This window comes from Brienomyrus brachyistius, chromosome 6 (genome assembly GCF_023856365.1).
Source record: "Brienomyrus brachyistius isolate T26 chromosome 6, BBRACH_0.4, whole genome shotgun sequence".
In the NCBI taxonomy this organism is placed as follows: Eukaryota; Metazoa; Chordata; class Actinopteri; order Osteoglossiformes; family Mormyridae; genus Brienomyrus; species Brienomyrus brachyistius.
Genome location: NC_064538.1, coordinates 30,558,748 through 30,681,802, shown reverse-complemented (window position 1 = coordinate 30,681,802; position 123,055 = coordinate 30,558,748). Strand labels below are relative to the sequence as shown.

The 123,055-nt window shown below is 45.3% G+C and overlaps 4 protein-coding genes across 8 annotated transcripts; 3 read left to right on the top strand and 1 right to left on the bottom strand.

Annotated features, from left to right (window-relative positions):
- Positions 1-1,504: 1,504 nt before the first annotated feature.
- Positions 1,505-20,554, top strand: LOC125745028 (carbohydrate-responsive element-binding protein). Of its 3 annotated transcripts, none has more exons than XM_049017412.1 (17): positions 1,505-1,967; positions 5,683-5,789; positions 6,630-6,712; positions 7,069-7,158; positions 7,562-7,603; positions 10,607-10,781; positions 11,115-11,195; positions 13,686-13,837; positions 13,996-14,596; positions 14,704-14,777; positions 15,246-15,444; positions 15,786-15,850; positions 16,641-16,760; positions 17,215-17,342; positions 17,576-17,699; positions 18,831-18,960; positions 19,535-20,554. In XM_049017412.1, exons 1-17 carry the CDS (start codon positions 1,615-1,617, stop codon positions 19,654-19,656), a joined length of 2,646 nt encoding a protein of 881 aa, XP_048873369.1. In that variant the 5' UTR covers positions 1,505-1,614; the 3' UTR covers positions 19,657-20,554. The 3 variants fall into 3 exon arrangements, with proteins under 3 accessions (XP_048873369.1, XP_048873368.1, XP_048873370.1); XM_049017411.1 differs by having other exon boundaries at positions 15,783-15,850; XM_049017413.1 differs by lacking the exon at positions 1,505-1,967 and adding an exon at positions 2,206-2,335 and having other exon boundaries at positions 15,783-15,850.
- Positions 20,555-21,923: 1,369 nt separating this feature from the next.
- On the top strand, positions 21,924-95,640 carry srrm3 (serine/arginine repetitive matrix 3). 3 transcript variants are annotated; one of them, XM_049017418.1, is made up of 15 exons: positions 21,924-22,145; positions 56,621-56,847; positions 66,721-66,822; positions 74,784-74,924; positions 75,290-75,370; positions 76,327-76,395; positions 79,292-79,327; positions 79,644-79,694; positions 79,996-80,100; positions 81,490-81,658; positions 88,299-88,588; positions 90,689-90,946; positions 91,363-91,488; positions 92,328-92,462; positions 93,546-95,640. In XM_049017418.1, exons 2-15 carry the CDS (start codon positions 56,633-56,635, stop codon positions 93,727-93,729), a joined length of 1,962 nt encoding a protein of 653 aa, XP_048873375.1. In that variant the 5' UTR covers positions 21,924-22,145; positions 56,621-56,632; the 3' UTR covers positions 93,730-95,640. The 3 variants fall into 3 exon arrangements, with proteins under 3 accessions (XP_048873375.1, XP_048873374.1, XP_048873376.1); XM_049017417.1 differs by lacking the exon at positions 21,924-22,145 and adding an exon at positions 40,215-40,342; XM_049017419.1 differs by lacking the exons at positions 21,924-22,145; positions 92,328-92,462 and adding an exon at positions 40,216-40,342.
- A 1,981-nt stretch (positions 95,641-97,621) lies between these two features.
- Positions 97,622-101,167, top strand: hspb1 (heat shock protein, alpha-crystallin-related, 1). Its single transcript, XM_049017436.1, has 3 exons — positions 97,622-98,083; positions 99,191-99,254; positions 99,899-101,167. The coding sequence occupies exons 1-3, from the start codon at positions 97,708-97,710 to the stop codon at positions 100,062-100,064; spliced, it is 606 nt and encodes a 201-aa protein (XP_048873393.1). The 5' UTR covers positions 97,622-97,707; the 3' UTR covers positions 100,065-101,167.
- A 10,672-nt stretch (positions 101,168-111,839) lies between these two features.
- On the bottom strand, positions 111,840-119,327 carry ywhag1 (3-monooxygenase/tryptophan 5-monooxygenase activation protein, gamma polypeptide 1). Its single transcript, XM_049017435.1, has 2 exons — positions 119,109-119,327; positions 111,840-113,957 (listed from the first exon to the last, which is right to left on the bottom strand). The coding sequence occupies exons 1-2, from the start codon at positions 119,193-119,195 to the stop codon at positions 113,301-113,303; spliced, it is 744 nt and encodes a 247-aa protein (XP_048873392.1). The 5' UTR covers positions 119,196-119,327; the 3' UTR covers positions 111,840-113,300.
- Between the last annotated feature and the right edge of the window lie 3,728 nt (positions 119,328-123,055).

The window sequence follows — 123,055 nt, the reverse complement described above, 5'->3', positions numbered from 1 at the left end:
GATGCATGCACTTGCATAACAGTCGTCCATGTTATGGCGGTATTGAGTTTTCACTGAATTCAGTAAATGTTCTTTTTTGGTGGCAGAATGATTGTACAGTATATATCTTATTGGTCTGGATGGCCAGCTGCAATATGAAGAAGCCTCAAGAAACAGGTCAACCATCAACTAGAAACTGCTGGAACACCAGTGTCACTTTCCACAAGCAAGTGAGTTATAGATTGTTGTGGCTACTGTTCAAGAGAGAAACCCCAGCTGCAAAACTGACACCTTAAGATTGTGCTGCTGAGCACATGGACAAAGAAAGATCCTTCTGGAGAAAAGTTTTATGGTCATATGAGACAAAGATTGAGCTGTTTGGGCACAATGACTAAAGGTATGTTTTGTAGGAAAAAATAAGAAAAAGTGAGGTATTCAACCCCAAGAACACTGAACCAGCTGTTATGCATGGTGGTGGTAGCATCATACTCCGGGGCTGTTTTGCTGCCAGTGGAACTAGTGCACTTCACAAAGAAGGAAGACTACCTCAGAATTCTTCACCACAACCTCCAAGCATCAGCTAGAAGGTTGAAACTTGGACTTAACTGGGTGTTCCAGCAGGACAATGACCCTAAACACACATCAAAGCTGGTTTTGGAGTGAACAAATAAGGCTAACATTAGCATTTGGAATGGCCTTCCCAGAGTCCTGACTTAAGAGTTAAGAAAGCCTGTGCTTAAAAGTCAGGTCCGTGGCAGGGAACCAACAAATTTAGTTGCATGCTGTCAACTCTGCCAAGAAGATCGGTCAGATATCCAATCAGAATTCTACCAGACACTTGTTGATGGCTACCAAAAGCATCTGATCGAGGTTATACATGCTAAGGAAGGTTTTAACCAAATATTAAATGTATGAAGTGTGTTGTATGCATGTTCTTGACCCTGTGTATATAATTTTAACTCTGCTGGTCTCAGAAAACCCACATGACAAGTGCAATATTGCCTTGACATACATGTCATTGATAAGTGTATGTAAAGTTTTGACAACAACTGTATTTAAATAAGGGAAGAGAGATTGGCTATTTATTTTTTCCAGTACCACCAAGCTTTAACCCATTGTCTTTGAAACAATAAAACAATATTTTTGTAACAAATATGTTAATGTGTGAATATCTACATTCTGCTATTTTATTATTATGAATGTTTCCTTCTTTCCTTTTCAGAATCAGTTTATTTCACCAAGGGCATTCACAAGTCTGAAGAATTATATATATATATATATATATATATATATATATATATATATATATATATATATATATATATATATATATATACACACACACACACACACACACACACACACACACACAACCACAATTATACTTATTTTAACTCCGTCCTCTGTGTCTGACCATGTACCAGAACTAATTCCTTGAACATGTAAATGCCCTGGGCGAAACGAAGTGACTCCGATTCGGATTCGGAATCTCTGTGCGCCTGCGGGGCGCCACGCTTCTTTGAGCCACTCGTAAAGCCGCTGAACTATTGCCCCGTTAAGCTCAGACCCAACGTGACGACAGTTGCAACATCTACTTCCCCAGATACTGGCGGTACCGGTACCATCATAACGACTATGGCAGGCAGGCTGTCACCGGAGTTCCCGGGACGGACTGAGCGGCACCCGCTCCCCGATTCAGAAACCGAGTCGGAGACTGAAGATGATCCGGGGGGCAGTTGCTTAACGGGGCAAAGCACCGGCTCGCTGCTCCGGACACAGGTCATCCACAGCGGCCACTTCATGGTGTCCTCCCCGCACAGCGATCCCACCCCGCGGCGGCGCAGAAGCGGGGCGGCTGCCGGATACGACTTCGACACGGTGGACGGGACATGGTGCCAGACTTACCGGTTCGGGCCGCTGAGCTCAGGAAGCCTGAGCATCGACCCGACGCTGACCCGCTTGTTTGAGTGCATGACTCTGGCATACAGGTAAACGATATATAGTTTTATTTTGGTCTTAAATGTGTAACATTAAAAGCATGTTACACAAATGCAATCACCAATGCCGCCACTTTTCTTAATATTATTTATTAACATTTTAAGGGTGGGGATTAAAATGTTTCCCCTTAGTTTGCTTATTGGTGAGTGATAAGTAACTCTTAATGAACAATGATTCACACACTCCCTTAAAAGCATGATTTTTTTTGTTTCCCAGCTTTGTGTGACATTGTTCTAAAGTCCAAAAGACTAAATCCAGTGTTGTTTACCAAAGAGTCGGCCTCAGTCTTTCATCATTATCTCCTCAGCCATAAAATGTTTGATAGATCTTTACTGCAGAACAGGACGCCAATACACAGGTACTCTTATTTTCCATACAGAAGCAAATACTATTTAAGGGCTGCAAGCATAATAGCTCAATCCCTCACTAAATTAGACATGTTTGGATTGCGGGCTGATTTCTAACTGTCCGAAGGTTTGCTGCTTTCCCATGAACGCAAAGCAATGGCTGTTTCTTTTACTGCCATTCAGTGGCGTCTGGTTCGGTTTGCTGGAGGGGTTGCGCTATGCTGGTTTTGGGTTTGATTTACCCCCAGGGATCCAGTGTGAAACTGTACCAAAGGCTGAGGCCAAGGGCATGACAGATGGAGTCACTCCTGTGCTTTTCGTTGAGCAAGGACATTGTTTTGACTGTCACACATCATCATGATCTTTATTCCACTAAAGTTTTTATGATTGTTACATCTCACATGGTAAAAGCTCCAAGTAAGTAATTTTTGTTTATTTCTTGTGAAAAACAGACATTGGGAAACATGGCATATGGTATTGTATAATGGTAACTGAAAACCACACTTGTAGTTTTGATTAGGGAATATTGCAGTTTACACTAGCTAGTCAGTGTCTAATGGATCACCTTTTGCCTTCAGAACCACTTCAAAGGTTGAGGAGTCGTACATTCAGAGTAGCCATTTGCACATCACTTTTGTACTGAGCTGTCATTTTTGCACTTGTGGTCTTCCTGTTACTGCCAAATGAGTCTGACTATCCTCTCTCATTAGCAAGCTGGTTTCAGTGGCAGAAATGCTGTTGACTGGATTTCTGTTTGCTTCAGCATCCTCTGTAAAAATTCCAGGCACTCTAGTGTGTGAAAATCCCAGTATGATGCTGGAACAACCATGTGTGGCGCTAGAAATGATACTCTGTTCAAAATAGTTTTGATGACATCATGACATCCTCTAGCCATCCATGTATAGGCAGACGGTCAGTGAACCTCAGGACGCTTTCTGCATGATTCTGTATGTATTCAATAGCAGCCATGTGATTGGCTACTTGGAGAAGCAGGCAGTTTGCATTAACAAGCAGGTACCTAAAAAGCTGGCTATGGTGTCTGTATACCCTCTAGATTTACATAAAATCAAGTGTTGTGTTCAGAGAAGCCTAGATCATATCCGCATGTTTACTGCTGCTGGTTTGTAAAGTCAATCTTTTTTGCTGTTGGCAACGCTTCTCATGGCCTGATTTCTCACTGTACCTCTTCTGTAGGCTTATACAGTTTTAGGCAGTATTTCTAAAGCTTTGGTAGAGCAACAGACTGTGAACAGGGAGGTCTGAGATGGGCACAGATTGCAGCTTGACTGTTAATTACCCGGCTTATGTAAGCAAAAATTATTTACAGTACAAACTCTATTAATTTTCCTTAATTGTTTGTACAACCAGGGTTTTGGTGTTCTTTGAAATATTCAGGGTGTGTGAGGGTCTGAACCAATACATTTTCCATGTGGCTCGGTATGTTACAATGCTGGGCCTGTGATCAGGGAGTTACCGGTCCAAGTCATAGGCTTGGAAGAGTGATGTCACTGTTGGGCTCCTGAGCAAGGCCCTTAGCCCCCTATTTGCTGCAAAGACAGGGTGGTCCTTTCGCAGAAATGAATGTCACTCTGGAGTAGCTCAGTGGGCAAAGCCTCTGTGATCAGCAGTTTGAGCTCGGCCTCGACACATCTGTTGGTTGTTGAGTAAGGCCCTTAGCCCTTAACCCTCAGCTCTCTGGGCCCTGCAACAGGTGGCTGCCCTTCGCGGTCAGTTTGCTATCACCTACTGAGAACAAGCTGGGAGAGGCATAAAGAGAATTTCCCCACAGGGATCATTAACGTATCAATTATAATTATAAAAGTGTCTTCTAAACAAATAAAATGTAACTGAAAATGTAAATGGTCACCATTACTACAAGTAATATTGTATATAACAATTGAATCAAGGTCTTTCCCAGAAGTCAGTCTGTATTATTCTACTTTTAATCCTTTTATCCTTGCTATTAATTGTAATGATATGAATGAAAATTTAGTTTTGTTTATTTTGGTGTTATAATGTGAATATGCTGTATGTATGCATATAGTCAAAGGTATTTGTTGTTTGTCCAGTGTTAAGATTTTATATATATGTGTGTGTTTGTATACAGTATATACGTATACATGCATACACACATACACACACATACATATATATATATTTCACACACACACATATATATATGTATATTTATGTTCAGTAATTAAATGCACACTATATATTTCATTTTATTGAACACCAGCCCAGTTTCAAGTATTTATTGCACGGGACAGCTCTGTATTGCACCCGTGCAGGCTGTCCCCTGCTGTTTTGCAAAATCAAGTAGCCAGTCTTTGAACAGCTCTGGCCTTGTCAGGCACGTTGTGAAATGAAGGAAGAACATGGCAATTAAGCTAAAATTACTGGTGATCATGAATGCAGTTAAAAAACACTAGCCCCCATCCCCAAACACTTTATTCTTTGAATAGCATATTATTAAGTAAACACAGAATTTTTTTATTAGAAAAACCATTTGTTTACCATTGTTGAGGTACATTCATTTAGATTTTGAATTCATTTGATTTACTCACAAAATGGGAAATATACATAATAAATCAATAGATAGCTGTGGCTGTACTTGTTTTCTTTGTCCTCGAGGTACGTTAGAAAATCAGAGTTTGTCTTCAGAGTGATCGAGGCTCGAAGCCATTTGCGTCCGGCTAACAGGGTCTTTACTGCTCGTTTTCAGATGCGGCAGGATGGTAATGCTTGTCCGGCAAAACAATATTGTAATGAAGCAATTTCACGGTTTGTTTGGTAATGAGCTGTCAGGCTTGATGTGTGCCACGGTAACACTCCCCTGATGTTCTTCTCGGCTGGATGGGTTGTTCGCTCTCGTGATTCTAGCGCAAACATTGCTCAGAAAGCGGTTTCCCCATGTTACCTGGCAACCAGCAGAATAAGAGTGGCCAGGTTCCCATTTTATTTCCCTTTCCCCACCTTCCGAGGTGTGGAAGCCCCCGTTAAGTGCTCTGGCGGCCTGTTTCCCCCCCCGGCGGCCTGCTTCCCTCTCCTAGCCACTCCCTCTGCTGTCAGGTTCATGCACTCAGATGGTCGGTTCAAGCTGGCAAATTTTATTTCTGAAAACAGTAGATGGCTCTGATGCATTTTATCCAGCACTGAATGGTCAAATTCTGATTGTAAAGTCTTCTGGACCCTCTCCCCTTGGCTATTGGGGGAGGGGAGGGGTAGGCGAGTGACCTTTACGGCCAGTTGTAATGTGGCAGAAATTAAAGAATGGAATTCAATAGATTTTCTTATGACTTGTAACTATTTGTATTAATAAAATTTGGTTGATTGTTTCTCTTTGTCTTTTTTTCAGTGGAAAAATTGTCTCGCCCAAATGGAAGTCTTTCAAAGGACTCCGTCTGCTTTGGCGGGACAAAATACGGCTGAACAATGGAATTTGGAGAGCTTGGTATATTCAGTGTGAGTGTTCCTTCTTCAAGCAGTGTCCCACTCGCTGGGCTCAGGTGTTTCAGCTGTGCGATAAATTAGTGTTTAAGTTTCCTGTTAGCAGATTGGCCTGTGAATATGCGAACTTAAACACAAACATATGAAAAATATCTCACAACACAGAAAAGTATCAGAGTAAAAACATAGTCCCCAAAAAAACTTGCATCCATCTATTTTCCAAACCGCTTATCCTACTGGGTCGCGGGGGGTCCGGAGCCTATCCCGGAAGCAATGGGCACGAGGCAGGAAACAACCCAGGATGGGGGGCCAGCCCATTGCAGGGCACACTCACACACCATTCACTCACACATGCACACCTACGGGCAATTTAGCAAGTCCAATTAGCCTCAGCATGTTTTTGGACTGTGGGGGGAAACCGGAGAACCCGGAGGAAACCTCACGACGACATGGGGAGAACATGCAGACTCCATACACATGTAACCCAGAGGGAGACTCAAACCTGGGTCCCAAAGGTGCGAGGCAACAGTGCTAACCACTGCACCACCATGCGCCCCCCCAAAAATGTATGTGTAGCTGCAGGTGGCACTGTGGCTCAGCACTGCTGTCCGATGCCTCCAGGATTGGAGATTTGAACCCCACTTCCTCCTTCCATCTTACATTGGTTTCCTGTGGGTACCCTGTTTTCCTCCCACAGTCCAAAAACCTGTGATTAGGCTAACTGGCATCTCTAAATTCCCCATAGTGTATTTGTGCTCTGTGATGGACTGGCATCCTGTCCTGGGCGTCCCCTGTCCTGTGTGCTGTTATCCTTAGGCTAATTTGACTGATTGGTCTATCTTTGACTCTGTACAGATGTGGAAAAGAGGAGAAACCCCGTGTGTGGCTTCGTCACGCCGCTGGAGGGCTCGGAGGCGGATGCCCACCGCAAGCCTGAGGTGAGTGAGCATCTGGAAGGAGCAGCGTTAGCAAGGCTCAACATCTGGCCACAGCTTACTGGATGTACTGGGCATGATGGTTGTAAGGCAATCAAGAATTTCTTCCTGGTCCACGGGAAGAACTATGTGAAAACATAATCAGGAACATATGAGATGATCAGCTACTCTAACAAGCAGTACGTTAAAGGAAGCATAACTGTGTTGATAACAGATTATTATGAAAACCCCCCAAAAAACATAGTTTCTCTTTCTGTAACCCTGACCAGGATAAATGGTTGGGTGGATGGCCCTTTCTGCTTTTTTATTTTCTGATATGCAGGATTAATGGGAAGGTAGTTTGTTGTGTGTTTGTGCAGGCAATTATCCTGGAGGGAAGCTACTGGAAGCGGAGGATTGAGGTTGTGATTAAAGAGTATCACAAATGGAGAATATACTACAAGAAGAGGGTGAGTATTTGCAGTGGGCTGGTCTGAGTCATGACCATCGTCCGCTGAGACTGATGCCACCCATGGCTCTGCTGGTTCCAGCCCAGTGGGTTTGATGCTACTTCTTAGTGGGTGGTTCTGGCCTCTGGGGATCCTTGAGGTGCTCAAAGCCACAATATGCTCATACACAACAGTGACTCTGAATAGCTTTTGGTATTTGTGCCTGTGTTCGAGAGCGAGTGCAGCTGAAATATTGCGTAAAGGCTCATAACCCCGATCTGTCCTCCTTCTTCTGTCTGCCTGGCAGACATTACTCATGTGTAACGTTATCAATAGGCATCTGAGGAGGAGGAATTCTGAGTAAAAGTGTAATCAATAGTTTCTTGCATGCTAATTGTGCTAATAGCCCTTTGCACCATTTCAGCTCCAAAAGCATAAGGATGGTATCCTGTCTATTTTGGAGAAGGTGAGTTAGACACTTATTTACTCTTTGAAATGATCTACAAGGGTTTACCATGATACTTTGGTGATTATGGAGAAGGGGGGGGATAAACATATCTTTGGTATCCGATGGGGGTGGTCATAATGTTTTGACATATTGGTGTATGTTGGGTTCTCTGATTCCCATCCTGCAGGGCCAAAATCCAACACAGTTTGCAGAATTCCCAGCTCAAACACATCTTAATTAGCTAATTACCAGGTTTAGAAGGTGTGTTCGAACAGGGAAATCTGCAAACTGTGTTGGATTATTGCCCTTCTGGACTGGGGGGATTGAGGAAACCTGATGTATATAATTGTGCGTGTTCAGCTGTTGTTATAATTGTCATCTTTTCATTTTTATCAAATATACAGCACTGCTGACCCTTTTCATTTATTCATTTATTTGTATCTTTGTTTTTAAAATGATTTTTTTGCTTATGTTACCACCTGTCAACTTTCACTTGCATGTGGTTAATGTGAATGACCTTAATGCTGTTATTTTGGAGATAATCTTCTGAGGACATAGACCAGAAATTAGATAAATTACTATTAATAAATAATGTAGTGCAATTAAACCAAGTTAGTCTAATTAAAAAATATGGTGTAATTGAGTAATGTAGTGTAACTGAACAATATAGTATATTTAAAGAGTATAGTATATATGGTTTATTGTAAATATGTGTTTAGGCTGTAAAATGAGGTATAGAGCTTTAAGATTCGTATTTTCATATAATCTATATCTAACATATGTTTTCCATTTAAGAAATGCACGATTCATCATTCCTGGTTAACAATGATTTAGTTTCATTGTGATCCTTTATGTGTCAAGGGGCCACGTCTGTTTGTGGCTAAAACGGGCCCCGCCAGGTGTTTGTGGGCCCTGGCCTCAGTTACTCTAATTTGCTTTCCATTTTTGAACCCGGGGCCGGCTGTGATGTCTGCCCCTGACTCTGCCGCAGTGTGTTTGTAGGTTAGGTGCTTCGCAGGCGTTTACAAACATTCCCCCGCGAGCCGTCTAATAATAGAGCCCGTCAGAGCTCCCTGCCCCTGGTCAGTGTGGGAGAAACAGGGCAGGCGAGGCCCCGGAAGCTGCTGCCGTCACACCCGCCGTCACTCATGGCTCTGATAGCCTCTAATCTCCGGCCGCGTGGTTCCCATCAGCCTCGGCGCTCCTCCTGATTTAATGCCGCTTAATCAAAAGTGACCCACTTCCCAGCAGGTAATGCTAAGCGTGTTTGTGTGTGTGTGTGTGTGTGTGTATGAAAGTGCTCAATAAGCATAAGCGTGGCCGTGCCTGAAGCGCCCCCCGCAGGCCGCTGTCCACCTCACTGTAAAATGAGTCTTCTCCATGGTCACAAGACAGCCTGCTTCTGTTTCTTTTGATTTAAAATTTTGAAACGTGACATTTTCACCTATGGGACTTGTCTGCAGGTGAGTAGCTGTTTTTTGTGTATGTATTTGAGTAGGCAGCATCATTACTCAGCGTGCCAGGGTTGCAGGTTCCATTGTGACCCCTGATTTCTGGGTGTAGGCTGCTCTCTCTCTCTCTCTCTCTCTCTCTGTGTCTTTTGTGTGTGTTAACCCTGGAAACTCCAGTTTCCTCTTACAGTCCAAAAACACTCTGCTTGGTAAACTGGCATCTCTGAATTAGGTTGTGTGCGACTGCGATGGACTGGCATCCTGTCCAGGCTGTCCCTGCCCTGTGCTTCGTAGCACAGGTTCCAGGTTCACTGTGACAGTCCCGCTGTTGGAACGGGCAAAATCACAACTCTGGCTAAATACGTCAGCCAGGGATTTTCCCCGGAGTCCCCAGGTCAGGTCCCAGGGAGGAGGCTGTGTCCCTGCAGGGAGAGCAACCCCCCCCCCACACTCAGCACGTGTCCGATGCTGCTGAATTAGGTCAAGGACAAAGGCGGCCGCGGCCCCCGAGACACACAGACAAACCCCATGATAACATTCTGCTTTCTGTGGACGTCAGTGCAGGGGTGGGAGGGAGATTACGTGTTACGGAGACATGGCAGGTCCGCCCACCTGTTTCGGCCCCCTCCGCCACCATGCCTCCCCTTACCATAGGGGGGTGGCGGCTGCCGTCCGTGAGGCTTAATCTGAACTTCCGGTTGGTGCTTCTTTATTTATTTCTATGCCGGCTCTATATCTGGCCCCCGGGTGACTCTGTAAGGCAAACGGTGCCGAGGTGGAAGCGAGCATACAGTGTGCCTGGAGCAGCGTGGTCCGGACCCTCTCTGCTGTAAGTCCTGCCGTTCCCTCCCTTCGGGAGGGCCATCTTGCAGCAGGTGGGTTTATTTGGCCTGTATTGTATTTGCGTCCCCCCAAAGCAGTGGGGTGGCTGGCTGTGATGGGGGGTTTATCTACAGGTTCATTCCTCACCGACCCTGAGCGCACACAGAAATTGCCGTTTGGAGTGACTTATCTGGTGTGCTCACCCTCATTCTTCTATCTTCTTGCTGATTTCTTGTGAAAGCCAGAAATTTAAATTCATGCTGTTAGCTGTGATTAGTTTCATTAAGTGACCATGGGGTCAAAGGTCAAAGGCTATATCAAAGGTCAAAAGTTATGGCATGGCAGAAAAAGTGGGTGTAGAAGGTACCTTTCTATCATCCATTATGTCCGCTCAAGCATGACTTAATTTCTGTATCTTTACTGCTATGGAATCAACAGTATTGACTCTAATGCTTGGCTCTGGGCAAGTTTGTCTGTTTTGCCATGACTGTGTGTAACTTATGCATATATATATATTCCAGCTCTCTCCATTTGGGGGGCGGTGCTGCCTTTTTCAGCTGCCTGTTGAGAAATGACTGTTCAGAATCAGCAGTACTGTATGTCATCAGTGGTCCTTCCTGAATGTTTTGTACGTGTTTTGTTTAGGAGTACGAGGATGGATTTAAAAGTTCCTTACATCACCCAGACTCTGCCAGATGTTTTGGGACACATGTCAGCCCTCGCTGAGTTTCTCATATCTGCATGCCAGGACCCAGTGGGCGGAGCAGCCCGGGAGAGATGGTCAGGTCAGCTGTTCCAGGAGTCCAAGCCCACGGCTGCCGAGGGCCATATGTTTGACCTGGACTGTTTCCTGTCTGACATCTCGGACACCCTGTTCACCATGACGCAGAAATCCTGTCCCTGGGCTGAGGACGGTCACAACAGTGAGTAACCCCCTCCCCCACCCAGCGGGTAGATGCACGGCATAGACCCTGTCCCACATACCCCCCACTGGTGAAATCATGAAATCTCGCTGGCGTCACTGATATGTTTTGTCATGTTCAGGATCAGTTCAGCAATCTGGAAAGTCCACTCAGAAATGTAGCTGTGTGAGTGGAAGCCTGCAGATATGTCAGTCAGGGGTGGTTGTTTGAGTAACTGGTGCCAGTGCTAGGGACTTAGAACCGCCCCCTTCACAAACACGTTCGCTCGCTCGCATACACAGACCGGCATGTGGGTCCTCTTCCTTCTGATGACACTCTCCCTCTCTTCCACAGCCTACAGCAGCAACGCTGATATGATCCAGCCTGGCTTGACACCCTTGCAGCCCATCCTGGACGACTTCATGGACATACCAGGTAGGACCCCTCACTTCACTCTGTGTCCCGCCCCCCTCATCACATCGATCTTTTTTTGGGTGGTTAATGATACTTCAGGTGTTGTGTGTGTGTGTGTGTGTGTGTGTGTGTGAATACATTTTTTTACATTGCCCTCCCATCCATAGTGTAGTGACTGTTTGTGGCCAGCAGGGGACCTCCAAACTCCAGGGGCCCCGCATAAATGTGTGGTTTGAGTAGTGGTAAACACAGGCGCTGACTTTGCTGTACTTTTCATTACATTTACTCCAGTCAGATGGTTTATGATTATGGGCAACTACATCCACCTGCTACTTCCTGTCATCGTCCATCTGCTACAGGTGTATGTTCACCGAGACCAAATGGGATAATTGGGGGGGGTGACACCTCATAATGTAACATGCTCAGTCAGGCAACCGTAAAGTATATAAATAACTGTGAAGAGCATGAAGATGAAGAGAAGGCGGAGACAGGGGTCAGGGGCCGTATTTAACTGCAGATAACAGCCCTTTTAGGGTACAGGGATCATGGCAGCAGTGTCTTTACATCATCAGGAAAACAGCAGGATGTGGAGTACAACTGGATGGTGATGGTCTGTAAGAGCAGACAGAGGGATAATGGGATGTGGAGTACAGCTGGACGGTCTGTAAAAGCAGACAGATGGATGATGGGATATGGATTACAGCTGGATGGTCTGTAAAAGCAGACTGAGGGATGATGTGATGTGGAGTACAAGTGGATGGTGACAGTCTGTGAGAGCAGAGAGAGGGATGATGGAATGTGGAGTACAGCTGTATGGTCTGTAAAAGCAGACAGAGGGATGATGGGATGTGGAGTACAGCTTGATGGTGATGGTCTATAAGGGCAGACAGAGGGATGATGGGATGTGGAGTACAGCTTGATGGTGATGGTCTATAAGGGCAGACAGAGGGATGATGGGATGTGGAGTACAGCTGGATGTTATGCTTTTATCGCTTCCCTATGTCATGATGATGGCCTGAGTGTCACCCCATGTCACATGGATCTTCAGCATCCCAGACAAAGTCTGACAGTGTTAGTCTTTTGGTAATATGCTCTGTGCTCTTTCCTGGTGGCTTAGTGGCTCCTAGGTAGTTCAGAGAGGACTGCCACTCGGGGGTGTAAATCAGCACTGTGGGCTGACTGGGGAGTCAGCAAGGCTTGCGCTTCGGCCAGACGCAGAAGTGAAAGTGAACCTTCAGGATGCGACTGGATTCCAGCCACAGCTCTGCCTGACCACCCGATGCCTGGGGGACACTTTCAGTGCAGTTAATAAACCCCCTTGCCCATTAAAATGATGACTCAGTGAAAAGCCCAAATATGAAAGGAGGGTAAAATGAATTGTCAGCACCTTTTCTTTACTGAGTGCATCCCTCCTTCCTGCTTACTGCACGAGTGCATCCTGTTTCTGCTTTTTGTTTTTGTGATGTCATAAATGTGAACATTAGACCAAGACGAGGTCTAGGGCTAGATGTCAGATTTGCACTATTATTCCCCTCTTAGCATCAGCTGTGGCGCCTTTGAGGTTCTGTTTAAATGATTATTGAGGGTTTTTTTGCAAACTTGGAGTTAGTTTGTCCAGTTTGCTAAACACACGCATAGTTACTGCATGCCGCACTCTGCTCTGGATCTGGCCACTCCCCTCACTCCCCCAGAGCCGTGTGACTTCACTGCAGGGGTGTGATTTGGGTCAGAGCCCAGTGCCTAACATGTATGACAAGGAGGCTTCCTAAACCAAAAATTTCTAACCCTGTTAACCTGAGGGTGACTGCCTAAGAGGTCTGCAGCTTAAGCAAGCTGGTTGCAGTTAAAAAGCGGTAGGAGAGGGAATAATGATAATAAGGGATATACGAATACTCCATGAAACAGGCGACAGTGGAACTAGAACTATTTCAGAGGAATGCCGTCTGTACTGATTTTCAGACGTTACATTGTTTGGTAACACTTTACATTACCTGCATCTTCATAATGCATTCATAAAGCATTCAAAGAACATTCAGTGCACCTTCATAATGCATTCATAGAATATTCATAAGAAGCACCTTAACATCCTAACATACCTTGATAGCTTTAATATACATTAATAACAAGCATTATATTAATATATGATTATAATGTTTATTATCATATTGTGTTTGTTATTAATGTATATTAAAACTGTAAATGTATGTAAGGATGTTTTGGTATACTTACATGCTGTTTATGAATGTTCTATGAATACATTATGAAGGTGCACTGAATGTCCTACGAATGTATTATGAATGCATTATGAAAGCGCAGTTAATGTAAATTGTTACCGATTGTTTTTTATTCTCTAGAAAATGATCTGCGAGACAGATTTAGTAATAAATTAACAACACGTCACCGGTGGAATGTGGTCTGGCGGCTGGTTTTTTGAAACCCCTGTTGTGATCACCACCCCCTAACCCATACGAGCCTCCAGAAAATGCTCTGCTGCTGCCCTCATCTCTGCAGACTTCTTCTCCAGCTGCCGTGGTCAGCCTCTGGATCAGGTCGGCATTGCGGAGTGTGGCTATTTTGGAAGTCTGCCTGGGAGCTCCTTCCCGGTGCCGCCCAGCCTGGTGCCGCCCGTCTCGCTCCTGCCAGCGGACACTCAGCTGCTGCAGGTCGGTTTGCTGCCCTGCTCCCTGAAGCAGTCATCCTGGGAACAGCCGGTGACCTTTGTTTTTCTGGGTAGAGGTACTTGCTCCTCTCCCTTTTGTACCCCCTGTCCACAGCACACAGGATGGCTTTGTTTGGGTCAGTGCGTGTCCATCTTTCACAGGCTAACCTTTCCTCGGAGAGCAGAGACAGAATGGTGCCGGTCTCCTCCTCTGAACCCTGCTACCACAGACCTGTGACCTCAGAAATGACCTTTAATCCCAGCAGCATTACCCCAGAAGCCAAGTACAAAGGACAGATGGGCTTCAGCTCGCAGGATGAGTATCCTGGTTTGAGCCTGGTGCCTGGGACAATGTCCTACGGACAGCAGTCTTTCATGAACGCCGCCCCTGTGGCCACTGAGGAAAACTCAGATTTATATGCCACAGCCTGCCTGAAGTACAGGTACAGCTCACCAGCTGCGGCCTCAGTCATCACCCACACAGGCTCCTCAGTTGGAGTCTTGGACCCGCTGACGCATGGCTACCCCGACCCGGAGGTGTTCACCGCTGGTCCATACCCGACGCCAAGCTTTGGCCCGCTGCCCACAACCCACACGGCTCCGCCCCCTCCGGCTGTGCGGCTCGGCTTCCTGGAGACTCAGCGGGTCAGCGGCAGAGGCAAGTACAAGCAGAAGAGCCCTGGGATGAAGAGCTCTGCCCCCCTGGCATCCCCGACGCAGAGCAGCTGCCTGGCGAAGCTGCTGTCCGGGAGCAGGCCAGAGCGTACGTAAGGCGCGTGAACATGCATGTCCAGGTTTGCCGCTTTCACCCTGGAGCATGACCTGGCATCTTACCTGAACGTCACACTTGCTCTCTGTCTCTGTGTGCAGGTAAGCTGGCGTTAGGCTTTGATCGTTCATCAGCGGAAGCCAAAGGTCGCAGTTCGACATCCCCCAGCCACCCTGTGAGTTTCAGTCATTTTCACTTCTCTTACAGATTTGCATTTTAATCTGTTTACATTGGTCACTGAAGACTTTCCCCTGATGCCGCTTTTGCACCGGAACACAGGAACTGAGCTGCACGTTGCCGGGTTTGGAGAACGATGGTGATGTAAAATCAAAGATTACAAAAAAAAAACGGCGCGAGTACAGCGTAATTTTTAACACCCAAGAATTTCACTCCACAGGATGTATGTCTTGTTGGAGACCCTCCCCATGTCCCATTCCAGTGTTTACCACTATTCAAACCACACATATGCATGGAGCCCGTGAGGTTTGGAGGTCCCCTGTTGGCCACAAGCAGTTAGTGCACTGGGGAGCAGAGGCCCCCAAAGCAACTTTTTGAGTGGGGCTCCTGCAAAGGTGTCCCGGTTATATGTATGTAACATATGTGTCCACTAATGACCTGCCTTCCTGTGGGTTTGTCCTGCCAGGCTGGTGTCACCGTCACCTCAATACAGCACAGTCCCCCTCGGGCCCCTCCGGGGCCACGGCCTGGTCTGTTACAGGGCTCCGCCATATCTGCCCTGCTCTCCCAGAATTCTCTGCCTGGCTGCGCGCCTCTGCTCGTCCCCAAAACGGAGCAGCTGTCCCCAATACAGAGTTATGGCAGCGAGAGGGCCAGCTTGACAGGTGAGGAGCTGCTGCCCCTAGGGGCCAATCTGTGTGACTATCATCATGTTAGAGCAGGGGTGTCAAACTCCAGTCCTGGAGAGCCAGAGCCCTACACATTTGCGGGTTTCCCCTCATTTGCAGCTGCAATACCAAGACTGGCCTACAGAGGCCAGCAGGTGCTGTTTATCTATATTGTTGCTTGTACCCAAGTCAGGCTGAACACCAAGGAGGCCCAATGACCAGGATGTTAGATATGTGTGAGACGCATTCGTTGCAATTTGTGTCATAAGCTGTCTTTTTTATATCTGCAGTTGTTTTCTCAGAGAATTCTGGTCAAATGTTCCCTACATTCCCAGCAGAAAGAAGTTCAGGCTTGCAGGCATCACACTCCTTCTCCAGGCAGCCCAAGATGGAAGCAACCAAGGTGAGCCTTTACTCACCATCTCCTCATTGAGGAGACTCTTTTTAATTAGCTGTTCTTCTACATGTTATTTTTATTTCACCACCTGCTTGTTTCTTTTTGATCATTTATTTTTTGCTGATGAACAGAAACATCGCAGGAATAATGAAGGCGTCACAACTTTAGATACCACTGTTTGGACCTAACCTAGTTCAACCTGAAGGAGGGCTTTGCCCTTTTTCCTCTGCTCACTAGTTCTTGCATCTATTAAATTGCTTCCCCCAAACTCTTTCTCTTTCTATGGTGCTCTGGATGTGCTTATATATACCTGTAAAAAGTGCTCATGGGAGTTTTACTTACACAAAAGTGTTCTAAGGGCAGAACAAAAAAAATGATTGGTTCAGAGAGATAACCAATCAGATCTTGGTCAGATATCAGACCAAACAATCAGATGTTTTAGTCCCGCCTCCTCTAGTTGCTTGGACCTGCCTCCTCTACAGTATGATTGGTTATCTCAGAACATTTTTGTGTAAATGAAACTCCAACATGCGTAAAATGCTCTGTAGTAACCGTGAAACTGAGATTATATAAGAGTGAATTGCATTGAATTAAATTGAATATTACCACAGGAGAAATGGTCTGAAAGTGGATTTATAGAGTGAATGCTCATGTCTCCGATGGTGTCTGGGACCAACACAGGAAGTTAAGCTAAATGAATGCAGAGCCCCCTAACCTTACATCTCACCGCTTACATTGAGGTCACGCTTGTCGTTGTGTTGTGGATAACGACCTCTGGAACCCAAATGTCCTGCAGACGGAGAGCCGGAGGATAACGCACATCTCAGCGGAGCAGAAACGGCGTTTCAACATAAAGCTGGGCTTCGACACGCTCCAGAGCCTGGTGACCACACTGAGCGCACAGCCGGGAGTGAAGGTGAGTTCCAGGGGGAGGGGGGGTGCAGCCCGGAAGGTTCTGCCAGTGAATAAAAACATGGTCGGTGAGTCTAAAGGGTTTGCTCATCTGTGACATGTAACACAGAAATGCACGCTCCTTGCAGACATGTTTATTGTTGGTATGTCTGTGTGGCTTTGGCCTTTGACCCCAAGGGGTATTTGTCTCTGATTCATTTTTGGAGCTACTTTCTTCTGTTGTAGTCTGTCAGTGTCACTGTTAGCACTGTGCCGTAAAGATGCTATATAAAAATTAATTGTATTAAAGAGTTTCTGAAAAACTTGCCAGAAAACTTTCTCACAAATCTTATTTAGAATAAGGAGATTCCCTGGCCACCCTTTGCTGCTCCACACCCTTTCTGTAGTAGGTTCCGGATAGCGCTGGGCGACGGGTCGGGTCTGGTATCATGCTCACAAGCCACCCGCCATCCCCACAGATCAGCAAAGCAACAACGCTGCAGAAGACAGCGGAGTACATCGGGAAGGTGCAGCAGGAGCGAACCCAGCTCCACGAGGAGGCACAGAGGCTACGCGAGGAGATTGTGGGCCTCAACTCAGCCATCAAGTAAGGACCTGCTGAGCTGAGAAGAGACGCAGGCTTCTGCTGACGGGTGCATGGGCTGATGGGGGAATATATATATATATATATATATATATATATATATATATATATATATATATATATATATATAAATCATATAGCTGATATACTGTCTAATGACGAATGTAACAAATTCCAGGCCCTTTTCTGGGGCTTGAACTCAGGACCTCATTTGCTTCGCCTCTCTCCCTACGCAGCCTGTGCCAGCAGCAGCTGCCCGCCACAGGCGTGCCCATCACGCGACAGCGTTTCGACCACATGAGGGCGATGTTCCGGGAATACGTCCGGGCACAGACGCTGCAGAACTGGAAGTTCTGGATCGTATCCTCATCTCAGCTCTGGGCTGTTCAGGGAGAGGGGTGAAAATGTGTCTGTGGCCATAATAGGGTGGGGTTTATTCACAGGGTGATATAGAGAAATAAATGGCGGAGGGATGGCTTAGATGGTGTGGTGGACATTTTGAATATGGTGTCAGAGACATGCAGCTTAGCTACATAGTGTGTGAGTGTGTATGTGAGTAGGTGTGTGTGTGGGTTTGAGTGTGTTTGTCTGTGTGTGTGTGTGTGTGTGTGTGTGTGTGTGTGTGTGTGTATGTGTGTGTGTGTGTAAGTGGGTGTGTTTGTTTTTGTCTTTGATAGACCATCATCTTGGGCAAGGGAATGTTTGTATTTCTGCTCACATGCACTGTATAACCATGAGTTTGTATGTGGACATCACCATGCCACCCCTCATTCCAGAGCCAAGGTGCCTAATATGAAGTTGGGAATATTTAATAGCTACTCACCTTCTGGGAAGGGTTTCCATTTGATATTGGAACATTGCTGGTGGGATTTGCTGCCATTCGGGTTGGATATCGATGCTGGGTGATCAGGTCTGTTTCTGTGAGCTTGTGTGACCTATGAACTTCACAACTGAGCTGACTAGATCAACATTAGCAGGACAGAGATGTGAATTGATCTGTTGGAAAGATGGCATCCTATGATGGTGCCAAATGGAAAGTCACTTACCTCCCCTGTTCAGCCACCCATTCTGCTGCTAGTGCTTTATGCAGAATTGGGTTTAGCTTAAATAAGCAAGTCCTCTGAATAACAGGAGTGTCTTCATGTCATTGCCTATATAGTGTACATATACATTTACATTTATTTACCTGATTGCTTTTGTCCAACTTTCTGAGACTGTGACTCTTTATACTCAACTGGTTGGTTGAAATAAAATCTTGGTCTGGATTTTTACTTTCTGGACATGAACTATCCACCTCTGATGAAGACAGTGCAGCTCCGTGGTTCTTCCACTTATTTGTGTGTCCCAGGAAACATGGACTTCTGTTCATCAGCCAAAGTTTTAATCATTGAGGGTTTTGATGCTTCTTTGGGACAAAATGTCCAAACCAGCCCCTGATGGCCACAGACCCCTCCCTCGAGTCTACTTTCCCTAACCCCTCCCTCTTCACAGTTCAGCGTCATCATTGAGCCACTCTTCGAGTCCTACAACGGGATGGTGTCCACAGCCAGCGTGGAGGACCTGTGCCGTACCACGCTGTCCTGGCTGGACCGGCACTGCTCCCTGCCGGCGCTGCGACCCGGTAAGAGGCTCTGCCCCCACCCCCCCCTCCCCGGCCGGGCTCTGACTTTAAGGATACATAAGTGCAATAACCTAACGAATCAGCTTCATGTGCATTTATAAACATATCACTACCAAACTCAGCTAAAAGTTTATTTAATCTGAGATGTAGTGGAGTATGTACTCTGCATTGGGTTGGTGCCCCATCCTGGTTTGTTCCCTCCAGACACTTCATGATCCTAAATAGAAAAAGTTGTTACGTAAAATGGATGGATTGATGAATGGATGGATGGATGGGTGTAATGGAGTATAAAGGGGGTGATCTTTATACTGTATGCTTATTTACATACAGTAGCCAAACGTAATAAAAACAGGCAGCTCTTAACTGATATGAAACCGAGTTAAATAAATCCAGACACAAAAATCATCCAAGATGCACAGGGTTTATGGAAACACTAATGTAAATAGGTAACAGACGTAAGGGTTGCTTGACCATCTTGATGGCGAAAAGCCAGTAGCTTTTCTCTGCATAAAATAATTTGGGAGTTCTTTTGTAAAGAAGTCTTAATGGTTTTACTGCTGCCCGTGTCCCACAGCTGTCCTGAGTTCACTCCGCCTCCTGAGCACCTCCACCTCGATTCTGACAGACCCCAGCCTGGTCCCAGAGCAGGCCACCATCGCTGTCACCCAAGCCCACCCATCCAGCGAGTACTCCTAACAGCCCAGGCCCGGACTGACCACAGGCAGCTGCCTGAATTCAGTATCGAGGGATGGAGCCTGGCAAGGAGTGGGGCCTAGCAAGGGGTGGGACCCGATATAGGCGGAGATTGGCTGGAGCACCTCCAACTGTGAACATTCCTTTTTATTTGACTCATGGCTCTACCGATTCTTTCCCGTAATTCATGCGAAGTTCCTGTGTTCTTAACTAACTTGTGATCCTGCTGTTAGTTCAGGTATATACTGCTACTGGTGATGAGAATTTAAAGGCCACAACAATCAAGTTTTGTGAATCTTTTTCTTTTATTGTATAGCTGTGAAAACAAATATATCATTTTAAAATCTATTTGTTCCAATCCTGGTTTACTTTCCACATTAAATTCCACTTAAATTGGCTTTTATGTTGTTTTTTGTTTTGAGACAGCTCAGGCTGTATTGTTAATTTGTTTCATCCATTAGCAGTTTACTGCAAAATCTTATTGAAAAAATAAAAGTTACTAAGGGGTGGCTCAGTGCATAACACTGTTACCTCACACATACATGGTTGCTGCTTCAAACTCCAGCCTCGCTCTGTGGATGAGAGTTTGCATGCTCTCACCTAGCTGGTGGGTTTCCTGTCACAGTCCAAAGACATGCAGTCAGGTAAATTGGCATCTCTAAATTGCCATTATTTTGTTAGCATACGTGTTCAGCCTGAGATGGACTGGTATCCCATCCAGGATGTGCCCTGTGCTGCCTAGAATTTTTTTGATTCATTGCCTTGGTAACATTTTAACTGATCTGTTCTATTATTTCAAATCTATAATTTATTTTGCTATCCACGGTGCCTCAGGTGATGTAATTAAAGCTGTTATGTTCAGGATGAGCAGAAAACACATTAAAAATGTTTGTGAAAATAATGCAACAGCACTATGCTCATATTTTAAATCTTTAATTTCTTAGAAGGATAGTTTAAAATATCTAGTAAACTGTCTTCAAACCATGTCCTGGAGGGCTGTTCTAACTACATCTTGTTATAAGGTTATGAAAGCACAACAATTCCCTACATTGATTATCAATTGAGCGGGGTCCCGTTATGAAAGCAGAGGAATTGTACGGCTCCCTCATAAACAAACAAACAAATCTGCTGTTTACGTTCTCTGGAGCGGAAAGATTTCTGGACCTGACGTTGGGTGCTGTCCAAGGTTCTGAACTCCCTCTTGGCAGGAGTGGCATTGAACGGACGCTCGACAGATCCGAAGGTGCCACGCGTCCTTGCCGGTTGTACCTCAACATTGGAGCGCGGAATCACAGGGTTAAGCGCGAGGATCCCTTTCGATGGGCTCCGATCGCTGCAGAGCAGGAAGCAACTGCGAGTCCAACCGTGTTTGCGAAGGTCTCAGTTAAATCAAGGGTTACTCAAACTCAAATTATCAATGGACACAAATGCTGCGGGCGTCTTAGACGCTAACAAGACACTGTTTGTGCAGTTTAAATACATTGTATTCAAAATGATGCTCCTTCTAATTAGGTCTATATGCACACATATTTCTAACAAATACAGAGAATAAGACAAATTACCACATTATAAAATAAATAGTGCGATAGTTTCCAATATAATTATTCGGTAGCTTATAATATTCCACATCATCCTGCTGTTGGAACATGAGTAACATGGCGGTAACGAAGCACGCTAACATCGTCCACTAGATGGCAACAGACACCCGAACGTTACTACTTTAGCCAAAAGCGCCTGTGTAAAATCACCAAGCTTCAGGCGCATCAAACATACCTCGCTCTAAACGGCACATACTAATGAATCTCATCGAAATCCAGTTTCATTAATGAATGCCCTTCGCATTGATTTTGTTTGTATGTTTATCGGTTTATACTTTCACATATTTTATGTGTATTTTTGGCACGTTAAATAATATTTTCTGTGAAACAAACAGTATAACTGAAGAGCCGTAATTTCGTTATATACAATTAGATTACGAAATCTCTCGAGATTACAATTTTAAGTTAGAACCAGGACTTTTATATAAGTAAAGCGACATGCAAATTTGTATTGTATCCAAACTGCTCTGCAAACCTGATTAAAGTCTAATGTCTAAATATTTACAAATTAGAAATAAATATAAATTTAAGAAATGAAAGAAGAAACGCCCCCGTGTCTTTTTCTGGTACCGTGTATTGCTCGGACCCTCATCCAGCGCAGCGTCCGCATGCGGTTACGCGAGCAGGAAACCCGCCGCAGTCGCGCCTCCGTGCCTGTAGAGGGCGGTATGTTTTGCGTCGGTCGCCTCGCCCTCCATTATCGACGCCGCTTAATGCGCTGTCCAGCACTTCAGCGCTGAGCGACAGGAGAAGAGCGGAGCGCAGTTCTGGGGCAAGCCGCCGATCTGCGCCGGGGAGAGGAGGGCAGTGCACGGGCCCATCCGGAGCCACACCGCCGCTACCCTGCCAGCGGCTCGCCGAACCGGAGCAGCGTATTATCGGAGTGGAAACGAGGTGAGCGGAGGTTCGGCTGGCTGGTTCCGGGGGGAGCGGGAGTGAGGTTGCGGTGCAGAGCCCTGCGAAGGAGCCGCCGGGCAGGGGTAGCTAGCCGGATTAAAGCGGCGGATTAAGGGGGCATTGTCTCCGGTTCTCGGAGATTAACGGGTAAAGGCGACTTTAACCGTGCTGGAGCAATGCAAAAGGACCGGGAATACAGGAAAAGCAAATATTTAGTTTTGCTTTTTAAAAAATAAATTGTATATATTATATACCATTGCCCTTTCGGAAATAGTTGTTCATGTTGACGTTTTAGCCCTGGTTTTGGGTCTCCCCTGCCCTGCCTTCTCAGCAACCCCCCCCCCCCAAACCCGCCGGTGCTCTGTCCATGCTGACAGGCAGCCGGATGAACGGGGCGCTGCCGCCGTGCCAGGTACGATGCACAGGTACGATGCACAGGCATTTTACACAGCAAGGCTCACCGGCTTCACGGAAATTACATGATAATGCACGTTTCGTCACCGTTTCGGAAATATTATATCGATCGATAAAAAGGATATGTGCATATATAGTGTATATACATGCAGCTTTTAAATAAAATACAATGAAGACAATAACGAAGACTGATGTTTGGGGACCGCTATCGTAACAGGATACTTTCAGGTAAATATAGGTAGTTTGTCAGCACACTTTACTGTCAGAGCCGGATAAAGCAGACAAATCTGCGCTTTTAGCGCGGCGCTTCCACTCGTCTGTCAGGCTGTCAGCGGCACCGAAGCCTCTTTGTTTGTGATTCGCGTTTGATCTCCGCTTAAACACGCACCTGCACGGTAAGCTGGAGATCTACAGCAAACGATCAGAAACAGGAGATGAGGGATGCAGGTAACATTTACGAGTCCGTGGCCATGCACGGCTGCCGACGCATTTTATATGGCATTAGCAGTATCAACCGCACTTTCTGTCTAATACACATTTCATTAACTCAAAAGCTGCTCTTTGAATTTAGCCTTAATAAGCATGATCAGTTAAGCTTTTAAATAGGCATTTAATAACTGCCTTTACAAGAGTCATGGTCTTCCCAATGCGTTTTAATTATATTATTCCTAGTGACTTTATTTAGGGTGTAACGGGCAAGTAAAATGTTGAATACCTTGATGAATACAGCATTTGTTTGGTGGTATGTGAAGCTCTCCGTGTCTATGTATTTATCTGCTCTGTAACCTTCGCAGAGACACTACAGTGTAATAAACCTAATCGAGGAGCAGATCGATACAGCATTTCGGTGATTATTATTACTTTGCAAATTGAAACACCTGAACGTTGCTCGTCCTAGTGATTAAATGGCACGCATTTCACGAAGCCTTCCACCCGGCTTACTGCGGCCGCCTGCCTGTTTGAAGCTTGTTTAAATCGCACAGGAGCCTCTGACTTTAGGTCCTCGTTTTTGCTGGTAGTCAATGCGTAATTAATTATCGATTGTTTTTTTCCTTACCAGTTTGACCCGTTTTATTTGTGTGAGCCATAAACGCTGAAATACGCATTTTTAAACCAGCCGTATTGAAGTTCTAGAAATCAAGCAGCTGGAAAGCAACAACATAATTAATAAGACAATTCCCTGAGAGATTAAAATGAATTGATGATGCAAGAACAAGCTATTCGTTAAGACTTTTTACAAATGGTTAAAATCCCGAAAACCTGTTCAGAATGAAGTCAGAATGTCATATAATATGGCAGCCAGCAGTACTTCTTGTATAATCTGGTCATACAAAGGAAAAAATACAGATGCATCCCAGGGCAATGCCTTAAACAAGTATGTGGATGACCTGTGTCATCTGCCCTAAAAATCTCTTATCACTTAAATATGAGCACATTATAACTGATGCTTGTGCTCTTTGGCCTTAGTCAGTCTACTTTTATGCATAATACTAGAATCATCGAATGACTGATTGACTGTTTGTTAATATCTCAGAAGCATCTGTAGATGCACGAGTGTAATTTATGCAAAGTATGTCCCTCACAGTGCGTTCGATAGCACCCCGTCCTCTGCATTGCACAGTTAGGACCCCATGGGCAAGAACAGACTATAAAAGTCCACCGTGTTTTTAGTTGCTGGGGACCGAAATGGTGGGGGTTTCCTTCCCCGCCTGCTTTTCAGTCAGGCAGATTTGACTTCACAAAGACTGCACACATTTCTGGGTGTTGACTTTTTCCACGAACTTGCCTTTTGACGCACCAATTTGTAAAAAATTAACGCACCTAGTTTTTTTTTGTGTGTGTTCAGCCCACAGTGTTTTCTGGAGGTTAAAGAATGTGATGAATGTCCTTCTCCTGCCCCGGTTACGTCGAACCCTCATCCTGGTCACCTCCACTTCAGTCCACGCCCCTCCCTGTTTATCTTCCTGAAGGCATTTAGCTGGCCTACAAACATTTTTTGGGAAATTATGAATGAGAGCTGAAACGATGGCAACTTTTTTTAGACCTTGATTACATTTCTTAGCACTGAATTTGGTGGGTGGCTGTTTGCATGTGAAATGTGAACAGGCAGTGCACTTGCAGTGGGTAGTTCAGCAGGTTATGATGCTGAGTCCGTGGTCAGAAGGTCGCTGGTTCAAATCCCCAGGTCAGCAGAGTAATTTCCTTGTCAGACCCCTGAGCAAGGTCCTTAACCCCCAGTTGCTCCAGGTATCATCACTGCTTCTTAAAAATGTTTGTTGCTTTGGATAAAAGTGCCTGCTAAACATGTAAAGGGTTGACCGCCCTCTCGTTCGAGCCCTTCGGGTAAGCTGGAAGTCTTCACCAGGATATTTCAGTGGGTTACAGAAATGTATTATGTGACTGTTGTGTTTCCATGGTCAGTTTGGGAAAGAGTGAACACCTTGTGGCTGAGAGGTTACCTGGCTGCGTCCATGGACTTTAAGGCTATGTTCACTCTGCCAGCCACATTGTTCAATTCTGATTTTTTGCTCAGATTGGATTTGTCTATTTTGATGGTTCATTCATAACTACAAGTGACCTGTATCTGACTGTAATGTGAACACATTGGTCAACTGCATCACCAACAACAAAAAACGTCATATCTGTGGGACGACTCATGGTCTTAAAAATGGATGTGTTAGTAGCTCACTCATGTATCACACTTTGCTCTGGAGGATGACAAACAGTGAATCAGCTGTACATGAGCAGGTCAAAAAGGAGAAAAAAGTCAGGCGGCCAGCTTTTTCTGTTATCTCAGCTCTCCTCCATTTTTACCTTCCCGTGCTGCCGGTGCAGGCTGATGATGTCAGCGCATGCGTATAAGCAAAAACCCTAATGAATTCTGATCTGAGTGTTCACATTCAGGTCGCATGGCTGTGAATTGGATACGTATGAGATTTAGTACTACATATGAAAGTGACACAAATCTGATTTGAAATTATCAGATTTGCGTGTCCACACAGCCCTGAAAAGATCAGATCTGTGTCACATTAAGGCAAAAAAATCCGATTTGAGTCACTTCAGCATGGCAGTGTGAACGTAACCTAATGCATCCACAGGCTTGGTAATCTGTATCTATAGCCTGCCGTGAAGGCCACTGGGTATGTCACATGACTACTGCATACTGATTGGTTATCGGTGTAAGGCTTAAGGTGGAATGAGCTAGACATGCCTCAGGGGTGCAGTCCTTGTGAAACGGAGAGCAATCTTTTTGTACGTGTCCCTACTCATCATATCCATGGTCACAGAAGATGGTTCATCATGGCACACGGCTCCCAGTTCAAGCCTGTAGCGCCTTCTGAGCCAGAGTGCAGAAAATCTATGACTTGCAGACAAACTATTTTAATTGCCTGATCTTCCGTGAGGTACTGAGGGTAAACGGAAAAGGCGCCCTTGCTGCCTTTCTGCATTCACATTGGTGATGCTGCTCCACAGTCATTGCAAGTGTCCACTGTCCTGCAGTTGTCCATTATCTAGCAGCCATTTGCTGTCCTGCAGTTGTCCATTATCTAGCAGCCATTTGCTGTCCTGCAGTTGTCCATTATCTAGCAGCCATTTGCTGTCCTGCAGTTGTCCATTGTCTAGCAGCCATTTGCTGTCCTGCAGTTGTCCATTGTCTAGCAGCCATTTGCTATCCTGCAGTCATCCGCTGTCCTGCAGCTGTCCACTGTGCTGTAGTCATCCACTGTCCCACAGCCATCCTCTGCTTCTCAAAGGATGGCTGTCCCTAAACCCAACGAAACCAGATTCTCCATAATGGTTGGAGGCAAACAGGTGAGGGTGGGGTGGCTACACGTGCCAATGCTGTCCTGTTGATGCTGGATGGCGTGTGTTAAAAACAGGTTACCTTTAATATGACCATTTGTAGTTAAATTCGATGTTAGTGTTTATTCTGGTATGCAACCTTTTGTATGTGATGTATTTTTAGGACTGCAGATGCAGCTATAACTGTCTATAAGCACTCATATTGAAAAGCTTCGACAACGAGGCTCAGTTTTGGGATTGAGACATTTGCCTGTTTCTTTACCTGTTTCATTAAGGGGATCATTTGTTCCATTGTGTAGTCAATTTTCCGATAGTTCTGAAAGTTTTCCTTTCAAAAATTGTCTTCCAGACTCATCAGTTCTATTTCAAATAGTCTTTGGCCTTTTGATTTTCTTTGTTCTTACATATGTATATAAATGGATTGGACAGTAACTCATCCAATAATATGCAAGTTAAACTAAGGATTTGTTTAAAAATTAAGAATATGTACCTTTTAACACACAGATGGTTTAATATCATGCATAAGTTATTTAAATTTTTTTGGTGATCCATTCTTACCTTTTAATATGAGTTGTATCATTTATAATTGAAAGGAAAGATTTTACTTGTCTCTCAGTAACATTTCAGCAGCGATTTCAGGGCTTTTCTCAGTTTCAGTAGAACACCACTTAGAAAGACAAAAGCAGATTATTTAACCCACCAACTTGTGGGTGAATAAATAAATTGGATTTTTTTGCAGTGGGGCTGTCAGGGATCATTTTTGGCGAACGTTTGGCATATCAGATACAGGGAGCTGGCACATATATAAGCCTCTTTCAGCAAGACGGAGCCGAGACTGCAGGCATCTATCCGTAACCTCCGCCATATTTCTAAGGGCTGTTTTTAGATCCATCACTTTATCTTCATCTGTCCCTCATTCTCTCAAACTTCAGAGTGGCTTTGAAGTTCCCCATAGAGAGGGGGAATGGGAGGGAGAGAGAGGAGCAGTGTGGTAATGATCTTTTGATCTTCCAAACATGTTGGGTCTCCTCTGGGACTTGGGCTGTCACGTAGCATGCTGACATTGACATTCAGGGGCTTCAGTGCAAACAAGCCACACTTTCTCAGACTGTCACGCTGTCTCCGAGCGGCAGAGCAGTCGGCTGGGTCTGCTGTTTTCTATAAGCCCATTGCCATTTTTCTGGTGGCAAAAAATATTGGGGTGTGTTTGCCAGTCCCACCCAATCGGATCAAAGGGGTGTGGCAGGCGAGCCCCTGGGCCAGCCAGTTCCCGCCGGGGTACCCCCACGGTCACCCCCGGGGTGATGTTTCACGCATGACACTTTCTCTAGCCGCTGTCTCGTGAGCCCCTGAATAATGTACGTTGCAAGTGTTCAATTGCAGGACGCGTAGAGAGCATGTCCGAACGAGACAGTGCCACTCCCTTCGCTCCAGCCCCAATCCCACACTGTCTCTCAGGAGGGGAGGCGTGGGCAAGGTGAGAGGAACATGAGGTCGGATGACTCTGCCTTCGTCATTTGGGGACAGCAGCTGCTGAGAGGTGATCCACACTGCAGAGCCATCTGCCATGTGGGGAAGGGCCGGGTCCCAGCCCTGGTCAGTGAGCCTCCAAATGGGGGAGGTAGGGCTAAAATCGGCTCTCTAGTCTTTCCCCAAATGATTCTCTGAGTTGCCTCTGAACGCATTGACCATCCAGCCCGGAAGGTTTTACCACCATGCCACCAAGTTCCCCGTCTCTGGAGAACGGATTTTGCTGCTACGGAGATGACCCGGCTGTTTTGAGCGTTTATTGACCTTGGATGTTTATATCTTTAGCTGTGATGATGAAGTAGATGTCCCATTTGACAAAGACTTTAGTTTTAGCTCTGATTTTATTGTAGTGAGTCTGGTTGTTTGCTTTTTGAGTGTTGAGTGGTAAGAAGATCGAATGAATGTAGTTCATTGGTTTATTTGGAATTGAGAATCAGAAAATGATGATAAAGCTGCCTTTGCATGCAAAGGTTCAGAAACAGTGAAATGTTGCAGCTTAGAGTTCGCATTGAGGAGCAGCAATACTTCGGTATGAAGGGCAGCTCACATGAATGCGGGCTGTAATATCGAGGGGATTGGAGCCTGAAGTCTTTATGCGTTTGGCATTCAGGAGGAAAAAAAGCTGATAATTTGTAGGGAGCTGAGCCACGCAGCGGGCAGATTTATGGCCAAACGTGACCCTGAGCCTCCTCACTGCGTATCTCTGTTTGATATTAAAAACCCGACAGATGAGGGGGGGTCCGCCATGCCCTGGGGAGTGGTGGGGAGAGGGGGGCACAGCAAGTCAAATGGACACCACCCGACATGCAGAGCCCATCCTGCACCGCTTAATTGGATGCGTTACGTCAGTGAGCAACTGCAGATGACTGTCGCATCCTTTTTGATGTGGTGGGGGGGGGGGGACTTTTTTATATAGACCCTCTGATACCAATAGAGGGATGAGGTATATGTGCCTAATATAACAAAATGTATAGTATAATAATGTATGTCCATTATAGAAATAGATGTCATATTCTACATACTTCACACACACAGACACATGCGCGTGAGACACATGTGTGATGTGGCTTCATTACTCCTCAACGGGTCCCTGTGAGATAGGAGATCCCAGCCTGTTTACATTGGTGTAAATCTGAGGAGGGAGACCAGAGACAATGGCATGGGCTCACTGTCTAATTAAGATGTTCCAATCAGCCTGGCCCCAGGAAAACCACACAGGGCTAATAAGACAGTAATCCTGTACTGATGTATTATTTATGGGTAGGGGGGTTACTGTAGAACAGTGATTAATTGGTAGGTGAAAAGTGTTTACGTGGCATTGTGTGTTTCAGGTGTAAATGTATGTCATTGTATAACATATAATTTTTATATTGAAAATATCAAAATGCGCATAGAGCAGGTGGGCAGTAGATGTAATAGACTGAAGAAGAATTCCATCTCACTTACTCTTTTCTTAGTTTATGTGCTCATATTCCTGCCCCCCCCCCCCCCCCCCGCCCTCATTTTTTATGACCAATATAAAAACCATTTGTGGATATTTTTGGCTTTTTTCTGAAAGGTGGAATAAATGATAAATGTCCTTCATTTGGCTTCCAGCAGACAGACTTGTCACATTGTACAAATGTAAAAAAGGCAGTATCTGTAAAACAAATATATGGTGTTGCAAAATACTGTGTTTATGCAACAAAAAAGATCACAAAGGGGTTCAAGGGTTTCGTTTGGAAATAATTATCTGTTAAAGTGAAGAAGTTATTGGTGAGAGCCTACACTCTGCAGGGATTGTTGAAGTTTTCAGGGGGTCTCTGCAGTCGAGGATGCTGTTGACTTCCTGCTTAGGATCTCCTGCTAAGGGTATGGAGGCCAGGAGGAATGGAGCTGCCTTGCATAAGGCCCACTGTCCCGCAGAAAGGCTGAGGGGCATTTTAGCTCCCGTGGTGGAACTTGTTCTGTAGATTGTTTCTCTTTTTCTTGAGGGTTTTGAATACAGGAGTCATATTTCTGGCTCTTGGGTAATGTGGGATATGGATTTTTACATCTGGAAACGAGATGAAGCTTGGGGACAGCCATATGGAGATCCACAGCTCTTTATGGAGCACAGACCCACCCAGGAAATGTGCTATGCAGATGAATCTAGCATCCTGTTTGTGTCCGGCTCTTTGCAGCTTCTGGGATCACTATAATTACCCATAACATTCGATGGTTGCCTTGGCCGTAAATGGCAGCTTATTGGAGGGGACGTTCATCTTTATAAACTTCAGGATGTGATGCCTTGGCCATCTAGTGTTGCTCTGTCACATGGCACTGCTATAAATGTAAGGACGTGCCCCTCAAATGGCTACATTTTTTTCAGTCACAAGGTTAAATGGAACTCGGTCCCATGGATGCAGGTCTAGAAACCTAACTCTGGTGACAGTATCACATTCTTGAATTTATCTGCCCAGAATACGATATTCGTCAGATAGATGCTTCCATATGTCAAACTGAAGCTTGCAGACAGAAGCGCATTGAGATGCTTGGAACCTGGCTCTTTGTGTCTGCTGTTTGCATGTTTTCCCTGTATCTACAGTTTCCCCTGGTACTCTAACTCCCTCCTGCAGTTCAAAAATATCCAGTTAGGTGAATCTCTGTTTCCCATACTGCATGGCTCTGTGTGTGAGTTCGTGCCCTGTGAGACACTGACATCCCGTCCAGGGTGTCTCTTCCAGCATGCTTTGTTTCCTAGGATACTCTCCAGGCTCACCAATTACATTGTCATGGGTTTTTCATTATTTTCCAAATAAATTAAATGAGTAAAGCAACTGGCAGCAGACAAATTTGTGTTATGTGGTGCAGAGCAACAATTCAGAGAAGATGCAGTGTCTTCATTAGCATGTTGGATTTTAGCTGCAAAAATGATAGTAGCCAGGTGACCGTTGGTGCTTCTGGATGCTGCTGAGCAGCTGGCTTCGTGAATCCCTGCCCAGCTGTCTAGACACCTGCACATCTGGCGGGGTCAGAAACCCAAAAGAGACACCGGGCACAGGGGACACATCTGTCCAGGCCTCTGGATGACTTCACAGACCTCACACCACAGTTGTCTGAAACATGTGTGTTCGCTTGTGAAAAAATGGAGGTTCAGGGAGGAGATGAACCATGCTCCGGTGTTTCCAACGGCTGGTGTCACTGTCATATTTCCACCTGTGTGACACCTGTGTGATACTTTCTTCATTATTTGTGATGTGAGAATGAAAACTAAAGGTCAGTGATGATCTTCGGTATCTCAGAACATTGGAGATGAGTTTAAACATCTCAGAATATCCAAGATAAGCTCAAACATCTCAGAATTTAAACATCCCAGAACAGAGATGAGTTCAGACATCTCAGAATGCTGGAGATTGAACATCTTAGAACATCAAAGGTGAGTTTAAACATCTCGGGTAGTTGGAGACAAGTTTACACATCTAAGAAAACCAAAGATGAATTTAAACATCTTACAAGATCAGAGATGAGTTTAAACAGGAGTAGTGTGAGTTAGGCATTGCAGCACTATCTTTTGGTATAACTACCGCACTAAGACATTTGCATTACATTTATTTAATTTAGCAGGTGCTTTTGTCCAAAGTAGAAGTGCACAAGTGAGGCAAATACTACATTACAAACATACAGCTGTTGAGGAATCGATTAGCTATAAGTGCACCTAGGCTGAGCTTCCAGTGAATGCCCAGGTACGAGCATAAGCAGTGCAGGAGCAAGAGCTACACATCTAATATCACTCATGCTGCTGTACTGTATGTGTATATCCACTTGAGTGCTTTTTTCTGAAACTTGAGAGAAATGACACATGCAGCTCAATATGGATAGTTTTCTTTTCAAACAAAGCCTTGCGTTTCTGTCACGCGTTCCTGTCTCGATCCTCAGATGTGTGAAAACACACCAAATTGTGCAGCTTCTTGATGTTATTCGTAATGACATTGCTTTAGGCGCGTGAAACATGCACACCTCTTGAGTTTTACATCTAGGTAGGAGGATGGCAAACGTGAGCCGTAAGCAGCAGCTTTCTTTTCCTTTATTGTGAACGTTTGTGATGACATCCTGTTGTGTGCCGCCTCCCCTCGGAAAGCTGGGGCAGCTTAGTACCCTAACACCAGTTATTAAAGTGCTTTCTGAGCCCTGTTTAAATTGAGACAGAGTGACGCAGACACTGAGGATGCTGCCTGTGGATATAAAGGGGCCTGTTTGAGCACAGCATTGCTGTAAGTCATTCTGAAATGCCGGTGGTCTGACGGACAGAGTGATGTTGGCTCTATGGTTTTTGGTGAACCAGCTCTTTTCTTCCTGCCGTGTACGGTCTTTTTATAAATCTTTAATATCAGCTTGTTTCTGAGTATTGGCCTTCCGTGTGCAATGAGCGGGTAGATTGCTTCATCCAGTCTGAAAGAGAAGGTGCTTATTGTCTCAGGGACACCCCCGCCCTGAACCCCCCGCCCCCGGCTTCAATTATAGACATGAACAGCAAAGGGAATGGGACTGATGACCATGCGCTCTCTACACAAAGGGAATCTTGAGGCGGGGTCATAAAGGTGGTGCAGAGCGTTGACCTTTCACAGCCCAGTGGAAATGACACCCAGGGATTCGCGTGACTGACTCAGGCTGGTTAATAACGCCTTCCTTGTATTTGATAGACGATGTGAACCTCTGGTGGCTGTTTAATGAGGAAACTGGTCAGTGATGAACACGCAGTGAAGTGAATGGACCTGGAATGAGCCAGACTGGCTTGCAAAGTCTGAGGGAATTTTGTGCAGATGGGTTTTTCCCCTCAAAGAAGTCCACATGGAAAGCCGTATCCATAGCCACCCAAAATGTCCCTATTCCAAACTCAGAAACCCCAAATAGCTGCCTGACACAACTTTGGCTGATTCTTCACTTCTCTCGTATTTGTCATGGCTGAGCATGGTGGAACCTCCAAAGGATTTAGGAGCAAGTGCAAGAGGGTATTAGGGCGAGAGTTGGGGCAGGGTGAGGTGGGGGTGTTACTTAGTCTGATAATGCGAGGTAGTGTAATATGAGCTGGAAACAAGAAAGGGTGGCCCCCACGAGAGATTTGGGCTCCCTGGGGCATATAGACAGATGGTCTGATGGAGCTGGGGTGTGCTACGAAAACCAGCAAGGCTGTGTATTGTTCCACAGAGGCTGCTCCTCTGTGTTTCCCCTAAGGGATGTTTTTGAGGTAGTGACGGGTTTAACTAGCTTAATGTGAAGCTCGCCCCAAGCCACACCTCCGCTGCCACTTTTGTCCACATCTCAGGATTTTGATGGAGTGAGTGATGTGGGGGGGGGGGCAAGCACCAGGCACTGAGTCACGGTTGGGGGAGACAGCCATGATACCCGAGAGCAATGTGCCTCTCCTGAGATGTTTGAATTGATGACAGGAAGTGAGCTTGGATGGTGCAAGTATCCCCCCCCAACCACATGCGGTAAACTCTGGCTGAAACTCCAGCAGCGCTAATTGCCGTGGCGACCTGGTATTGACTCAGCCGTGGCTCCCTCACATCCATTGAGGCTGACGACAGCCTTATACTAATTGCATGACCCTCTGGTGCCAACAAAAGCTTTGTCTAGCCTGGAATATACTGGCTTGTGATACTCCCCAAGGGAGACCTTCTTAGACATGTCCTCTGCTTTAATGAGACACTCCATGTGATGGATCTGACCTGTGTATTGGTCTTGGATTGTTTTGCTCACTACAGTTTCCTATAATACAACTGCTTCATCCACCCACTTATTAATCATCAAGCTCGTTTAGGGTTTTGATGAGGAACTGCTTGGCATGAAGGAGAATACACCAAGAATGGATGTCAATCCTTGATGGGGAATATGTAATCCATGTTTACAAATGTGATTACATATAACCACATTCAGATGTAATATACTTCTATATTTGGAACCTGCACTAGATATAAATGTTTGTGGGAGTCTTCACTGGTATGAGGAGAGGGAGGAGAAGGTGTGGACTAGGTGCAGAATAAGAGCTTCTCCTCCTTTATGTGGGTTGTTCTAGTGGCCCTGTGGTGGGGGAGGGGCTAAGAATGATAAGGATTAATGGGATTAAGCATCAGAGATGGTGGCTTTGGAGACAGTGCCCCTAGTATGGTCATTGGGGGGGGGGGGGGGGGAATTCTAACTCTGGGGCAGGAAAGGGGTGCTGAATTTCCTTGAATTTAGCTATGCGGATTTAATATCGCTACCATGCTGCTGAAAGAGGGCACCACTGCCTTTACCAAACCTAAAATGTCCTCCACATCTAAAATGGGATGGCTCTTTAGGACCATCGTGATGAATGAAACAGACTCGCAAACACCATCACATTGTAAAAATAAATGAATGAATAAAAATATTAATGTGTGAAGGAACCCCCCCCCCCCCCCCCCGATGGTAAGTCGGAAAATGGTTCATGTGAAGATCAAAGGGCCTCCATTGAAACCTTGTGATAAACTTCATCGTTTGCTTGCACGATTCAAAAGTATCAGCAAGCTATTGCTGTAAGTCCCACCCCAGTAGTTTGTGGTTGAACAAAAAACACCTAGTCTGGAGCAGGAACTGCAAAACAGTTCTAGAATTGCCCCAGAGGAACTACAGTCCGGCCGAGTTCCACTGGTAAAAACACAATGTAAGGAAGTTCCTGGTTCTGGAAAAAGGTTCCGGTTCCTGGAAAAAGTTCTTGTGCTAGGAAAGTGCACATCAGTCAATCAGTCAATCACTCAGTCAGTCCATCAGTCTGTCAATCAATCAATCAATCTTTCTTTATTTATATAGCACTGTTTACATTTAGGGTATTTGGCAGATGTTATCCAGAGCGACTTAGAAGTCTCATCAGTGAATACATTCTGATACTGGTTCATTAGAACCCAGTTAAGAATACTATCACACTAAAAAAACTCTGTTGGTAAGTAATACATTTTTTTAATAAGAATATAATTCTGGAACCCTTTTAACTGCTGTGCCGCTAAAAATGTACCGTGAAAGATCAGAAACAGAAGATATGCTGATGCTGGAGGTGAAACTGGGAATGTCAATAAAATCAATTCTCAGATACTAATCTATATTAAAAATTAGTATCTGATTAGATACTAATTTTCACCATCATTGATACCAACAGTGCAGTTTTCGTCAGACTTCACACAGCACCACTACAGCGCAGACACGTGTGCATGCACGCACACACACACATACACACACTCGCGCAGCCCCTCCCCTCCTCTCAATAGCCGCTGGACGCATTCGCGTTGGTTAACACACACATACCGAGTTGACCGAACATGACATATGCTGCAGTTGAAGGCAGTTTGCAAGCTGCTTTAGTAAAAAAAAAAAAAAAACATAAAAGTGCCGTTTCTTCTTGAAAAATTTTGCGAGGTTAGTAAAGCTCGTATACTAGCAACACTGAACTATTAAACGCTTATCAGAAATGTTAACTTAGTTGGCGTACACCTTAACATTAGCCGTTTATCTATAAGCAGTTAGCCAACAAACACATTAGCCCTATGTTATCATTAAGGTAGCGGATAGGCGCAATGGCTAATAATTAAATATAGTTAGTGTGGGAACAATGCAAAACCGTAAAACAAAAATGTGTCCTGTAAAATCCTGTATATGGCCAGTCATACTTTAAAAAAAAAAAAAAAACGTTGCATACCGTGAAACTGATATAAGGCCCTACATGATATATACCATGATATAAATTTTTGGTCACACCGCCCAGCTCTAATATGACCTCACCAAGAGATCTAGTATAGAGGGGTTCCCCTCCAAGAAGAGTTCCAAGAACTGAGCCCTTCCATATCATTTGATATGACCGGCCTTCTAGGCAGGAAGTAAACTATTGCCATGCTTATGGACAAGAGAGCATTTGGTTGACGGTGTCGAATGTTGCTGAAAAGTCAAGGAGGATTAGGAAAGATGACAGTTTGGCTGCTCTGGCAGCATGTAACTTCTCACTGACAACCAAGCAAGCAGTCTATGTGAAATGTGTTGCTTTGAAGCCAGATTGGTTAAGATCATGAAGATTGTTCTGAGAGAGATAGACACTTAATTGTAAACTGCGCATTCAAGGATTTTTGAAAGAAAAGAGAGAAGTGATACCAGTATGTAGGTGCTGATGTCTGAAGGATTCAGAGTGGGTTTCTTCAGAATAGGAATAACCCTGGCTTTTTTGAATGCCGTTGGTACATTGGCGCTGTTTTACCCACAGGGTTTACGAAATGCTTTACAGGCATTTTAAAAGAAGAAAAATACTGAAATCAATATAAGCACAGAAGAAATTAAAGTACCAAAAGTAATTCTAGATAAGTGGAATTATAACCATATACATTCTCCATAGAGGACTAGAGGACTGCAGTGGAGACACTAGTGATCAACAAAGGCTCATTTTACCACCTGAAATCATCGCTTCTCTAACAGCATCCTGTTTTGGGGATAGAGAGCTTAGGGGGACCTCCTCCTTCTATGTCATGTTCTTTTTTTAAATGTGGGGGTCCATACCAATTACACACATACAATGATTCATTAATGTCTCAGAGATCCTCCCTGGATGGTCCCTCGTGGGCAGAATGACTTCAGGGACCATCTCACACTTTGTTACCTCATAGCCTTGACAGTCCTGTTTGATTCTGTCAGTTTGGAGCAGGAGCCTCAAGCCATGGTATCTGTTAACCCTAACCCGCTTGCGTCCCCTTCGGTTTGCTGAAGACAGCAGGTTCTGCTGGGCCTAGACAAGACTCGGGGAGAGCGCCTCTTCTAACCCTTTCAAATAAATGAATAGACTGGAAGCAGAGACTGCTGCAGTAAATCCTTCAGGAGGATGCAGATTTATCACAGTAATGGCATGCAGGGCAATGGAATGGGAAATGGCATTGAAAAGAGTCTGTGTGTGTGTGTGTGTGTGTGTGTTTGTGTGTGTGTGTGTGTGTGTGTGTGCGTGTGTGTGTGTTTATATACCATATTGTGGGGACATTTTGGAAATATTTATTACTTTTTAGCTTGTGGAGACATTTTTCAGGTTCCCACAATATGAACCTCAATTTTATCAAAATCTGTGAATGCAATCAAAAAATTAAAAATGCCTGAAGTCTTGTATTTTGTTTGGATACTTATAGTTGAGATTAGGGCTGACTTGGGGGTTAGTTGGGATTAGGGTTATACTCATAGAAATGAATATGTCCCCATAAAAATATGAATATGTGGACTATGCACGTGTGTGTGTGCGTGTGTGTGTGCGTGTGTGTGTGTGTGCGCATGTGTGTGTGCAGGAGCACCGTCACTTCATGACTCAGATCTTCCCAAAGCCAAGGTGGCACTCTTCTTCTTCTTCTTCTTCTTTGCACATCAACTTAGTTGCATCTAAGTCCCTCCCCCAGCTACAAAAATGCACACCTGTCAGGTACCTGAACCTTCAGCTTCACAACCCCCCCCCCCCCCCCACCCGAGTGCTGGACCTGGAGCTTGCTGGGAGTCTGACTGCAAAAGACCTGATTCCTTGACCCGTGTTGTGACTGATGCCGATGCCATTTGTTAATCTGTGAGACGGGACCAGCCAAAAAAGGCAGAGCATTTCTCTGAGACATTTTTGTGGCTGTCATGCAGGCATGTACAACAGCTCGTCACTTGGACCAATTCACATCTATCACTGGTGCTGTTTCACTGCCACTGGGATGGTGAGGCTCAGAAATCCCTGAATTATTTAGGGCTTTACTACAGATTCCTTCCGTTAGCTTGAAGTGTTCTATCTATTTTGTCATAAGTGATTATTTGCCATAGGGTCACAGTGAGCCTGAAGTCTGTTCCCGGATACAAAGAGCACAAGGCAGGAGACACACATCTATTATAGGACAAGAGGCAGGGGACACCCGTCCACCTGTCCATCACAGGACACCAGGCAGGGGACACCCATCCATCACAACACACACTCAAAATATCATACTATAAGCAATTTAGAAAGACCAGTTCACCTAACCACCACCATTTGGAAACCAGAGTACCCAGGATAAACACCAGTTAGCTCCACATGCCTGCAAACTCCACACATGTGGAATCAAACCGACACCCTCGAGGGTGTGCTACAGGCACCATGCTTAATTGCGCCGTTGTTTGTTTCTGAAAATACAAAGACAAGCAGTAATGCTGCCTCAAAATGATTTAAAAAGCATTAATAGTTTTTCAGTGAAAGTATGTGGCTTGCGCAGATAGGACTGGGAATGGAGCCTGATTCAGCGAGTTTCTGCTCTGCATTTCTTGGCCTGAAGATGCAGACTAATCCGTGGGGCTTCTCGGCTAAAGATGCTTTCTCTGCAGATGGACTCGCCCTGTCTTCCGGCTTCAGTCCTGTTGTTTTTTTGCCGTGGTGTGACTGATGCAGCATTGCAATGAAATAGATCCATTGAGGTCACAGTCCGAGGTCGAGAACACTACAGATATCAAGGTGAGGCTGTTTGAGCACTGAATGCAGCTGTGAAAGGACACTGAATGTTTGACTGTGCCAGTATCAGCGTTAACATGCAGGGTTCTGCTCTTCCCATTACAGCACCTCTTCATCTGCCAAATATAGTGCAGTTGTATTGGGTTCAATAAGAAAGGAATGGTGGATGCATTAATTCCATCTATCACCAGTAATAAGGCTCTTTTCCCATATTTATCAAGCCCTTACATGTAGGTCCTTCCATAGACCTCACAATTCCACCATCCCCAAATGAGCACCAACCTTCTATTGCACAGCACAGGCTAGTCAGTTGTTTGGGTAGTTTATTAATTACTGAGCACTCCGATGTAGAGAGTTTAACGGGCATTTGTCCAGTGGACTGCAGACCAGTCCAATCATTTCTGTGTCCTCAGCCGTGCCACACATTCACAAGAGGTTAGCCTCTGCTACCCTTTCATGTCTGTGCCTCCTGGGCTTAAGTATAAGAATGCTTCACTATTTCAGTATTTAATTTGCATGAACAAAGGCTTTTGCCTGTTTAGTGTGAATCCCGCTTCTTTTATGGAGTAAGAGGATTACATGACCACTCCGAATTTTTGGAATAGCTGCTTAATTATATCCACCTTTCTGGAAGACAATTACTGCCTTTGCTTTTAGAGACATGATACAGTATCTCCCTTCTCAGTCGGAGTTTCATAAAAAAAAAAATTCTGCTCGGTTTACTGGGAGAACAACCCTCGCAGTCATATTTTCCTAATGAAAGAAAATATTTGAGTAACTTGGATGTGTGTGATTTTGCTGTGACAGCTTTAACCACAGTACAGTACTTTTACGTACCAAAGACGCGAGAATGTAGCTGTTTGCATAGGCACAGCAGGCAGGCTCTTTGCTGATTAACATTTCTCGTCTCCTGTTTAAACCGGCCATGTGACGTGTTATACTGTAGGTTGGTTCACAGCCCAACTCCAGTATCCGAGGCTGTGCCTGAGACAGCGCAGACTGAGATGAACAGAAGATGGATGACCTGCCTTCTCTTCTCACCGAAATGGCACAAAGTCCTCCCCACCGTTTGGGGAATTTGTCTTTGGCAGACTGATAAATGGGGACCCAAATGGGCCCGTTAAGCACGTGATGGTCAAAGAGGACGCGGTAGAAATAAGCAGTCTGTCGCTGATCTCTCTATCAGTCTGCTTCTTCGTCTTCCTTTCCACTCCTGATAGTCAATCGATGGATCAGATCTGATCAGTGGAGTGCCACCCAGTGGAAATGCCGTCCATGAATGAGCCTTTCATGTCTTCTTTCATGTCTCTAGCACAAATAATATTTGTATGTCAAAAACAGGACAGATTTAGAATATAACAAACTGAGGCTTACTTTACTCTTTCTTTGTGTTGTCTGAGGTCCGATGTTGTAACATGACAAATCTCTGTCTTTATGGCATTAAGAAATGCCTAATGAACCGTTTATGAGTTCATGAGGTCATCATCAGCAGGCAAAATGCTACACAGTCATTCTGTCAGCGTCTCTTCTCTATAGTACCATTCACTGGAGTTTGCATAGCCCGTTTCTTTGAGCATGTCCAGAAAGTGGTGCTGTGAGGCCGTCCCATCTTGGCACGGCAAACCGAGGAGGCGCCAGGAGCGGCTTTCCTTAAAAGAGCAAAATGAGATTAGATGACATTTTCCTTTGAAGGGAAACACAGGGACCCAGTAGGGGAGGACCTTCAAGACACCGAAGTAAACACAATGATCACCAGTGTGATGACAGGGACAGAAATAATCCATTCAAATTCGGAACTGGTCAGTGCTGAGGGTCGGGTTGCTGGGGGCCGAGCCAGAAAAAAAGCACCAATATATTTACAAATTGCCAAGAAGGAGGCACCGGCAGAACAAATCAATAAGGATGATCCCAGTCACGTGACTCATTCCCAGGAAGGCTCACAGGCACAGGCTGATGGAATGGAATGTGCCTGCCCATGTCAGTCCCTGGGGTGAAGGTAAGATTGTACCTATGGTGTGTGCATCCTTTGGGAAGGGGTCCGTCCCTGTTAGAATTATCTGCCGAGACATGTTGACGGACTGTTCCGGAAGAAAGGGTGGCTTATGGGAGGTGTCAGGACGAGTTTTCCTTTGCATAGTGTTCCCTGCTTCCTGGATTCCTGCTGCTGGCAGGTGTCAGAGTTGTGTCCTCCGCTGAATACCGAATGTGGCTCGTGTCGCAGCCCCCCCTCCCCCGGCTTGTGAATTGCCCCAATGTGTGACCACCGGGTGAATGTGCACCAGCAGTAGCACATTTTGGAAGCCATGCAGAAATCTGAGTTTAGAGACAGGATCTGTAGTGCATATATGGGTTGTATGTTAATTCACATATTAGTAAGAGACATGATGACATTGTCAATTCAAACTCCTGTTATTGTGTATTAGGAGCAAGCATTTAAACAGCTGCTTTGAGCTTGGTGTTTTGTATTCTGGCTGCTGTGGGCTGCAGGTCAGCTGTACTTTCGATGCTAATTTTAGTTTGAAAATAATAATGTCAATGCAGCAGCCCTATAGCTACACAGAGAAGCAGAGTCATCCCGGCCGTCTTTGAGAACTAGGATTTACATGTTCTTTCTGTTATGAGTTTTCTTTTCTTGTTTTGATCAACTTGCTAGTTTTTTATGGTCAGGTGTTGGGAGGAACACATTGAAATTCTGCTGCCAGAGTTGCCGGGTCGGGGACAGGTGCTTGGGGGACAATAGAACAAACAACAGTGCAATAAGAGAAGAGACAATACAAGACAAAAGACATGCATTATGGGGAGTGAAACAACAAATGTGCAATAAAAAGGTGGTGCATCGGGGAAGGATATGCAAGTCGAGGTAGTACAGTACTGATAAAGTGGACCGAAGTGTAAATTTAACAACAGTGTGCAATACAGTGGGGACTGGCGCAAAACACTGGTTATTTAGCAATCACATGGCTTGGAGAAGGAAGCTGTCCCTGAAGACGGTGGTGTGGGTGCTGATGCGAGTGATGATTCGCTGGGTGGTGTGGGTACTGATGCAGCTGCTGATTCGCTGGATGGTGCGGGTGCTGATGCGAGTGCTGATTCGCTGGGTGGTGTGGATGCTGATCAGGCTGCTGATTCGCTGGGTGGTGTGGGTGCTGATCAGGCTGCTGATTCGCTGGGTGGTGCGGGTGCTGATGCGAGTGCTGATATGCTGGGTGGTGCAGGTGCTGATCAGGCTGCTGATTCGCTGGGTGGTGCGGGTGCTGATGTGAGTGCTGATATGCTGAGTGGTGCAGGTGCTGATGCACTAGGTGGTGTGGGTGCTGATGCGCTGGGTGGTGCGGGTGCTGATGCGCTGGGTGGTGCGGGTGCTGATGCGCTGGGTGGTGTGGGTGCTGATGCGCTGGGTGGTGCGGGTGCTGATGCGCTGGGTGGTGCGGGTGCTGATGCGCTAGGTGGTGCGGGTGCTGATGCGCTGGGTGATGCGGGTGCTGATGCGCTGGGTGATGCGGGTGCTGATGCGCTGGGTGATGCGGGTGCTGATGCACTGGGTGGTGTGGGTGCTGATGCGAGTGCTGATATGCTGGGTGGTGCAGGTGCTGATATGCTGGGTGGTGCAGGTGCTGATATGCTGGGTGGTGCAGGTGCTGATATGTTGGGTGGTGCAGGTGCTGATATGTTGGGTGGTGCAGGTGCTGATATGCTGTGTGGTGCGGGTGCTGATGCGCTGGGTGGTGCGGGTGCTGATGCGCTGGGTGAGGCGGGTGCTGATGCATTGGGTGGTGCGGATGAACACTTTTACAAGGGCAAGAGTGTGACGAGAATGTGAGCTGGGTGGCTGGTGTCCCTGATGGTGAAGGTATTCATGTCGTGTAGATACAGTAACTTTGTGCGGCACACTCTCCAGGAAGCCACACTACATGGTCATAGCATTATTCCTGTTATGCTGGCCCAGTAATATCCATGTGACTGTCTTAAACATTTGGTATGAAAGCAAACAATTCAATATGCAATATGAAATGAGGCCTGTACTGAATTTTATTTTCATTCATTTAATTTCATTTTATTTTGCATGGAATGAGCCTTTTAAGCCATCAGGCAATTTCACTGAGGCGCCGGTTCATTGGTGACACCGGTTTAGCATTTCAGAACATTAAATTAATCACTGGAAGGGACGCCATTCCACTGGGAGTTCATACAGAGCGGCACAACCTTCCCTCACCTGGAATTAATTGGCAAAACTTAACCAGCAGAGTCAGCTTCAGGCCAGCTAGTCATCACGAGCAGCTAAAGGCCTTACCATGTCCTCATAAGGAACAACAAGCAACAACCATGAGTTAGACGGTAAGCATGAGCGCGGAGCGCCGCCTTTCGGGTTCCTGCTTGGCTCAGCCTGCTGTTAAAGTTCATGGAGCTTCTCAGGAGAAATGCTATTCCGTGGGGCATCTCCAGAGCGAGCGCGGAGTTGGGAAGTGCCGACCGGAAGCCTTCCAAAGCCCCATCTGGTGAGCTAAAAAGCTTTTCCTGTGTCGGCCATGGCATGCCGGGACAGGGAACTCAAGCAAACAGCGCCTGTGAATTTGAAATGTGTTTCTCTGTTTTTTTTTTTTATCACTGGGACAGTCTGTGCTTGTGAGATCAGTATCTGGGGGGGACAGCAAAAATAGTCAAAGGGGTGTGACACGGAGGTGCAAGGATGGAATGGGTCCAGGGTCCAGATGTCTGTAATTCAAGGTCACATGGAAACAGAAAGAGGACTTTTTATATTACTAAAAATTACGTACAGGAGGATATTGGTTTGTCACCTGACTTTGCCGGGCACACGCTCACCTCCCCCTGCTAGATTGTAATTTTGGTACAACTACGTATCCATTTGGTAGAGAGGAGAATGACTGTGAACATTTTCTCCAGGCGAATGAGTGAAATTCTCACTTTATAGTTAGATATTCAGTCACAGAACATTTTTTCTTGCTGGGCCATGGTTGTTAACGGTGACTTTCGAAGTTGTCTGCAGTCTCGGGCTCGTTGTCATAGATAGGTCATGTCCTCATTTTTAGTTCAGCTCTCCCACCTGGATTTGAAATGGAGCTGCAGTGTTTGGATTTTTTTTCCATTGAGAAAAACGCTGAAATCTAGTGTTACAATTTCTTAAAGATGACTAGCAAACCAGCTGCAGGCAGTGGAAGGAGTGTGACGTGGCACTGCTCAGCGGGACAGTAGGCATTCCTGTCTACTCTTTGTGGGGCACACTTGTAAGATGCACTCATGCTCCTTCTGAGATGCCTATAATTGGATTTCCATTTGTGAATTTACGCTGGCTGGAGTGAAATGGCGGGACAGCACTGCCAGGTGCCCGGGACGCGTGGCATGCGGCGGGCACTGCATCAGCAGTGAATTTCATTTCACTTTTGCCCTCTAATGTGGTCTCATTTAGGGAAGCAGTCGAAGGCAGATGAATGAGGCACCCGGCAGCTGAAAGGTACTGGGAGCAATGGCTCCATGCAGGAGGGAAGCTCAGGACTTTTTTGAGGAATTGATTTTGTGCTGGCAAAAGCTGAGAAGAGTCGCTGTTAAAAGATCCCTCGTGAGACCATGAGAGGACGCACTCCGATTCTAGAAATGGTGGTGACCGTAGATGGCCAGGCAACAGGCCTGGTGACTATAGACTTGCAGGTCATATCATTTAGGTCATAACAGCAGTTTTGTAAGAAAGGCACAACACGTTCATACAGTATGTACCGTTTATGAATGATGCATGACTTGTAGAGGTCTTATGAAGGTCTTATGTATGACTCCAAAAGGTTAGTGAAACCCGATAGTATTAAGAACGCCACGTGGCGACGGGGCGTTGCCTCTCTGTAGAAAATCTCTCAGTTTTCTATGACATCAGGTTCTTTTATTGTTAAGCAGAAACAATAGCTGTATTAGTGCAGCTGCCTGGACTGACTTGAGGCCTTTGGTTAGTGTTTGATTGCTGTTAAAATTAGAACCAGATGAAACCAGAAAGGTCCCGATGTATGATGAAGACCCAAACGCTTGCTACGCAGACCCAGTGCTGGGTGTGGCCTCCTCACATTTCCACGGCGACCATAAGTACATTCACCCTCTTCAAATGATCAGGAAATGGTCTGCCATTGCCTAGGGTACTGGATTCCAGGAATAAGTGCTTGGGCAGGCGCGTTGGTGGAATGATTTCTTAAGAGTAACAATAAGGGTTTATATAAGGGTTTTTCCCCGAGGGCTAAAACAAGATGAGCCAAAAGCCAGCGATGCATCACCAACAGACACCAAAAGGTCAAATTTCAAAGCAGAGAGACCAGTGAGGCGGTTCAGTGAACAGCAGTTTCTCCCTCGCTCTCTGCCTGGGTTTGCTGTCACATGACTAGTCACATGACGATTGACCAAATTCAGTAATACCCTGGCTATGTGGGAAGTGGCATTTTTTGAAGCACACTCAGTCGTAAGGCCAAAGAATCTTGATTGTTGGAAGTGTGCCATCACATTGGAATCTACTTCGGTCCTGCTTCTTTTTCTGGGTGGGATGTGGCTCACAGACAGTGACCTTTCAGTGACCGTGCACTTATTTACAGGAAAACTGAAAACAAACCTTCCCTGGGCTTCGGCGCTGGCCGGATCAGAAGCAGTACACATCACGTTAGCTGCTGAAAATCGCACCCTCGCATACACTTTCACATTCACATGCGTAAATATACTTTTTCTTAATTCAGCTTCTGTCTCATATTTACATCCACGTAATATGACCAAGATTGAAACATCCTGGCAAAAGGAGGTGCTTGATTTGAAGTGGCGATTCCTAAGAAGAGTCATTGCAGAAATTTGTTGTCTTTTTTATGTCTATATATAATGGAGCCCCTTTGTGTGCAGAACACAGAATTGCACAGCAGTTGGAGGGACATGTTCAGAGGGATATTGCTGGGTGTGGCTCCTCTACAAGCCAGACCAGTATCAACATTAGAGGGTGGATGGACAGGCCGGGTCAGGACAGAATTCTTGGGCTTGATGCACTATATCTCAGTCTTGATGTACTATATCTCTGTTCTAATTATGATTGATTATTGACTGCATTTTGGAACGACGCACAAACCCTATAGCAGCTGCCTCCTCTGTGCATGAACCTGGCCACAGATGTGTACAGTGGGTGTGTGTGTGCATATATATGTAAAGCATCCACCCGCCCATCCATCTCCTAGCCACTTCCCCAGTGCAGGATGACTGTGAGCTTTAAGCCTGTCCCAGGCAGTGCAGGTAACGAGGTTGCAGGCCCTATGAGCAATTTGCTCCATCAGTACAACTGAGTGTTTTTAGTCTGTAGAGGGTAACTGGGGTACCTGGAGGAAAGCTGTGTGTGCAAGGGGAGAAAATGCAAAGCAAAAGCCAAACTACACACAGAGTGGGGGCAGGATTCAGCCCCGCGATGGGGAGGTGTGAGGTGGCAGCGTTACTCACTGAGCCACTGTGCCGCCGGATTTAATCTCTGACACATAAATATCATTATGGAATCCGCAGAGACTCCGAGTTGTGTGACATTTTAATATTAGATTTGTGTTATTTGCCTGCTGCAATGCAGGCTACACTGCGGCGTCTGGAGAACAGACCTCCATGCTCGGATCTTCTGAGGCTGAGGCTCTCTTTCTGCCCGCTGATCCGTTAATATTTCCCGGCGAACTCTCTGCCGCCTGCCGAGTGCTATTCCTGGGGCCCCGTTACGCATCTTCTCCTCTTAAATCTTTCCTCCCGTGATTACGCGGAGATTGCCTTACCTCCGAAAGCCACGTTTGCCGGGGATTTGTGTCTCACTTCCATTTAATCTCTGTCAGGTCTTATCTCCCAGAAATCGGCCTGTTCCTCCCCCCCCCACCTGTTCCTACTGGGGTTTTGAAACAATTTCTTTTCTTCTTCATGTACTTTCCTTGTTTACAAAAATCCCACAGATGTTTTATGATTGCCTCACTGAAAGTCAGTTTGCAGCACTGACCCAAATTACAGACCTTTTTGCCCATTTTTTCACTATGCAGTCCTGTGTTTCTGGCCGTGGACCTTCGTGCAAATAAATCCTTTGTTCTTCTGCTTGGGGGTGGCATGGTGGTGCAGTGGTTAGCACTGTTGCCTCACACCTCTGGGACCCGGGTTCGAGTTTCCGCCTGGGTTACATGTGTGTGGAGTTTGCATGTTCTCCCCATGTCGTCATGAGGTTTCCTCCGGGTACTCCGGTTTCCCCCCACAGTCCAAAGACATGCTGAGGCTAATTGGAGTTACTAAATTGCCCATAGGAGTGCATGTGAGAGTGCATGGTGTGTGAGTGTGCCCTGCGATGGGCTGGCCCCCCATCCTGGGTTGTTCCCAGCCTCGTGCCCATTGCTTCCGGGATAGGCTCCGGACCCCCCGCGACCCAGTAGGATAAGCGGTTTGGAAAATGGATGGATGGATTGATGTTTTTCTGCTTTTCATTTCTGCTGCACGCGTGCTTCACCAGTGTGATCATATGATGCCCACACCAGGGTACGAGCAGGAAGTTCCCGTCAGTGGGAACCTGGCATTTCTTAGCGGAGTTTATCTGCAGCTAGTGACTAGCACGCCAGTCACGCCACTTTTCTCGCCCTCTTGTCGACAGATCTGTCCCAGCCTCCCCCTGCTCAAGCGATTATGGGGTCATTTGCTGCTTCTACTCCGTCGGGAGTCCGAGGTAGAAATGAAACATGTTAGTCTGATGTCCAGATGAGGTGTGCTGTGCCACAGATACAGCAGCAGCGCCCTGTCCCGTCCCCCCCCCTCCATCCTCCCTTCGAGACAGTCGTGCCCAGGCCCATCTCACTGTGGAGTTCTGCGGTCAAGAGGGGTTTTTTTTTCTAATGTGCTGAGAATCACAAGACATGAAATCCCAGGCCCTGTTGTGAGGGAGGAAGTCCTTATTAAACACTTATTAACCATGACGCTGACATGTGGCTCGGTCAGATGGGGTGGGTGACACCCCTGTTGGGTTTTCTGGGCTGTTCACACGTCGGCTCCAGGTTGCATGCAGCACAGCCCCGGTGCCGCGCCTGAGATGCCGAACTAAATGTCTCCATGCTGCAATACCGGTCTTGGTACAGTATCTGCAGGGTGTGATCCTGGGTCAGCAAGCCTCCATAGATGGATTCTGTTTTGTGGTCCTAAGTTTTCTTACTGAAACTCAGGATGTGTTTTATCGACAGAGAAAAATGTGACGCGTCAGATGTTTGTAACTTTTTTATTCTGTTCTGAGATCCTAAAAAAGAAAGCAGCCTTTGCAGATAAGAATTCTGGGTAAAACAGACATTGATACCAGCTAGGTTGTTGGCTAGCCAGCAGGCAGACTTGTTTTTCCCCGATCACCGCAGCGGCTCTGTTTGCATAAGAGAAGGTTTTTTTTTCCTCTGAATTTAAGTTCAAATAGAGGAGCACTTCCAGATGACGCCTTGATATTTTGTCACCTCCATGCAACCCTATCTTCTTATTCTGTAATATTCCTCTGATGATTCAGTTTAATAGGACAGCCGTGTCATATGTGGCTGCCTGTAATCTCTGGCCCCTGGATGTTACCTTGCCACTGGGCAGAAGCAGACATGGAGCCGTCATTCGCCCGTGTAGTTTACTGAACTACAGGCTGTCATCTTCCCTGCCCAGCTGGTCGTTGTCTGTTTATGTCCCACCTGTTTCCCAAATGTTCCACACAATGTAATAAAAGCCTGTTATTCATGTTCAGGTCCCCACAAAGATCTGTGAATTTAATTAAAAAAAGTAACAATTGCAAAAGTCTCGTATTTTGTTTGGTTACTTATGTAACCTTGGTAAGGTTAGGGCTGGGTAGGAGTTATAGTCGTCATGTTGGGATTCGAGTTTTCCCCATAAAAATGAATGGAGAGTCCCCACAAAGATATAATTACAAACCTGTGTGTCTGTATCTGTGTGTATACACAGTACTGGGAAAAAGTCTTAGGCAGTCAAAGGAAATGTTTAAAGCTATTTATCTAGGTAGTAAATGTATATTTGCTCAGAATTAAATTACAGTTTAACATTCAAATATATGCAATTTAAGAATAACACAGCAAAAACTAACAGGAATTCCTTCTCTTCTCCAGAAAGTTAAGTGTTTTTGGGCGCCGGCCGGCACATTGATACAGAGGTCAGCACTGTTGCCTCCATGTGTGTAGAGTTTGCATATTCTACTCGTGTCATCGTGGGGATTCCTCCGATTGCTCTGGTTTCCCCCCTCAGTCCACAAATATACTGATGTTGATTGGAGTTACCAAATTCCCCATAGGTGTGCCCCTTGATGGGTTGGCATCTCATCCTGGGTTGTTCCTTGCCTTGTGCTTACAGCCTCTGGGATAGGTTATGGACCTAGAAGAGCACCACTTTGGAGAAGAGCCTCTTCCCATGGCTAAGGTCCTGTTCAAGGGCCCAGCGGTGAAAAGACTCTACCGACCCTGGGATTTGAATACATTGTTTTAGAGACAGGTGTGATATATTATTAGCAATTCCAAACCAATTAAATTTACTTATCTATTTGTTCGTCTGAATATTTTATTCAATCTTTTGTGTAACGTAACTTCGTGTAAGTGGTTATCCAAGCAGGATCAAAGTGACCTCAGAGTCGGGCACAGGGTCAAAGGCGGGGCTGCATCTTGGATTACAGAACCAGCTCAGGTTAAGCACCCTGGTAGAGGGTAAAGAGCAGAGCGCCTCCTGGCAGTCAAACCCTGAACTAAGTCATGGGATTTTCATACCTGCTGAGCTCGTCTACCATCTCTGTAAACCTGAAGATTCCCACTGAAGACATGATGGTAACCCCCAGAGTAAGCTGGAAGGGCGTTCAGCCTAGATATATGGGTGTCAAACCAGTTGCAGTGCTTTGGTTGAAGTCGCATTAATAGATGGATTAGCGAACATTGTGGATGGGAATGAGCAGCCATGGGGGGTCCTGCTCATGTGCCATCATGCTGCCGACAGAATGAGTGCAGAGCTGACAGGATACGGGGTGGGGGGAGGGACCATGCTGCCCCTATCACTGCAGCATGGGGCGAATGGGGAGTCAGTGTAAAGAAGCTGACTTTCTTGGGGTGCAGGATTCCTCATACGTCCCAGAAACTGGGCAGGACCATAATTCATCGAGTGTCTGTCGAAAAAGAGTACTGGATTGTCAGGGGGAGCTTTCTTCAGTCTTCACATGATATATTTCAGTGACTGAGTGATCAGAAGCATGTCAGAGGAGATGGGGACAGTCCAGCTGAAACAGGAACGTGGCAGGAGACAGGTTGAAATCTCAGATACGACAGCCTCCAGCCAGGAAGGGGGTGGGATCTTCTCTGCTTGACCTCCACCGCTGCATAGAGCAGGGAGGATCTAGAGCTGACACTGCTGGATTTGCACTGGCTGAGGCAGATGCTATGTGTGGTGATCTCCATCAAGATGAGCAGCTCAAGGAACATGTGGTGGTGATGGATGAGCAGGGTGAAGCTTAGCTCCATCATAACTCCGGATGTGCACTGGCCCTCAGTCCCAAGTTCCTTCCAGCTTGATGTGACGCTTTGTTCTAAAGCTGCGGCCGAAAGTCCCTCTCAGCTCAGTAAGGCAAATTTTCCCAGCAGCCTGCAAGTGTAATAAGTGACTGATTGCTGTGGGCCAGATCTGCATCAGGGTCGTTTCCTATGAACTTCCAGCGACAGGTTCGTCTGTCTCTGAAGTTGGGTGATACATGCTTTGAGGTGCCTCACTAGCAGTGTTAGAAACATCGGTGCTTTGGTCTGTACTGGCTGCCGGTCGCTTAGCCTGGGGTCCTCGGGGGGTGGGGGTGGCCTGCTCTCCTTATGGCTGACATTAAACCCCTCTTAGTCAGCCCCTCCCGCAGCAGATTGGCCAGTATGGGCTTTAGTGATTGGAAAAAGGTATATTCACCCCCATTCCTCTCAAATTCTAAATGGTTCAAGCCTCAGGTATACACATGATCACATTCAGAGATGGTGTGATCTTTCACGGCCTATGCAGACCTCAGAGAGCAGAAGGCTTAGTGTGAAGGCTGCTCACCAAGAGTCATGTGACCAGGCCCCACCCACATAACTGATACCTCTTGGGCTTCTGGAATGCCATTCTCTAAGGTCTGCTAGGCCCCAGAGCCAACGTGCTGCTGTTACATATATTTTTTACTCCCTTACGTCTACATCAGGTCAGGTGAGGCGTATTGTTTTAGTACTGAAAAAAGGGACACCCCCCACCCCACACACACTTCCCCGCGGGCGTTGGAAGAGCAGCTACTCGCACCTCCAGGCTGTCGTCATGGCATGCTTCGAACCCTAACAGAACAACCTGCAGAGCTCCGGTCTATTTTCGCATCTCAGGTCGGTCTCTGAGGAGGGACAAAAATAGACGTAGCACTCCAAGGTGTTACTTCGTTACAGGTGCCGTTTCTCGCTTTAGAGTAAAAAACTGAAATAGTGCCAGCAGAAATAGGACCACTGGCATTCAATTGTGAAATGATATTCAAAAAAAAAAAATTATTATAAGTTGAAAAATACTAATAATAATCTGAAATCTCTGACTTACGGACAGTGTGAGTCTCCTTTTCGGTGACTGTCAGCTCTATAGTAATTTGCTCGTGGGAGGAACGGCCGAGTATAACCTTCATGATACAGTGATGCGATTCCTGAACTTTCCAATCCTGCCGCCTGGCTCTGCTTGGATGGTGCGGCAGGGCTCGCCAGGTTCTGTGCCCCTGAGGCCTCCCGCATGCCCTCGCTGTGGTGGGGGATCATACAAGCCCCGTGGTGTATCAAGCCATGTCACAGCCTCCCTGCTCTTAAATCATCAGTAACCTTGAAAGAGATGCTGTGTTTGGGAGGAAAAAACACGGCCATGTAGATGGAGCTGGTACTTCGTGGTTCAGCGGTAGGTGGCGAGTGGCTATGGAGGGGCTACGTCTATGTGCCTGTGATCAAAAGATTGCCTGTACCTGCACAGTCACAGGTCCGTGAGCCCTTGAGCAAGGCCCTTAACCCCCAGCTCCAAGGGTGCTGCATGTTAGCTGATCCTGCACTGTGACCCCCAGGCTATGGCGAGCAAGATGGAGTCAGCAAAGCATTCCAATCTACTTGTGCAAATGGCAAATAAAGCATGTTGTTTTAAATAAATAAATAGATCTTGAGGAGACCTGGAGCAAAAGCTCATCATGTTCCCGAGACTTAGGCTGACGCACCAGGAGCTCAGAGCCGAAGCGGCGCGCTCACTGTCAGGCTCGTTTATTTCCCTCCAAGGTCAGGTGCTGCGTCATCCACAATGTAATCAACAGTCGAGATGGTCTGCCAGTCAGCGCGCTCTCCCTCGGCACAGTGGTGGCACTCTGTCAGAGCAGGAAGAAACAGCAAAAGTGTTTTGACTCTGCATCATGAGTGCTTGTGCCTAGGGTGTGTTTTTTACTGCCCGAGCAAGCCTCCCGTCTGCTTAAACAGCAGCATGGGTGAGCTCCAGGTGTGTGTGTGTATGTGCAAATGTCCCTACATACAATGTGATGAAAACTTATTTTGATGTTGTTGAGACTATTTTTTGGTCCCCTCCAAGGGGAAACTCCTGTGACTGCAATCAAAAGACTAAAAATGCCACATGTTGTACTGTATTTAGTTTGGTTACTTATGGTTAAGGTTAGGGCTGGGTAGGGGTTAAGGGCACCATGTTGGGATTAGAGTTTTCCCATAGAAATGAATGGACGGTCCCCACAAAGATATGAATACGTGTGTGTGTGTGTGTGTGTGTGTGTGTGTGTGTGTGTGTGAACAAATATTCAATTACAGCCAGAGTGAAATCTCAGCTAACTTATACAGATGTTACTGTGATCCCTGTTTGGAGAGAAGGCAGTGCATCTCTGCAGCATTTCATTATATTCAGAAATAGGTGTGGAAGAAGAGTAGTGCAGCACAGCACAGTGCTGCAAGCTTCATCTTCATTCCCTTAGAAAGGTGCTCAGGAAATGCAGGATTTCAGTGCATGTGGCTGATACACTGTGTGGGAGAGCACTCTGTTCCCAGGGCTGGGCACTGCTGCATTTTCCTGTAATAGATGGTGTTTGAAAGTACCAGGGGACCTGGAGAGGGAGGGAAAAAAACTGCAGATCCAGCTGGGTGCCATTACTCAAAAACCCCAGAATCCTTTGCAGGACAGTGGGCTCCTCAAGAGATTTACTCCAAACAATCCATAGTGTTGGAAATAAGCTCTCATTGCACTGCAGTAATCCTACTGTGCCCTCCAGTCTTTCTTTAACTGATTATTCATTAAGAATAATATAGCCACTCTCCTGAAGAAACACCCTCGTCTTGCATTATTTTACTGAAAGGTAGACACTCAGATTTTCCCTTTGCTGCACTTTCATTTGCGTTTCATTTGTTAATGTTTGTGCTTCTACTTCGTTATCCATGTTAATTCTTTTACCACAAATCGATTATTTTATTTAAACTTCTTGGCCTGTGACATCCCAATGCATCGTTCTCCTGTAATTCACTTAAATAAATTGCACTATTCGTCTCATTTTGTCAAATGACAGTTTAATCTGCCTACATGCACCAGGCTAATGAAAGGCATTTATTAAAGTGATATCGCTGAAGTGAACCAAACCGAGCTGGCCTAAATGAAGGCCACTGTCTAAGGAGTGGACAGAGAAGGGGCTGATCTCACACGAGCATCCTCAAGTTTTTAAAAAAATAATATTCCATAACGACTCACCCATTATTTTCTTTTGCGGAATAAAAGTAAGTGTACCTACCTTGGGTATGTTTCATTTCTGTGTCGCTAGTTTATTTTTGGATCCAGTGGAAGCACACACACACCACACACACACACACACGTAGGGTATACCTCTCCTTACGGGGTCCGCTCATTCACTTCTATGGGAAAAATGCTAACGCTAACTACAACAACCTTAACCCCTACCCAGCTCTAACCATAACCAAAGTTTTTGCATTTTTAACTTTTTCATAGCAGTCATTGATTTTTATAAAATAGAGTTTTCCCTTATGGGGACCAGGAAACCGGATATTTATCACGTTATGGGGACATTGTGTCCCTGTAAGGTTAGGACACACACAGACCTATACTCATGTCTTTGTGGCGAGCGTCCATTCATTTTTACGGGCAGAACACTAATCCCCACTCAGCCCTAAAGTCAACCATAAGTAACTAAAAATATATGTTTAGTTTTTTTATTGCATTCACAGATTTTGATAAAATTGAGTCCCCAAGGTCAGAATAACAGGTTTCTACACACACACACACACACACACACACACACACACACACACACACAGCCAGGGGCTGAAATCATACACATAGTCCGGAAGGTATGGGTGAACTGCCCTCCTGGAAATTAACTGTTAATAATGCTCTGACTGTTGTTGACTTGCACTCACACTTGAAGTCAGCCAGTTCAAATCCTTCCAGAAACAGACAGGGACAAAGGAATTGGTCGGGATTTCAAGCAAGGAGATGCTTATTATGGATTCAGCCACGATCTCCTCCACCTGTTTGGTGATTAGAAGGACGTTCGAGGAATGGTGTGACAGTTTACCACCATAAAGTCAGCGCATTCTGCTTGAAGGACAGACCGCGCTTCAGAAAAAGTGCATTTGATCTGCTGGACCCCCGCCACTTTTGGCCTTTGCACCTTGTCCGTTGCGAAGAGGCGGGAGGAGACAGGTCAGGTGTGGCCACCCCAGCCTCACTGTGGTCCTGGCTGAGATATACAGAGGCCTTGGTGAATACCTGGGTGAAGGCAGCTTGGTGACATCCCCCTCCTCCCCGAGGATGCGGAGCAGCAGCATTGATTAAGCAAGCAGTTTTTTTTTAATCCTCTGTGAAATATGACCTCATTAGTCCCCCGACTCCTGTCGCATGCACCAGAGACCCGCACACATCTTTGGGCCGCTGGGGCTGCTACTGATGCCCCCCTAGCCTCCCAATTAGTCCCTGTCAAATCGCATCGTGGCACTTGAGTTGGAACCTCAATTGCAGGGGCGCTTATTTTGAGGGGGTTTGCTTATCTCGTTGTGCACATTGTGCAAAAAGCTCTTCTATTTTCATTAGACTGCTTCTGGCTCTAAGGCATGACTTTCAAACTCGAACCCGTCATTTAGATCCCAGGCTTCACCCCTTTAAAGGGGTGACACATGATTAGCAGAGGAGTTGGGGTTGATTGTGTTGCTCGAAGTCACAGGGCCCCTTCATGATCTCATCTAAGAACAACTGATTCATAGAACAGTACACAGGTCTGCTGCTATGACGTTACTTGCAAATGAAAAATATAAACCTCGTCTTTGCCTGGATAATACAGCACTAAGAATTAACATGAGTCATAGCCAAATCAGCTACACAGCACACATGTAATGCCAAAATTAAGAAGCTGTGCATTTGGTTTCATTTTTAATTAATTCATGTGTGCTGAAGGATTTGTAACTGAAACCTTGCTTTGGTTGCATTATTGCCAATGTGGAACGATGGGGGGAGGGGTATAGCATTTTCCAGAGTGTTCTCTGGCCTTTCTCACTGCAGTCTCCCTTGCCGTGCAAAACAAGCAGTAAGCGTTGCTTTCGGCCAAGTGTTGCATTAAGCGTCTATCTCCAGACAGACTAAGGGCATGTGGTTGCACCCCTCCACTGGCATTTTGATGACCATCTACATTCCCACAGATACAGGACTGTTGCAGGGGCAACTAATCATGTTATTGCTATTTGATTTGTTAACTTGTCAGTGCTGCAAGTTTTATCTTGGGTGTATCATGCAAGTTATGTCAGTCCAGTGAAAGGTACACATTGATTCTGCACAGGTACACCTCCTGCTTCATTACATAGCAAGTAATTAACTAAGCAACTTATGAAGTGCTTTTAATGATGGAGTCTGCAATTCCTATTATCTTGGCTGCCATGGCTAGAAAAAGAAATGTTTGAGTAAGGTGATTGTTGAGGGTACATTTGATGGGAGTTTCAGTGATTCAACCATGTTTGTTTTATAAGGAACAGTGGCTTAAAAGGACACTAGAATTAAGTGAAGTCTTTGCTGAAATACTCCTTAAGCATGATGTTCATGCCAGAGATAGGCACGCACAGAAAACGAGACATGCAGCTCCCAATCAGGGGAGTGCAAAAGGCAGGTACAGCCATGAGAAGCTGACATACATAGAGAGAGATGGGTTTGCGTAATCCGCTTTCCAAACCTAAAAATGCACTTTTGCAAGTCGCAAAGAACACAGGCAGTAGTCTGTGATGCTGTGGAAGTTGATGAGTCATCCTCAGCAAGCGTGGATTGAAACGGGCCAGCCAGGTCGACAGATCGCAGCCCAGCTGGAAACTTATGGCCGGTTCTGGTTAGTGCCTCAGCCAGTCGTTTCCATCTTCATCAACAGAATAGTAAACCTTGGGGTTTTTGGTGGAAGAGCTGTGCTTTTCTGTTTCATACAACTTGAGCATCGAGAGTGTGACTGTACAGTGGGAGCACATATGAAGTATGATTCTAATACCTTTGTGTTGATTCTTCTCAGTCCATGGCATTTCTCCATTTTGAATAGTAAACACTGTCAGTGTAGCAGAAAAATGGCATCTTAACCATCTCCTTTGTCCTCTTAAATTGACACAGGTTGCCACAGAGCCAGGTAAGACTGCTCTGTACTGCACTCTCACTCTTATTTGTGGAGGAGACAGTTGCTCAACCTGGTTTGGCTGCTGGCACTACATGATGTCATTCTGGACACTCATGAGTGTTGATCTCTGCTTGCAACGCAGAGTAACTCATTTACGCTTGTACCTTTGTTAGGCAGTCAGAAAGTAGTTCCTTGCAATCTAGCCTTCTCGCCAAACCTTGTTTGATTTTGCGTTTTGATAAAATATGTGGTACTTCAATACAGAGGTGCTTGATGTAAGTCCTGACACCTGTAACACATTGCTGGAGTTTCCAAAGCACTTTAACCTTATTCACATTGTTTACTTTGTTTTGACTTCAATTAGGCAGTGACTGGCAGCACACAATAATTTGCACCATGGTGAGCTTCAAAACAGTGCCTCACAATGAGTAGAGGTTAGAGAATATCGTACCTATGGATAGGATGATAAAGAAGTAAGAGGAGGCCCCTGTTTTGGGTCATTGTAATGAGGAAAAGATGCATAAGTGAAGCCTTGTGCTTGAGAAGGGAGATGGATAACCCCCCCCCCTTCCCCCGAACAGCTTTCAGATTCAGTTTACTCACTTTTGTTGTTCTTTTTTTGCTGTCACACAGCGTGCAGAGACCATGTACGATGGGGCGAGGGTGCCGTCCCCCCAGGACAGCGCCAACGGCTTCTCCCAACCGGGGGTATCCACAGGCCGGCCTAAGTCAGACGAGGAGTCGGAGAAGCCAGAGCCGGTACTGGTGAAGAGAGCCCACAGGGAAATCCTGGACCATGAGCGGAAGAGGAGAGTGGAGCTGAAATGCATGGAGCTGCAGGAGATGATGGAAGAACAAGGGTGAGTCCTTATGCCAGGTTCTCTGTTGTGGGGCACAGCATTAATATGAGTGTGCATGGGTGTTTTTGGGGACATGTCTTAAATATGGCACTGTTGTCATAAATAGGAGTCAACAGTCATGGAAATCTCATCATGGAAAACATCAGATCTGTACTGGCTGTACATCTCCAGAGGATTCTGGAGGGCTAAGTAACGCTAATTAATAACAAGCTGTGACCTTGTTTCAATTAATATTATTGTAATGGCGCTCAACTATGATGAAGATCAATTAAAGTCAATTAGGGTTGTCATAAGTGCTGCTTAATTCTAAGGTTTTATCGACTGCATGAAATCATCTCTCACCTAAAAATAAAAGCAAAATAGGCCTAATTAGTCAAATAATGAGGCAAATCAAGTCCCTGCAAACCTGTTTGGAATTTGAATTGAAACCACTCAGCCCAGATGTACTGGAACACTGCAGCTTTGATTACAAATTACAAGCAGATTCCAGATAAGCAATGAATTCTGGCTCCATCCGCTCTTTCCCTATGGGAGGCCGACCGTGAACCAGCGTTTTCCAACAGTATTCGGAAATTCTCTCCTCGGAGTCTCTGTATTGCTGTTATATACCTGGTTTGTTTGGGTACCTGTCATATTGGTAGACAGTAGCATGCTGTGCTTTTCCTATGACCTCACCAGGATTTTTTTTCAGGCATGCAACAGGCAGAAAGTAGGGTTTTAAAAAAACCAGCATGGCCATAATCTATTATGTCTTTTTATAAATATATATCGGCATGTTTATAATGCTTTATGGATGCATAAAATGTTTTATAAGTGAGTGCATGTGTTCTTATAGACATGACATTGGTGTTACCGAAATTTCTTATCTAGATACTTCAACCATGGTACCTCAGTGTTTCTTTGGTATGACATTTAAACGTCCATCCACTCAACCCTCCTTTTTCATACCACTGGCCTAGTTTTAGGTTGCAGTTAGCCTGGAGCCTGTCCGAGGAGCACGGCTCATGAGGTTGGTCAATGTCAACATCTTTATGAAAATAAAAATGACCTACTGTAGCACTTTGAGCCTGGCTTTCATAAAGGTGCCTTGATTTTGTGAAGACATTAATGTATGATTAGGATGTTCAGTAAAAGCCCAAATCAGGTCAGCATTCATACCACAAGTCAAGAGTGAAGATCCACCTTGATGTCTCTTAATATGTAAAGCAGAGCTTTCAATTCTGTGTTTTTTCCAAAAACCAGCCACTGAAAGAAAGTTGAGGAAGTGGCCAGAAACAGCTGTAGGGTGAGTCAGTCTTCATTAATCACTCCAGGCTCCACCCAGGAGAGGTATCAGACAGGTCGATTAACATGACATGGAGGGTCTGGCAGTCAAGGGCTTTCAGTGTAATGAAATAGGTCATCTGTGCCTCGGGCTGAGTTTTCTTCTAACTTTTTCTGTTATTTCATTGCCCTAATGCAATGTCTCTACCACGTCCCTTGCCTTTGAGACATGGCGTCCTATATAAGCTCATGGCTTTGGGCCTCCAGACATCTTGGTTCTCACCTTCAGTGTTCCTTTCTTAGAGTCCACAGTGTCAGATAGAGGCTCTTTTTGAAATTATGGCCAAAGCTCACCACTTCTGGACTGTTCTCATTGCCCTGTGAGACTAGTGCTTGGGGAACTGAAGGTCATGAAGCAAGGGGCAGAGATGCCATCTGCTAGCCATCCCATAATGTCCACAAAGTGCCCTCATTCTAAGGCTGGATGCCTGGCTACAGTGATTCAGGAGGCTTCATAATGATGAGGCGGGATTCATCGAGGGTCCAGAACTCCTAGTCCAGGACATTCTTGTCACAAATCTCTTGCATTAAATTCATTAGTATGCACCAAAAAATGCAGTGTACTCATTGCCATTTACTTACTGTGCTGGTTCCCATAAACATCTCGCTGGCAGTTTATAGCTCTTTAACTCATAAAGCTGCAATGGAGTTGACATAGCTATAACCATAACAGATGGCTCGTGTCGGGATTCACTCAGAAATCAAGCCTCACAGAGTCTCCCTGCTCAGGGAGGAGGCAGGCTCCCAAGGCTGGGTAGACAGCATAATCATCTGGAGTGTCTCAGGTTTGTGAAGCACAGACTAAGCCCAGATGAAGCAGTTTCTGTCAACCTACTGCAGTGAGGGCTTAGCGTTACTTGTACCTGGTAGCCAATTGCAAGGATGCTGTGATTTTGGGCTAGGAAACGGTGCCGTTCGACTGCCCCCCCTGGGTCCCCTTCACCCTGTTTTCGGGACTTTGCAGTCTGCATTATGGAACCCTGGGAGCCAATTAAGAGGGCTCTGCTCGTTAGTGGAGGGCTGTCTCTAGTTCATTGGCACACTGTGCTGACCTCCCCCCATGTGTGGTGAGGATGGGGGTGGAGGCCGTTAGGCTGGTGCTCACTCACGTTTTTTGTCTGTGGGCACCTGTGCAACTTCTCCAAGAGCTTCAGGAGCATGGTGGCCCTTGGCAGGAGAACATGGCCAGTGTATCGTCTTCAGCGCAATGCAGTGCAGGATTCTCACATTACCTGGTGTGCAGTGTAGGAATCATCATCTACTGATAATGATTTTTGCTTTTAAATCAAGCCTGACTTGGCTTCACAACACTGTTTGGGCCATGTAATGCGATTTTCCTCAGTCTTAATGTGAATCTTTGCTCGAGTGTCTCAAAAATGGATTCCTTCTTTACGACTGCATTCACAGTTTTGTTTTTCACATTTTTCAGTTCTGGGAGAAAAAGCAAATGTGTTCATTATCTCAACAGCCATTGTACTGGGTAGCCTGCATCTATTTCTACTCAAGTGTGTACAGTAGCTGTTCTTTACTTGATTAATCTGATTTTTCACAGAATGTGTGTTTTCATGAGGCCAGTAACTGAGGTAATGAATGGGTATGTGATTATGATTTTCCTACCAGAATGCTTCCTCCTGCAGATTCAGCTACAGCTCGAGAATGAACAGACAGCTGGGTACAATTGGCAATCAGGGATGTATTTTTGGGACCGCTTTGACACGAGGCAGGACCTCATTGCATAGTCTAGGGGATTAAAATATAGCAGGAAGCTTTTGGGACTTAAACATACTCTATTAATAGAAAGTAATGTTACTACTGTCTGCTCACTGGTGCGTGTGCATATGCCTTCATAACTCAGAAAGCCCAAGAATGCATAATCTGTAAAAGGGTTCTGTGGAACTTCAAAGCGGTCTACAAATATAGGTCACTTTCATGAACATTTTTTTCTTGTTGATGTGAAAGCTGTGTGAGTTAGTCCCCCTCCCCCACCCAAGCTGATGTTTATCAGAGCAGCTTTACCTCTGGGGACTCTCCTTCCTAGCAAATCTCTTCCATCCACTGGCTGTGATGAGCATGCCCCCACCCGACGTACAAATGCAGGAGACCACCCCAAGGTTCCAAGATGGCAGGTCCTTATGCTGTTGTGTTAGGGTGGTGCTTTGAACCAAAGCAAGATTAACATGTTTTTACTCTACTCTTATCTGCTTATGGGCTGTTACATCAAAGAGCATGTAGATCAAACAGAGAGGCAATCCGCAGCCTGTCAGTTAAATCCAGAACAATAGATCTATTGATTCAACAAGGAGGATTTCTTACAGGAATATGAAGGCACTTGCAAAACTTTCAAATCAGCAGATGTTAATTTGTGACTTCCTATGAAAAGGCTAATAGGTCTAAAAGGCGATTAACTGAGAGCTTCAACAGCATTCCGCAGAATCATATCTGCTGTTTTTCCACCTGCGCCATCTGAAATGCGTGTCCTCCAGAGACCAGCTTGCAGCTGGCAGGGATGGAAGGATGTTGCTGGATAATTACTCTTTCTTGTGTGTCCTGAAGACCTCTTTCTTGCCCTGGTGTCATGTCACCTTACCCATTCAGGGATTCATTTGATACCGACCCAGCGCAGACTGCCCATGGCCAATCACACTGTAGGCACAGCACACTCGGGGCAGGCATCTTAATTAGCAACATCTGGCAGTGAGATGGCACATTGTTCAGACTAATTGGAGTCATCAGCAGGGCCACAGGTATGACAGACTTGGGGGGAAGCAGCCGAATGTTCCGGGTTCTGGCAGTCCTGCGACAATTTATCTGTTCCAAGAGATGTCTAATAAAGAATGTAGAATCAATGAGGATGGGAAGGGTTCATTTCTGGTAACAATCCAGCAAAATTTTGTGGATTCAACACATAGTTTGACCCACCGCTCCTCATGGCCTCCTCTTATGTGTGGTGAAGGAGTAATCATTTAATATTTTCCTTCAGCATTTTTGTCCCGTGGCTGCCATCCCACTGTCCGGCACACTCAGAGACGGATCTAGGTCAGGTGACAGGAAATCTGGCAAGGGCAGCTTCAGGAAGTCGTGATGGGAGAGAATTTCAAGAGCCTTATTAACATTTCTGTTGCGGCAGGTCATACACCCGGCGGCTCCCCATTTGTACCCCCCTCCATGCCTAGTATTATCAAGCTACTTACCCATTCAGTAGGAGAATTTCTAATCAAGTCTTTCTTGTGATTTGGTATTAATTTCAGAAAACTGTAACAGCCCTCCCACTCTGACCTTTCAGTCACAGAGGTCCCTGGTGGTCAGGTTGTTAATTGAATCCTATGTGTTTTTACACGCAAGGTCGATACCGCACAGCACGTTTGGGCGGATGCAAGTGACTTAGTGGTTAAGGGTGCAGTCTTTCTTTGTGTTTAGCTGCCTTGGCAAATGAGCTCTGCAAGGCACTCTGGGAGAATGTGTTTGCCAAATGACTAAAATAAACTGTGGTGCAAGATTGAAGCTGTGGTTTGCTTAGCCTTTGCTTTATGTAATGGGGCCAGTGACAGCTGGGGTGTTTAAGGTCCCCGCGACGACTGCCTGAGCCAGTCACGTGGTTTTCGGTTTAATCCGATGCTGACGGGGGGTGGCGTGTGCATTTAGGGGGGGATTTATTTAGATCGATTTGGTGAGGAGACAGGCTTCCAGAAATGCCCCAGTGAATCGCTTCTTTGTCGGCAGGAATTAATCCCAACCACAGGAGGGAGTTTACTGCATCCCGGGACTCGAGCTCAGAAAAACACAGAGCCTAGGGAGAAGTGCCGGGTTTAAACGAGGTCATGGAAACATGCTCAAGAAGCCTACCTTCGACTTCTGGTGTTTTCTCCCTTCATAGAACAACCAGGCATTGGCCACCCTTCCTCTGTTTGAACAGAGGCAGACTCTCAGCTCTTCAGAGAAAGAAATAAGCCTACCACGCTACCAGCAATGACAGGTGGATCCTAATATATATGAATGGATCTCTTCTTCAGGGTATATGAAGCCTTTCAGCCCTTAACCATGACTCATGGTATTGCTGGTACTGCTCTGTCTATGGCTTATTTTATCATTTCAGACACTGTTGAAGTGGTGTAATTTAAGTGTAGTTGGTCCTGCGTCTTGAAGATGTTCGCAGATCACTTCCTGCAGATGCTCTGCACCTTCTACACTTTGACCTTAATAGGATAATGAGCTATTGAGAAGAGGTACCTTGGTGACTCACAGTTCCGCATCTTGGCACGGTCATCCACAGTGAAGGACATCCACTGACATTTCTGTTTATGGTGCTTTTTCTACATTCGTGTGAAGAAAAAATCTTTTCAGGTCACGTTCAAGCAGTTTCCCACCACGTGCTCCTGCTGCGTCACCTTTTGCTCCCCGTTTAAGGGGAGATGCCCCCCTAGTGCGAGAGCCAAGTGATTACTTCCCAGGAATCCGTCCTTAATGATGCCACTTCACAGTCATCACTGCCATCTAATTGGGCCAATCAGTCTGCTGAATTGAAACGATTCGACTGGGTGCCCCGTGGGACCTTGGCTGATGATACCAGGTTCTGTAGACTCTTCAGCCCTAGGTACTTTACAGCACAGTGCATCCTGCCCTTTCCTCTTCCTTTTCCACTAATAAAATCAGACATCTTAGATGGGGGGTCAGTTTCAGTATCCAGGATTTTGAAAATTTTCCTCTACTACAGTAGTTTGTCACCTTCCGGCTCACTGAAGAGTGTCTCCAGTTATTAGTAGGTCTTAGGAGTTCATCATCTGGGTAACATCTCCCAGCAAAGGCCGATGGGCCCCCTCTTTATTATATGGCTGTGGAAAATGTAAGCGGGAATGGCTGGTGCACCCTGTGCTACAAGCGCTTTTCATTACGCATGCTGAGAAGCTACTCTTCTGAGGAATCCCATTATGACTGAACCTGTATTCCTCACTGGGCTCTGTGCTTAAAGCAAAAGTTGAACGTCTCACCTAATGTCCCATGTGGTAAGTAAAGCACCATTAAGGTAATGAAAACAGCCCCATTTTGTGGCGCGCTGTCTACTGCAAAGGCCGTGACTATTTCCCGCTGTGTTAACATGATAATTTCTTCAAATATAGCAGAAGCTCTAAAACCATGCCATGCAGGTGTGCCGTAACGTTTTAATGGTGCAGAGGCCTTAGGTTTCCCCCCTTTTTTTTTAAAAAAAAAAAGAATGATTATTTTGATGAGGGACTGTAGCTGGAGTGACGGCAAATGTAAGAACACATCTTCTCCATTGATTATTACAGAACTCATCTTCTTAAGAACCTCTACTCATACTGTACGGACCTTATCTTCTCTGTCAGAAAATGCCAGATTTGTGCCTGAGATCCTTCAGCTTGCACCTTCCACTAAAGAGAACACCCATCTTTTGCTTAAAGCTATTTACCCTGTTCAGGGCCGAATTGTTAGCTTTCATTCACCTGTTTTTGGTGTGAGGCTGACAGTAATTGGTTGTGGTGTCTACAGTTTACCCCAGGGAGTGTTTCTGCGGTCAGAGTAATCGATGGTCGCATCAAGTACCTCACACACCCCTTCTGAAGTCTCTCGAATTGTCTGTGTTTTAAGGCCGTGTCCATTTTTAATGTGAGCCTGCAGTCTGTTGGCCATATAATTTTAGTATCATTTTACTTTTCATTCTTTAGACTTGTCTGATCTGTCCTAATGGAAACATTGTCTCTTTGCAATAAAATGTGCATTTTTTTGTTATCACTGAAGTTATATCACAAAAATGTGCAAGATGCCAGGTTTTCAGTATGTAAATTAATTTCAAAGCCAATGGGCTGTTGGATGGGGAAGAAAAAAATATTGAAATTGTCCATTCAACACAGCTTGAAGTGTAACCTTGAATTTTCACATTCACTGGTTTAGCTCTTTCAGGAGTGAACTATCTCAGCTCTGCTGGCTGACTTTCTGCAGAAACCTAGGGATTTTTTTAAGGAGGCCTGAATCATTATTGTGTCTGTCTTGCAGGGATGGGTTTAATACATTCTTTCTTCCCTGAAAGCTTTCTTGAACGGTACAGGTGACTATTTAAGGAGGACTTGCTGGAGATGTTTATTATCGGCTGTATAGCTCTGAAGATTCCCTTGAGTGGTTTGAATGAATATAGGGAGTGCTGGAAATCTCCTGTCTTCATCTTGTGCGGGTTTAATATTGTCTTGGTTTGGTACAGATGTGTTTGTCTGTAGCTCAGATTTTAACCTTTTTTGAAGGAATCCATTGTCTGTTGGCATCTATATTTTAATAGTGCAACAAATTTAGATGTGCTTTCATTTGGAGGATTTCAGCTGAAAGTATGACAGCAGGTCCTGAAACCTCGTGGGTGAGGGAGCAGCACCCATCTGCTTGTCCCTCAGGTATGGCGATACAAGGAAACCCATGACCCAGAGTGTGGAATCTTGCAAGAGCTGGGGGCGAAGGAGAGCTCACAGAAGTGTGCTTTTCAAAAAAGGTTGGGAAGGGGAGTTTCCTAGCAACCCATGAAAAGACCGTCAGCTGCTGTCGATAAGCTGATTCAAAGGGTAAACCGAGGCCCGGAAACCTTCACCCTCTTGTGCCAGGTGCCCGTGGTGTCCTGCCTTCCCCAATCGCTACCTCTGCTCCCTGTTTATGATGATCTCATGCACAGGATTATAAACCCTATCCTGGGGGTGGGTGGGATTCCTCCAGTCAGCAACGGTATACTGAACGAAACGGAAGGGCTAAACCTGCCACCCTCAGCTGATATGCATCACATACCAGGCCTGATACTATGGGACTATGATGGGGAAATATTTACAAATGGAAGCAAAGCCTGTAAAACCCATAATTTCTTTTTATAACATATATTGAAGTTGCCTTTCATCAACCTGCTTTTCATACCTCACCTCCTGCCCTAGACAAACTTGTTAAGAAATAGTCAAATTGCTTGTATGAAAAGTGGAATAGCTACCATTTATAAATGTCTTGTATCACCATGGCTTTTCATTTGAGTGACGGTTTGTGTAAGAGAAAAGGAAGGCGCATGAAACTTCAGTTTAGTGTCACCACAGTTAACAAGTGTCTCCAAATGGCTGGGAATGTCATGAAAAATGATTTTAAGAGTCTGATTCTAGCATATGAGTTCACCAGTGATCCTGCTTAGCGCCACACAAAACGACAACCTGGTTTGACAAACGGCAGTTGGTCTTGTTGTGCCGATAGCGTTTCATAGGACACATGAGAACCTTTCCTGTCAACAGAGCTTGGTTATGTATGGCAGCTTTCATGCTCCCTCCATCTAATTCTCATGTCTCACTGTGCACGCATCTGTGAAGCACAGTTATATAATTTTCCCAAAAGCCTAGTGCTACCTTCCCACATCAGGACTTGACTTTTAATTGGTCATCTATGTTGCCTGTGTGACACAAATATAAAAAGAGGAGTGTGATTCATGAATAATGTGGTAAAGAGCCCATTGGTGCCTGCAGGATAAAGACGTGGAATCACTACCAAAGTGTTGCAGGTGTGAGAATGATTGGGTCTTGGTCTCAAGGATTCTCAATGATTCTAACCTATAATAATCATTACCGAAGGTTGAACAGTGAATCGATAGTTAAGTAGACTAAGGTTCATGTAAAACACAAATTTTATTCCATCATAGAACATTTTAAAAACTAAAATAGAATTGCATAGAATGGAAGCCCACACCCAAAATAATTGGATGACCAATAAGATTAAGAGTATGTGCCCAAGATGAAAAATGCTTCAGAGCGAGGACCTCTGCAGCATGTTTGTGGCACTGGGAGTGGACAGCATACTTTCAACATCTCTGAAAAGTTGCCTGGAGCGGATAATGGGCAGTTGTGTTTCAGAGAGGATTTCCATTTAGATTAAGTCACTGCTGTGTCCCATTTGCCACATCCTGCATGATAAACTCTGATTTAGGCAGACCATCGTGGGCCCCTGTTGAGAAGGACTGTGGACAGCTTTCATATTACGGTCATGAGTGTGTTGAGAAAGATACAGCCCTTCCTTTGGGTGACAGGCCAGTGTTTGACTTAAGGACGGGTTTGTCGATTCTGGCGTCTCACTCAAAAAGTCACTTTGGTGCCCCTTAGCCCCAAAAACGAAAATAAACCTAAAGTTCTGAAAGTCAAAACATTGTAAATAACTAGCAGAACATGCTACTTCAACATATCCTAAATAAGGAAGGTGTTTATTTAATATTTAGTGAAGTGACTGTTTGTGGCAAACAGGGGGCTCTCAAACTTAAGGGCACCGCACTTTCATGTTTTGAGAGGTGGCAAACACTGCCAATCTTTGACTTCGCTCCGGCGTTAGCTCCATGGAATGCCTTCCAAAGAGAGACAGTCATATTTCACATGGCAATTATTAGACCTTATTCAACAGGAATAAGGAGCATTTGTCCTCAGGTTTTTTTCCCCTCAGGATTTCACAAGACAGATTTTCTCTGTGGCACAATGCATAATGGTGTAGTGAGAATAGGTACTTCTGTTTGATTTCATAGGCATGTCATTTTTCCTTCTCCAGGTATCCTGAGGACGAGATCCGTCAGAAGGTGGGCACTTTCAGGCAGATGCTGATGGAGAAAGAAGGGGTCATCACCAGGGAGGGCTCTCACAGTCGTCAAATGTGAGTCCTGTAACACACTACCACGCTACCACCCAGTCCCTTGTTTTCACTTCACGCCCTTTGGCGGAGTGCTGCTTTTCCCTCCAAATAGCTTCGTTGCTAAGCGACAAGCAAAACGTAAAACTACAAGTGCCGATTTTTAATGCTTGCCATCTTTTATTTTCTTGTTCAAAGATATGGCTCCCTGAGTACAAGGCCTTATTCGTGATTCACCACGAATCTGCAAGTGATGTAGGGCTGAATTTACAAAACGTTTTTCTCTAAAGAGGTAGCAATTAGCATACAGAGCAAGAGTGCGACTTTTCGCATTCAAGCATGTGATCTCTGGCTCACTGACTCAGTGAGGGAGCTCCTTTGTGTCTCAGTCACGTATTTATGAGTTCATTTATGGGCAAATTGAATCTGTGTTGATTATAGACATCAAACAGGGTGACTGAACACAATGAATGGTGCTTCAAAACTCAAAATAATGAGTTGATACTCTCATAAATGGTCTGTTTCGAAGAAGGCTGGAAAAAGCCTCTTCTCTGGCTCTGTTCATTGATGGAATTTCCTGAACAGTTTTAGTATGGCCATTTTGGTGGGATGTATTGGGTTAAAATCTCATTTGTTTGCCCCCTCCCCCCACCTCCATTACAGCCTGACTCTTTGCTCTTCTGACATTACAAAAGGTCTTAGCAGCTGAAGAACATTCCTAATAAAGGTATAGCTCATACTATTACAGTGAAGGGTCAGGGCTGGAAGCGGAGGTAAGCTAAGACAGACGCTAAAGTCTTGCATTGCTAAAGAGAAATGTGTATGTTTATGGGCTATAGGATTATAATCACCATTTAAGGTTTATTTGTGCTTGTCTAGTCTTCCATATCCATAATTGCTAATTCAAACTAACCCATTTATTGTGAGCCTGGAACCTTGTCTCGTGAATCACGTCGGCACATAATACAGGGGCACCCTGGATGGGGTGTCAGTCCATAACTGCACACTGTGTTCACTGGTTCACCTAAACAGCAGGTCTTTAGTCTATGAGAGAGATTGGAGAATATGGAAGGACCCAGGAATGAAACATGCATTTGATGAAGTCATTACAGATAAATTTTCTGTCTTCAGGTCAGCCAGCAGCATCGCTTATGCCTGGTGCCTTGACGCTAATGAAATCTGGCGCTTTGTCTTACCTTGAATGAATGTATGTTACATTTATATAGCACTATTCATGACACCCAAAGCAATGTACAGAAGCAATGAGGAGCCACTTCAGCCACCACCACTTGTGTAGTTCCCACCTGGATGATGCAACATCAGATGTTTTGCACCAGTACGCTCACCACACAGTAGCTTAGGTGGTGAGGGGGTAGAAGAGAATTCATCCGATATTGGGATAATTAGGAGGTCAGATTTGAAAGGGCCACAGTGGGCAATTTTAGCCAGGACATCAGGGTACCACCCCTACTCTTTAGAAAGATGTCCAGGGATCATTTATGACCTCAGAGAATCAGAACCTCGGTTATACATCTCATCTGAAGGACACCGCCATTTTAACAGCACAGTGTATCCATCACTGCACTGGAATACTGAGATCCACACAGACCACAGAATGGACTTCCCTGTTGGCCACACCAACACTTTGTCCAGCAGCAACCCAACTTTCCTAGTTGTTTTCCCATCCAAGTCCTGGGCAGGCCCATACCTGCTTAGCTTCAGATGGATTACCGAGTGTGGACATCAGGTGGTACGGCTGTTACCAATTAATAACCTTGATGTTCTTCTCTCCTGCCACTCAATTCCTTAGGAGAGTGTCCCATTATTCCAGGATGAGGAATACTTGTCACATGAGATTTGTCCTCCAGACTAAAGAGGTTCTTCGGGCATCCTGCATGTATATGCTATTAGTTAACTTTGAGCAAAGATGCAGCAGAAAGGTCTCACAACTTTCTCAAAAAAAGAGCCAAAGGATTGGGCCATGATTAGAAACATAAAATTGAGCCATAGAATTTTGGGATGAAAGTGAAACAAAGAGTGAATGAATGGTGAGGTACAGCAAAGCATGCCGCTCTGCCTCTGAATGGACCAGCAAGTCAGTGTGAGTCAGAGTGAGTCAGGCCTTGGACCAGCAGCTGTGATCATTCTAACAATAGATGACACAGACAGTGTTAACCCATGATGACAGGAAGAGCTCTATTTCACACAGGGACTTTCTAAGAATAAGTAGTAATGATGCTTTAGCATGCACCAACCAAATACAAAACCAACCATATCACAAATAACTTACTTCTCCAAAAATGGTTTGGTCACCAAGGAAACTATAGAACAGAGGTGGATGGGTCAGGTTCAGAAGTAAAGGTCCAGACCAAGATTTTGTTTCAACCAACAAGCTGAACATAGAGTCACAGTCACAGAGTACTCAGTTGGTTATTTGAAACAAAATATTGGTCTGGATTTTTACTTTCTGGACCTGAAATATCCACCTCTGCTCTAGAACCCTGCAATGCCTTTGGAAAGTACTGAGGCCCCTTCACTGTCACAGACGTTGTTGTGTTTTAGACTTGAAATAGATTTTTTTGTCATTAATCAAAATCACATTGCTTGACCCACGGTGACAACAGTCCAAGGCTGGGGTCTCTGTATGCCCCAGCCAATGGCCCGGCTTGAACCATACAGGAAATCTGACTTGAAGCCCACGTTCTCCATGCAGTCTGACTGAGCTTAAGAGCGTCTGCAAGGAAAACTGGCAGAAACTGCCAGAGTCCAGCTGTGCAAAGCTGACAGAAGCTACCCAAGAAGACTTGAAGCTGTAATCGCTGCTGAAGGTTTTCCTACAACAAACTGAACAGAGAGGGTCTGTATGCTTATGTAACTGGTAGGTTTCAGCTTTTTGTTTTAATGAATCTCCAAAAATTCCTAAAAAGGGTAAGGCTTCACTCAGCTGTTAATAAACTGAGCGACAATTTCTTCCCATCTCCCAGGTGAAACACTGAAAACTTTAAAGACAGGGTCTGGATTTTTTCCTGGATTATGATGATGACTTTGACTGGACTTGGTGTCTGACATGTTAGAATCCAGTTCAACTTCAAGCTGTAAGAGAGGAAAAATCAGCAAAGAACAGTTAGCCAAGCACTGTCTGGTTTTTGTCGCTTCGTTGTGCTGCTCAAAGTTCAAAACGATTGAACTTTCACCTAGTTCGCTGACCTCTAGGAAAGCGACATCCAATCAGATATAATGTTCAGTTTTTCTCAGAAAAAAAAAATAATAAAAAGATATAATCTTCAGTTTGTGACGGGTAAGTTCAGCGACTTGGAAACCAAACCACTAAACAACATGGAGGAGAAACTAATAATTGCAGTGTCCCAGTACCTCGAATTGTTTAACATCACCTTAAAATCATACCGAGATTTAATTCAGAAAAATTATGCTTGGAGATTTATAAGGTGTAAGGGTATAAGAGGCAGGGATACCAGATTGGGTTAAGTAAGCATATTTAGCTAATGAAACTGAAGTAAACGCACTTAGAAATGCACTGTTTGATCCAACAGCAAGAGAGCAAGAGCTTTTGGTTTAACCTAACAACGCAACTCATTTTGCTTCAAGCCGAGAAACACTTTATAATCACACTTATTTTTAATGCAAGCACTTTTTCATGATGTAGTATTCACACGTCCTTTTGCAAGTGGCAGGCAGTTTGCTGCTCGCGGTGTGAATATGCTAGTGAATTTTTCACCTGCACCGAGCAGCAGAGGTGGAGATTTCAGGTACAAAGAGTACAAATCCAGACCAGGATTTTGTTTCATCCAACCAGTTGAGTACTCTGTGACTGTGACTCTTTATATTCAACTGATTGGTTGAAACAAATTATTGGTCTGAATCTGAAATCTCCACCTCTGCCAAGCGGATTGCTGCTTGCCGTGGACACAGCCTTAGTTACATGAACAGGAATTTGAGCTATTGGCTATTTGAAGAAGAACAATGGGAGTTTTCACAAAGAATGCACCTCCATCTGCCAGTTGAGGGGTCACCTTTCTCTGTATCTCTCCATCTCTCACTCTCTTCCTGTATCACTGTTTCTGTCCTCCATCTCCCTTTATTTCTCTTCCTCTGGAAGCTCCCATTTACAGTCACTGAGCAAAATGAAATCAGGGGCTCCTCACAGACACACACACACACACAGTTTTGTAATTATATGTCTGTGGGGACTCTCCATTCATTTATATATGGAGAAAACTCTAATCCCAACATGAACTTAATCCCTACCCAGCCCTAACCTTAACCATAAGTAACCAAACCGAATACAAGGCTTTTGAAATTTTAACTTTTTTGATTGCATTTACAGATCTTTGTGGGGACCTGAAAAATGGTTCCCACAACATCAAAATAACAGGTTTTTATTACAGTATGGGGAACATTCGGTCCCCACAATGTAATATAAACATAATACACACACACTAGAACACCCTGCACCTACAGCGCACAGGAACGCAATCTGCTTCCAGAAGGTGACGTAATCCCGCTCCCAGCGTCTGTGGAGACAGCAGGCACGGTTGCCCATTGCCGTTGTCCAGGCCCTGCCACCCATGGCGACTCCACATGAATAATTCATCGCTAACAGTTTCGCCGCTTTAACTTTGCAAAGCTGACTGGGATTGCAGTGACGCCGTTAATTAGGTCCCCTTCACGTTTCTGTGGCTCCATGGCGCCACAGACGCGTAGCAGCTAACGAGCACGCCGTAATGTCACGCTCTGACATTTGGGAACGCAGATCTGCAATGGCGTACACGCCGGAGGTGATGTCACTGCAATGCCACGGGAGAAGTCGCGGCTGCAGCGTGACATTTTCAACCCATCTGCTTTGATGGTCATGGTAAAAATACCACTTCCTGCGTTTAAATGAGGCTTTAGCCAGTCACTGTTCAACGGTAGCAGATTTACTTATGAAAAGGATCTGAATGAGTTCTTTGGTTCACTGCCTGCAATTTCAGATTATGATCTAATCTTCAAGTTTGTTACAATTGTCATGTTTTTTTTTGTAACAAAGAGGCTCTATCTTGCTATTCTATTAATTTAGGAGACTAGTAAGACTAGCATGGTGTTCAGCAGTATTTTTGTTATTCTCTTTTCAGTCTAGCGGTTTGATTGAAAAGCTTAGCAGCAATGCTGGAGTTAAGTTTGATTCCACCAAAAATCTTGGGGAAGTAGCTGAGGTTTGAGGGGTGAATTTTGCTGGAGAAACCAACCACATCCTATGCACTTTAAACTTTTTTCATAATGACCCTCACAGACACACACACACTGGCTTGCACAGACACAGGCTTGCATTTTCGTAACTGCAGTGAAAATACATAGCAAGGCCAGCTGAGCAAGCATGTACCAGCCAATAAGGAATGCATGTACCAGCTGAGCGAGCATCCATCCATCCATTTTCCAAACCGCTTTATCCTACTGGGTCACGGGGGGTCCGGAGCCTATCCCGGAAGCAACAGGCTCAAGGCAGGGAACAACCCAGGATGGGGGGCCAGCCCATCGCAGGGCACACACACACACCATGCACTCACACATGCACACCTACGGGCAATTTAGCAAGACCAATTAGCCTCAGCATGTCTTTGGATTGCAAAGTCTTTGAACATGCAAACTCCACACACATGTAACCAGGCGGAGACTCGAACCCTAGAGGTGTGAGGCAACAGTGCTAACCACTGCACCACCATGCCGCCCCCTGAGCGAGCATGTACCAGCCAATATGGAATGCATGTACTCACTGAACTAGCATGTACCAGCCAATAAGGAATACATGTATCAGGTGAGGAAGCGTGTACCAGGCAGCAAGGCCCTCAATCTAGAAAAGGATCATTTTAGGACTGTTTGTAATTTTTCTTGCCCAGTTTTGCCAAGGAAACAATGACTGAATGGTGTAGCTGGGACCCCCACCTGGGCTCGTCTGTGCAGGTAAATGAGCATGTAGGAGGCTCCCCTCTTGGTCCTAGGTACTGAATGTCAGCAGAACCAGAAATCTGAGCGGTGATCCTGCTGTTTGCAGTTAATGAGCACTGGTCAGCCTCGGCAGTGACCCGTTACTGCAACACTGCCCGAGGCCCGTTCTCGGGATGGCAGCAGCACTGGTCTGGTCTGGCTCACATTCACCAGCAGCACCTTGACATTTCGCTCTGCTAGGTTTGCTGGCAGTTCTGGGCTATCACTTTATCCCATTCTCCTCGCAAGTGGGCAATTACTCCCCATCCAAACTATGAATATATGAAAGACTAAAGGAGTGCGTATCCTGTACTTGTACAGCAGCATAGTGCTGTACGCAGGCAGCTTCTCACGTCACATGTGGGCTGGTCTTTTAAGTCCCCGCTCATTGGGGTTAGGTTTCACCTTGTGGGCCAGCCATGCCCATCGTGAAATTGTACCTAGCTGTTTTGCACTTTGCTTCTGTCATGCAAACCCACGCAGGTCTGATGGTCAGCCTCCATGAAGATGCCTTGCTTTGTGGATCTACTGATCTGTCTTTGTGAAGTTAAGCCTTTCTGCAGTTTCTGGTGAAATCGATGCCCTTATGCGTCACACTTACACAAAGACAACTTGCAAGGCACATACAGAGTTTTGCATCAGCCAGTCGGCCACAGTGTGAATGCGGGTAGTAGATGTCGTAGTGGTAATATGATTGACACGAGTGTATTTCTCAGCCGTCTCTGTCATGGACAGGAATTGGAATGTAAGCACTTAGAGCCCCCAGACACAGGAGGGGAAAGAATGGGGCCAGACGGCACCTTCACTGTAGACGTTTGGCCGTTGTTGGGGGGCTGGATGGGTGACCATCTATCATCTAGGGACCAAGGGCAGGTGCCTTCAGCCTTTCAGGTCCCCTCTCTGCATACGGGAGCCACCCTCCCTGATCAGCTGTGGCCTTCCTGTTGGTCGGGTTTCTGGGTTATAGCTTTGCTCTTTTCGCCTTACATATTACTTTCTTTGGAGCTTCTGCTTTTCCGGTGGGGTTTCATGAGTCCACAGGCTAAACCCAGCAATTATGGTTGTGGGGGTTTGCTCCCAAATGTCCCCATTTGCTGTAGGTTTTCACTGCCATTCATGTGTGAAGCGGGAGATGGGGATTTTCCATGGAAAAATTACTATGGGAGGTGATTCTTGCACTGGTTTTCGAAATCCCTGTGCACTAACCCACACTCACAAGCCACCACCTCTGACCAGTCAAATAAGTAGTTTAGCACCATAACTGATTATTCCCGCACCAAGGTTCTACAGATTCATGTTTTTACTCAGTGTTGAATCTCAGAATGTTGGCTTCCCATTCTGGATTCTTGTTTTCCCAACTACTGATCACCCATGTGACCCCCATTTTCATGCTGTTATTTTGCAAGGCTTACTTAATTGGCTATCACCCCCCCTCCCTTATCCAGCAGCCGCAAGGGAGCATCCAGCCTTGTGGTGGTAAGTGCTTCAAAGTGGCATGTCCCACGGCGTCACCCGAAAGGCTGGCAGTGCTCCTTTCACAAGCGTCCCCCCCCGTCCCCCATGTTCTCCAAGGGATCAGGCCCAGTTCACACACGGAAGGAGGCCAGTGATTGAAGGCCGGCCATGTGCTAATCCCCAGCCTGCCACACAGACAGGCTAGATGAGAGGGATTCACAGAGCATCTGCGGTGGCTGGATTAGAGTCATATAAACATGCCATCTGCGGAGATCCACAGCAGGGGACAAGGGCTGCCGTGGGGGGGCAGAGAGAGCCCTGCCATATACGGATTAGGAAAGGAAAAAAGGGAAAATATCCTTCCTGCTAATGACCATTGAATAATTGTACGTGTTAGTGTAACGTTGCACAGCCGGCCAGGATGTGAATTTTGGATGTTTTTGGTGATGATCTAGCCCCGGATCTACAGCAGCCTGGCAGTTTAGGTTAGATTTTTTTTATTTTTTTTAGTTTAGTATTTTTTAAATGATGTTAACCTTCCTCTGCAGTGTAAACCACACACCACACAGCTGCGAGGAAGAGCGTGATGACAACGACGAAGACTCACTGGCCGAGGGTTATGCACCAGAGTGTGATTGTCATGGCGACTACTATGGTGACGGGGATTCCATCGGCCACGGCAACTATAGGCAAGCCTTGCAGACCTGCGTGTGGGGGGGGACAAAACGAGAGCTCATTCTCTCCCTCTGTTCAGCCCGCAGTTCTGCAGTATAAATGCTGATGTCCGTGGTTACAGACCGAGGTGAACCAGTGCAATATTCTCAGCTTATTGGGCAGTTTATTTCTTATTTATTATTACCGCATTTTTACCAAACATAAAATTTAATTCTGCAGTCCTGGTTTCTTGAGGACGTGTTTTATCCATGTGTGAATAATTGAGAACCTTGTGTGTTGACGTGCTGTGAATTTTAATATGGGTGATTTTAACTCCCTGTAACTGTAACCTGTGGGAATGAATTGATTAACCCCCTCAATTTTACTTCATGTGATCTAGGATGAAGAGGAAATTGAGCAGCTCTCCATCCCCACCCCCTAAGAAGAGGAAGAAGAAGAAATCGGGGCACCGTCGGAGTCGGTGTGTCTATCCCGGACGTCTTCCTGATCTGCCAGAAGTTTGCTCCAGAGTTGTAAAGGGATCAGAAAAACATAACCCCAGATCTTGACTATGTATACAGAGATATATACGCTATTATCAGTATATAAAAAACAAAGGCAATACTATAATTAGCTATTTACAGTCAGTGGCCACTTTATTAAGTAGACCTGCTGCTCCAAAAAGCCAGTCATATGGCTGTACCTGAATACATACAGACACGTAGAGATGGGGTCAGTCACTGTTCGAGTAAACATTAGAATTGCCAAGGCGGCTCATCCGTGCCATTTTGAACATGTTGTTGTTGGTGCCGTATGTGGTGCTTCCAGGATCTCAGAAACAGCCACTCGTCTGGGATTTTCACACACTACAGTGTCTGGAGTTTACAGAGAGTGGTGCGATCAACAAAAAATATGAGTGTGTATTTTATTAGTCTAAATATGGCATTAAACTATTGAGAAATTGTCAGATGAAGTATAATGTGAGATTGCAGATGATCTCAGTGTTGCTACTGCAACCACCTTGGGTCAGCAGACAGGTCCTTAGTGTCCCACCAGAGAGAGGTTTCTGTTAACAGCATTGCTGGTGCGGGGGCGGGGGGATGAGGCTCCGTGCCCTGAGGGCCGGATGGTGCAGAAATATGCCTGGGGTTCACTGGTTATAGTCCAAAGTGAGTGAGCAAGTGAAGGAACATGGAGTGGCGACAACAAGGAGAGGGAGGCACCAGGGATAAGAAGGGACTTGATATTGACTCAAGCACTCGTGGGTGTAAATGAGGCCTCTTGGACCATGGACAGCAATTAAACACAGTTGAGAGCCAAACATTCCAGCGTACGATGGCCTAAGCTTGACAGACCTGCTGTGCCATTAGGGAAGGGGCGAGAGCGGCATTGGGAAAGCAGCCCACTTTGAGCCAGCCTCTGTTCTCCCCTCTGCAGGTTTGACAGCTCATCCCCCCCTCGGAAGGAGAAGAAGAAGAAGAGCAGGAAGAAGCACAAGCGAGACAGGTACCCCCCCGCCCTCGCTGGTTTGAGGAGTCACTGTTTAGCTCCTCATTTTTCACGCAAGTCTCAGCTGGCCGGATGTTCAGTAGCTGGGGGAATCTTCCTCTGTACAAAAACGACAAGCTGATGCCCCATCTAAGGATCACATGACCTCACGATCACATGAAGCAGCTGAGTTCAGGTCCAAGGACAGTGTGCATAAGGGTTTGTTGTGGCCATGGTGTCATGGTATGAGCGTTCTCAGGCTCGAGGGCAGCTTGGTGTAAGTGTTCTCTGGCCCAATGATGGCGTGGCATGATCGTTCTCATGGTGGGGACTGTGTAGTGTTCTCAGGCCAGCGAACGGCTTTGTGTAAAGGTTTTCATTTCGAGGGTGGCATGGTGTAAGTGTTCTCAGGTCTAAGGACAGCATGTTGTAAAAGCTGTCAGGGCCGAGGGCGGTGTGGTGTAAAAGTTCTCATGGCCGAAGGCAGCATGATGTAAAATTTCTCTGGCCTGAAGGCAGCGTGGCGTAAGTGTTCTCATGTCCAAGGGCGGTGCAGTCTAAGTGGTCTTCTGGCTGAGGCAGGAATGGTGTAAAGGTTCTTAGATCTGAGGGTGGTGTGGTGTTAGCATGGTGAACTGCACAGTACTCTCACCCCCTCCAGGTGTTCTCAATGGCCCTCTAGCCGTAATCGAGGTTAGATCTTCACGTGGCCAGTCATGCGCCATCTTAAAATACAAATGTGGCGCAGTCATATGGCGCTTATGGGAGCCAGTGTCGCAGCCCAGACAACATCCATATTCATGAAAACAGGCATCAGCTCAAAACAGCTGTTGTCTGAAAACCCTGCATGGCTGTTAAACATCGAAGGAGGTAAACTACAAGAAAAAATCGACCCTTTAACTTTCAGGAGTTTAATAGATGCATATTTCTCAGTTGCTGTTCTGCTGAGAAAACACAATCATTAAGCCAGATGGTGAAAATTACAATACCCTTTGTGCACTTACCTAAGCACTTCCATTTTTTACTTATAAATTATGTAATTTTTACACAAAATTTAGCCAGTTTTATTTCCATGTCTGCAAAAGCCCAATATTGGTACTAAAATGGAAGCGAGGCCCACAGAACAGGAGTTGTTGTCGGTGTTGGACAGGAGTCTTACAACAGCGATGTCCGCTCAGGCACCAGCACGCCAAGGAATTAGCTCATCTATATTACGAACTGAGCCAAGCCAGTGAGTGGGAGAGCAGTGTTTCTCCAGCCCGAAACATCTTCTGTCACCATCCAGTCTCCTGGTCTCACCTTGTACATTCCTCCATTAACTCCAGGAGTCTCAACTGCATTGCAGATACTGGTCTCACACATGATTAGCATTGAATAATGCATGACCGTACAGGGGAGTGCATGCAGGCTGTTATCGTCGCCGCACCCTTTGCTACATACTGCTACCCCCAGGAACGTCTTGCTGACTATGACCGGGTCTCTGCGATCTGTGAGCTTGCTTACTGCTTAATCTCTGAGTAGTGTAATGATTAGAGGTCTCAAAGCGCTAAAGCGAGAACAAGGGCAGTCGTGGTTGTGGAAAGTTAGAGGGTGGCAGGGGGAGTAGGAGTAGGAATAAAGAATGTTGTGGGGGACAGAGAAAGTCATGGGGGATCATTGACAATTGACAAAGGACAGGGAAAATCATTGGGGGACAGAGATAGTTGGTGTGGAATAAGAAAATGTGAGTTGGCCACTGGAAAAGCTAGTGGAAGGACTGGGAAAGTCGTGGGTGGCGGAGAATGTCAGTGGACAACAGGGAAAGTCATGGAGGACTGGGAAAGTCAGAGTTTGACTGGGAAAGTAGGTAGGGGGTAGAAAATGTCAGTAGGGGGAGGTAGTGGAAGGGCTGGGAAAGTCGTGGGTGGTAGAGACTGTCGGTGGACAACGAGGAAAGTCATGGAGGACTGGGAAAGTCAGTGGAGGACAAAGAGAGTCATCGGGGACAGAGAGAGTCTTGGGGGACAGAGAGTCATTGGGGACAGGGAAACTGTTGACTGATTGGTGTGTGCAAGGACAGGGAAGGTCAGCTGGCAGGTGCTGTTTGATGTGTGCTTGACATTGTAGAAGAAGAGGAAGCGTACTTTGAATGTTCTTCAAAACTCTGAAGGCCATTCTGGGTTTTTATAGGAAGGATATCAGCAGGGGGGTTGCAGCACTGTTGTGTCTCTGCTGGATCACTGAGCTATTTGGCTGAATGCTCAGTTTCACGCCGAAACGTCAGGCATGGTAATGGCGGGGGCTGGTGCTGGCTGGCGGGTTTTGTCTTGGTGTGTTGCAAAGAAGATGTCCAACCTGGCCTGGCATGCATCCATGTGTGGGGAACTTGTTAAACATAGGACCGAGGTTCCTAGGGGTTAACTTCCACATTAAGGGTATCAGGAAAACGAGTCACAAGTGGATTTTTGGTTGTTTCCTGCAGATTTCTCCTTGGGCTGGTTTTGCGAGTTCTGTTGTCTGTGCTGTATTACTTTGACATGTTTGCTTCTTGCCCTCTTTTCATTTTCCTCTTCATTCTTGAGCAAACATAAGATGTATTGAGCTATTCTGGGGCTCGGTGTCCCAACACAGGAGTGGGGAGGGGGGCAGGTGGCGGAACCCGTGAAAGTAAGATTTTGGAAAGCCACCCACTCCCAGTCAAAACCAGGGCTTGGAAAGAAGCAGCCTGGACAAAAGCTGGCTTCGTAGGATGGGACAGCAGAAAAAATAGCAGCTCTGGAGTCCCTAACAAGCCTTTACCAATGAAATCCCCAGGAGGGGGCCTTTACCTGAGCCATCTCCATAGACATTTCCTTCCATTTGGGCCTGTCAGCTGGTGGTCTGCAGCATGCCGCCACACTGGGCGGGTAACTATTCACTCTGCTCTTCTTCACAGATCTGCGTCTGGGTCCAGGAAGAAGAGAAGGTACAGGTGAGTGTGTGCAAATGGGCATGGATCTGGAGCACACAGCATTTGCAGAACCAGCCCTGCAGGGGGCATCTTCAGTATTAATCTGCTCCCTACCTCCAATCCCCATTGCTCAGTTCCATCTAGTTTTTTTTTTTTACCCAAAGGTCATGTGTTTGAGAGCTGTCATTTATATATGTGATTTCCTAGCTACGGAGATACCATATAACCATATCCATAAGCCAGGACGTTACATAGCCACTAACTAAGGAACGCTGATCTCAGTGCAGATATTTGAAAACAGACGCCCCTGATTTCCTGTTAACTGTTCGCTTGTTAGATCTGGAAGCCCAAAGAGCAAACACAAAGACAAGAACAAACAAAGGAAGAGGTAAGGACGACCATCGACTTGGGACCGTGAGATCCTGTGCCCTTGCTCATCTCTCTGCCGCACAGTCAGCCAGAGCCAAGCCAAAAAGGAAGCTTTGTATCTGTATGGCTCTGTGGGGGGGGCTGTTACACGCCCCAGGTAAATCCCCATCTGGTGCATGCCGTCTGTTCACAACGATCACTATAGCCGAAGATCTGCCTTCCAGTCTAACCAAAAGCTGAATAGAGGGCAGGTGTCGGCGTCTGCTTTCCAGAAAGCCATGAGGAGTCAGTGTCCCTGAAGTGGCTCTTTCTGCCCGCAGGTCCCCAGTGGACTCGCCTGGCAGGAGGTCACACCGAAGGGGAAGCTGCAGCTCTCGCAGCGCCTCCGTCTCCTCCACCGGAAGCCTCTCCAGATCCCCCGGGAGGTATGGTTCTTACTATCTTATTACCTAATCTTGGTTCCACTCCATCTGACTTGTGACAGACGATTCCAGCTTTACCCGAGCCCCAAGGAGGCCACTGATCTCCATGGACAGTAACACGCACCTGGAATCTCACCTGAATCAGCAAAACCAGAGTTAGATACATGCAAACATACTCATGGCTATGTAAGCGCCAGGTGTGCGGTGGTGCCCAGATGAAACTGGGAGAACAGGAAGACAAAAACTCATCTCAGGCCAGTGAGTCAATTTAAGGGCTACATTAAAATTACAGAACATCTCTTGAAGGTAGCGGCTGCCCAAACGTAAAGAGCTGCCTTAAACAGAAGCAATCACATGACCAATCCAGAGAGATTTTGGCCTATTTTATACACATATACCTCCACTCAGCTCCTGGGAACTGCAGTAATCCCAGTCAACCTGGGCTCTATTCTAAGAATGGAGAGCTAAGCCAACCCTCTTCTGGGGTACATTTCTCTAATTAAGAACACCCATGATTAGGGTAGGTGTCTCAACCCTGTGCACTTAAAGTTCAGTCCCAATGTTAAATAGATCTGCCATATCCCTCATAAAAACTGAAAGTGCCATATTTTGCCCATTCTGCCATGTTTTTTCAGCACTCACTGCCAAGCTCAAAGATATGAAGTCGGTATTTTATCACACCTCTCTTTCATTCATCATTAACGTTTAATTAACTTTTCCTGCGACATAAGTCACTGACGTTTGAATCGGCAGCCCTGGTAGAGTGTTGCTTTATGTCCCCCATGCCTCCCCGGGAGAACTTGGCCTCAAACAATCAGCAGTACAGGGTCGACCGCTATAGATCCAAGTGCGGCGTGGTGTAAGTGTTCTTAGGTCCAAGGGCGGCGTGATGTAAGTGTTCTGAGGTCCAAGGACAGTGGGGTCTAAATGTTCTCAGGTCCTAGGATGGCATGGGATAAGTGTTATCAGGTTTGAGGGCGGTGTGGTCTAAGTGTTCTCCATACTGCCGCCAGGTCTCCCTTGGTCTTCCTTCCTCGGGGGAGGATCTCATCACGCATGGCTCCTCAGTGTTCCACTGCACCACGAAATGGGGTGGATGACCTTAATGATGGCTCTTTGAGGGGTGTAGCGCTTCCTGTAAATGTGGCCTTACTGTAGTATCTTCTTATGGGACAGGCGAAGTGTAAAGCCACTTAGTGGCCACATTTAAACCTGCAACTTTCAGAAAGGGAAGGACTTGGCGCCTTCCTAAGGGTTGAACTCTCTCGATAGCCGGTGAGCTCTTGATGTACCTGCAAGCCTGATCATTGAGCTGCCCCCTCTAACGGATGTGTCTGCAGTGAACTGTCCTTCTCCCCCCTTTGGTGTTCACTTATTTGTTTCCCATGCCAGGACAAATTCGAAGCATGGAGCTGACTTGCACAAGCCCCGCCCAAGCCAGTCCAGCCGCAGCGTGTCTCTGTCACCAGCGTGCGGCACCATCTCTTCTGTCCGGCAGAATGGACACCGCAACGGCAAGGGCAGCGGGCCTGACCACATGGCTGGAGACCCTCTGCAGGATGTATGTAGTCTCTTCTATTTCGCCTTACCCTCTTTCCTCCTCTTAACTGGGTTCTTCCTTAACTGCTTCTGTACTGACGACTCTCTTATTCAGTCCTATGTCTTTGTTTCTTTTTCGCCTTTTTCGGTTTTGTTTCAGCATTCCTTTCTGGGGTTTATTTTGAGAGTAGCCCGTCGGGTAGATATTTTCCACCCTCCTTCGGCCGTGAAAGTCGTGCATTCTGTTTGTTTTTTGCGCACCCCTCAATTCACCTATCATCTCGTTTTACTTTGTCACTCTGGCAGCAGGGCAGTCATCAGGGAGGGAGCATAGATCTCTCCTTCCAAGCAACTAAGAAGTCCCCTTCGTTTTTGACCGGTGGGCCTACTGAGCGATTGTACTGAGAGACGTGGTTCTGGTAGCTAATCAATAGGCAGCTCTCATATCCTCCTGCAGCAGTTGTCTAGAATATACTTCAATCAGAGGAGTGGAAATGAATAATAAAAGTGAAGGCTGAGGCTCCAACTTCACAGATGCTAACATAAAAATGAAACAGCCAGGGAGACTACCTGGTTAGGATCTGAAGAATTTTCTTTTTAAAGGTTGCTATGCAGCCCCAAACTGCAGATGGGAGGGATTGGCCTGGGAACCCATTGCTGGAGCCAGAGCTCTGAGCACTACTTGATTAATTAGAAACTGCTGTTTTTCAAAGCAATGAGGAGTAGGCTCAGGCAGAAAACGGGGAGGAGTGACAGACAGTCACTTCCCTTGGCCATGCCAATTGTGAGTGATTTGCTCACTGTTTAACGGGAACCGTCATTCGAATCTGACAAATGGCCCTGTAACCTCATGGGCCTCTTACTGGAAATGTGAATCTTAACATCATCAAATCAGATACCGTTTCAAGCTTTGGGAGGGGTGAAGAAACAATAACAGAAAAATAGAAAATTTCATAAGAGACTAGACCAGGTCAAGTAAGGTTGACTTATGACAAAGTACAGCTGAATGTAACAGGTCTAGTTAAATTAAGAGACAGATGAGCTGGAACCACATGCCTAGAATCTGCTGAGCACCGCGCCCTCTGGCTCACAATCTCCATCATGTCTCCGCATTGCATCACTCATCGGAATCGCTGTTAGTTGCATGGGTTTCAAAGGCTGTTGACAGAAGGGACCACTGTGGGAACTCAGCTTGGCTGTCATGGTCCAGGTACTACAGGGGTCAAACTTCCTTGAAAGGGGCTTGCAGTGCCTATCGGAGCTGCTCATGCACATAAATGTGTTCACTGGGTGGAGGGCAGGGCTCACTAGTGATGGCCCAGGTTATGACCTTGATGTGCCTGATGGGTCGCTCTGAGCGCTATCGAGCTATCAGCAAGCCACTCCTTTTCATCTCCGTCTTCATTATGTTAGGCACGCTCCCCCAAAGGCTCCTTTGGCTCTCAGTGTCAGTCAGGCACACAGTGTAACATTGAAGTCATTGCCAAGCTTCAACAAATACTCGCCACTCAAAATGGGCCTCCTGTCCAGCAGCTGGTTTTCCAGTACAGAATTTAAGAACCACCCATTCGCCGTTGATGTTTCATGCCCATAAACGTGGTTGTAGGAGAATTTGTGAAATGTCGCTTGCAGAAGGTTTTCTCTCTGCAAGAGGATGCCCAAATGAGTGAGACTCAGCTTTGAGGCCCTTCCAGCCTGCATGTTTATCCCGAGGTGTCTTTGCTTCTTCTTGTCCTTTCCATCCATTCCTCTTCCTTTGCTCTTGCTCCTGTTCTTCCTGTTTGTTTTTTGAGTTGTATTTGCCAATAAATATTCAAACTTCTTTGTCTCGTTTATGTAAAAAGCACTCATGTGTTTTGGAACGGGAGGTTCATGGGTATGTGAACTAGTTTTCTTGTTATACAGTTGTCTTTGAAGCAAATGGTTTGCCCACCCCCCTCTGACTCTCTGAAAAGAGCCTAAAGTTATCAAATGTCGAACAAACTCTTTCGTTTATTTTTCCTGTATCATTTTGACTTGCATGTTGCCTCTAGTTGGCAGTATCACTTCTGTCAGACTGTCCATTGTTGTTGACTATTTTATATTTATCTATATACTTAAGCATTTACATTCATCATAAATTCACATAGGTGGTCTTACCAACAACAGCAAACAAATAGTCCATAGAGATCTCCTAATGGTCTATATGGTTACAACCCCTAATTCAATGATCTGTATGAGTGCAAACTCCAATCTAATTGTCTGTTTGGATATAGTCCCCAAACCAATAGTCTATATGGATGCAGCCCCCAGTCTAATGATCTTTATGGATATAACCCCTGGTCCAATAGTCTATATAGATACAGCCCCTAGCCCAATGATCTATGAGGATACAACCCCCAAGGCAAAAATCTATATAGATACAACCCCTAATCCCATAGTCTATATGATTGCAACCACCAGTCTAATGGTATTTATGGATGCAGCCCCCAAACCAATAGTCTATATGGATATAGCCCTCAATCTATTGGTCTACATAGATACAGCCTCCAATCCAGTAGTCTATATGGGTGCAACCTCCAATCTAATGGTCTGTATGGATACCCACCCCTGGTCCAATAGTCTATATGGATACAGCCCCCAATTTCATAGTCAATATGGATACAGCCCTTAATCCAATAGCCGATATGGATGTAGCCTCCAGTTCAAAGGTCATTAGGCAATCTGGGACAAGTACAACAGGCATAATAAACACACCACTGGTGATAATTACTCTTATGTACGCTGTCTACATTTGTGTACTTCCTGTAAAAACTGGTGTTCCTGCTCACATGGCTGAATGTGGTATCAAAAGGATGTCTAAACAGCCAGATCTCTTCTAGTCAGTCCCACATGTTTAGTTTGTTGAGCTGCATTGGCCAGCCTGCATCCAGCAGTTTGAGCAGTGGGTCTTGGCCCAGTTCCCAGCCATTTCGTGTTTTTGTTCCGTTCACCCGCAAGCACCCCAATCCTTCTTGGCTCAGGCATGCCAGTGACGGAACAGACCGGAAGTGTGGCCCGGCTGGGGAGTGGGTGGAGGCCTGGGCAGAGACTTTGTGGCCCGTCTTACCTCCTGCTCTTAACTGTCACTGGCTGTGAGGCTTTAGTGTATATGTAGCACACTGCAACCACACAGCAATGATATATGACACAGCACACATTATATTAAACTTTATTTATGCAGAGGGGCCCCAGCCTCTTTGGATTACATCTGATTTGAAAATGAGATCCAGACAAGCAGCATTTGGCTGAGGTAAAAATGCCCATTGTAGCAGATAGCATTATGGGTACGCACTTCCTACACCCCCCGGCCCTCCCAGGTCAGTTTGGGTTTATCTGGCCAGTGGGTCGTTTTTTTAAGCAGAACCTCCAAAAACATGGCTGGGGCCCCTTTCAAATCCACTAGTCCATCCTGACAGCAACCCCCCTCAAACCCACATCCATCTGTGTTGTGTGTGACTCACTTCTCTGGCTTCCCGTTGTCACCCCCCCCACCCCGCATGCCCTTCATGTTTGTCTCCACACCGCATCCCTCCCCAGCTCCATCTCCTCCTCGCACCCCACCCTCTTCTTCCTCTAACCACTGTTGTGGCTGCATTCATCCTGGAGTGAAAAAGGGCAGTGGGTCATATTTAATTTCTTTTTCCCTCAGTCATTTTCTATTTGTTTTTCTTTCTTTCCGTTCGCCGGTTTATTTTCTGTAGTTCAGGACAGTAAGTAGCAACAATACTAAAGAAGTCATTGTCTTCTCCCCATTTTTGCTCTCCGCTGCCGGAGAATATTTCCTTCCTCTTTTCCCCCCTTTCTGTTTCCTTTCTTTCCTTTTTTCCGTGTCGCTCACGCGCCTCTGATTGAAAGTGAAGGTAGGTGGAGGTTTGCCTAACGCACGCGCTCATTATGCAGATGCCAGTGTGAGCCACCTGAGCTTGATTTCAATGTCTCTATCTTCCTTCTATCTCGTTTTTTTTTTTTTTAGGTTTTTCGGTGGTTTTTCTTTACTCTTCCTTTATTCTTACAGTTATTTGATTTCTCAAGGCTCCAGTTTACTTATAGATTTGTTTCTTTTCTTCTCCAGTCCTCCCCTCAGATACCCTTCTCAGTCATCACTCACATTTTTTTCATTTGATAGAATGCTTTCCAGTCTGTCTGGCTTCTCTCTGTTCCACGCCGAATGGTATATTCATCTTTTGTCGATTTTCTGTTCGTTTCTTCTCGATAGCCCTTCTAAACGAGTGTCATGGACATTGGTGGTTGTTCGTTTTCTCATAGTTGTAGCTGAGTTTTTGTTTTGTTTTTTTTGGGGGGGGAGACTTGTTGCTGCTGTTGTTCTTCTTCTTCCAAACCAGCTGAGTGACATGTTATGAGCCCTTGTACACCCCCCTCTGATACTCCAGCTGTTCCTGCAGGCCCCCAATCAAAGCATGGGTTGCAGAGTCCGTAATGTTCACTGCTCATTACCTTTGACCGTTTATTCACACTTGGAAAAGGCGCCTCCCCCTAGCCCTCATCCTTCACCCCAGCCCTGCCCCTCTTGCCCAATCTGCCCCACAAAATCCCCCTCCATTTTCCTTACCTTTTATAGCTGAGCATTCCTGCAGCATGAACTCCCCAACAATGCAGAGCCATGGGGGTTTAGAAAGGTGTGCAGTGAGTCCAGTAACCTGCTTTCACTGTGTCTTATCCCCTGTATTTTGAGGGACAGACACAGTGTCACTGACTCACTGCTAGGCGTTAACCAACGCCCTTTCCTCCCTTGGCCCAATGCGATGATGTTAGCAGCTTCATGAAGTATATAAATGGTCAGTCTGCAGAGATAGGAGCCCACATATGATGCTAGTGCCCCACCTGTATGACTTAATGGGCATTTTCCAGGTGTTCCCAGTCCATACCTCATGCTGTTGACCTTGGAAGGATATCCAAACCAGCTGTCTACAGTACATGACCTTGGCTGTAGGTGGCGCTCTTGCAGTTTGTTTATAATACAGTCATCATGTCCTTCCTGATGTCTTTGTGCTGTTCCCGTCTTGGTGGACAGCCCTGCCACAATCGTACTTGTTACACCGGTCGCTTGTGCGCCTCCTAGCTGCAACAGCTTATATATAAAATATAATATGTAAAATAAAACACCCACCCCAAACTTTCACCCAAAAGGGCACAAGTTTATTGGGAATGGTTTTTTAGACAAAACTCAATGTTCCATTTGTTTTATAAATTTTTTTGGCTATATGGCGTCGTGAACAAATAACGTGCCATGTAACAAACTCCCCACCCCATTCTGCCAGACACACAGCACACGCTTATAGCACTCACCCACATGCAGACAGGTGGGAAAACACACACTCACACACTGGCTTGGTGGGTCTGCATGCAGTGCACATGGCACATCCAGCCCGTAGCTAAACACAGAGGTCATGCACATACGGTCTATCTTCACAAACCAGTCATCGTTATGCGAGTAATTACTTTCGCCATTTTTCTTCACGTGCAAACAAAACAGCCACAAACAAACAAGACTCTCAACTCCAAGTCCAAGTACAAATAGTAAAGATCACATGAACAATTTCTGGAGGTGCAACGTTCAGTGAAGAACGAGTGTGTGCAGATCTTTCATCTTGGCGGGGTGCTCGGAGGGCAGGGGGCTGATGGGGGGGGGGGAGCATGGACGTAAACAAGGCCTTCCTCCAACCGCAAGAAAGGCCTTGTCCAGCACGTTCATCTTGGTGTCCTACGCCACGCTCTGATTTCAGGGTATTTAACACACATTGTGACATTTTTTTTCCCGTTGTTTTTTGTTCTGTTCTTTCTTCCTTTTTCATACATTGTTCATGAATCACTAGCAGGGAAGGGTTTTGTGTCTTTCTCTTGCATTTTGTGATCTCTAATGATGCACTTATGTTGCCCCGCTTCTCCCTTCTCTTCATACCTTACCTACTAAAGGAGGGAATGCCACTTTATTGGTAAGTGGATGTTAACCAAAAGGGCGTTAAAAACCAGTTAACCATAAAAGCAGAAAGGGTCGCTGTTCACTTCTCCACAGGAAAAAAAAACACAAACAGAAATACTTTTGAGTAAGACGATTGTTTTTTTTTGTTTTTTTTTTGTTCAATTGATTATTATATTTGTGGATCTTTTATTTTGTTCCTTCCATTTCTGTGATGTTTTGTCAAGTCGTCCCTTTTTTTAGTCATTACTACAGCTGAAAGTCCTCTGTTTTCTCTTTATAAAACCTCTCTCTTCTTGTTATGTTGCTTCTCTCCTTTTGACTCTCTTTACAATTAAACCTAATTTGACTCATGATATTTATTTTTGTTTCCTCCTCTTACATGTCGTTTTGTTTTTCTTCCTTTTGGTTTGTTTTTTTTTTTATTTCTTCAACTCATAATAATTTTGCATGCCGAATATTGCATGGGCTGCACCATAGAGGACTGTCAATAAGCCTTATCAAGCAAATCTAGATCCTGGTTTCTTTTAGGTACTACGTTTTTTGTTTGTTTTTCCTTTTTCATTTTTTTTTTTCCAAATTTGTTTCATTTTGTTTTGTTCTGCACCCTTGCGATCTGTCATTTGTGCTGAAATTTTTCTAAGCCAGATTTTTCCCTTTTGTTTTTTTTGTTTTTTGTTTTTTTCGTATTCCTTCCCCGCAGAAGATAAGTGTGGTTCCCACTTCGCCAAGCGGACGGAGGCCACAGTCGCCGCAGCCAGAGCAGCGCAAAGCCCGCAATGAAGGCGGCGGGAGCCCTGGGCGGCTGACTGATGCCACGTCAGGGGATGAGGCACGTCGGGCCGCACGGAGGTCCACCTCAGTGTCCTCTGGCAAACGGGGGCGTCGGCAGAAGGCCCCGGGGAAGAGCTTCCACTCGCCCACCCACAGTAGTGACTCTGCCCACTCACAGCGCAGCCAGGTCCAGAACAGCCGGAGCAGCCAATCAAAAAAGTGAGCTGCCAGTTTTGGGAGCAGGATTTGAGAGCTGTGTGTGTATGTGTGTATGATTGCGTATGTGTGGATTGTGTTTATATGACATTGAGGGGAGCAAATAACCCCACAAATGTCTGTTAATGCAATCTAAAATGTAAAAATGTCAAAAGTCTTGTATTTTGTTTGGTTACTTATTACAAACCTGTGTGTGTGTGTGTGTGTGTGTGTGTGTGGAGGGGGGAGCGGTAAGGGGTGGAGAGACAAAACAATTTCATTAGATATTTGATGGGGTCACATGCAGGAAGGAGCTCTCGTCCTGTCTTTAGGATCAACCAAAATTTCTGACTTTCAGAAGTCAACCTCCCACCCTATTATTTTGATCTAGCACCAGAATTAACAATGTGGTAAAAACTCAAAATTAGTCAATATTTAGGCTATGCTCAGTGTAAACAAAGTGTTTGATATAAGCGATTATTGGCCTCTATGGCTGATAACTGTCACTACTGTATACTGGTATACTCATATCCTGACAGAAACAATAGATACAACACATACTGTACATTCAACAAAACCATTTACTTACTCAATGCACTGTGGAACTGTGGTCAGTATGACTGACTGATTGACTGACTGTGAAAATCTACTGTTCAGATCACCGATGGAGGGTAACTTTGAGCAAGAAACAGCTTCTGTGTGTGAGCCAAGCAGAAAAACTGTAGTTTTACTGTGTGTTGCAGATTCCGTGACTGTGAAACAAAAACAATGTTCGTGTTCAGCATTTGGCCATCTTACCAGTGCTGAAAAGTTACTGATAATAAATGACGCTTTTACATTTTTGTAATGATAGTATCAAATTGGGGATGGGAGGAAAGGATTTCTTTTTAATATGTTTTTGGAACAGTCCACTCTGTCATGCAAAAAATAAAACATTAAAAAACACAAAGCGAACTGATGTAACGGAGCAGTTTAAAGAGAGTAAAGTATCTGGCCCTGTCATTCACAGTACTGTGCAAAAGACTTATGTATGCCAGGGAAACGCTTAAGCTTATTTATCTGGGTGGTAAGTGTATATTTGCTCAAAAAACCTAAATTTTAAATTTAAGTGTGCAATGTGTGCAAATTAACACAATAAAAAATAAGTAGGAATTTCTTCTGTTCTTGAGCCAAAAGCTCATTGATGTCTTGTTGGATGGCTAAAAGAACATCACTTTGGTTACCTCTCCTCATGGGCACCTCAGTCATTCCATGTTAAATTTCACTACCAGCTCAATTAATTAATTGACTTAATTAGCTAAATAACTCAGTGATGTATTGATTAGTTAAACAAGGTGGGGTAATGGTCAAGTCAAAAAATATGTGGCTTTATTGGATGGTTGCTGCAAATACTAGGGTGTATTTAGGAGAGGTTTAGAAATGGCTAAGTTAACCTATTTTGACAAACATAACAGGAAGGTGACTTAAACATTGACTGCCTATGACTTGCATAGTACTGTACCCCTGATTCGGCACCATTTCCAAGGTGAGGCATGGAGTCGTCAGGCCAAATCAAAAAACCTCAGACCCCACAGAATGCTCAGTAATATTTAAGGTAATGTTTTTAGTAATTTATAAACACATTCATAATGCATTGTAACGTATTCATAAAGCATGGCTGTAAGTATTTATTAAAAGACATAACACATTACAACCATGTTTTTTATGCATCATGACTGCCTTACGAAGCTCTTATCTATAATACACCATAGATACCTTCATAATGCAGTACAAAGCTTAATCCAACCATTATAATGCATTATAAAGGTATCTATAGTGCATGAGCACTTCATAAACCATTTGTGATGCATAATACACATGGCTATAGTGTGTTATGCCTTTTCATATTTATGTTTATAATGCTTTATGAATGCATTATTTGTTATGAATGTGTTTATAAATTACTAAAAAGTAAAAAGGGCCTTAAGTAAGTTACCGAAAGCTCTAACAGCAAATAAATGTATCTAGGCACGCTTGTCATCCTCACTTTCTTCCTCTGCCAGGTCATAGTCAGGGCCTCCATCCTTTTCAGTTATCTCCCCGAATTCCACCAGTCGTTTTTTTCTGCACCTTTCCTTTCCACAGGGCACGAGGCGTGCATTTGTCCAGGAGATGCAGGCGGAGCCGACCCCGGGCCCGCCACAGGAGCTCCTCGGCATCGCCCGGGCGACACCGGCGGCATGCCGCCGTCCGGAAGAAAAGCTCTTCACGCACCTTCCGGCAGCGCAGCAGCTCCTGGAGCAGCGCCCGCTCCCCATCATGCTCGCGCTCCGCCTCGCGTTCTCGTTCCCCGGAGCATGGCAGCAAGGCCAAATCTCCCTACTCCCGGCAGAACAACTCCAGGTACGGTCACTCTCTTGTGGCCAAGCTCAGTAACCTCCTTCTAAGATGGCGTGTCCTTCATGCCATAATGCAGCTGTTCAGGATGAAACTGTTAAAAAACGTCTGTGTGTTTGGTCTAGTGTGTGTCCTTCTAGTGACACATGACCACCAGGACCGGATAACTGGGTCACCTTGCATCCTCTGTGTGCTTCCAGTACCCACCCTACCTGAGCAGGACACAGCTGCCACCTCAGGGTTACGCTGTGGTAGCACCTGGATGCCTGGCAGGCTTAGGCTGGAGTTAGAAAAAGAGGCAGTCTGTTCTTGCCCCACATTTGCATTACTCAGCACCTGGTGGTACTGTATGAGTGGCTCTGCCCCGCTTAGCATTCCTGCGAAATCCCTGCCCATCAGGTTCTGTTTCCCTCTCTTATCAGGGATAAAGACAGCGCCCCGCCCACAGATACGGAGGGCAGGGCCCGGCGCCGCTCACGCACCTACTCACCCATCCGCAAGCGGAGGCGTGATTCCCCCAGCTTCATGGAGGCCAGGAGGATTACGAGGTAAAGAGGGAGAGCCAGCTTCAGGCTCACTGGCCCCTAGGGGACGTCACTGCTGCTTCGTTTCTGTTGACAGGCGCTGGACGGTGATCGGGAATCGCAGTCACCGCACCCAGTCATATGTGAATCACGCTGTGTCCAAAATGCTGCTCTTTTGGCAGAAGTACGCCGAGGACGCACTGTCCTCCAACATGATATTCGTGATGCTAGCAGATGTTTCTTTTTGATAAACTGCTCGTGCAGCGGTTACCATCAGTCCTTCCTGCAAAGGTGCTTAGCAGAATAAATCCTTTATTTTATTTTTTAAATCATGCACAGCCTTTTTATTTGCAGCTAATTTGCCCATTTTGGGGTGAGTCTAGTGCCAGTTATGTGGTGCCCATGAAGTACAGCACCACAGGCTCCCTTGCGCCCCATGCGCTATGGTTCTAAGCTCAGCCTCAGCTGTAACATAGGGTAACACTGACATCTATGGGAGAGTGTCGATTCTCTCTCTCTTTCTGGGTAAAACCAGTTTCAAAGCAACCTACAGAGTGATAACCCCTAAATATGAAGGCAAATTTGGCAGACTCCCTTATGGATTATCATCTATACTGATTGTGAAGATGATGATGTTTATTAAGATTATTATTGTCATTTTTGGATACATGAAACCCAGACCTAAAAATGAACAGTGTATTGCTTCTGTGCATGTTACTTGTAAATCGTTAATTGTAATTGATTGGAGGCTTGTTGTGGATCTCCACTCTCTTCGCAGTCTTGAGTTTCCATGGTGCCCAGGTGAGCAAAGGGGCTTGTCTTATATTTATACATATGACAGTCTTTCCTACTCCTGTATTAAGGTTCCCTGAGGACCACAGACAGAGGAGTGCTGCCGGGCTGCAAGGCAAGGTTACCGTGGTAACAGTTGCCGTGCAGCAGTTCTCTCCTCCTGATGCTGCAATGCCGGGCGGCTGTTTGCAGACTGCATCTACTGAGTACTCCAGCTACCTCTTACATGTTTACTCTGTTGTCTCTAAATCACTGGTTCCAAATTCACGACACCGGTAGACCCACTGTGCAGAACTCCACTAATTCTGCATAAGGTGATGATTTTGACGTATCCGCTGTCAATCCACATTTTTTCTTGCACATGTAGGAGGCAGTATTTTTCAGTATTTAAGATATGCAAACCAATTGGCAAGCCCCGAGAACACCCGATTAAGATTGTCAGATTTAGTCTTTTTTGATGCATCTTGTAACACTGTGGGACTGAATGCCCCATCCAGGGGTGCACAGTTTAGTGAAATGCATTACTCATGGGAGTTATACTTACAGAAAAATGTTCTGAGGAGGTAGGTCCAGGCAACTTGAGTAGGCGGGATCAACAAATCAGATGTCTTGATCCTGCCTCCTCTAGTTGCTTGGACTTACTTCCTAAGTAATACTCCCACGAGCTGCATTCTTCCTGAGAGCAGGCACACTTGGGTCCAAACACAAAATCTTTATTTCATTTTTCACGAAAAGGCCCAAATTGCTTCTCTGAGGAGGCAGCAAGCGCCACATGTGGGGCATGAGAGCCATCGGCGGCCCCCTGACAGCGCTTATGTCAAGTTCCGACTGGTGTCTTTCACACTAACGTCTGGGGAGTTTCTTTGGGTGGCTTCTGGTCTCTATCCACGTTCTCTGCTAACAACTGCGCACTCACCAGCTGCAGGTCGGGGCTCCCTCCTAGCTGTGTCTTTGAGAGGAGGTGTGAGCCAGTGCTCGGGGGGCCGGCTTCAGTATAATCCGCTTCATCTGCAGAGTGGGTGTGATCCAACAGTACTAACCCCCCCCTTGCAGCAAGTCTCCTAACTTCACAGCAGCCACTAATCAGAGCACCTTCGAACCTGCGACTCAAGTCCCCTGCTTTGACGATCTCAGGGTCTCCTACATCTGAAGGGTCTAGACTAGAATTGCCCGCTTGCCGAAACAGGAAACGGCCATGCGGGGTCATCAAAGCAGTGGGAGCAGACAATGCATCACCTGTGAGGGCGGGTAATTGATTCCATCTTGGTCTCCCCCCTCCCCACCCACAGCGCCCGGAAGCGTCCGATCCCATACTACAGGCCCAGCCCATCGTCCTCCAGCTACCCGAGCAGCGCGTCCGCCTCCAGTCGCAGCTGCAGTCGCAGCTACAGGGTCTACAGCAGCTACAGCCGGAGCAGGAGTCGCAGCCACAGCTACTACAGCAGGAGCAGCTCGGAGAGTCCGGGGTTCTGATTGGGCCATGACATTCTAGCCACCCGCCGGACCAGTCCAGCTGCAGTGTCTCGGAGCTTGGCCACACGTGCTCCCCACTCCCGCTTTACGATGCGCGAACCCCTCGTCCCAAAATCCACATCCTTGGAGCATAGTCCAGCTTTGTAGTTCACCACCAATGTTTTTAGAGACCGTATGAGTGATTGGATTAACATATGGGGAGAAAATGCATCTAGACATTAATACTGAATCACCTGGAGTCAGTGTGCTGATTTCAGCACTTTATCGTATATTTTTTGTGATCTGTTGTCTGCGGTTCAGCAGGTCACTGAGATAGTCAGAGAGATCCATGGCTTAATCTTTGTGCTTTTCTGTATTTCCTTTTTAAAAAGGCCCTGTAATGTGGTTGGGACAGTTCAAGAAACAGATCAAACTCAAGGCTCACAGAGGGAATCGTAGCTCCCCGTTCGGTGGTGCCTGAAGCTGTTATACAGCACTCGGTGAGCGAAGATGTCGCATGATGCGTCGGGGCCTTTCGCCGCAAGTCCTTTTTGGTGGTAAAGCCGTGATCAAAAGCTAGAGGTTTTAGGGAAAACAAAAACAAATACGCAAGCAGTTTGAACAAGTCGTGCAACAGACCAGACTTGGAGATGAAGTTCAAAAAGTGCAGCACTTTCACCCAGAATGCTTCCAACATAGCAAAATTACCAAAAAGATAAAAAAGGATTACAACATGATTATGGAAACTTCCATGTCGCATCACTGAAAAGGATGAACAAGCTGCAAACAAAAACACTGACCCACCATCTTTGTTTTTTATTGTTTGTTTCCTTTTGATGATTCAGAAACAAGAACATGAATGAGATGGAGGCGTTTGCCGCAGCGGCCGATTGCATTTTATACGATATGCCATGTACAGCAAGGCACAGCGCCTCCTGGGATCTGAACGCTTAGCGCTAGCTGTAAACTATGCACTGTACATACCATGTTATTTATCATGTTTACTGTGTTATTTTGGGTTTTCCTTTGAGTCTGTGGATCTCAAGCATGCAGTAAAACCCTCCCCAACCTGTTTCAGAGGGATGCCCTATCTCAGCTCTCCAGATTTTTTTTTTTTTTTTTGAGGTTATGTTTAAAACCACTTTCAACCTGAAAACCAGTGTTGTTCTGTCCAGATGATCATCTGTCAAAGTGTCGGTGACCTGAGCGGCCGAAAGACACCAAAGCAGGATGAATAGTATGTTTTGTATGTGCGTCGACATGGACTGTAATCAAGTATCTATTTGTTAATCTATTTATTTATATTTATTAATTTATTTATTCAGTAATTAAATTGTTTGTCTATCAGCTAATCAGTCTTTATCCATTCACCTTGAGGGTTTGTAAAAGAACTTTAAATGTTTTTAAATGTTTTGTGCCGCACACTACAGTTTTGTAATGACGAGGAAGAGAGATTAAGGAAGAAAAGAAAAAAACGGATTTTAATAGGCTAACAGTTTACTTGAATTGAAACGTTTCCGGTCGTTTCCCAGCTTTGGGCAGCATAACAAAGGCGGCGGAGTCGTACGCGTGCTTCGCCGTCTATCCGCGCGAGCGTGCGCGTGCCCGCGTGCTTGGGTGTCCCTCAGCGCCCCCTTTTGTACAGAACCAAACGCACTTGTACAGCCGAAACCTTTTTTTTTTGTTTCTGGGAAGTGTTGCTTTTCTAATTTATTTTAACGCTGGTGGTGCAATCAGGGAACCTGCAGTCTTCCTAATTATTTATCGGTCTCCTTCGCCCCGTGAGTGTTACATTTAAAACGTAACTCGAGTTCTACGAATAACAGATGTTGAGTAATATATTATAACAGCTTTCACCTTTGGATTGTATAAAGTCGGTAGTTGTTGTGCGCTAGTTATCATGCAGAACAATAAAGTATATACGCTAATGGAGCCTGACCTGTTTATTTTAATAGTACTGTTGTCTGGCAGCGATGCTTAATTCACGCCATTGTAATGCAAATAAAATTGCACCAGTTGGAGAAGTACCAGTAATTCACAAATGGATGAACACCTTCGCTGTTTCATATGGCTGAACCGTTCTAGCAAGAACCATAATTACCTTGTGCTCATGTTACGAATGTTAAAGGGAACCGAAATGAAAAGCATGAGCAGAACAAAGTATCAGTGATATATTATTTAAATTAAATAGATATTAAGAAACAGCAAGCTGTATTGTCGGACCGTAAACAAATAGAGCAATGTGTAATATGAATGAAGTGGAAAGTACAAAATGGCTGACGGCAGATGGCGCTAACGCGCGTCTTGATGGTAGAATGTTCTGGTAACTCCCCTGCTCTGAGCTTTGAGGTGTCATACTTTTCTTGGCTTCATATGAAAATCTTTATTACATACTGACTGGAAATGGAAATATTGATCTAATGTTGCAAATATGAGGCTGGCTCAAATGAATACCAACAACAGTTTGATTAAAAACTAAACCATGAACCTTAAAAAAAAAAAAAAAAACCACAAAGATACCATACAACCATTGTAACTAAATGTGTTTTTGGTGTGATTTTATGGTTCCCATCTGACAATGACAATTTAATGACTTGCATTATATCAGAATACCCTCATTAAATTCATTTTACTATTATCTAATATTAATGTAATGTATAGTAATTATTTCAGTAAATATCAGATGTTTAATGATGTGTGGTCATCTTATGTGCCAAAACAATTCCTTTTACCAAGGCAAAAAGGGTACATCAACTGAAAGCAAATTAGTTTGTTTAAAAGAATATTTAATAATGGACTGATTCAGTAACGGGATAATTCATAAAGCCACACCATGGCAAAAAATTATATTGCCCCATGCTGACTTTTCACTGATGGCTAAGTGCTGCGACTGGATTAGCAAGCACATGCTAAGAGATTCACATCACTGCTGTTAAATGGAGCCTGCAACCGAACATGGTGAAAGCTGTGTAATGTCTGCTCTCTGCCACACCTATTTTTGAGTCAAGCATAAGACAAATAATTATAATGGAGTGAAAAAAGATTGGACACTAAAACTGTCCCAGTCCCTAAACTAAGCGGTGTGTGACTCAGTGGGCTAAGCCTCTGTTCCCGCGATCAGAAGGTTACCAGTTCAAGCCCAGCTTTGACGTGTCTGTGGGCCCTTGAGCAAGGCTCAAGCTCCCTGGGTGCTGCAACAGGTGGTTGCCCTTTGTAGCCAGCTTGCTCTCACCTACCAAGTCGGGGGAGGGGTAGAGAGATTTTCTCCTTGGGAGGTCAATAAAGTATCAATTATTACATTGAGCACTAAAACTGGCCTGACCCCTAAACCAAAATGAATGATAATATTGACTTGGATCCCTAAATAACACTCATCACAGTTGCCCCAGACCCTTAACGAAACTGATAGAAGCCATGCCTGTTTTAGAGCTGATTTCAGTTTTTTCTGAATTCAAAAATAATTAGTACAGTTTCTAAACTGAGTAGCAATGACAAGTTGTACCTGAAGCCAAAATCCCATCCCAAAAGCGTCTGTTTGCTTATTGTGTGCCAGTCACACAATGGTAATAATCATCGGGGCTGAGGATTTCCAGAATGGTGAAGATCTACAATATGTAATAGTACTTAATATGTGAGAAATTTTACGATTTAATGCTTATCATTTAAAATGACTCCCCAACTCTTAAAAAGTCTGAAAAGGGTTTTGTAGACAGTACATATTTATGCAGTGATGTGTTACCCAAGGCACTCACTACTCCCCTTCTCTGAGGATTATGGCATGTAAGAGTCCTTCAGGGGGTTGGGCCGGCTGTGAAGTCACTGGGCTGGTCCTTTGGCTTGAATTCCATTCCAGTGGAATACCGCCCACAAATAGACCTTCTCGATCATTCTATATATATCTAGCAGGGGGCTGGAGAGCTTTATAAGACTGGGAAAGCCCAGCAGGGGTAAGCTCTTTGTCGTTGACCGAGACTGCATCTGGAACCTTCTCCCGAGACTATGGCTGAGAGGAGAATCCCTTTCACCTTCTCGCGCCTCCCCAGCTGGGACCCCTTTCGGGACTGGTACCAGGGGAGCCGCCTCTTTGACCAGTCCTTTGGCATGCCCATTTTCCCAGAGGAGTGGTACCACTGGCCCAGCAGCCACTGGCCTGGCTACATCCGGGGCCCGTGTCCCACAGCCGAGGCCACATCCCCAGGTCACTTCTCCCCATCACCGGCCCCCCTCTACATCCGTGCCTTGACACGGCAGCTCAGCAGCGGCATGTCAGAGATCAAACAGACCCAGGAAGAGTGGAAGGTCAGCCTGGATGTCAACCACTTTGCCCCCGAGGAGCTGGTGGTGAAGACCAAGGACAACGTCGTCGAGATTACCGGTACGGCCCCTCCCATGTCCCGGAATGCTATTCTTTGCCGTAGATACAGCTTAGTACAGTCTGTAATGGAGTGTTTGAATTAAAATTCCATTTTAATAGTGAATATATTTTTAAAAGATGTTTTTTTTGGTTTTATGTTATGAAAAGTCATGAAAAGACTTCTTGGTGATTTTGAGTGAGGTTTAACACCCTAGTGAACAGTTGCTGCAGAATCCTGCCCTCCCCCTGATCGGCTGAGTGAGATGCCCCTATATTGCGAGAAGTGCAATGGAGTGCTGAAACGTACACTCCGGCACTTTAAGGGCGATGAATGGGTTTGGAATGCGGCTCTGCACCCAGGAGCCCCCACTGCACTGAGCCAGCTTCACACGCAGCAGTGTGCTCTTCTTCAGCCGCTCTTGAGGGGGTCATTTTTATTGCCACATAGCCCTTGCGTTTATATTGGGGCCATTGAGGCCCCCAATTAGCCAGAAACAGTTACTACAGTAAATATTATATAAAATATGTAGGAGATACTGAAGCAGGCTGTTCTGCTAACCAGCTAGCTAGCTACAATCTTCTGACTCTACTACTTAGCTAATATTTACTTTCTAAAACCTTTGGAGGGGTGGAGAGTGACTTTTTGAGTGCTCCCCCCCTCCACCCCCATGACTTAGGCTTATCCTATATATTCTCAGTGTTATGCTCTAACTCCAGACACTGATAGAAGATCCAGATGTGTATCCTCAAACATTCAAAGACAAAAAGCATGACAGGCGTAGAATATTGCCTGGTTGTTTGCCACCACTCAAACCATGTGTTTGCATGGGGCCTCTGTTGTTTGGGCCCCCCCGACCCCAAACAGTCACCACACATGGGGTGGAGAGCTCCAAATCGACTTTTTGATTGAGGCCACAGAAACAAGAAACCTAACCCTATTAGCCAAATGATCAACTTTTTGTTTTTGATCAACTGAGATTTTTAATTGTATCGTTTCTTGCCGTATTGCATATTGCTCTATAAGATGAGAAATGCAAATCGGAACAGGTAAATTTATAAGTATGCATCAGTGATTGATTTCAAAAGGCTTACATCTGTAAAAAACTGAGAGGACTCGTCTGTTCACAGGGAAACATGAGGAGAGAAGGGATGAACACGGCTACGTGTCACGGTGTTTCACCAGGAAATACACGTAAGTTACACACATGATGCATGGATGCAGGGGAATACAGAGTATGTTTGAAGTGGCAGTCGAGAGTTGCCCTCAGGTACTAGGGGTAACTAAAAAGCTCTGTGCCCTGTAAATGACACCATTATCATCTTCTCAGGGTGATTGTTGAATGACGGTGATAATTTGTTTAAGTCCAGAATGTTCTTCAGTGCTCGATATGTCACATGAATAAGAGGGACATTTTAAAACCCCACACCTGCTTCAGCCACGTTTATTGTCCTTGGTGATTGAAGCAGCTCATGGGAGTTTTACTTGCATAAAAATGTTCTGAGGACATAATGCAAAGTTATTGGTTCAGAGAGATAGCCAATTAGATTGTAGAGGAGGTGGGTCCAATTAATTAGAGGAGGCAGGACCAACCAATCATATTTCTTGACCTTGCCTCCTCTAGTTACTTGGACCCACCTCCTCTGCAACCTAAGTGGTTATCTCCTGCGAGCATTGAAGCAGCCAGTTTTAAAGGGCTGGTCTTCACATAAACATGGGTATTAATCCCAGACACTCAATGCAAAATATCTGTTCAGTTTAATTATTATGAATCCATGAAAATCCATTGAAGGTGGGGGTGTGTGTCCTGACTCTGTCTCTGACTCTGTGCCCCGTAGACTCCCACCGGGTGCAGATGTAGAGAAGGTGACGTCCTTCCTGTCCCCAGAGGGAGTGCTCACAGTAGAGGCCCCCCTGCCCAAGCCAGCCATCCAGGCAACTGAGATCAACATCCCGGTGAATCTGGAAAGCCAGACCAAGCCTGCGATGGAGACCAAGAAATAAGCCCCCCCGCCCTCTCCACACGTCCTGGCTCCCCATCTGCCTCTCATAATTAAGTGGCCTGCTTTGTCTTGGACTGCCAGTAATTGTTGGGAAAGAGATGGTGCGTCGTCTCTTTAAATGAAGCTCCTCTCTGTGTGTGCTGTGTAAACACATCTGTGCTGCTACCATATGCTGTATCTGTGGTAATTATGTTCTTCATTTAAATTAAGAGAACCAAACCCCACCCACCCCAGCTGCCAACCCCCCTGTAAGCTCCTATTACTTGCTTCACAAGCACTGAAAGCAATTACCTGCCCCTAAAGCCTGACTGCTAGCGCCCCTCTCTGACATAATCAGTAATGGCTGCAGTCGCTGCCTTGTGATTTCACAAAGGACCGTTTCCACGGAAACCAGAGTATCGCCGGAAGCTGATACCTTCACAGGGTTCAGTAAATGGCACGGTTTTAGTGGTTAGAAAAAAATTCAGCTGCCAAGAATCTCTTTTTGTGACTTGTTTTTATTGTGTTCAAGAATTGGTTTTAAATTGAACTTCATGTATTTCTTAAGTGAGTTTTGTAGTTGTAGTGGATGCTCTGTTTTGGGCATATTAAACTGCTAAAAGCATTTACAAATAATTGTAAAACATCGGCATAATTGTAGAGATAAGGTTTCACTTCAATTACTTGCACTGGACCTGTGTTTTAGGATCTGTCTTTTTGGCTCAAAATGTTGTGTCCTTTTTCATTGTATGATAAAGGGTTCTCAGAGTTTTTACTTAAGAAAGCAAAACTGTATAAGAGAATTATTTTCCTGGGTCTTGTCATTAGTCAAATATTTTAAATTACATTTTAAACTAAAAATCAAGGAAAATAAAAAAGAAAATATTCATCAATTTCTGGATCTTTGTTGTTTAACAGCGAATATTGCCATGTTCCTGAGATTAGATGTGTGTGAATTTCCTTTCATTCATAACCAAACAAAGAGAATTTCATGTAAAATGGTGCTAAACTCATGATCTTCAACTTAACATCCACTGGACAGCAACCAAAGGAAATATGTTCACAGGAAACGTTAACAAAAAGCTGGACCCTTGTTTCTCAAAGAAATTAAAGGAAGTTGCTGAAGCCTGTGGATAGTAAAATGTGTCAGTCATTAATTTTCTGATCTCATAGGGTAACGCTTCATTTGTGAGAGCACAAATAATGTAGTAGTAAATGCTTGATTTATGCATTAATTAACCAGTAACTAAGCATTACTTATGTACTGTACTGATCCTATGTTCATCATAAAGTATGAATTATGATGATTCATGTATTTCATGCAGGAACTAAATTAGTTCATGATTTGTTCTTGAGTAGTAAGTAAAATGCTACCTCTCTGCACATGCATCCATAATTCTTTGTGCTTGTGTAAATGTAGTCAGGTATGGTATGAAATTGCCAGTCACATGCAAAGAGGTTCATGTCAGGCAACAATACAGAGATATTATATTTCCTATGAGATCCAAATTGTCTGAGTTAGCATAAATAAATATAGTACGAAATATTAAAATTTGGTGAAATTCTCCTGGAAGACCTGCCCAGGTGCCTTCCCATCTAAAAGCACCATGTATCGTACCCCCCCCCCCCCCCCCCCCCCCGTACCTCACCAGAGCTGGCAGAGGACCATTCTGGCTCCGGCTGAATAAACAGTTATGGGAATAAGATAGATTCGTGAAAGGAGATCTCTGTGATATAAAATCCCCTGCCTGCTGCCTGAATGATGTTCTCAAAATAATCTGTCACATGGAACCTAATCTGTCTTCTGTGCAAATGTCCAAATTGCCATCAGATGATCTAGCTTCTTCGTGCAAATCAGAGAAGCAACCACAGATCCAGCTGAATGTCCCCCCAGCAAGGCGCAGCCATACACACTCAATTCGTGCTTGTTTCCATGGCTACAGGTAGAGATGTGTCACTCCATGCTGCTGTAAGACCAGTTTTTCAATGAAGAATAGCATCACGAGATGGAAAGAGGGACCACATCTTGCCTGTGAAACCTCTCTGTGTGACACTATGGTCATAGTATTTACCTGCTGTTGGCCATCCAGTTGGAGGTTCATTAAGTCTTGATATTTTAGCAGCACTCATACAACGGTGTCCACATGTATCTGTATGAAACTAATCAACATTTGCAAAGGTAATCATTCATCAACCAGCAGGTGGTTGGTGTTAACAGACAAAGCAGGTCAACACCAAGTATCACTGGTTGCCTCAGGGGGCAGTGTGTGGCTCAGCAGGTTAGGTTAGATCAGAAGGTTGCTGGTTTAAATCCCATGCTTAGCAGAATAGTAATATTACCACTGGGCCCTTGAGCAAGATGATATATGCAAAACAGTGCATTCTTTTGTAGCTGTTCTTGCACATATGGCCAATAAAGCTTCATTTCATCTCACATGCTGTATACAGACATGATGTCAGGAGAGGGGGAGACCCCATCCTTCTAAGGCAATGTTTCCCAAACCGGTCCTCGGGGACCCAAAGTCGGTCCATGCTCCTTCCCAGCTCCCGGCCTGGGAGGGAGCAAAAACGTGGGCTGTCTGTGGATCCCCGAGGACCGGATTGGGAAACACTGTTCTAAGAGCCTCTGTCACACCAGGACGTCGCTGCCCTCCAGCTCCAGCTGCATTAAGTGCACTCGTATACAAAGCCGACCCTGTGCGTAGTGAGCCGCCACGGGGGGGGCTTCTATTTATAAATGCATTGCTATGCTGCCACGTTCTGGAATGTTCTATGGCTGCTCTGCTGAGCCCCAGTGCTGCTCATCCCGCACCTTCACAAAGTTCAAGAAGCAGCTACTACCTAAATTTACTTCACAAATGGACAGAATGCTCAAAATACAGACACAGTGACACGTAATCTGCACTTATAAAAACGGAAGCTAACTGTAGTGGTTCAGACCTGGCACAAATTCTGATATCAGCCCTCGTGTAATTGTCAATGATGGCTAAGCTTCATGAAAATCTCATGGTTTGCTCTGTGGAATTAACTTTATTGTATGTTATTAAAGATTGCAGCTTGCAGAAACTATAGTGTATATCTGGGAACTGTAAACCGCATGTAAGTAGTGCCTTCACAGTAACGCAGAAGCATTTTCAGACTGATGCTGTGGCCACCATATAGGAATATAGCATGTCATGTGACTACACTGTATGACCTTGTAATCTGTGATTATTGATCTCAGAAGCGTTATGTTTATGGTGGTGTGGTGGCTACGCACCTCCAGGGTTGCGGGTTCAGATCCCATAATTAGGTAAATCAGAGGTTAGGTAGATGATTGTGCTTGTTCTGAAATATTGCTAACGATTTGTTTAGGAACATTTCTGCGCATCAGTTTTACTGAGACGTTCATAAACAGTTCTTAGTGGTAAAGACCTTCCTCCTGCCGTTCCTTTAAAGGGTGTCCACCTAGCATCACTAACACCAGCTGTCTGTGCCCTGCAGAGACATAGGACTGGCTATGCTAATGTCCTGCTGAGAAGTTCAGGAAAGACTTCGCCAAGCCTAGTACAGGAGAGTGGGCCGCAGACCAGCATGCAGAATTCTGGGAGACGGCAAGCATTTTCGTAAGCTGTGCTGATTTTTTTTTGTCTTGTGAACATTTTTAAGGCAAAAGTCTGCTCATACACTACTGAACACCATTTACATCTAATCATTGTATCCAACTACAGGATGTATCTATGTGTAATCCATGTTTCTTTCTATCTATCTTATCACTCATAAAAAGCATCTGTCAATAGAGACTATATTAAATATCCTTCAAAATGTCAAGAAAAAAAGCTGTTATGATCCGCGGTGGACAAGCAGGCAGGGAGCGGTGAAGGATGAGGCAGGTAGGCGGAATAGCAGGACAACAGAGTTTATTCGGGGGAGATAGGGCAGACGTGGAGGAACATTACACCACATAACATCACTGACTGACCACCAACAGAGGAAGACATGGACTGATATACAGGAGATGAGCCAAAATAATTGAGAACAGCTGGGCACAATCGGGGAAGCACACGTGGATAATGAGGGGCGTGGCACACACGAGGACTGGACACGCAGGTCATGACAAAAGCTTTTTCTTTCAACAGTTTCTTTCAGTGTTATAGCCATAATTGTAAATAAGTGACATATTAATGATATTTATTATATTATAGCGATTCTATGATAACAAAGTTGATTTATTAAATCACTATCCATCCAGCTCACAACAGTTTCATCTTAATTAGTCTGTAACAAATCAGTCTGGTAGATACACTATTCATAAATGATCCTGAACCTGCTGGCATTAAGATCATAGGAGCTTCCAGAACAATCTACATAGTCCGTCCACGCAGGAGAGTGCTGACGGATGTCAGTGAGGGTCGCATGAGTTATTCCTGACGCACACAGGGTCAGGGAGCATGACTGCTCTAAGACAGGCAAGTGGTGGAGAAACTGTCTCCAAAAGCAGAATTATTTCATTTCATCAGGCCATCTGAACTTTGCACATCTTTTGAAATTGTAATGGATAGAGGCACAGATAGAGCAGTGTGGGAATCGTGGTGGCTTCACACCTCCATGTTCAGACATGGTTCCGCCGAAAATCATGCTTTCACCAGTCATTCTTGTTTTAACATGTCTAATTTCTACGTTCTTGTAGAGATTTTGGGGGGCTGGGTAGAGGTTAAGATTGTCATGTTGGGACTACAGTTTTCTCCATAAAAATGAATGGAGAGTCCCCACAAAAATACAATTACAAACCTGTCATCAAATACACAGCAGTACACTTTATGGTTTATTGACTGGTTAAAGGCACTTGATGGTTTTCAGTTGGACAAGATTGCAAAGCCATGACTCTCCATTCATTTGTTTACTCAAACTAAATAATTCATCTTGGTTCTATTGATCCGGCAGCAGACTAACCCAAAGTATGCAGATGCCACAGATCTTGTGCAGCAAGGCGATTAGTGAGCGCTCTGATTGGCCGGCATGCCCATTCTCCCAGAATGCATCCGTCCGTCTCGCCTGTCAGTAAGTAGGGCAACTCTCCAAAGGCATCCTTAACGTGATGTGGATAGGCTCGTGCTGGGTGTGAACAAGAAACAGCCGACAGTCACGTCCATCCTGAAGCGTGTTCCAGGGGAATTCAAACCCTTCTGTGTTTCGTCCAAAAGTAACGACATGTTAAATGACGGCGAAACGATACTAACAATTTTCGGACAGAGTTTAGGCGATCGGGAATGTAGATGGCCAACGGGCGCGTAAGAAACACAGCACTTTGCCAGATGTACATATCTGGCATATAAATGATGAATTTATGAAATCACGATGCAGCTCGTTAGTGGGTGTATGCTGGAAGGGAGCACAGGTATCGACTTCCATGTGATGTGAAAAGACCTGTGTCATACGAGATGGGAAAACAAACTCCTCAGATCAAGGCAGTTGATCCATTTAATTCCCTCAAACTCACAATTCCCTGTGCTGCCATTAGGCAGCTACAATGTCACTCCTCCCAGCCGTAACACGTCAGGGAGCTGCCCATCTCAAACTCTCTATTCGCTTGGTGCCTCATTTCATTACTCTTATGTTGCACTTCTGCTCCTTGAATAGTCTTATTAGGTTCTTGTTTTGTTAGTTATTCTGTAGTTCCTGCTCTAATACTGTTAGCTACACTGAGATCAATTCCTCTGCAGCATGTATCCATGAATTGTGCTTTTTGCGTCACTTTTTCTTCGTTTTGGACAAAAGTGACCACTAAATGTGTGAAATGTAAATGTAAGTCTTTGGTACAGTAAGAGTCTAGTGCTATTTCTTTGCACATATAATTGCACATATTCTTTCTGTTATTCTTTTATTTACATTTATGTCCTTACCCTTAAACTTAATCTCCTTATCTCATCTCATCGTGTTATTACATCTTACTGCGTTTTATTCCGTCTTATATCATGTCATCTTAAAGAACCAACTCCAACAGTAAGAGGTACACTAGTAGCTCTTCCGTGAGTATGTGAAATTTCCTCATGCACTTTAGCCGTTTAGTGCGTCCCATTAAGAGCCATAGTTGCCAAGATGCATTATGTGATCGTCCTGAGTGATCTGCTGGGTTTCATCCACCCATAGAGCTTTTCTCCTATGGGATTCATGTCTTCCCAGAATACAGCTCTCCATTGCATGGGCCATTTCGTGTTATAAACCATTGATTTACCCAACTTAAGGATGTGGCCTACCTTCCTAACAAAACCCTTTGTGAATCTCAGCCCCGTGGTTCTCTGGAGCCCTAGCGTATCGAATTTTCAGTCTCCCTGAGTGCAAATCGCTACACTCATACGGTCAGTTGAAGCTTTTCTCTCAGCAATGGGAAACCATCACACCATAGCTCCTGAGGACTGGGTGTGAAGGCACTGACAACCATTATCTCAGAGGAGCTCCTGCTGGAAACACGCCATCAGCCAGGCTGTGAATCTGTCTCACAAAACCTTTTAAAAAATCAGCAGAACATTAGTAAGATGTTACAGGACTCTAAAAGTCTAAGCAGTACCGGTTTACCTGATGGCTGGAAGCTATCAGAACTGTAATGATTCATGGACTGAATGCACCCTGATTGCTTGACGTCATAGTGAGGCAGAGCCCCTTTGCAGAGAGAACAGAGAAGCTGCTGCTGCTGATGGTGATACAACCTCTATCTCAGCATTTTTAAGCCGTTTTTATGGATTCAACTGAGGAACACTCCAGCCCCCATCGCTCCAGGCAAAACCATGTTGTTGGTAGGAGAGCTTGACCCTGGAGGTGGCCCAGGTTGAGTCACCTCCCTCCAGCTGTGGGTGAAGCACCTTCTGTTCCTGCTGTTACACCTCCCTGTTCACCCACGGCTTTGATCAGCAGAGATGAGTAAGCTGCCCCAGCCCCCCACCCGCACAACCTACATGAGAGTGTAGTCTGGCTGATGAGGAATATTCCGGAAGTTGACTGTATGGGCAAGCCCACCGTGACTGTGCATCACCACACAGCCAAGCTTGGGCTCACTGCCTCTGCCTGTTTTTACTGCAGATCAAGAGTCTGGGCATTGTTATATAACCAGGTATATTGGGATATAGGCTATGTGGCTGTGCAGGAACAATTATTACCAATGTTTATGGTTTAATGTTTGATGCTTTGGTCTCTCTATACCTATGTCTTGGAACGATTCAACCAAGCATTTCAATTGTGTACGTGACGAATAAAATTGTGATCGATCGATTGATTGCACAAACCTAGACAGATCAAGCGATGGTGAAAGTGCTATATATATCTGTCTGAATCAAGGCTTTTCTCTTCATTAGGTAAGAGAAGAAATTGTTGCTTGAAGGCTGTCAGTGTGTTGCAGCAATGACTCCAGATGAAGTCCGGATAATGCAGGTCGGGTCCGTGTTTCTGCCCGCTGCAGCCAAAGTCCTTCCTCATTGAAAATGGTGCAGAAATGCACTGTGGTGCAGTGGGCAGGGTAACTTGTTCTAGAATTTTAATGCGCTCTGCCGCTGAAGCTTTTCATCTTCTTGCAGGATGTGATAGGTGCTCGGGCAGTGCAGTGGGAAGCACTGCTAGTAATGGGATGCTTATTATAGCCCTAGCAACAGGGATCTGATTTGAAGCTGGCTCTGCTGGAGCTCAGCTGCTATTGGTTAACGCTGGCAGTGGAGACGGATCTGGTAGTGTAGAAATTGATTTGGTGTTAGAACGACTCTGGGGAGAAAGGTGCCTACCGGACATGGGTGGCCTATGGATGGCCCTAACCACCTGTGCAACAAATGCGCGTCCACGATGACCGAGGCCGGTCTGTCACCAAAATGCAGAGGACACCCTGTCAGATGACAGGCACACCGAAGGACAACACAGCAAGTGATCTGACAGCGGGTTAGGGTTAGGGCTGGGTAGGGATTAAGATCGTCATGTTGGGACTGCAGTTTTCTCCATAAAAATGAATGGAGAGTCCCCACAAAAATACAATTTCAAACTTGTGTGTCTGTATCTGTGTGTGTGTGGGGGGGGGGGTGAAGCTGGTGCGAGGCCGATGCGAGGACAAAACAGAACTTCATTTGATATTTGATGGGGGTCATATGGAGGAAAGAGCCCTCCCTCTGTCATTGGGAGGGTACACATTTTTTAAATCATTCTTCACATGGGGGAATACGGCTGTAATGGGAATTAGTCTTCCTAATTTTAATTGTTTATTTCTTAGTGCTGGGATCAAGTTATGTAAATTCATGCAAGACTCCTTAATACTGGGCAGTAAAAACTTCCATACTGTATGATTCAAATCAGTTACACCTGCAGGCCATTGTTTGACTGTGTGATTAGTGGTTGCGCCTGCTTTAAATAGTTAGTTAAAAAGATTAAAAGAGAACACATGCAAAGAATTGCTGGTACATGCTAGTTTTTCTGCTTGTAAAGGAGAGTATTTAGTTAGAAATAATTGCTTGGCTGTTTTTCACACTATCATTCTAGTGAAGTCTGGGGCAAACCTCTTCCCTAAAACAAAAGCCCAGCTTCCTGTTATTGTTACTCAGCACCTTGGTAAGATAGCCTTTGATGTGGAACATGGAGGAATTGCACAGCAGGGCAGCTTTCTTCTGAAAAGCCCTTATGCTGAAGGTATGTAAGAAGGCCACAGAGCCAAGGTGGATATCTCATCTGTTTGAACACGGACCACTGACTCAGGGTACAGTAAAGCACCCGAAAGGTGGGGCGTGTATCTCATTTTTTTTTTTTTTTTTTTTTTTAAATATTGCATCCAGTGACCCCACATTCCACTAGGAAATTATGTTCTAATGCAGTGTTTCCCAATTCGGTCCTCTGGGACCCACAGCTGATCCACATTTTTGCTCCCTCTGACCTTCTTGCCAGACAGTCCATGTTTTTGCTCCCTCTGGGTGAGAGCAAAAACATGGGCTGCCTGTGGGTCCCTGACGACCGGATTGGGAAACACTGTCCTAATGTAATGAAGGAGAGGGTGAGATGACTCATTAAGTTACTCTGGGCAGGGATCTCCTGGCCATACTACAGTTATGCTGCACTGGTTGTCATGTGTTCCCCTGCACAAATGTTCCATGATGGTTAAGCAGCCATCATATCTTACACTCCATATCTTACAGAAAAATGGTTTGGTCTGAAAAGTAGATGGGGGGTCAGTCACTATTCTGAACACGTTCTTCTGTGCTGATGTTAAAGATGGATAGCTTATTCCAAATCCCCTAGGTTGCTGGGAATCATACTAAGATATCCATATAGCCACTGGAAATGGAGAGAAATGGAGAACCTATTATATTAGTCAGCTCCGCATCTCATGTGTGAATTTTAAATGTTGGATTGTTGCCATAGTAACCACCCAGTCTCTCTCAGTCCATTTCATGACTCCACATGGTTGAGATACTATTTTTGTGCACCTTTTAAAATTTTGTTGCTCAACATCATTCCAGTCCACTTCCACTGTGTCATTAATTCTGTGTGTTTTAACTGCTAATTTCATTTTAAACTGAGTCTTGTGTGCCTGACATCTCTCCCAGACTGTTTTCTTATCCCGTTTCAGAAATCAATCGCTTCTTCACACTCATCTGTTACAACAAAAAACCCTCCTCCCCCCAATGTGAACAGACAGGCTGTCCTGGCCAGATTCCACTGGTATTTTCAATAGGATACAATTTTTGTTTTCAATGCAAGGAGTGAAAAAGCAAGTGGTTATTACCTTGGCAGTACAGCTGCTGGATGGTAAGATTGGTTAATATAAATGCTCATATTCATAAACTGGCAAATACCTAATGGCTTGTGCCTAGTTTTTTGTAAACACTTGGCACATATAATTCCATTAATGCACTCAGAATTTTATTTAGTTGAAGATGAGTTCTCTTCTGTCCCTTTTCCGGCAAAAATTGTGCTGAAGTTCAGTGGCTCACTACTGCCGCCCTGCAGTCATTTAATCCTCACGTCTGCCTCCACCTCCCCTAGTGCTCACTCCTAGTTTGCCGCCCCCCCACTCCTCCCGAACAATTGGACTACTTTCACTCAGCCAAAAAGCGCCAGGCTGCCTTCAGAATTAGACTAATATACCCAGTAAGCAATAACAGACAATCAACTGCCAACTGTCCTGAGAACAACTGCATACTCTTTATCGTGGGGTGGGGGGCTCTGCCTCACTGACAACCTCATTCTTCATTAAATCATTTGTCTTCTCAGTAGCCTCCTCAGATGACTCTTCAAACAGTCATAATAAAGAAGCTTCGGGTTGGAGATCTGTGTTGCCATGGCAACGGCAGTGTTCTTTCTCAAGCTGTTACTATAGCCTGTCTCTCTACGACATCTGCACGGCTGTAAATGGGGCAAAAACTATAAAAACTGAAGATGTTATAGCTGATGTTGCTGGGGAGGACACGCCACAGCTGGCATCAGTTTGTGACTTAGCAAACAGTGGTATTTTTGCCTCTTAGAACAAGCTTATTGTATCCTAGCTAACTGCTAATGCAGGCTCTCAAGCTAATGAGGAACATTTCTGACTGCAGGCCAGGTACAATCGCACTTCAGTTAAACCCTGATCTCTGGTAGTGCAGCCTGGTCTCTCTTCTACAGTTGCTCGGGTAATACATAGTTGATATCCTGTTGTGACAAATTACTTGGGTCATTTATGAGAATTTTACTAAATAATTCTCAAAAATACAAACGACTAACACCTGCTCACAGGTCAGGGTGGCCTGTGTGCATAAGGATACCCTTCGTACAATGCCAATGCTGACAAACTGCATCTTTGGCTTAAACGAAAGTCAATTCCCAGCCCCATCGCTGCTTCGGTGGGATTCTGTGGGACTACAGTTCATACAGATGCATCAAGACTGCACACCAGTCAATGACAGATCAGCAATAGCATTCATTAACCATATCCAAGCTCCCTTTCTCCTCCTGCACATGTGTGAAAAACCTGCAAGTTTAGGTCGAATATTATCTCTCATTTCTGCTATTACCTAAAGCCCACAAAGAGAGCAATATGTTTAAAGGCAGGAGAAGTGTTGCTGATGGAAAATTCCCCCTGAGCCAGACTAATAACAGGAGTCCTCACATTGATTAGAGCTTGCCCCTAAAAGGCTGTGACATCCATCAGGATGACTGCATGTGTCTCGTTTCCTGGGGTAACATTTTGTTTGTCTACAACTTCGTGTGGACAAACATGTTTAAGGAACTGGAGACCATCACACAACATCCCACTGTGCTGGAACAGCGACAATATCACACACTTCCACACTGCAGGGTATCTGTGTGTCCACTATGAGTAATCTTACCTAAAGCTAACCTGGTAACTAGCAGTTAACCAGCAAAGCTGTTTATGGGCAGCCACAAAACATCACAGGACCAATAGGAACAGCAGTAAAATTGGGGGAGGTTTGCCATTATTTTATTATCATTATTAATTATTATTAATTACTATTATCATTTTTATTATTCTGCTCTTGTGCAACCGCCACTTGACTCACATTAAAGATATTCAGGAGACAGCTAAAATGTAAAAATAAATAAAATTAGAAAAAAAAAAAAAAAGGCTCATGGGTGATGATCTCACAGAGACTGATTCTGAGGGGGAAAAATTAATAATAAAAAACAATGTTTTAAAAGAATAGTGAATCATTCTGTGAACATTTTGTTGTACAGTGTAGTATTATTAATAATTAATAATAATTTCACCATAACAAAAACACCAGACAGAAAAATGAAGTCAACACCAGTGTTTTCCCCCTCCTCTGGTGAACAAATCATATTCAATAACTGCATGTCACTATAACAAAGTCCATAACAGATCAATTTATTGTTAACAATCACTGTTTTGGTATAGCGTACTTCAGCAAATGAAAAAAAAAACAAAAACGTAAACAATCGAACAAAAGGTAATAAATAGAAAAATTATCTGACTGAAGTCTAGTTACTTTCTTGTTCATATGAATACATAACACCTACAGTATAAGTTAATAAAGACAGGCTACAGTATATAAATACATCACCAGCATGCACAATACTGTATTATCGAGAATATTGGAGCAGTAATCATCTTACACTGAAGAAACAGTATAATAGGCAAGTGCAATTCTTCAAAATAAAAAAATAAAAACACAAAAAGTAAACCACGAATCCCAAAGCCGCGTTAAGATGGTGGGCAGCGCTCTGCCCCCAGCAGCATCGCCGTGTCTCCTAACGCCACGCGCTTCCGGAACGCTCTGTGCATTTACAGGGTCACGCCAACGGCGGTGCAACAAACACACACGCGCACGCCGTGGACTAACGGTCAGCGCGGCAAACGATAAATAGTCATAAAACACACGACTGAAGCACAAGACTGCAGCCCTAACGGTCACTGTTCCTCTGCTCCCTTTAACATATTTTCTTTTTTCCTCTATTTTCGAAATATGAGATTATAATAAATTTTCAATGTCGAATTCAAAACGCTTAAAGTTCTGTTCGTAATGCATTGTGGCTGTATCATTTGTAGGTTTTCAGGATAAAGGTGTTTGCCAAGTGATTTAATAATGAACACCAATAATAATAATAATAATGACAATGGTGTTTTTTTGTATGTAGTCAACATACAATGAGGAAAAACTGCATGAAGTGTAATGGGGGGGGGGGGGCAATGGAGATAATAAATTTAATTTGGGGATCCTCATAAACAAAAGCCTGTTTACAGAGGCTGAGAAATTTCCACTGCTAACGGGTGTAGCCTGAATCCCAAAGTCCTTCTGAAATGGCTGAGATGTGGCACTGTTCTCATGCTTACTGGAATCACTGCAAGATTTTTAATTTTATTTTGTTTTTTTGGTTTTTTTTTTGTTTTTTGTTTTTTTTGGCGAATGTGATGACATTCAAGTTTCTGCTCAAGCTTTGCATCTCTCTACGGTTTTAAATGCATCTCTCTCGGCCCTAAAGTTAAATATGCAGCTCCGCTGAGTTTTCACTACAAGAACAGTCCCTACGCCAGCGTCCGGCCGCCGTGTCACACCGGCAACCACTCTTGACGCACTGACTTTATCCTCTAACTGGTGTTTTGGCAAATGTCACAGAGTAGGCAGCTCGAAAATTATTTTTAACCATTTTGAACTAATGTGTGACCTCCCCATCCCTCTTTTAATTGATATTTTCTGAAAAATAAATAAGTGCTGCGGTCGTATCGTCGGCAAAAGCGGCTGCCACAGTCCACGGGCCTTTTTCACTTTTTAATTTTTTTCTGAGTGTGGCTTCATCCTTAGTTGTTGCCCTCGCCTCCCTCGTCGTCCTGCTGGTCGCTCGTCCACAGCGTCAGGTTGTCTCGGAGCAGCTGCATGATGAGTGTGGAGTCTTTGTAGGAGTCCTCGTTGAGGGTGTCCAGCTCGGCGATGGCGTCGTCGAAGGCGGTCTTGGCCAGGTGGCAGGCCTGCTCTGGGGCGTTCTGTATCTCGTAGTAGAAGACGGAGTAGTTGAGGGCCAGGCCCAAGCGGATGGGGTGGGTTGGCTGCATGTGCTCCTTGCTGATCTCGTGAGCTTCACTGTATGCCTTCTCAGAGGACTCCACCACCGTAGCCCTCTTCTCGCCCGTGGCCACCTCGGCCAGGTATCGATAGTAGTCGCCCTTCATCTTCAAGTAGAAGACTTTGCTCTCATGTTGCGTGTCGCTGCAGTTCTTGATCAGAAAGTTGTCAAGCAAGTTGAGCACATCCTGACAGACGGCCTCCAGCTCCTTCTCGATCTTCTCGCGGTAGGCGCGCACCATCTCAATCTTCTTCTCATTGCCATCGGCTGAGGTCTTCTGCTCGATGCTGGAGATGACGCGCCAGGAGGAACGCCGGGCACCAACTACGTTCTTATAGGCCACAGATAGCAAGTTCCTCTCCTCATTGGACAGGGCCTCGTTCAGCTCGGTCACCTGGGAGGAAATGGAGCAGAAACATGGTCAAACTGTCTTCTTGAAGAAGGCTTGTGTAAAACTCAGAAAATATCCTAGGAGGCACAAAATCCTTGAGTAAATGGCCTAAGTCCTTCATAACTTCAGCATGAAATTATAATTCAGCCAGTGCTAAACTCGATGCACACCGTAATCCCGGAAATATAACAAAATGACATGGACTTCATGAATGTTACATCTGTTTAGCCGCAAAAATGTTAGGGTTTAGTTTCACTGAATGAGCAAGACTAAGGATGGAAATCTGTTGACTGATATTATAGTTTTATAATAGCTGGGAGTAGGGAAACTAACTTCTCTTTAGTCAGTAGCGTAGTTTTAAAAACACGTTACCAACACTCTGCTCCAGCTGAACTAGCTTGACCCTTCCCCCCTTGCAGAATGACATCATCCCTTTGTGAGTAACATGTCACTCCCAATCCATTGTAAGACCAGCTTTGCTGAGTTCTGTTGCATCTACAGGACAAGCTGAGAGCTACAGATACCTGATTCCGTGTCCCGGAAGTCACTTCCTCCCTTCTGGCACTTTGTGGCATTGCCTGGGGCTATATATACGCCAACATGGCTTAGGAGGTGTCATTTTGTTAACCGAGAGTTTGATCAGCTTGGTGCCTAAAAAACAGCCTGAAAAACGGCAATGATTATGTTAGCTTCAGAGACTTCAGAAAATGAGTGGAAAGATACCGACCGGTTGCATGGTGCTCTATGCTGAACACTCAGGCCAACATCTTCTATTGTAAACAACACTTAGTTCTAGCAGCAGGGGAGGGGGCACTTTGGCTATCTGCTTGGGGTATCAGCTGCCTTACTGTAGCCCTGTGGTACTGCTCACCGGAAGCCACTCATCCGGATACCCCTCGCAGCTGAGTGGCCCTGTGTTTCCCGACTGACTCCCCCACAAGGTCAGCTACTGGTCTCTGAAATGTCCTCATCCTGTGCAGACTGTGCACCTCAGAGCCAATGCCCCCCCCCCCCCCCCCCCCCCCCCCCCCCACTTTCACTGCTCTAAATTACTCCACCCCATCTGTGTGTGAAGCTGCCGCCACTTGACAGGTTGTAAATAGGACAGCTCATTCTGATTTAACTGGCGCTGAGCTCAGTGCATCACTGTCCCATCCGGGTTCTGCAACCATCCTGCTGTGTCACCCTCATTACCCCCTCCCCCCCAAAAGGTTATTTTAAAGGCACCAGAATACCAGCACACAAGAACCAGACGTTATAGACCATCTTCTGCATCATCTTTTTGGTTTATAAAATGGACAAACAGCTTCAGTGTCTGTCCCCTTAGCCCTGCTGAAATTCCATCTAGGTCTCTGTACTACATTTCCATCTCAAGCAAAAAAAAGAGCTCTAGGCACATTTTATTTGCAATTCAAGCCAGCTGTCAAAACGAGTGAATATTGAGGTGAACATCCGCCAGAGCGTGCATCGTGCAAGAAATCCGTTGGATCGGGCCAGATGCAGGATCCCTGGTATCCATGGAAACAAAGCAGCCTGCCTGTTCAGCAAAGTAGATGGACGCAGCTGTCAGCAAGCTAAACCTAGGCCTCTGAGACTGCTGGTGGCAGAGGTGACAGGAGGGTGCCGCTAGGGTCAGCTGCTTGCATTATCACTCAGATAAACCCCCAGTGAACTCTCTCGCTCTTCCAGAGCATTACTGTGAACACAGTCTTTAACAAGCAGGTTGATTCATCAACTGTTCTGAAGAGGCTCTGTCATCGTGACTAACCCACGGCACATCCTACGCCTGACTCCATGTAGTATGACCTCTGATGCTCACAGTAACAAGAAAAAGACAGAGAGTAACATAAAGCGAAAGATGAAGAGTAATATATCAGCATCTTCACCTACAGCTGCTTCCTACAGAGATAGCAGCATTGGTGCCCTTACAGTGGATGCTAGGTCACGATGCAGATTTTTGCAAGCCCCGAACTTCAATCCTCTCATGAACATGCCAACTGTGTTCAGAGTGACTCTCGCCGGAAATCTTTTTGGCTCTTACACAGACCAAGGTGTTTGGTCCTACAGCCGACCGTCCAGGTGATTAAATATAAAAGACCCTGATCAGTTAGCAGTCAAGCAACAGAGAGGCCGTGGCAACAGCGGTGCCATGGTTACAAAAAGCATCCTAGATGGTGGGGGAAGGCTGAACCAGGAAATCGCAAGATCCCTGCTTTACTGGAAATACAGGCAAGGCCTTAGAAGGTTGAAAGGGTGTGTCCTGCTCTTTTTCCGTCCACTCCCATGGCCAAACATCACTACTGCAACACAGGAAATACAAATTAATGCATGAGTAACTAAGCCAGAGACATCCACAAGCTCACCAATGAGGAGGAGAACACAGGGGGGTGAAGAAACTCCACTAAGCTGCCGTGACATCCCCCCCCCCACCACATAGGGAGGGGAGCTGCGAACAAAGATGTCATGTGATGTAACACGTCACTGGCATTGTGCACATGGCTGGCTGGATTCAACAGTGGGACAGTAGGGAGATGGCTATGGGCGGTGCTGGCTGTGGGGGGGAAAACCGCTTCAAGTAGCCCTTTTGTTGTTGCGTAACTCAGAAATGACTACTGTTTATCAGCGCCGTACCAGGCTTTGAAGCAGAAGAGCCAAAGGAGAGTGCAATGCCGACTTGCTTAGCCAGTGCATCCTGAGGCCATGCCCAGTATGCAGAGATGCTAAAGCTTAAACCTGCATCATAACATAAATCAAATGCAAACCTAAATCCTAACCTTGCCAGTGATGTTAAACTGTACTCTGTGTGCTTCAAGAGCTGTTACGCAAGACTGAGTACAAGAGGGTGAGGGTTTCTGCGAGATCGCCGTGTGCTGGAGGACGGGCTGCCTGTCACTGTGGACTCTCTCACCAAAGTCCTTCAAAGCAACATCGAGTTACAGCCGTGTCACTATTGGTCATCTGGTGGTGCCAGAGGCAGTCTCTCACTGCTAAATGAGCTTTAATTACCCTATAAGCTCATCTGTACCATAGTGAGCCACCTGATCTTTCCTGATACGTCCAGCCGTGCCCTGCAGTATAACTACAGCCATGACACCGATGTGGTGCCCAGCCATCTCCCTGACACACCACAGCAGCTCGGTACAGAACTATTAACATGCCAGTTACGATTCATTCTGAGACTGATGGCTTAAAGGATCTCAGCATGAGGGCGTCACAGACCGGAATCCCAAATGCTTGACACGCATCACTCCCAATTCATTCTGGGGGGGTGGGGGGGGGGGGGTTGGGCACCTGTGCATTGCAGCAGCTGCATTATCAGCATCAGCGGTGATTATGGCAACATGGACCATAGACTCTAGACTCACCGCTTGTCTAGCAGCTCAGCACTAGGAAGGCTGTGGCATGAGGGATTCCCCCACGGCTAGAGGGTGAGGCAGGCAGGACGGGCACATGCTATCACACAGAAGGGGGAAACCCCACGGAGCAGAGGAGCTGTCGACGCATGCGGTGTGGCACAGGTGCAGCCCCACAGTCACGCCTCGGAACAAAGCCAGATCATGTAACGCCCTGGAGGGCATCTGCATAGCCACGGACGCGCCCTTGAGGAGTATAGACAGTGGCGCACGATCCACACCATCCACTAGAGGGCGTACCACATAAAGAATTAGTGTGTATGACAATGCACTTTTCCACACAAAATGTACAACAGAGCTCCCACCAAACATCACGTGCCTCACAAGCCCCGAAGTGCCACCAAAAATTAGATGTGGTCCACGAAGCCCATACATTAGCTCTTTCTGCTGTACACACTGCAACTGACTACTTACAAGAGCACTACTGGCTGCAGCACTGTGTCATTCATAGGCCGGCACTTTTTAAATAACCATTTTAATTAGACCAAAGAAAGTAAATTTTGAATTGGTTTTTTGATTAACTTTCTAAAACAAAGAATCCCGTACTTCCGACTCTGCTCTTATAAACTCTTCAGAGATGCTCAGTGGAGCCTTGCTAAGATGCTACATGGGGAGCAAGCTGATTTAAGGCTGAGGATGAAATGGTGCAGTAGGACTGCTGCGCCTTGGCAAACGCTGCACCAACGCCTTATTGGAGAGTGGTGACTGTCCCTTAAAGGGCAGCATGTGCAAATACAGTCATCCAAGGGACAGTGGAGGATCTGAACAGGTTGGAGGGCGCACAGACACCAAATCCTATTTGAATACTGCCCCTGCTGCAATATGACAAGCAGGGAACGTTCGGGAAGGCTTTCTGCTGCCACCCACGTTACTGTACTGCGAGCATGTCACGGCATTTTAACGGAACATGGAGGGAGAGCCTTTCTGTCTTCTATTCAGCAGCAGTCGTCTGCTCTCCGTTTGCTGTCTACCCAATGCGGGTAAACCTGTCATTTGGTGTTATTTCGGAAAGCACCATGTCTAGGGCGGCTCCATACTACACGCCATCGATTTTACTGGAGATGTCCATTGTCTGCTGCCTTTTCTCAGAAGACGTTTCACCAAAAGGTTAGATTTTTTTGTTTCGAGACGGATAACGGCCAATTATCGCTTTTTATACCTTTAAAGCTGGAATCGCGATAACAGATAGGAAAACTGAAGTCCAAATTAAAATCACTGCCAGAGGCACTCAGCTGATGGAAAAGACCATGCGAAAGGCACCGCCCCAAGATCAAACACACCGCATTCATCCACTGCCCGCTTAAACAGATGCTTCTTCTCAATACACTGTGACTTTTCCTATTTTTCTTGTGCAGAGCAAACCGCTATTAAAATACACACAGGCACTGATATTTGCCCATAATTGGTTTCATACGACAACCTGCTCTTGATCTCTACCTGTCAGATATGACATTTCCATCCCCTTTAAAGGCCGCTTAACACTGTGCGTAAAAATGTTACATGCTGCCTCGGATTTGCAGGTCATTTCAGACACTATATGCGAAAAGATCAATCTCTTATAGATATGTTTCAAACAGCATGTTTGGATTTGATTAAATGTGTATAAAGAAATGCATCACGGCTATGAGCATTATACCATTACACGAGTGGGCTTCTTTTGAAGGGAGTACTCAGCAGTGTCTAACAGAGAAGTAACCCTGTCAGCTAATTGCATGAATATGATTGCTGAGATGAAACTTACCGATTTCATGGCGGCTGCCATATCATCGTATCTCTCAGCCTGCTCGGCCAGCCGGGCTTTCTGCACCAGTTGCTCGCGATCTACCATTTTGAAGGAATGCACTTTACTCTGCTTTTTCTTGCTGCAAACGTTGAGGTGTCAGTAGCAAATGCAGCGAAATGCACTGAGATCCTGCTGCTGCAGCTGCTCCCTGCTGTCTGCGCGTGCCCCCCACCCCCCGCGTGCGCTTTCCCCACGTTGCGTCATCACTCAAACGAGGCGTGTTAGTCGTGATGTAACGATCCATATATGGAAGTCATCCCTGCTTCATGACAGGGTGCTCAGCCAATGACAGCAGCTCGATCATATCAGCTGATTTGACTCCGTTTTATGGGCACTACGGTCTATGTAGTTCAACTCAGACCAAGCAGAAGAGCAAACCCCACCCTGCCAGACCCCAACAATAGCAGTGTCCGAAGTAGGTCTTGGATATAAATATGATTAGGACTCCAGACACATTAAAGCTTGTTATTAGATATTTACACCAACCAACACACACACACACACACATGTACCACACCGACTATTTATTTCTATGGGCAACTTAAGTCCTACCCAGCCCTAACCTTAACTGTTTATTTATTATCAAATGGTAGTTTTCTTTTTTAAAACTAACAATTCAATATGTAAAGGTATATAAGCCAATATCTGACCCTAAATATATTAGCACAAGCCCCCCAAGTGTGCATGAGCTCCCCGGTTCTCTCCACATTTTACACAGAAAAGTGTGTGAGCAAAACCTCCCAAAATAACACAGTGAAATCCTCTGATGATGTGCCATTCTTGACATTACGCAGAGACCAAGATGCCTGACTATACCAGTCCGAAACTGCAGTTAGTGGATTAGTGTGACGCTCACCACTTTGTTGTGAATGTCAAGAAAACTGTGGAGGAGATTCGATCCAAAGTCAATAGGTGATCTCAGTTCAGTACTCATTCACAGTGTACCCATACATCAGGGTCCGTCATATTAATATTTTGGTGTTCTCATTGACACTAAACTCACAAGGATTGTTCATGTTGAAGACCTCTGTTCTAAGCTACAACCAAAGATGTTGTTTTTAAGAAGGCTTAAATGGTGTAAATATCAAACATTTTTTGTTTTGTCAAATGATTTTAGAGAGTGTAATTCGATATGTCATGCATACAGGATACGGTAATTTGTTGAATTCTTAGCTCACACATTTCAGTTAAATAGTAATGAAAATCACAGGGAAAAAGGAGCAGCACCGTATTCAGTCTTTATATGAAATCGTGCTTACAGACGATTCTGAATGACCCAACACACATGCTGTACCCAGATTTGTATGTTCGTCTGACATTACTCAAGTTGCCAGATCATCCATGAAGCACAACCTGGCAACCCACAACACCATTTGGGGAGTGTGTTCAGCTGCCCTCTGAGCAGGCCAGCTCCATGCTGAATTAATTTGCTAATTGCTAGCTAACTTAGCTGGCGTCAGAATGTCAGGGCAGTAGCCATGCCTTTTGTATGTTATATAGGATTCATTTTAATATAGGACACGTTGGGAAAAATATAATTAATAATACAAATCAATTTTTTTTTTACTTACCCAGCCACCCCCCCAACGTCAGCAAAAAAAGGAAATAAATTTTTTGAAACCTAAATATTGGAAGGTATGCTTTAACAACATACCCAGACCTAACCTTAACCATACGTAACCAAAAAAATACAAGACTTTTGGCTCCTTTTATTTTCAGACCGCATAGCAGATTTTTATCTCAGTTTCCCCCAAAAAATGTCCCCATGAGGTAAAAATAATAGGTTATTATCTTATTGTGGTTACATTTGATCTCCACAATGTAATATATATATGACCACACATACACACACACTCGCACATGTGCACACATGCATTTAGACATCTGATCCCGGAGATACAAGGCAATAGCATCGAACTGCAGTGTCGTTCCATGATGTTAATGTTATCTTATAATTATCTCAGCAGGAAAGATTCTGATGGACTGCTATTCATAGTTAGCCGGGAACATTTTTTAGAGAATATGTTTACACTCTGTCACACAAGTAAAGGTTGCCATGTCTCATTCTAGATTTTTGCAATATGGACTTTGAATCCTTGCTTGAGAAATGCATACATGCATTTCACTTTCTTATAGCTCTAAATCTTTTTTTACACAGATTTTACCTTGAAGGGGTTGTTCTTTCACTGTAAACCATAGTACATTCAACCACCCTCCTCCCATTCTGATTCAACACTTTGAAGCCCTATTTCCGATCTCCTTTAATTACTTAAGACGGCTTTAGGCACATTACAGAAGGGGTGTCAGCTTGAGGATTGTTTAAGAGCCTAAGACACTGTGAGCAAGTTCTGTAACACAGGGCGTAGTCTGAGGTCAGCTTGCAGGAAAGTTCACCAATTAATACTGATGGAAAAGACAGGGAACTGGGTGCAGCCTGGCTCTACTGTGCTGATGACACCGACGTGGCGGATTTCGGTGATACCCAGAGGGGAGAGGAGCTCTGCTTCTCATAGCACCTCCCAGCAGATTGTGAGCTTGGCAGCTGCGCCCGGATCAGCGATTCTGGCTCTGACGTGCCACCAAATGTCTGCCGCCTGTATCTGGCGCCCCCCGGGGGAACCTGCCTTCAGCAATGAAGCTGCCCTGAAGTCAGCAGAATGAGGATACGCTAACGAGGTTCACGATCCATCCTGATACATAACTTCCCAGAACAATCCAGTAAGAGGCAGAACTCCTGAGCGACTCAGTGCCTCAGTTAGGGGCATGTTAGGTGTTTTTGCCCATCCCCCAAAAAGCTAAATAAATAGTTAGCGAACAGAGTCAGAAGACTGTAGCGATCTGGCTGTTTGGAAGATCTTGCTGCTTCAGCACCTCCCAAATAAGGAAGACGTTTATTTAATATTTATTCAGGGGCCTCACCTAAACGTGAGGTTTGTGTGGTGCTACACCGATTCTGTGCTTCAAAAGTGTGAGAGGAGAACAGACACTGAAAGTGTGTTTATGTGTCAACGGCTGCCTCAGGTTGCATTAAAGGTTCTGGTTTAATTTTTTTTTTTCATTTGTAAGGAAGCTAATTACAGAACAATCTCAGAATCACCTCATTTCAGTCACTTCAGGAGACACTAACCAGTAGGTGAAAAGTGAAAACCCAAACACAGTAACTGAGGATGTATATCTAAACCAATTCCAGTTGCAATATATACAAATTATAAATATTTCTTTACTGTATTAATATGAATCAGTTTATTTTTGGAGGTGTCTTGTTTATTGCAAGCAGCTTTGAAGTTGTTACTGTATTTTTGTGTTAATTTATTCTAAAACATTTTATATTATTTAAAGAATATTTAAAAAAATATTTGTAGTGGGCTTTTCCCTTTGCTGAGGATTTGTCTTCAAATTCATTTGCTTTCCATCAGTGCACTCAGATTGCAATGTGGCCACATGGAGACTCAGGCAAGGAATTAACATTAACTTGACAACCAAAAGAAAATCAGCCACTGTATTGTGTGAAAATCCCAATAATGTGGCTGTTTGTGAGTTGCTGGAACCACCTACATTACAAAAACAATCGCACCATGTTTAAAACCTCTTAGACACCTGGGAATTTTACTTACACAAAACTGTTTTGAGGGCAGAAGGAAAAAAGATCAAGACATCTGATTGGTTGGTCCCACCTTCTCTATAATCTGATTGGTTATCTCCCTGAACCAATCATTTTTCCTTCTGCCCTCGGAACATTTTTGTGCAAGTAAAACTCCCACAAGCACCACTTAGACCAGGCGTCTGGGTCATTCTAATGATTAGAAGCACAGTAAGTTAACCTTCTGAGTCTGTCTGTTTAATTCTGCATGTATACAGGAGCAGCCACATGATTGGCTGATTGCGTTAATGAGCAGGTGCAATGG

Bases quoted from the DNA above. Each gene is read 5' to 3' on its own strand.
- LOC125745028 (XM_049017411.1), top strand. From the start codon at position 1,615: ATGGCAGGCAGGCTGTCACCGGAGTTCCCGGGACGGACTGAGCGGCAC. The intron at 7,159-7,561 runs GTGAGTATTTGC...GCACCATTTCAG, and splicing joins GAATATACTACAAGAAGAGG to CTCCAAAAGCATAAGGATGG. The intron at 13,838-13,995 runs GTCGGTTTGCTG...CATCTTTCACAG, and splicing joins CGGACACTCAGCTGCTGCAG to GCTAACCTTTCCTCGGAGAG.
- srrm3 (XM_049017417.1), top strand. From the start codon at position 40,310: ATGTGCCTGCCCATGTCAGTCCCTGGGGTGAAG. The intron at 76,396-79,291 runs GTACCCCCCCGC...TCTTCTTCACAG, and splicing joins AAGAAGCACAAGCGAGACAG to ATCTGCGTCTGGGTCCAGGA. The intron at 90,947-91,362 runs GTACGGTCACTC...CTCTCTTATCAG, and splicing joins TCCCGGCAGAACAACTCCAG to GGATAAAGACAGCGCCCCGC.
- hspb1 (XM_049017436.1), top strand. From the start codon at position 97,708: ATGGCTGAGAGGAGAATCCCTTTCACCTTCTCGCGCCTCCCCAGCTGG. The intron at 98,084-99,190 runs GTACGGCCCCTC...GTCTGTTCACAG, and splicing joins CAACGTCGTCGAGATTACCG to GGAAACATGAGGAGAGAAGG. The intron at 99,255-99,898 runs GTAAGTTACACA...TGTGCCCCGTAG, and splicing joins TGTTTCACCAGGAAATACAC to ACTCCCACCGGGTGCAGATG.
- ywhag1 (XM_049017435.1), bottom strand. From the start codon at position 119,195: ATGGTAGATCGCGAGCAACTGGTGCAGAAAGCCCGGCTGGCCGAGCAG. The intron at 113,958-119,108 runs GTAAGTTTCATC...ATTTCCTCCCAG, and splicing joins TGGCAGCCGCCATGAAATCG to GTGACCGAGCTGAACGAGGC.